This window comes from Staurois parvus, unplaced genomic scaffold (genome assembly GCF_062004578.1).
Source record: "Staurois parvus isolate SC_StPar_1 unplaced genomic scaffold, SC_StPar_1.0 ptg000272l, whole genome shotgun sequence".
NCBI lineage: Eukaryota > Metazoa > Chordata > Amphibia > Anura > Ranidae > Staurois > Staurois parvus.
Genome location: NW_028318068.1, coordinates 2,812,268 through 2,934,163, shown reverse-complemented (window position 1 = coordinate 2,934,163; position 121,896 = coordinate 2,812,268). Strand labels below are relative to the sequence as shown.

General features: G+C 44.8%; 1 protein-coding gene and 1 long non-coding RNA gene across 2 annotated transcripts; one reads left to right on the top strand and one right to left on the bottom strand.

Annotated features, from left to right (window-relative positions):
• Positions 1-477: 477 nt before the first annotated feature.
• LOC149459144 (uncharacterized) lies at positions 478-115,153 on the top strand. Its single transcript, XR_016313342.1, has 3 exons — positions 478-756; positions 70,854-71,017; positions 115,094-115,153. It is a non-coding gene; the product is annotated as an uncharacterized LOC149459144 (long non-coding RNA).
• SKA1 (spindle and kinetochore associated complex subunit 1) lies at positions 58,928-94,843 on the bottom strand. Its single transcript, XM_089681611.1, has 7 exons — positions 94,800-94,843; positions 84,548-84,662; positions 81,156-81,280; positions 74,912-75,003; positions 67,712-67,849; positions 64,387-64,556; positions 58,928-59,603 (listed from the first exon to the last, which is right to left on the bottom strand). Exons 2-7 carry the CDS (start codon positions 84,633-84,635, stop codon positions 59,455-59,457), a joined length of 762 nt encoding a protein of 253 aa, XP_089537737.1. The 5' UTR covers positions 84,636-84,662; positions 94,800-94,843; the 3' UTR covers positions 58,928-59,454.
• Positions 115,154-121,896: the final 6,743 nt, after the last annotated feature.

Here is a 121,896-nt window from a genome sequence, read left to right as displayed (position 1 = left end):
CCTTAATTTCTGAAATTACCCTGATTGTCCTTAGGAAGGGTTCCATGGTAAGTACAAAAACTAGGGGTAATAGAGGGCATCCCTGCCTGGTCCCGCTACGAATAAAGAATGTATCTGAGAGCGCTTCGTTAACTCCAACCCAAGCTGATGGGGTGGAGTAGAGAGCAGAAATCCACTGCAGTATGCCATCTCCCACACCAATATGTTTCATGGTTGTGTTCAGAAACATCCAGGAGACCCTGTCAAACACGTTCTCCGCATCTGTGGAGAAGAGCACCAAGGGGACCTGTCTCGAGAGGGAATAACGTACGGCCGCTAAGACATGTTGTGTGTTGTCTCTGCACTCTCTGTCTGGGGTAAATCCAGACCGGTCCAGGTGAATCAACGAAGGGAGGATATGCGATAGCCTAGAGGCCAAAATCTTCGTAAATATCTTGAGGTCTACGTTAAGCAGGGAAATGGGTCTACAACTAGAGCAGAGAGGCGGATCCTTCCCCTCCTTATGGATCACTGAGATATGAGCCTTTAAAGAGGTTGCTGGGATCTCGTGGCCCTCCCTGAGGGAGTTAAATGCTGCCGAGAATCAGGGGGCCAGTTTGACCACATATTGCTTGTAATAGGCCAGTGTGTAGCTATCGGTTCCAGAAGCTTTACCGAGTTTCATAGAAACAAGTGCCTCCATGAATTCATCCGCAGATGTTGGGACATCCAGACCCGCGACATCCTCCTCCATCAGGGTAGGCATCTTCGAAGCTCGTAAGTATTCTTTAGCAGCCTCCTGTTTATCCCTCTGGGAAGGATGAATAGTTCCATCCGTCAGATTATAAAGGGAAGTATATAAGTCTCGAAATGCCAGGGCGATCTCCGAGGAGGAGGAGAGCAGGATGTCCCCAGTGGATTTTATCTTTGAAATATACGTTTTGGCTCTGGTGGATCTAAGAGCGCTAGCTAGAAGTCTACTTGGTTTATTGCCATATTTTTAAAAGGACCTTCACACCCGAGCAAGTTTCACCTTAGCCCGATCAGGAAGAAGGGAATTCAAACTAAATCTCAATGTCTGAAGCTGCTCTTCAAGCCGCTGGGATTGAGATTTCTTATGTATTCGCTCAAGGGCTCGTATTTTAGTCAATAGAGATTCCATCTGAGAAGCGAGGATTCTTTTTCTATGGGTACCTAGGCGTATGAGAACTCCTCGAAGAACGTTTTTAGGAGCCTCCCAGAGACAGAACAGTGAAACTTCATCAGTGATATTGGTCCTAAAAAAGGAATCAAGAGGTTCCACAATCCGTCCCTGATAAGTCAGGTCGTGCAAGAGCGATTAATTCAGCTTCCAATGCCAGGGTCGGTGAACCTGCTCGCCCAATTCTAGAGTACAGTGGGTCGGGGCATGATCTGATATCATGAAAGAACCGATGGTGGCAGAGGAGATCAGCAGAGGAGCATTCTGCGTGACGAATATGTAGTCTATCCTGGAATATGTTTTATGATTACAGTAGAGTAGAAAGTATAGCCCCTATCATGAAGGTGTAGTAACCTCCAGCCATCAAGTTGATGGTCATCATGTAGTAGCTTTCTAACCATCCGTAATTTAGAATAAGAGAGGTGAGAGGCTCCTCTCGATACATCTTGTAGTGGGTCTAGAGCCACATTGCAGTCTCCCCCCAAGATCACTGTCCCCTCACAATGTTGATCCATCAGAGACAAGACGCCAGAGAGGAGACGGGATCTTCAGTAAGTAGATACAAATTGACAAAAGTAACTTTCTTCCCACAAAGCTCCCCACAGATCAGAAGAAATTGACCCTCATTATCAATAACAATCTGGTGTCCACCCATTGGACTTGTTTTGAGATAAGAATCGCCACCCCTTTAGACTTAGAGAATGAAGAGGCACTATGATATGCCATAGGGAACTGTAAATTGCCCAACCTCGGAATCTTGTCTTTGAGGAACTGGGTCTCTTGGAGGAAGATAATGCAGGACCTCTGGCCCCACAATTCGCTCAACAATTTATGGCGCTTCACCGGGTTGTTCAAGCCCTTCACATTGTATGTAAAAATTACTTGGGCATGGTGAGTCACTACCAGGACGAGAGGCAGAGGGCGGGAAGAAAAAAAAAGGGGGGAGAGGGGAGGAGAAGAGATGGAGGGGAGGAGAGGGTGATGAGAAGGGGTAGAGGAAAGGTCGAGGAAATAGGTGGCCTGGTCAGGAAGGGAGGTAAATCCTCTGGAGGGAAAGTGGTTAAAGTTACAAACAAAAATTAAAATTCTGGCAGATTAAGTATTTTTTTGTGCTTATTATGTTTTTAAAGAAACAAAACATATGAAAGGTACATGTATTGTAGTGATGTATTGAATATGTCTTTTTATCACCATAAGCGGGGGTCGGGATTGGGACGACGCAATCTACCTGTCTGTCATGGCCTCAAATCAGAGTGGCTGATGGGAGACCTAAGAGGACTCCCCTCACTGTGCCGGCTGCTGCTGAATCTAAGGTCTGGCGATGGAATTCTTACAGAACCCTGCATAACATTCGACTGCCCCTGCACTGTACGTTAAATACTACTGACCCTTGCACTTTGCATCACATACTACCAATCCCTGCACTGTATGTTAAATACTACTGACCCTTGCACATTGTGCTACATACTACTGATCCCTGTGCTTTCTGTTACATACTACTGACCTCTGCCCTGTACATTAAATTCTACTGATCCCCGCACTTTGCGTCACATACTACAGACCCATGCACTGTACATTAAAAAAAATGTTTTTCTTTGTTTCTATTATAACATTTTGCAAACGGGTAATTTTTCTCCTTCACTGATGTGTCTTGATGAGGCTGCACTGATGGGCACGGATGAAGCGGCACTGATAAGGAGGCAGTGATGATGACGCACTGATATGTGGAAACGATAGGGAGCACTGAAGAGCACTAATAATTAGCACTGAAGGGCACTGATAGGTGGCACTGACTGGCAGCACTGATGGACCCTGATTGGCAATGATGGGGCTGCAGTGATAATCAGCATCCTGACTATCAGTGTAGATGTCTCCTTTCACAGTTGCCGGTTATCGGCAGTACTTTCCTCACGCTATGACAGCATGAGGAAAGTACTGCCGATAACCAGCAACTGTGTTTACATGGTGATCAGCTGTGATTGAAGTACATCCAACATCAATCATGGTAAACACTGACCAGCACGAAAAGAAAAAAACAGCTGAACACGGCGTGTCCCGTACAGGGACACATGCCGAATGACAGGTAAACATGGGGGTGGAGTCACCAGGTGACATCACTGGGTGACCCTGCCCCCATGTCTGCCTGTCATTGGACTAGTATTTCTCCACTGGACATGTCACTCGCAAAATGATAGGTAGACATGGGGGCGAGGTCACTTGATGACATCACCATGTTTACCCCCCTTGATAAGGGAGCTTCCAGATTCCTAAAATGTGATCTGATCCTCATCACAAACACAATGCACTTAAAATGTTACTAAACCCAGGACCCTGCATTCACTATATCTGGTCTCCCCGGACCCCGCATTCACTATATCTGGTCTCCCCAGACCCTGTATTCACTATATCCGGTCTCTCCGGACCCTGCATTCACTATATCTGGTCTTCCCAGACCCTGCATTCACTATATCTGGTCTCTCCGGACCCTGCATTCACTATATCTGGTCTCCCCAGACCCTGTATTCACTATATCCGGTCTCCCCGGACCCTGCATTCACTATATCTGGTCTTCCCAGACCCTGCATTCACTATATCTGGTCTCCCCAGACCCTGCATTCACTATATCCGGTCTCTCCGGACCCTGCATTCACTATATCTGGTCTTCCCAGACCCTGCAATCACTATATCTGGTCTCCCCAGACCCTGCATTCACTATATCCGGTCTCCCCGGACCCTGCATTCACTATATCTGGTCTCCCCGGACCCTGCATTCACTATATCTGGTCTTCCCAGACCCTGCATTCACTATATCCAGTCTCCCCGGACCCTGCATTCACTATATCTGGTCTCCCCGGACCCTGCATTCACTATATCTGGTCTCCCCGGACCCTGCATTCACTATATCCGCTCTCTCCGGACCCTGCATTCACTATATCCGCTCTCCCTGGACCCTGCATTCACTATATCTGGTCTCCCACAGTACACACAACATGGAAATGCAATTATTTTAGTAAATATAAATTGCTAAATACATTTTCTTATCAGCAGTTAGAGCAGTATTCTGACTTCTATCAGTGTCCGGCCGAGCTGGTTAAAGCTTGTAGGAGTTTTCTCTAGGATGATGCAGAAATCCTGACCTCTGTCTGGACAGCGCTGATTGGCCTTGTGCTGATCACATGCACTCTCCCAAGAAAAAAAAATCCTCCCTGGCAATACACACCAAATCGAGCATGTGCAGAGTGTCTCCACATGATATGTCTTATCAGGAGATAAGAGGGGGGCACTGGAAGAAGGGGAGGATCAGAGAAGACAGGATCAAACAGTGTTTTTACACAATACAGAGGATTAACCCCTTAGATTTCACAGTGAGTATAACAAGCATGCTTTACTGCATATACAGACTGATTGTACTGTACTGTTGGGGTTGGTATTTTGCACACCTGGAGTCCAATGAATGAAATGAATGGAGGTGTGGTGTAGAGCTACTTTGATTGATAAAAGACACTCAGACATTGTAACTCCTTGGTGCTGACATTACACAAATATGCAGCTTCTTGGTGGCTGGGCCTTGATGCCAAAGACGCATATTTGTGCACCCAAAGTAAACAAACATTTGGTGAGAGGGAACACCCTGGACACATGTCCCTGCCCCCCCCCCCTTTCATTCATTGGACTTCAGTTCTTCCAATCATAGAGGCTCAGCATCACCATTATCACCATTATTATTATTATTATACAGGATTTATATAGCTCCAGCAGTTTGCGCAGCACTTTACACAATGAAGGCAGACATGACAGTTACAATACAATTTGGTACATGAGGATACAGAGGGCCCGGCTCCTTGGAGCTTACAATCCAGGAGAGATCATCATTACCTAAGCTGGTCTGCGTGTAAATACATAAAAAAAATAGCCAGCAGCAGCCACAAAGGTGAACCTCAAAACTCCAAATTTAATGAGGTCCCATTATAAAGTGCAAATGTGCTTCTCCGAATGAACTATAATAGGGTGTCACTGCTGGAGGAGCACCCCATTTTGGGCTGTTAGGGTATGGATTAGACAAAAACCATGTAAGTTCAGCCTGCCTAGGAACGCCCTCTCCTCCAGACTGACATCCACCCTTCAAGGCATTTTGACATTTGCATAACTCCTTGCACTCCTCCAGACTGACATGCACCCATCAAGGCATTTTGATATTTGCATAACTCCTCCCACTCCTCCATACTTACATCCATCCGTCAGGGTATTTTTTACATTTGCATAACTCCTCCCACTCCTCCAGAGACTGACATCCACCCTTCAAGGCATTTTGATATTTACATAACTACTCCCACTCCTCCAGATTGACATCCACCCATCAATTTTTTCAATTTACATAACACCTCCCACTCCTCCAGACTGACATCCACACATCAAGGTATTTTGATATTTCCATAACTCCTCCCACTCCTCCAGACTGACATCCACCCATCAAGGCATTTTTCAATGTACATAACTCCTCCCACTCCTCCAGACTGACATCCTCCCATGAGGGCATTTTGATAACTCCTCCCACTCCTCCAGACTGACATCCACACGTCAAGGTATTTTGATATTTGCATAACTCCTCCCACTCCTCCAGACTGACATCCACCCATCAAGTCATTTTGATATTTGCATAACTCCTCCCACTCCTCCAGACTGGCATCCAATGTCAAGTCATTTTGATATTTGCATAACTCCTCCCACTCCTCCAGACTGACATCCACCCGTCAAGTCATTTTGATATTTGCATAACTCCTCCCACTCCCCCAGACTGACATCCACTCATTAAGGCATTTTTCAATTTACTTAACTCCTCCCACTCCTCCAGACTGACATCCACCTGTCAAGTCATTTTGATATTTGCATAACTCCTCCCACTCCTCCAGACAGACATCCAGCCAACAATACAATCCCAATAAAAGACATTGACCTTTGTGGTTGTAACATGACCAAATGTGGAAAACTTCAAAGGGTATGAATACCGTATTTGCCGGCGTATAAGACGACTGGGCGTATAAGACGACCCCCCTACTTTTCCTGCTAAAATTTAGTGTTTGAGCTATACTCGCCGTATAAGACTACCCCTCTTCCAATGCACACCAGTGGCAGGAATAGTGCCCCATCATTGGTATCAGTGGCAGGAATAGTGCCCCATCATTGGTATCAGTGGCAGGAATAGTGCCCCATCATTAGTATCAGTGGGGGGAATAGTGCCCCATCATTGGCATTAGTGGCAGGAATAGTGCCCCATCATTAGTATCAGTGGGGGGAATAGTGCCCCATCATTGGTATTAGTGGCAGGAATAGTGCCCCATCATTAGTATCAGTGGGGGGAATAGTGCCCCATCATTGGTATCAGTGGGGGGAATAGTGCCCCATCATTGGTGTCAGTGGGAGGAATGGTGTCCCAACATTGGTGTCAGTGGGAGGAATGGTGTCCCATCATTGGTGTCAGTGGGGGGTGGAATAGTGCCCCATCATTGGTGTCAGTGGGGGGGGGAATAGTGCCCCATCGTTGATGTCAGTGGGGGGGAGGAATAGTGCCCCATCGTTGGTGTCAGTGGGGGGGAGGAATAGTGCCCCATCGTTGGTGTCAGTGGGAGGAATAGTGCCCCATCGTTGGTGTCAGTGGGAGGAATAGTGCCCCATCATTGGTATCAGTGGGAGGAATAGTGCTCCATCATTGGTATCAGTGACACCAATGATGGGGCACTATTCCTCCCACTGACACTTGCTGACCCTGTTCTCGTATGGTGCTGCTGCAGCCAGCATATGTGGTTGCAGCAGCACCTCTACACTGACCACTTACCTGCTGGTCCTGCAGTCGATTTTTGCGGGGCCGCTCGGCTCCACCCCCTCGCCGGTGATTGGCCGCCTGTGTGCCTTTCCTGAGCTACAGTTCTGGCGGCCAATCACTGGTGAGGAGGCGGAGCCGAGCAGCCGCACGAACATCCAGTGACTGAACTGAAGGCGCAGCCGCGCTTCCTGGACCGGATCGTCGTTGGACCGGAACCAGGTAAGAAACAGCCGCTGCCCACCCCTGTACTTAGTGTCCCTTCCATTGGGGGAAGGGGGGGGTGGCGGCGGCAACGTGCCGCCCCCCTAAAAAGTGTCAGTATGCCGTATACCGGCGTATAAGACGACCCCCGACTTTTGAGAAGATTTTTAAGGGGTAAAAAGTCGTCTTATACGCCGGCAAATACGGTACTTATACAAGGCACTGTAGGCTGGATATAGATGTGTTGCAACATTGCTGCACCTCTGAAAAGCAATCCACATTGGGATTGCGTTTGACAAAGCTATATGACAGCTCTTCTCCCTATAAATGCCACACCACCAACTGGTACATCACATGCCGTGCGTTCGCAGTGCATCCCTATTCTCTTGAATGTATCGGCGCCGAACACGACGGGGGGGATAATCTGTACTACAGCATCTGAACACCCCATTCACTACCTTTGCATCCACCCTCCTGTTGAGACGTACGCTTCCGATTTTCCTGGCATTAAAAAATAAAACGCGCTGGGATGATTACAAGGAAAATTAGACTAAGAGAGCGGAGGATTACGGGATGAGATTAGTCGGTAATAGTGACGTACATGGCGTTCTATACAAAAACTAACCAGATTATCGGGGATTTAAACCACCTTTTTGCTCCAGTTGGTCGTGTTTTGTTCTGCTTTTACAAAGTATATTTATTTCACTTCCCTGGAAAGTATGTCACTGTGGGGGCTCAGTAATGTATACGTGTAATTCTGCATTCAGTTCTATCGCCGCACCGGATTATTCCGAAGCACTCGAATGTAGAGCACAGCTGGGAATTAAAGTATAAATATGAAGCATTGATTCCCCTTCTCTACAGAGTCTATGGAGTGACTGTACAGCAGAGCACGCCGAACGTCGGCTGCCATTTCTACAATGGAAGACTTTATTAGTCTCATTTTAATTGTAATGAAAGAATTGACTTTCTCTGCTTTCAAGGGAACAATACACTGGCTTAACCACATCAATGGCCGATTCTACGGTTTTAGTTTTTGGGCTTTTTTTTTTAAGTTTTTAGACCTGAAGATTAGCTAAAAATGGACTTGTCAAAAACTGTCTCTGTGGGTTTTTTTTATTTTTGTGAATGAGTAGGGGTACTTTGTACATGGGTACAAGGTGCTTTGGGGGGGAGCCACCTTCCCCCAAAACACCCCCCATGTTCAGGACACGTGACCTAGTATGGTTCAGGAGAGGGGGTGGTCACTCATCTTCCCCCTTTCATGGCCTGCTGGGCTGCATGCTTGGATAAGGGTTCCCCTTAAAATCCATACCAGACCTAGGGGTCTGGTATAGAGCTTGGGGGGAACCCACACCATTTTTATTTTAATTTTGGCATGGGGTTCCCCTTCAAATCCATACCAGACCTAAGGGTCCTCCACTCACTCCGACGGAAATACCTTAGACCTTGTCTTCTCCCACCAGTGTACTCCCTATGACCTCTCAAACACCCCATTTCCCCTCTCTGATCACAATCTCATCACCTTCACAGTCTCCTCATCCTCAAACACCTATCCCTCCAAACGTCAAACTATCACCAGTAGAAACCTCAGCAACTTGAACCCTGCACCTTTCCACTCTGCTGCTGACTAACTTTACGACAGCATCCTTCCTCTGTCTTGCCCTGACCTGGCCACTACTGTTTATAACAACTCGCTATCAGCCGCTCTAGACTCGCTAGCACCCCCAACAACACGAAGCATTAGACCCTGACCGCTACAACCCTGGCAGACTGACCATACCAAAAACCTCAAACGACGCAGTCGTGCGCTGGAGCGACTATGGCGCAAAACCAGATCCCAACAAGCGTTCACCCGTTATAAATCTGCCTTCCTCACCTACACTTCTTCCCTTCACGCTGCCAAGCAAGCCTACTTTGTTACCCTCATTACTACCTTCTCCTCCAGTCCTCGCCGGCTCTTCTCCACTTTTAACTCTCTACTCTCTCCGCCCCCACCTCCACCCAGAACCTCACTCACCGCCCACGAGATTGCTAACCACTTCAAAAACAAGATCGGCGCAATTTGTAGGGACATCGCCACTGCTCAGACTTCCAGCCCACCTAGCATCCCTCACACTAAAACCCCCTCAACACTCCACTCCTTCGACATCGCTACCACTGAAAAGGGTCATTAAGGTCTTCTCTGAAGCCCTCCTCACCACCTGCCCCCTTGACCCTGTCCCCTCACAACTCCTACGATCACCCTCTTCCTCCATCCTACGCTCCCTCACACACATCTTTAATCTTTCCCTCTCTACTGGCACATTCCCCTCCCCTCTAAAACACGCGCACATCACTCCCATACTTAAAAAACCCTCCCTGGATCCCACCGACCCGAACAACCTTAGACCCATCTCCCTACTGCCATTTACATTCAAACTCCTAGGGCGCTTAGTCTATAATCGCCTGCGTTCCCACCTTACCGACAACAACCTCCTTGATCCCCTACAGTCTGGCTTACGCCCCCTACACTCCACCAAAACTGCCCTACTAAAACTCACCAACAACCTGCTAACCGCCAAAGCTAATGGCCACTATTCAGTGCTCCTACTCTTCAACCTCTCTGCGGCTTTCGACACAGTTGACCACCCCCTCCTCCTCAAACAACTATACTCTCTTGGCCTCAGAGACTCCGCTCTCTCCTGGCTTTCTTCCTATCTATCACAGCGCTCCTTCAGTGTTACCTATAACGCTGCCACCTCCTCTCCACTCCCCCTCTCTGTTGGGGTCCCTCAAGGTTCTGTCCTCGGGCCCCTTCTCTTCTTCTACACCTCCTCCCTTGGCCAATTGATACACTCTCACGGCTTCAACTACCATCTCTATGCCAACGACACGCAAATCTATCTCTCTACCCCTTACCTCACCCCTTCAGTCTCCACCCGTATCACAAGCCTACTGAACGACATATCGAATTGGATGTCACTCCACTTCCTCAAACTAAATCTGTCCAAAACTGAGCTCCTAGATTTCCCCCAGCCCGCGCCCCCCCCTCCATCAAGACCAACAATGCCACCATCAGTCCCTCCCCTCAAGCCAGAGCACTAGGTGTCATCCTAAACTCAAATCTGTCCTTCCAGCCCCAAGTCCATTCGCTGACAAACTCATGCAGACTTCACCTCCGCAACATCTCCAAAATACGGCCGTTCCTAACCCCGGAAACCACTAAGCAACTCATTCACTCCCTTATTATATCACGACTTCACTACTGTAACTCCCTCCTCACCGGCTTACCCCACTACAGGCTATCCCCGCTTCAGTCTATCTTGAATGCTGCGGCCAGACTCATCCACCTTACTAACCGCTCCGTATCCGCCACCCCCCTCTGCCAATCCCTCCACTGGCTTCCGATTGCCCAACAGATAAAATTCAAAATGCTAACATTGACATACAAAGCTGTTCATATTACTGCCCCAAACTACCTCACCGATCTGGTATCCAAATACCACCCAAAACGTACTCTCCGCTCCTCACAAGACCTCCTACTCTCTAGTTCCCTAGTCTCCTCCTCCCATGCCTGTCTCCAGGACTTCTCCAGGGCTTCTCCCATTCTCTGGAATTCCCTACCCCAATCCATCAGACTGTCACCTACTCTCCTCACCTTTAGGTGCACTGTGAAAACCTATCTCTCCAGGGAAGCCTACCCCGCCCTCAGCTAATTACTGATCTCCTCCACTCTTCCTACCACTCCATCCCCCACAGCTACAGTATTTCCTCTTGTACCACTCTCCCCTCCCTCCTAGATTGTAAGCTCCAAGGAGCAGGGCCCTCGAACCCCATGTGTATTGAATCGTATTGTTACTGTACTGTCTCGTGTACTGTCTCCCTTTATAATGTACAGCGCTGAGCAAACCGTTGGCGCTATATAAATACTGTATTATAATAATAGTAATAGACCTTGGGGGGGACCCCACACCATTTTTATTTTCATTTTGGCATGGGGTTCCCCTTCAAAATCCATACCAGACCTAAGAGCCTGCAGAAGCGGATCAAACGCAAACTGCGTAGGTGTGAACCTAGCCTCCACATGCGAGAGCGCTGAAAACTGAAAATGTTCCTGGGCAGGAAGGGGATAAAAGTGCCTGGTACTGAAGTGGTTAACCACTTGCCTACCAGGCACTTTTTCCCCATTCCTGCCCAGGCCAATTTTCAGCTTTCAGAGCTGTCACACTTTGAGGCTAGGTTCACACCTATGCAGTTAGCATTTGATCCATTTCTGCAGTGCTTTTTTGTGGTGCGTTTTGCTTTTTTTTTGGCCAACTTGTTGCTGAGCAGTAAAAAATGCAAAAACGCATCAAAAATGAGCCAAAAACTTGCATTTTATATACGGTTCCATTGAAGTCTACTGGACTAAAAACAGAGTGCTGCAGGAAAAGAAGTCCCTGACCCTTTCTAAAAAAGCACTCGCAAAAACTGTGTAGATGTGGACGTGATACATAGGAAATCATGATAAATGGAATGCACTGCGTTCCTGCAAAATGCATTAAAAAACACCCAGGTGTAAACCTGGCCTCCCTGACCCTTTTCAAAAAAACGCACCAACAAAAACTGCATAGATGTGAACGTGATACATAGGAAATCATGATAAATGGCATGGACTGCGTTCCTGCTAAATGCAAAATGCATAAAAAAACGCACAGGGGTGAATCTGGCCTGAATGACAATTGTGCGTTCATGCAACCCTGTACCCAAACTAGATTTTTATCATTTTGTTCACTCAACTAGAGCTTTCTTTTGGTGGTATATAATCACCGCTGGGGTTTTTGATTTCTGCTAAATTAATGAAAAAAGACTGAAAATTTTGAAAAAAAAACACGTTTTTCTTTGATTTGCAAATAAATAATTGTTCTTCATAAATTTAGGCCAAAATATATTCTGCTACATGTCTTTAGTGAAAATAACCCAAATCACTATTTATTGTTTAGTCTGTAGGAAAGTTATAGAGTTCATAAACAATGGCAATTATCTGAAAATCAATCAGTCCTGAAGACAATCTAATTTCTTGAGGCCCAAAAATGCCAGGACAGTACATATATCCCCCAAATTACCTTTTTTTGCAAAGTAGACAGTCCGAGGTATTTAGTAAGATTCATGGCAAGTTTTTTGAGGTTGGAATTTTTTGTCATAATTTTTTTGAAAATTAAGAAATTAAAACATTTTTTTCACAAATTTAGTTTTTTTACATACTGCCACCATTGCAGTACAGCGTTATCATATAACTGGCATGGCGGTGATCAGGGGCACTGACTGGTGATAGTATGAAAAAAAAATTAATATTTTTGTTTCAACTTTTTATTATTTTTAACATTTTTGTAATACTTTTTTAAAGATTTTTTTTTCATAATACACTGTAACCAGAGTAGTATAATGCCACCATAGTAACATTATACTACTTTGTGGAAGTGATTGGGTTTTTTTTTTATCATTACACACTATGATTGCTCAGAGCAAAGAATTTCTTTGCTATAAACAAGCATTTAACTGAATGAAATCAATTAATTCAGATTTTTTTTTATTCTGATTAGCTGTGATTTGCCACATTTGACACAGATGGGCTGTGTTTGGCCCAGTCTGTACATGTGATCACTGTTACCAATCACAGCTAGTGACACAATTGTATACAATAGATGGCATGAAATGAAGCCATCCATTGTTTACAATTGTCATGTGATCTGCTGTGATTGGTCACAGCAGGTCGCATGGTACTGGCCATGGGCCGGTACACAGATCCGTGATCGGCTGTGTCCGAGGTACACAGCCCGTGACAGATCTTGCCACAGCGCGGCCCTGCGTGCACGCACGGGGCGCGATCAGGAAAGGACGTCATATGATGCCCACTCGGACTGACAAGAGTCCCGCCGTTCCTGGCCGTCATTATGCTATTGGAACAGGTTAAAACCCTAAATCATTATATATTTTCTGAAAGCAAAGACCCTAGAGTATAAAATGGTGGTTCCAATTTTTTTTGGCACACAATATTAACCCAATGGTTTATCATGCACACATTTTGCAGTAATAATATACTAAATGTTACAAACCCAATTTGTTGGTAAATTATAAAAGATGAGGTTGTGCTGAGTAAATAGATACCCAACTTGCTTTAAAAAGTGCCCCTGAAACAGCAACAAACTTCAGTACCCCAAATTTTATGTGTATGAGCATGTGTATGGGGGCAGGACGGGCTCAACTTTTTTTGGTGAGGAAGGGGGGTGGGGGGTTTAAATGGTTGGGTGTAACTTTTTTTTATATTTAACCACTTGCCCTCCAGAAGATTTACCCCCCTTCCTTACCAGGCCATTTTTTGCGTTACGGCGCTGCGTTATTATAACTGAACATTGCGCAGTCATGCAACATTGCACCCAAATAAAATTTATGTCCTTTTTTCCCATGAATAGAGCTTTCTTTTGTTGGTATTTGTAGTGCAAAAAATAAAGAACGCACAGGCGATCACAGAAAAAAAGACCAACAATTTTGAGAAAGAAACCTATATTTTTGACATTGTGCTATTAAACATGTCCAGTAAAAAAATAAAAAAAATCAAATTTCATCATAAATTTAGGCCAAAATGTATTCTGCTCCATGTCTTTGCTAAAAAAAATCCCAATACGTGTAAATAATTGGTTTACGTGAAAGTTATAGTGTTTACAAATGGCGGTATAGATACTGGAATTTTTTAAAATGTGTATTAGTAATGGCGGCGATCAGTGACTTATAGCGGGACTGTGGGACTGCAGCGGACATTCTGACACTGGGGGGGAACTGACTTAGTGTCACTGAAATCGCCAGTAAGCACTGACACTGTACTAATGGCTTTGGGCAGGAAGGGGTTATCATGTGGGGCAATTAAAGGGTTAACTGTGTGCTGTTTTGCATCATGTTCTGTGTTTGTGCTTCACTGAAAGCACACTGCAGTGCTGTGCACAGCCATCCAAAGCAGTGTGCAGGAGCTGACAGGGAGGAGAACTGTTTTGTTTACTAACAGTTCTCTCCCCCTCCCCCCCCATCGGAGATCCTCAGCAATCACCGGGCGCTGGCGAGTAATCATCGGCCGTAGCCCAGTGATTGAAAGCCGCGGCCGTGAATGGCGGCGTGTGTAGGGCACGTGCGCCCCCTACCCGGGAGTGCAAAATCACGTATATATACCTGATGTTGCGCACAGCTGCAGATCTCTGCTATGGGGTGGAGCTAAAGCGGTTAAACGTTTTCCACAAAAAGTTTATTAATATCACATGGGGGGACCAAAAGTCCCCTATGCAATACAATGATGTTGTGACAGGACCCCTGATGTCTCACCTGCCCTCCAATGAAGCTAAGCCATCACGCAGCTGGGGAGCCGCCCAATCACTTTTATCTGAAAACCAACAGTCAGCTCATAAGATATATAGTTATAATGTACAGCGCTGAGCAAACTGTTGGCGCTATATAAATACTGTATAATAATATAGTGCTACCCCTGTAGGGGGCGCTTGATAATGCTTGTCCCCAGTGGTCACCCTGACCTTGCAAGCCTCCCGACACCTCTGACACTCTAGGTTTCGGCATATTTCAACAGTATAGAATGATAATGTAAGAGATAATTTTTTTAGTAACACCTCTATATTAAACTTTTTCAAAAGAGTAGGCCACGGAAATAATGGGTTTAGGATATATAACTCCAGTTAACACATAAAAACAGAACACTGGAAAAATAGAAAAAATAATTCAGCAACGTTTAACAGATTATACAGTCATGGGTAGTAAGCTTCAGACATTTAATTGCAACACCAGCAACAAAGGGAGGAGGAAAAGGTTTGTTGACTCACCAGCTCCCTTTAGGCCACCGGCTCCACAATCGGGAATGCAGAGAATTATGTTTATTCTGCTATGAATAGATATAGGTACCCCAATGTGAATAATAATAATAGCCTTAAAAGAGAACAGATCCCTTTAACTAGAGATTGCAACTTGAGTTCTGTGATGTTCACAGTTCCTGGTAAGGTGGTATCCATTGTCTTCTGCTAGCAATGGTGGGACCCATAAACATTAGTGAATACTGGTAATTCAATTAAATTAAGCATAGACTGTGATACTGCTCAAACCTGGTCCTAAGGTGTAAAGGTGTCTGCATGCAGTGTCTCCAGAATGAAAGATGTTTGGTATCCGCCCGCTCACCAATCCTGTGGACAGCACAGCCTCCTAGGAGCAAAGTTCTTGCTCGGGCTCTTGGCTGGTTGCAGGGAGGAACAAAGTTACCATCTGATGGCCTATCCCAAGCCAAGGGAGTGAGCCAGTCCCTTACTGTAGAATTTATCTACTCTCCCAGCAACCTTCTAGTTCCCCAGCTCTCTGCTAGTTGTAGTTGAAGCAGCACTCAGGAATACAGGATGTATTAGCTATAGGACTACAGGTCCCAAGATCCTCCACTCTCAGAGAAGCTGAATCCACTCTGCTAACAGGAAATGATGTAGCAGTCCCAGTACTGGGCACTAGGGGGAAAAAGGATTACCCATAGTCTCATCTGTAAATGTCCCTGAATGGCAGAATGATATAGTCGGCACCCGGCTACATATATATACGCAACGGAGGAGATTTACTAAAACTGGTGCACACAGAATCTGGCGCAGCTGTGCAGAGTAGCCAGTTTCCAAGTTTTATTGTCAAAGCTTAACTGAACAAGCAGAAGTTAGATGCTGATTGGTTACTATGCACGGCTGCACCAGATTCGGAGTGCACCGGTTTTAGTAAATCTCTGCCATAGTGTGTGTAAAACCCACTGATGTAAAGCCACCTGATCCCTTTCATGGACCCCCAGTGCTGACGCCCCACCTCCCCAGGTGGAACCCAGGATCCCAATGGCGGGTGTCTGTGTATAGAGGAGAAAGACCAGAGAACCTCTAAAAAGCCAACATTGACTGCATCATATAGTTTGCCTCAACCTTTCTGCATGCAATAAAGTTCTTTGTAGATGCCAAGTGTTTGGTGAGTTCAGCTGTGTGATGACGATTGTCCGCAGTAATAGTCTCAGCTATATAATCATTGATACCTTAATACATTGCATCTTTAACCACTTCAAGTCCGGACACTTTTACCCCCTTCCAGTTCAGGACAATTTTCAGCTTTCACCGCTATCACACTTTGAATGACAAATTGCGCGGTCATGCAACACTGTACCCATATGGACTTTTTAGCATTTTTTTGAGACAGGTAAAACTTTATTTTGGTGGTATTTATTCACCACTGGGATTTTTATTTTTTTTTGCTATATAAAGGAAAATGTCCAAACATTTTGAAAAAAAAGTGTTTTGCAAATAAATTTTGCAAATAAATGATCTTTCTTCATAAATCTTGGCCAAAATGTATTCATCTATCTTTTTAGTAAAAAAGTAACCCAAATTAGTTTATAACTAAAAATTATAATTTTTCAAACTTTTTTTGACATTTTAATTTTATTTTTTTATATTATTATTTATGTTTTTGTTTTTTTTAACATACTGTTACCCTAGCAGTACAGTGTCACCATAGTGACACTGTACTACTTGTGGGAGGTGATGAGGGTTTTTTTTTTCTTACACTGACGGCTTTTACACCCATAAAAGCTGTAAAAGCAATAATTTCTCCTTCTCTCTGGCTGCATTCTTGCAGCCATTGAGAAATACTGTGTGAGCTGTGATTGGTCACAGCTTGTCACATGGTACAAGTCTGTTGTGAATAGCCTTGTACCATGTGACCTTTGTGCAGGGGCGGACTGACAACTCATGGGGCCCCTGTGTCCTTGCCCAGACTCAAAAAAGCCTATGAAAAAGGTACCAGGGGCATCTCATGGGGCCCCCTACTGACCCCGGGCCCTCGGGCAGTGCCAGAGTTTCCAAATGGTCAGTCTGCCCCTGCCTCTGTGATCATTCACAGATTTCACAAGTAGTAAGCAATGATGTCAGAAGTGACATCTTGCTTACTACTATTCATGTGATCACTGATTGGCCAATCAGTGATCACATGATCGGGACCTCAGACAGAGGTCCCGTACAGCGATCGGTGTTCTGCTGTGTCCTCCGGACACAGCAGGCACTGGATTGCGGTGCCGCTGGAGCACGCACAGACAGGGAAGCGGGGAGGACGTTTATAAACGGCCACCCGCTCCTGCAATGCTCCCGTCCTGCCGTTTATATACATGGGCCGGATGGGAAGTGGTTAAATGCAAGCAGTGTATGTACCTGGATTGGACCTGGTATCAACCCCTTGCAGTCCCGATACAGCACAGCTGGAGTGTGAGAGGAAGAAGCAGCACGAGGAGCCTATCAGTTCATGTGCTGACATGAAACAAGCTGAAAAGAGGAGAAAGCAGAATGACAGAGAGATTAGCTCACTGTGCTTCTTCTCTCTTCACTTTTCTGGCACAGGCTGCCTGGGTCCAGGGTGACCTGGGCTCAGAGGAAGTGGATTGATGCTGGCTATCGGACCGAGGAAATCTAGTCGCAGAAAAAAGCACTGCAGAGGTAATCACTGGACTGAAGATAAATCTTTTTTTTTTTAAGTGGGCTGTTCTTTTTTCATCTTATTTTTGGAGTTCTGCTGTGAACACGTTATGTGCTTTTAACCCCCTCCATTGAAACATATTGCTTGTTGCAAAAAAACACGACTTTGTTAAATGGAAAAAAATCTCTATTTGGTATAAGACCCAAATTGCTTGCAGGAATAACTCCTCAGCTGACTTGATTCATGGTGTCAGTTAGTATGTGTTCCAGGTCATTTCTGGGTTCTATATGATATAATACGGCTTATGTTTACCATTATGGTGTATTTGTTCTACATGCACAATTCTCTGCCGGTTCATCCAGAATTTTCAGGCTAAGGAAGCAGTAGAAGTAATGACCTTCCCCCTCATCCTTAATTCTCATGAAGCATGATTACACTCTGAGATCTTCCAACAAAAATAGCCACATGGCCAGGATTATACACATTATCAGTGGAATAATCTGAGAACTGAAATGCTCTCTGGAGTGCTGGAGACCACAGAGATAATGGAAAGTATAGACTGAGTTACATTAATATATAACCTGGCCCAACATATACAGCCTTCCTAACCCCTTCTTAAAGGGACTGTCACTAAAGAAAAAATATTTGAAAAAGCCAGCCAATTATTCTGCCAGTGCTGTGCTGCTCCTCTATTCACTGTGCAGTCACAGGCTGAGGCCCATCTAGGACAACTCTTTACATTAGTGGTTTGTCAACTCAAATATGGCCCCTGACATCACCAAAGGGACAAAGTAATGTTCAATGTAGGACTACACCCTTAGGAGTCGCTTAATTTTGGGTTCCCCCACAGCTCTGCACAGCCAGGAAACACGCATTTTCTTCCACATGTTGCACACTATAGACCAGTGGTTCTCAACCTGTGGGTCGTGACCCCTTTGGGGGTCAAACGACCCTTTCACAGGGGTCCCCTAAGACCATCAGAAAACACATATTTCCGATGTGTAAAGAGCAGCTACGGTGTAGAAAGCAGCTGCTGTGTTGAAAGCAGCTACTCTGTTAAAAGCAGCTACTGTGTTGAAAGCAGCAGTATTGGAGGTAAAACGACACTCATGAATTATAATTACTGGGTAAATAATTTTATGGTTGGGGGTCACCACAACATGAGGAATTGTATTAAAGGGTCACGGCATTAGGAAGGTTGAGAACCACTGCTATAGACAGTCACCCCCGGTTCACATATATGCGGCCGTGCGGGCCGCGTTTTGCACAGGCACGAGGGCCCATTCATTTGAATGAACTCCTGTGTCCGTGACACGCAGGGAAGAAGTCCCTGAACTTTTTTGGAAAATGCGGCCCACACGGGAACCTTGGTTCCCAGTACGGGTGCGTTTTCCAGTGCGGGCGGCGTACCATTAGAAATAATGGCACCCGCCCGCGGGTCCGCATTTCTCAGTGCGGGTGGTGCAGCTGCACGGATTTTCGTGCAGATCCGCAGTGGCACCACTCGCACAGATGTAAACCAGGGGTAAACAGTTCTTTTTTTTTTTTTGTAATTTTATTAACCACTTCAAGTCCGGACACTTTCACCCCCTTCCAGTCCAGGTCAATTTTCAGCTTTCAGTGCCATCACACTTTGAATGATAATTGCGCGGTCATGCAACACTGTACCCATATTAATTTTTTAGCATTTTTTTGAGACAGATAAAACTTTATTTTGGTGGTATTTATTCACCACTGGGATTTTTATTTTTATGCTATATAAATGAAAAAGTCAAAACATTTTGAAAAAAGTGTTTTTCATATAACATTTTGCAAATAAATAATCTTTCTTCATAAATCTTGGCCAAAATGTATTCATCTAACTTTTTAGTAAAAATAAAAAAAAATTAACCTAAATTCGTTTATAACAAAAATTATAATTTTTCTAAATTTGTTTTACATTTTTTTTTATTTTTTATATTATTATTTGGGGGGGTTTTCAACATACTGTTACCCTAGCAGTACAGTGTCACCATGGTGACACTGTACTACTTGTGGGGGGTGATGAAGATTTTTTTCTCTTTTTTTACACTGATTGCTTTTACACCCATAAAGGCTGTAAAAGCAATCATGTCTTCTCTCTCGCTGCATTTCTGCAGCCATTGAGAAATACTGTGCAAGCTGTGATTGGTCACAGCTTATCACATGGTACAAGGCTGTTGTGAATAGTCTTGTACCATGTGACCTCTGTGATCATTCACAGATTTCACAAGTAGTAAACAATGATGTCAGCAAGTGACATCTTGCTTACTACTGTTCATGTGATCACTGATTGGCCAATCAGTGATCACATGATCGGGACCTCACATATAGGTCCTGTACAGCGATCTGTGTTTGGACACATTGGGCACTGATCGCGGTGCCACGAGCACAGGCAATGGATGTGGGGGGACATTTAGAAATGTCCACCCGCTTTGGCAGTGCTCCCGTCCGGCCGTTTATCTACATGGGCCAGATAGGAAGCGGTTAATGGGTATTGAGCTTGGATGTGGTTGAGGGGTGTATGGCATGTCCAAGGGAACAGTGAACTGCAAGAACAAGCTCCTTAGCAACTATGTACAAGTCTGTGGACAAAAAGAAGAAAGTCTCTCCTATGAAGAGCTCCTCCAGCCCTTCTGGTGTACCACCTCAAATCCCAGCTGCCTAAAGGGGAATCCCTGGGCAAGGGGACCCAGAAACTGCCACTTGACAAAGCAGCTCCAGATGAGAAGCTAGTTGGGTTTGCCACCTGACTGTCCTCCCCCCTTATCCGGTCCAGGGGGCGTAGGATTACTCACTCTGTATGTCTTGTGAGCTTGGTGGCTGCCTTCCGTCCCTGCTTCACAGGCTGTCCTCTCTCTGGGGACCATGAGGCAGATAGATCCTCCTTTCCAGTGCCTACCTGCAAGTAGGCTCCTCTCCTGGGCCTTCCCTCCATTTTCCACCAGACACTACTACTCCTGCTGATCAGGGTCAATCATATTTAAGGGCTGACCTGGCCCCATGCCAAGCCTCCTGTTTGGGGATTGGCCAAGATTCCTTAAATATACAGATCAGCCCCTCCTCAGCTCCACCCACTGCCTTCTAGAAACTTCTCCAGCTTCTAGAGCAGGGGGAGGTATCAGGGAACTGACCTGCAGAGCACTCGGCCCTGACCTAGAGTAACCTGGCTGACTCATCCCAGGTTGCTACTCAGCCTCTACCTACAAAAAAACAGTCCCATAGCTAAACCAGAGGGGTGCTACATCAATATATGTAATGCTTGAGAGGACTGTCAGAAACTGCAGACCTAATAGAGGAAATGAGGGTCAGAGAGTGTGGACATGCTTCATTGCTGGCTGGGGATATGGTGTAGAAGACAATACGAAACTGGGAACATGGTAAATGAAACCACTAAAGATCAATGATATTACCCTTGTAGGCAGGTGCAGCCTACCTTCTCCACTGCACTTGACCAAAGCGGTACCACAACCTGGAGAGGAAGTCAGGGGAAGTCTGGGGAAACATGTTTCTCTATGGTTTCCTTGGCCCTGCAGGTGGCGTTCCAGTTGGCTACACTGCATCCAGGTAACCCCTGGTTGCCATCTTGGGTCAACAGAGCCTTTATAAGTCCCTACCCCCCGAGTTTTGACGCACATTTTTTCAAAATGTCTAGAGCAGGGAAAGTGCACCCATCTGTCAGGGATAGTGATAGTGGCAGGGAAAGGTTTCAGACAAGTAGGGTTAGGCTAGGGACTCCTTTTGGGTCTGGACCAACTAGGCCACATTCCACCCTCTGAAGACAGACGCTGTCAGTGCATCTTTACCAGCTGCCTCTCTGCCAAGAACTGAACTGCGAGTGTTACCCTTAGCGGTACTCTCCCGCTGGGGTTGTTTGTAGTTGGCATTTTTCTACAATACAAGTTTGGAGTTTATTTGCAACCAGACTGCCACCACACTGCTCTGTACCTCCCCACACCCTAATCAATGTTCCCAATGCAGACTGCTGAGGTCAGAGGGCCTCATATACCATGGGGCTGCATGTGGCCCTCAGGCCTCAGGTTGGGCACCAGGGCTCTAAGCTCTTGCTGAACTGAAAGTCCAGGTAGAATATTCAGCATCCTCAAACCTTTGGGTATGTAGAATGGCTATATCTGCCCTCTGTAACTCCCCTCCCTGGCTGCTATGTCACTGGTGTGTCCCTGCAGCTCTGAAGTAACACACTAGTGACATGTCAGCTGGGGGAAGGAGTAACCACAGCAGGCAGCATGGAGGTACAGGCATCCAACACAAATGTGAGGGTTCTAACCATAAAAAATTGATCTTGAGAATGTCTCATCATTCGTGCAAGCATAACGAATAATACCTGTCATGTATGTATTCTTTTTTTTTTGCCTTTGGACCCTTTTGCCTACGTACCCTTTACTCATTTATGTAGGGGTGGTATCTGAGGGCCAGAGGGCCTGCTTATTTTTAAAGGGGGCTTCCGGATTTCGATAAGCTCTCCGTCTGCAGATCCCCACAACCACCTGGCTAGGGTTGTTGGAAAGAGGCCTCATCAACATATTGAGGGCATGTGGCCTGCTATGTTTCAGGAAACTTGTCCCCACTATTACCTAGCTACCCAGACTGCATGATCGAATAGGTGTCTGGTATGGATTTTGGGGAGGGGGGGGGGCATGCTTTTTTATTGTTTTTTGTATAGGGTTTCCCCTTAAAGTCCATACCAAACTCAAAAGGCTGCTATGAATCTTGAGAAGGGAACCCATTCTGTGTTTTTTTTTCTGTTTCTTTGAGAGTTGCAATGTTTGTAAGACTGTGTAAATGTAGTGACTGAACAGTGAATGGAGAAGCAGCGCAGTATTATTATTACCTTACAGGATTTATATAGCGCCAACAGTTTGTGCAGCGCTTTACAACATGAGGGCAGACAGTACAGTTCTAATGGAATTCAATACAGGAGGAATCAGAGGGCCCTGCTTCTTAGAGCTTACAATCTAAAGGAAGGGTCAAGTGGTACAAAAGGTTATCACTGGGGGTTGAACTAGTGGGCTTATATCTCTGTCACTCTGTTCTCTCCTCCTGTCAGCTTGCACTTTGCACGACTGCACACCTGATTGGCTCCTTGTGCTGCTTCTATCTACCCCTTTCTGAGCTCTGCTCTGTACAGTAGACTGCAAGAGACTGATAGTAGGTCAGATTTGTGCAATTACACAGCTTGCATAAAATAAATACATTTAATGACATATTAATGATTATAGAGCTGCATTCATTTGTACATTTCATATCTGACCACAGTTCTGTTTTAAAGGGCATGTATTATGGTTTTGTAAATATTTTCTTTCTTTATTATGGTTTTAGTATTTTTTTTTTGGTCAGGTAGGTATGACTTATTGTTTATTAGTATTTTTATAAGCTGGAACGTAGATCTTTTTTCACATTTTTGTCTATTTCTTTACAGCCTGCAAACTGATCCATCCATCCATGTCTCCATGTTTTATTTTACTGAGAAATCATTTCGAAAAACACCCCCGGCATTTCTGGCAGCGGCCATCTTGAGTAAGGGCAGATGATTCATGTATCATTTTACTTCCTGGAATCCATCTGCCCTTAGTGCAGGAATATGCTGAGCTGAGAACCCTTCCTCCGGTATGGAAACCAAGAAGTAAATGAAGATATGTAAAAAAAAAAAAAAGTTTAAACCAAGTAAATATGATATACAGTGAAGGAAATAAGTATTTGATCCCCTGCTGATTTTGAATCTTTGCCCACTCACAAAGAAATGATCAGTCTAAAAAAAGAAATGGTAAGTGTATTGTAACACTGAGAGACATGTTCTTGAGGGAAATAAGTATTTGATCCACTATCACTCAGCAGGATTCCTGGCTATCAGGTGTCTTTCATACAGGTAACAAACTGAGATTAGAAGCAGTCTCTTAAAGGGAGTGCTGCTAATCTCATTTTGTTACCTGTATAAAAGACACCTGTCCACAGGAGCAATCAAACAATCAGATTCCAAACTCTCCACTATGGCTGTCAGGGATTGCTGCGGCGCATAGGTCTGCGCATGCGCAGATTGCCAAAACGCACTAACACAAGGGCACTAGGACCTGGGCGCCAGTGGCGGCAGATGCGGCCGCACATGCGCACTCGGGCACGTGCTTGTCACCAATGACAGCGCAGGGCGCTCTATTTAAAGCTGGCTCTTGCAATGCTCAAGTGCCATATGGTCTTATTCCTGTGTTCCTATTTCTAGTGCTGAGATTGCCTTGTTGCCGAACCTGCCTGACCCGGATTATCGTGGCCCTCTCCTGCCCTGATCTCTGGCTTGTCTGACCATTCTTCTGCCTTCTCCTGTTTACCTGTCCTCCTGTTGCTGAAACTGGCCTGTGACCCATTTATCCTTTTGCTTGCCGATCTGTACCGTCTGCCTCCGCTGTTACCGACCTGGCCTGTCTGACTACGCTACACACTATCTCTTCACATCTGGCTCTCACCTGCTACCTACCACTGGCAAAACCACCTCTACCACAGCTGGTTGTACTCGGGAGTAGCGACCTGGTCTCAGGCTGCTTTAAGTCCATCCCCACCATCAGGGGCCCTGGTGAAACTGCAGACTGAGGCTTAGCCTCCGCACCCTGAGGAATTCCGGGCTGTGGGTCCCTAGAGGCTACTGCCAGGTGGTCCGTGACAATGGCAAAGACCAAAGAGCTGTCCAAAGATGTCAGGGACAAGATTGTAGACCTACACAAGGCTGGACTGGGCTACAAAACTATCCCTAAGCAGCTTGGTGAGAAGGTGACAACAGTTGGTGTAATCATTCGAAAATGGAAGAAACACAAAACAACTGTCAGTCTCCCTAGGTTTGGTGCACCATGCAAGATCTCACCACATGAAGTGTCAATGATCATGAGAACAGTGAGGAATCATCCCAGAACTACATGTGAGGATCTTGTCAATGATCTCCAGGCAGCTGGGACCACAGTCACCAAGAAAACAATTGGTAACACACTATGCCGACAAGGATTGAAATCCTGCAGTGCCCGCAAGGTCCCTCTGCTCAAGAAAGCACATGTCCAGGCCCATCTGAAGTTTGCCACTAAACATCTGAATGATGCAGAGGAGGACTGATTGAAAGTGTTGTGGTCAGATGAGACCACAATCAAGCTCTTTGGCATCAACTCAACTCGCCATGTTTGGAGGAGGGGGAATGCTGCCTAGGACCCTAAGAACACCATCCCAACTGTCAAACATGGTGGTGGAAAAATTCTGCATTGGGATGTTTTTATGCTAAGGGGACAGGACAACTGCACCGCATCAAAGGGACGATGGACGGGGCAATGTACCATCAAATCTTGGGTGAGAACCTTCTTCCTTCAGCCAGGGCATTGAAAATGGCTCGTGGATGGGTGTTCCAGCATGACAATGACCCAAAACACATGGCCAAGGCAACAAAGGAGTGGCTCAAGAAGAAGCACATTAAGGTCCTGGAGTAGCCTAGCCAGTCTCCAGACCTTAATCTGATTGAAAGTCTGTGGACGGAGCTGAAAGTTCGAGTTGCCAAACGTCAGCCACCAAACCTTAATGACTTGGAGAGAATCTGCCAAGAAGAGTGGGCCAAAAACCCTCCTGAGATGTGTGCAAACCTGGTGGCCAACTACAGGAAAATTCCTTCATCCTCCAGGAACTACCTGCATACTCTCACCACATGAGGCCAGGCATTGTCCTGCATCAGGAGGAACCCAGGACCCACTTCACCAGTGTAGGGTCTGACAATGGGTCCAAGAATTTCATCCCAATACCTAATGACAGTCAGGGTGCCATTGTCTAGCCTGTAGAGGTCTGTGTGTCCCTCTATGGATATGCCTCCCCAGACCATCACTGACCCACCACCAAAACGGTCATGCTGAACGATGTTACAGGCAGCAGAACGTTCTCCACGGCTTCTCCAGACCCTTTCATGTCTGTCACATGTGCTCAGGGTGAACCTGCTCTCATCTGTGAAAAGCACAGGGCACCAGTGGCGAAAATGACAATTTTGGTGTTCAATGGCAAATGTCAATCAAGCTTTATGGTGCCGGGCAGTGAGCACAGGGCCCACTAGAGGATGTCGGGCCCTCAGGCCACCCTCATAAAATCTGTTTCTGATTGTTTGGTCAGAGTCACCACAGTGGCATGCTGGAGGTCATTTTGTAGGGTTCTGGCTGTACTCATCCTGTTCCTCCTTGCAAAAAGGAGCAGATATTGGTCTTGCTGATGGGTTAAGGACCTTCTACACTCCTGTCCAGCTCTCCTAGAGTAACCTCCTGATTCCTGGAATCTCCTCCATGCTCTTGAGACTGTGCTGGGAGACACAGCAAACTTACCGGCAATGGCACGTATTGATGCGCCATCCTGGAGGAGTTGGACTGCCCGTGCAACCTTTGTAGGGTCCAGGTATCGCCTCATGCTACCAGTAGTGACACTGACCCTAGCCAAATGCAAAACTAGTGAAAAACAGTCAGAAAAGATGAGTAGGGAAAAAAATGTCAGTGGCCTCCACCTGTAAAACCAACTAGATAACAAGGATTAATTGTGAAGCAAAGAGAATTCTCAGTTATAATTGACAGTGTCCCCTTTAAGAGCTCTACAATATCTTATGCGCACTTGTTGGGGCCAGATTGGTGTGAAGTTGCATCCAGGGGAGGATGATAGTTCCTCCAAGTAGTCACATTAAAGATAGTGAGGGAAAAGGAGGAGAGCTAACACTCTCCTGACTGATGGCAAAGACTTAGTGCAAGGTTCCCTTTAAGAGCTCCAGCAATGAATTGAGCTTGAAGCGGCAAATAGCAACAATTGGCATAAATGTCTATGGACAAAGATAACTCCCTCTGGATGTCAAAGGCAAAATAAGAACAGTAGTAGGAGTCCTGCTCTGCAGAAAGAGAGGGGATTTGTTGATTTAGTTGGCACTGCTGTATCTTTGTCTCTAACTATATCCTGTGGTCAGCTTGGATGGTAACTGTAGGAGGAGCCAGCAACGCCGTGACGTCACGCCGCCGGAGCATCGTGGAGCTCCGGCGGCCATCTTTAACACTGGACGGTTGGTCCATGTAATCGCTTGTACATCTACTGAATTTTTACTTTATATATCCTCGTTTTGCCCTAATAAAGTATATACTTACTACACTATGGAGATGTCTCTGCTTTGACTCCCTCGGGGAGTATCAATCCACAGCCATCCACCTGACCACTGGAGAAGGAGCTTTCCCTACAGAGCAGTCCATAGGCTACTACCTGAGGGGTATACTGGACCATTTTGACAAACATCCAGGACCACTGAAGGGAGGATATTGGATTCCAGACATCACCCTGAACAGCAGATGACCTCAGGAGAAACATATATTTACAAACGCTCATTAAATTGTGCGTTCTGGTGAGTGTGCATTCTTTCTGCACCTTATCTCACAGCACCTTACCACCAGAAGGATACGATTATATGAAAGCACCTGAAGTCACTTGAAATCACCATATGAACTGTTTATTTAATTATTTATATTTATAGTGTTTTTTTTCCAGCGCTGCACTTTTGATTTATATTGTTTTAGAGGTTTTTATGGTTACCTGGTGTACAGCTGCTATACTTTCTTTGTAGGTGCGCTCGCATATATTTCCCATATTGGATGGTAACTGTACTGCATGTGTATTCCAACAATGGCGCTGGTATAACTATGCTGCAACTGGGGCAACTGTATGAAATGTTCACAACTATGTGCAAGCAGATAACTGATGCGACGAACTATCAATATTCACTTTGTTAGTGGATGCATACAGTCAGGTCCATAAATATTGGGACATCGACACCATTCTAACATTTTTGGCTCTATACACCACCACAATGGATTTGAAATGAAACAAACAAGATGTGCTATAACTGCAGACTGTCAGCTTTAATTTGAGGGTATTTACATTCAAATCAGGTGAACGGTGTAGGAATTACAACAGTTTGCATATGTGCCTCCCATTTATTAAGGGACCAAAAATAATGGGACAATTGGCTTCTCAGCCGTTCCATGGCCAGGTGTGTGTTATTTCCTCATTATCCCAATTACAATGAGCAGATAAAAGGTCCAGAGTTCATTTCAAGTGTGCTATTTGCATTTGGAATCTGTTGCTGTCAACTCTCAAGATGAGATCCAAAGAGCTGTCACTATCAGTGAAGCAAGCCATCATTAGGCTGAAAAAACAAAACAAACCCATCAGAGAGATAGCAAAAACATTAGGCGTGGCCAAAACAACTGTTTGGAACATTCTTAAAAAGAAGGAATGCACCGGTGAGCTCAGCAACACCAAAAGACCCGGAAGACCACAGAAAACAACTGTGGTGGAAGACCGAAGAATTCTTTCCCTGGTGAAGAAAACACCCTTCACAACAGTTGGCCAGATCAAGAACACTCTCCAGGAGGTAGGTGTATGTGTGTCAAAGTCAATAATCAAGAGAAGACTTCACCAGAGTGAATACAGAAGGTTCACCACAAGATGTAAACAATTGGTGAGCCTCAAAAACAGGAAGGCCAGATTAGAGTTTGCCAAACGACATCTAAAAAAGCCTTCAAAGTTCTGGAACAACATCCTATGGACAGATGAGACCAAGATCAATTTGTACCAGAGTGATGGGAAGAGAAGAGTATGGAGAAGGAAAGGAACTGCTCATGATCCTAAGCATACCACCTCATCAGTGAAGCATGGTGGTGGTAGTGTCATGGCGTGGGCATGTATGGCTGCCAATGGAACTGGTTCTCTTGTATTTATTGATGATGTGACTGCTGACAAAAGCAGCAGGATGAATTCTGAAGTGTTTCGGGCAATATTATCTGCTCATATTCAGCCAAATGCTTCAGAACTCATTGGACGCCGCTTCACAGTGCAGATGGACAATGACCCAAAGCATACCGCAAAAGCAACCAAAGAGTTTTTTAAGGGAAAGAAGTGGAATGTTATGCAATGGCCAAGTCAATCACCTGACCTGAATCTGATTGAGCATGCATTTCACTTGCTGAAGACAAAACTGAAGGGAAAATGCCCCAAGAACAAGCAGGAACTGAAGACAGTTGCAGTAGAGGCCTGGCAGAGCATCACCAGGGATGAAACCCAGCGTCTGGTGATGTCTATGCGTTCCACACTTCAGGCTGTAATTGACTGCAAAGGATTTGCAACCAAGTATTAAAAAGTGAAAGTTTGATTTATGATTATTATTCTGTCCCATTACTTTTGGTTCCTTAATAAGTGGGAGGCACATATGCAAACTGTTGTAATTCCTACACCGTTCACCTGATTTGGATGTAAATACCCTCAAATTAAAGCTGACAGTCTGCAGTTAAAGCTCATCTTGTTCGTTTTATTTCAAATCCATTGTGGTGGTGTATAGAGCTAAAAATGTTAGAATTGTGTCGATGTCCCAATATTTATGGACCTGACTGTAGGTCTCTCTCACCCAATCAATGTGGTTCGGCGGATTGCTGCAATCCGTCTTCCTCAACAATGGATAGAGACAGTCCACGGGCCCTCTGGTTCTAACTTGGCATCCCGCTCTGTCTCCTGCTGTCAAGAGTGGCCTGCTTGGAAGTGTGGCAATCCGGGCGGTCAGTGAGTTCTTTCCACTCTCTCTCCAATCCTGGCTCCGCGGCCTCGTTCAGTGCTTCAGCTATCAGCACACCTTCAATCTCCCTCCACACTCTCCTGGCCAATCTCCTAGGCTTTGATATTTATATGCTCCCGCCCACACGCTACCCCTCCTGGGAAATGTAGTCCTAGGTACTCTGCTTATCAGCCAAGTCCTGCTGTTAGAAATACAAGTTCCAGAGGGCTGTTCTGTCACTATGAGTAACCCAGAATAGCAGGCCACCACCATCTAATGTCTACTTTAGTGTATTGCAAGCAATAACATTTCCATGCGTTACATATACAGTCACGTCAGTCCCCAACACCCAAAAACCTCCAGTCTAAAGTAGAGTTTCTCAACTAAGGTTCCTCCAGAGGTTGATAGAGATTCCTTGAGCACTGAACAATTTCAGCCTCTTAGATAAGTCATTGCTGATTCCAATTATCTTTTTAATTATTTGTAAGGAGAGTCTGAATCTGAAAAAAAAAAATTTCCCTTGAGTTAAAGTATTTTGAATGCTTCCCAATGACTACAAGTGCAAGGAGCATTGTTCCCAGTGACCATCACGCTAAAATACCATGAGCTGTAGATACATTAATTATTAGCAGGGGTTCCCTGAGACCGGAAAGTTATTTCAATGGTTCTTTCATGGTTAAAAGTTTGAGAAAGGCTGGTGTAAAGTCTCTGTTTCACGTGCATACAATGGCCATTTTAGACAGGAGCCAATTAACCTACCAGCTTTAGGCAGGTACAGTCTGTTTTCTCCACTGTAGGTGGTGCTCAAACCAAGTGGTACCGTATCCTGGAGAGGAAGTCCAAGGGAAAAACCATTTTGTTTCCGGTTGGCTATGCTCCAACCATGTGACCCTCAGTGGCCATCTTGGGTCAGCAAGGTCTATTTAAGTCCCGGCTCCTGAGTTTTGGTGCACAGATTTCGAGTGACTAGTATAGGGAGAAAGACCCCGCTTGTTAGTGAAAGTAACTAGCAGTAGGGAAAGGTTTCATACAAGAAGGGACAGACTAGGGCTTTGCTATTCTGGAAAGGAGCCTCCCCTGTTGGGACCAGGCCGGCCAGGCTGTACTCCACTCTATGGACAGATGCTGCATCTCTCCTCAGCCACATGCATTGAACTGTGAGTTATTTCCCCAAGCGATGGCTAGGGTGCTTGTAAAGTTGGCATTCTGCCCAATACAGGTTTCAAGTTTTACTGCAACTGTTGGGTTTATTTACTAAAGCTAGTTCACTCAGAATCTTGTGCACTTCTGCATAGAAACCAATCAGCTTACATGTTTCATCACTAAAGCTTAATGAAACAACCTGAGGTTAGAAGCTGACTGGCACCAGATTCTGAGTGAGCCATCTTAGTAAATAAACCCGTGTGTGTTCAGTACTGCCGCACCACACTGTACCTTCCCACAAGCTTGCCTTTGGAGCGTGAGAGGAAGCTGGAATACCAGAGGAACCCATGCAAGCACAGGGAGAACATCGAAACTGCATGCAGACAGTGTCCTGGTTGGGATTTGAAGGACCCAATTGCTGTAAGGCAGAAGTGTTAACCAGTGAGCATACTGTGCTGTCCCAGGGTCTCAGGGTCTTCTAGCGCTCCTTGACCATCTGTGCTCTCTGGACCTCTCTGGAGCTTTTGTCATCCCCACTGAAATCTTCAAATTACCTCTAGGGTTCAATAGCTTCATTATATATTCTCAGTAAGGATATACTGAAAAAAAGCACAAATATCCTGTACATCTGTTTACTCATCCGAAAAAGTCTCATGGTTTGAACGAGTTCCGTATTTGCATACGTTAGCAGGAGTGTTCAGAGCCCGGAGATTTGTCCTACATTGTATCCTTGGTTTTTAGGAAAAGAAAAATTACTAAAAAAAAAAAAAAAAAAAGGATTTGCATAATTGGAAGCAGAGAATTTCACATCAACTCATAAAAAATAAACAAAACACATCTTTTCAAGATATTTTAAAGTCTCATATTTGTAGGTTCAAGTTATGCAATATGGCTGTATAATAAAAAGAGTAGAAGCTGGAAATGGCGGTCCTAGAGAGAAGTATTATATAACATAAAATGAAATCCTTAGTCTTCTGAAAGATGCTTTAGGTATATGTGTAGATGTAATCACCAAACTCCTGCTTTAAGGTAGAACTAACATATCTTATTTTTATTCCAAAACAAAAACGTGTATGCATACACCCTGGAAAATTTGTGTTGGTTTTAGCTTTATCCATATTTTATGTTATCTATAGCAGCAACCTGCAGATGCCCTAACCTCCCTCTCAGGTCCCATAGGCCACCCGACCTCTCATAGTGGTCCACTGTGTCTCTCAACCTGTAACAGTACCTCCCAGCTCCTATAATGCTACCCAAACTACAATAGTGGTTCACCATGCCCCTCATCCTCCCACAGTGCCTCCCACCTCCAATAGTGGTTCACCATGCCCTCCAACCTCCCAGTGTCTCCCAGTTCCCACAGTGCCACCTAACCTCCAATAGTGGTTCACCATGCCCTCCAACCTCCCAGTGTCTCCCAGTTCCCACAGTGCCACCCAACCTCCAATAGTGGTTCACCGTGCCCTCCAACCTCCCACAGTGTCTCCCAGTTCCCACAGTGCCACCCAACCTCCAATAGTGGTTCACCGTGCCCTCCAACCTCCCACAGTGTCTCCCAGTTCCCACAGTGCCACCCAACCTCCAATAGTGGTTCACCGTGCCCTCCAACCTCCCACAGTGTCTCCAAGTTCCCACAGTGCCCTCCAACCTCCCACATTGTCTCCCAGTTCCCACAGTGCCACCCAGCCTCCAATAATGGTTCACCGTGCCCTACAACCTCCCACAGTGTCTCCCAGTTCCCACAGTGCCACCCAGCCTCCAATAGTGGTTCACTGTGCCCTCCAACCTACCACAGTGTCTCCCAGTTCCCATAGTGCCACCAACCTCCAATAGTGGTTCACCATGCCCTCCAACCTCCCACAGTGTCTCCCAGCTCCCATAGTGCCACCCAACCTCTACAAACCACAACAGTTACTGAAAACTGAGTTCTAGTTGTAAATACTTTTATTTCTGTATGACAGAAATATTATTTGTACAAATAAGAAATCTGAACGCAGCTATGAAAGATATTCCAGACATTTACCTGCACTTTGTGTCTTGATGGGGCTCAGTGCTGCGGAAGAAAGCAATGCATTCATTACAAGGCAGAAGAACCCGAATCCCTGGGAGGAAGCCACTTGTAGAGCGGACTGTAATTAGGTGTGCAGCCATGCATCTCTAAAAATGATTAATGCTATTGCAGGACTCATGCGGAGGGTTCTGTGCTATAATTAGAGTCCTGGATATTTGTAATTATAGAGGCCTGTCTTAAGATATTGAAAGGCGAAGCACAATTAACCTAAAATTCACCAAAAGCCGTGCTCCGCTGGACACAAAGCTGTGTGTGTATGCAAAATATGTAATAACACGTCAAAAATTGTTCCGGAATCTGTACATGCCAAGGTATGAGGCTCCATTCACAATGGCAATTTAGGCTGGTGCGAATTGTAGCAGCGGGAAACTTCTGATTCCTGCTGTAGCTGTGAGTGCAAGGTGCGGCCGCCAGCCTAATTCACGATAATGACAGGTCACGGGCGGCCACAGCTATTCATCGCTCTCTGCATAGCTAGCAAATACATGCAGTGGTCACTGCTGGATGCACTTTGGCTGTGTTTGGGGGCTAAGAATATGCATGCATCATACATACTAGGGGGGTACAACTGGGGGAATCAATGGTGGAGAAGGATCTGGGGGTTCTGGTAGATCACAAGCTTAATAATGACATGCAATGCCAAGCTGCGGGTTCTAAAGTGAGCAAAATCCTCTCTTGTATTAGGAGAGGTATAGACTCCAGAGAGAGAGATATTTCCCCGGTACAAATCATTAGTAATACCTCATCTGGAATATGCAGTTCAGTTTTGGGCACCAATTCACAAAAAGAACATTGGGGAACTGGAGGAAGTACAGAGAAGGGCAACCAAACTGATAAGAGGCATGGAGGAGATCAGATATGAGGAAAGATTAGAGGAATGTATTCTCTCTTGAGAAGAGGAGATTAAGGGGGGATATGATGACCATGTATAATACATAAGGGGGATATGATCTCCATGTATAATGCATAAGGGGGGATATGATCACCATGTATAATGCATAAGGGGGGATATGATCTCCATGTATAATACATAAGGGGGGATATGATCTCCATGTATAATACATAAGGGGGATATGATCACCATGTATAATACATAAGGGGGATATGATCTCCATGTATAATACATAAGGGGGGGATATGATCTCCATGTATAATACATAAGGGGGGATATGATCTCCATGTATAATACATAAGGGGGATATGATCTCCATGTATAATACATAAGGGGGGATATGATCTCCATGTATAATACATAAGGGGGATATGATCTCCATGTATAATACATAAGGGGGGATATGATCACCATGTATAATACATAAGGGGGGGATATGATCACCATGTATAATACATAAGGGGGATATGATCTCCATGTATAATACATAAGGGGGGATATGATCTCCATGTATAATACATAAGGGGGGATATGATCTCCATGTATAATACATAAGGGGGATATGATCTCCATGTATAATACATAAGGGGGGATATGATCTCCATGTATAATACATAAGGGGGATATGATCACCATGTATAATACATAAGGGGGGATATGATCACCATGTATAATACATAAGGGGGATATGATCTCCATGTATAATACATAAGGGGGGATATGATCTCCATGTATAATACATAAGGGGGGATATGATCTCCATGTATAAATACATCAGTGGTTCATATAGTGAACTCGGTGTAGAGCTATTCACCCTGAGGTCATCACAGAGGACAAAGGTTTCTTCACAGTAAGAGCTGTGAAAATGTGGAATAGACTCCCTCAAGAGTTGGTTCTGGCCAGCTCAGTGGATTGCTTTAAAAAAGTCCTGGACTCTTTCTTGGATACACAGAATATAACTGGATACTAACATTCATAGGTAAAGTTAATCCAGGGAATATCTGATTGCCTCTCGGGAGATCAGGAAGGAATTTTTTCCCCTGCAGTAGCAAATTGGATCATGCTTTGCTGGGTTTTTTGCCTTCCTTCGGATCAACTGTGGGTGTAGGATTATAACTTTTTTTTTTTTTTAATGGTTGAACTGGATGGACTTTTGTCTTTTTTCAGCCAGACTATGTAACTATGTGTTGACAGCTGAGAATACCTGCGGCTGCCAGCAACCTGTCATTGTAGTGAACTGGGCCAGCGGCTGCTCACAGCCACAGCAAGAATCAGAAGATTCCTGCCACTTCAATTTTCCTAGCATAGCCGGTATGAATGTGGCCTAAAGAGGTCTGTTGGAAAGCTGCTGCAGATACGTCTCTTACCAGTCAAAATGATGCTCGACACATAGCTGAGCCCTTCTTGTTTTATTGGAGACAAAAGGAACTCAGACACAGGAAATAACACCATAAACCTGTAACTCCACCAGAAAGAACAATATATTATACAAACATTAAACATAACACTACTGCCTAGAGGAAGAACTACTAATCACAATATAATATATGAGAATGGTTGTTGCACCTATTTCTGTATGAACAGCATGCCAACAGCCTTTTTTCCTGATGAAGTCACGTGATGTGACGTAACGCGTAGGGTACGCCGATGACATCAACCGGAAGTCCACGTGTCGTCATTTCGAATGAGGAATTACAGCATACACTTTACTGTGTATTTAACCCTGTGGTGTCCCAGGAGGACACATTTTAATGTGAGTTGATACATATCGTTTTAATAAAAGCTGATTTTAGCATACATGCTACACTATATTGAATATTTTTATTTACATGGATACGGAGCGATTTGGACCTGCTTAAAAGTGCTGGCAAAGAGTGGGAAGATCTGTGTACCAGTATACCCTCCCGGGGTTAAAAGGGAAAAAGTTCCATTTGACCTGTAAATTTGGGTCAAACTTGCAAATGAGCACAAAAATGTGTTGGAGGTGGAAGAGCACTAAGGGGTGACACAGGAGCACCGTACACGTTTATTTAGTAATGTGACAACAGTAGTCCACGTGAAGTACTGCGGATTTAAAGAGACAGTTCACTATTATTGAGATTATATTAAATTGGCACTTTTTTCTGTGTATTTGTATCATGATATACAGGCAGTGTGACTACACTGGTCCACGTGATGTGATCACGGATTTAAAGGGACAGTACACTACAAATGATTCTTTATTTTATTGCACAATTTATGTTGTATTCATAGCACTGTTTATGTGCAGAATCTATGGGAGTTTATACTGTATGTACTTATTGGAAGAGATTATGAGTAGCATGTATTGATTCTCATAAGCACGGTAGATTGATTGTCACCATTTATATACACATGTTTAAGGTTGCAAGCCTCATTATATTTATTCCATTGTTGCGCTGCATTTTTCTTCGCTTAGTTAACACCATAAACCTGTAACTCCACAAGAAAGAACAATATATTATAAAAACATTAAACATAACACTACCGCCTACAGGCACAATAATCACAATATAATATATGAGAATGGTGGTTGCACCTATCTCTGTATGAACAGCATGCTAACACCCTTTTTAGTGCCCCCCACCACTCCTCTTTCAGAGCCAGGAAATAGACCCTCTGTAAGCTCTGTGTTCCATGGTACCAAAAGTATCTGTTCTCATGTTGAGAAAGAAACTGTGCAAAAGTAGCACTGAAAACTATTGATCCGGCAAGGCAGTTGAGGGATACGATTTTCAAAGATAACTGGAGCTTTGTGAGTCGCTCCACAGCAAGTCATGGCTGAGTAGGTCTGAACCAGGAAAAAAGAGTGTTCACCTAATGCAGCAATGAGAGCTTTCCTGTGCTTGTAATCAGCATTGTGAATTTGGGGGGTTGGGCGCAGACAGATTATCATGTACTGTCCTGTGAGTAAAAGGGATACAAAAGGAACAAGAATGAAGATAAGGAGCTGCGACATCACTTGTTGCATGCTTGTATGCCTGTGCTGGTGGTGGGAGTCAGGGTTCGGTGGGGAAGGTTTATTGGCCCATGGGCTGGCAAGGAGCAGAAACCAAGAACTGTTCTGCTTTATGACCAGATAAGTGTTCATTCTCTTAGGCCCCATGTAAACGGGACTCTTCTGAACGATGGAAACTGGCTGCTGGAAAACGTAGGTTAAAAAAACGCCTGTTTAGCCACGTTTGCATACCGTGTTTATGTGCGTTTGTGTTTAGAAGCGTTTTTTTAAAGATAAGCACAGGAGAACCTCCCACATGCTCAGAATGCACTGATAAGTGGTAAATTATTAACTTTTTCAGACTGCTTCAGAGAAATATAGAGAGTAGAAGCAGAGACAGCAGTATGTGTTGAGATAATTAGGTGTGAGTTGCTCATTAACATTTCTTTTGTTTCCAAGGGTGGGAAAGGTGTCTGGTGGAAAGTCATTAAGGTCACCTGGCAGGGGGTCTTCATGAGGAATTTGAGGTGTGAATGGTCATTAACATATCTTTTGTTTCCAAGGGTGGGAGAGGTCTGAGGTGTGAATTACAATGTGTGACAAGCTTGGTAGGAACATCCTGTGTTCAGTGTTTTGTCCATTTGAGTAACTTGAAAATGCTTTGTATGCATTTTTCATTAAGAAAAAAGGCTCTGGACAGCATCGGGAACTGGAAGAGTTAAAAAAAAAAATTCAACCGCTTATAAACGCGATAAAATTGACTGTTGAACGCAAGTTTTCTTCATTCAAAAAAACGTCTGTAAACTCAAATGCCTGTAAATGACTGTAAACGAAGATGTGTACACGGACACATAGGAAAACATTAGGGAGAGTTCAGGGGCTCCTGAAAAAAACGCAGAACAGCTCCTAAACGTGCGTTTATCAGCTGCAGTGTACAGGATCCCTTACTGAGCAGCCTGCACTCCTCTGGCCATGGAAAGTCATTCTGGTACCTGTTGCTGCCTAACAAGTGGATAGAATGGATTCAAGGGTGCTTTGTAAGTTGAAGTGTTACTTTCCTTGCCACAAACCACATCTGCAATCACCGTTCCTGCTCAATCTTATTTTTCCTCTTTCCTGAGGCTCTTATTGATTGGATTAAATTATCATTCTGCATGCAAGTCAGGCTGGGTATAAACCATGAAGGCTTTTCCTCTGAGACTCTCTCATGCCATATTATTTTTCTACTTAATTAAAATGTGAGAAATAGAGGCCATTCGCTGTCGGTGCTCGGCGATGTGCGGCAGGATCCATTTCGGTGCCGGATGAGATTAGATAGTCTAGCTCCCTATAATAAAATAACTTTATGTAGATTGCAGAACTCAGAGAAAAAAAAAACAAAAAAACAAACTACATCTGAGCTCAAGACTAAACAGCTAAAAACACACACAAAAAATAAAAATAAAATTATATATGGGAGTGGATAATAAATATACAGTTGTGTTCAAAATAATAGCAGTCAGACATCACTAACTGGATCAATCACTGTTTTTGGTAGAAATGATATTTCTACATGGCAAATAATTTACTAGCAGGTGTAGTAGAGTAATAAAAATCCAACAGACCCAACAGTCATGACATGCATGCTGCTGATTCTGTGTCATTGAATCACTAATTGAAAGGGGCGTGTTCAAAATAATAGCAGTGTGGAGTTCTATTAGTGAGGTCATTCATTCTTTAAAAAACAATTATTGCCCTTATTTAAGGAAGGAAGGCAGCAAATGTTGTACATGCTGGTTACAGTGCATTTCTCTCTGAAATTGAGGAAAATGGGTCGTTCCAGACATTGTTCAGAAGATGAGCGTATCTTGATTAAAAAGTTGATTGGAGAGGGGAAAACATATAAAGAAGTGCAGAAAATGATAGCTAAAATGATCGCAAATGCTTTAAAATGGCAACCAAAACCTGAAAGACGTGGAAGAAAGCGAAAAACTACCATTCGAATGGATAGAAGAATAGCCAAAATGGCGCGGACTCAGCCAACAATCAGCTCCAGGAAGATGAAAGAAGGTGTAAAGTTCCCTGTGAGGACTGTTACAATTAGAAGACGCCTATGTGAAGCCAAGCTATCTGCAAGAAGCCCCCGCAAAGTCCCACTGTTGATAAAAAGACATGTGCTAAAGAGGTTACAATCTGCCAAAGAGCACATTGACTGGCCTAAAGAGAAATGGCGCAACATTTTGTGGACTGATGAAAGTAAGATTGTTCTTTTTGGGTCTAGTGGGCGGAGACAGTTTGTCAGACGACCCCCAAACACTGAATTCAAGCCACAGTACACTGTGAAGACAGTGAAGCATGGTGGTGCAAGCATCATGATATGGGGATGTTTCTCATACTACGGTGTTGGGCCTATTTATCGCATACCAGGGATCATGGATCAGTTTGAATACATCAGAATACTTGAAGAGGTCATGCTGCCTTATGCTGAAGAGGAAATGCCCTTGAAATGGAGTTCCAACAAGACAACGACCCCAAACACACCAGTAAACGTGCAACATCTTGGTTCCAGACCAACAAGATTGACGTTATGGAGTGGCCAGCCCAATCCCCGGATCTTAATCCAATAGAAAACTTGTGGGGTGACATCAAAAATGCAGTTTCTGAGGCAAAACCAAGAAATAGAGAAGAACTGTGGAATGTAGTCCAATCATCCTGGGCTGGAATACCTGATCACAGGGGCCAGAAGTTGGGTGACTCCATGCAACACAGATGTACAGCAGTTCTCAGAAACAGTGCGACTACAACCAAATATTCATTAAGTGATTCAAAGGAAAGCAAAATCTTCAAACATTTTTCAGTTTCTATAGTGAATGTTTGAGTTTGTAAAGAAGAATACATATATATATATATATATATATAAATATTGTCCGCAATTACAGCTGTCATATCGGAGCAGCACCAATTTCTAAAGTAGTGCTCGCACCACTTTTGGTGTTACTCATAGACATCTGTGTCAGATGTCTTGCAACTCACACCTGAAATCCGCATGCCATTCAACTTTGAAATCGTGCGACTTACAGTGAAGTCGCACAATTTCAAAGTCGGGTTTGATGTAATCGCGGTATTAATGATGTTATAATGAATACAAAGCTGATGTTTAAACCTTGTAAACTATCAGCAAACCCGAAGAGGTCCCTGCACATGTACAATAAGTAGGTTTACAGATTGCTTCAGCAGATCTGGGGCATTAAGTCTACAATCACCCCCTGGACATCACAATTGGTCTGCAGCTATGATGGACAGTCTCAATGACCATCAACAAGGTCTGCACGGTGGAAAATGGCAGGTATACACTCACCGGCCACTTCAGTAGGTCAGCCTTGCTAGTACCGAGTTGGACCCCCTTTTGCCTTAATTCTCCATGGCATAGATTCAACAAGGTGTTGGAAACGTTCCTCAGAGATTTTGGTCCATATTGACATGATAGCATCACGCAGTTGCTACAGATTTGCCGGCTGCACATCCATAATGCGACTCTCCCCTTCCACCACATCCCAAAGGTGCTCTATTGGATGGAGATCTGGTGACTGTGGAGGCCATCGGAGTCCAGTGATCTCATTGTCATGTTCAAGAAACCAGTTTGAGATGATTTGAGCTTTGTGACATGGAGCCATCAGAAAATGGGGACACTGGAGTCATAAAGGGATGGACATGGTCAGCAACCATACTCAGGTAGGCCGTGACATTTAAACAATGCTCAATTGGTACTAAGGGGCCCAAAGTGTGCCACAAAAATATCCCCCACACCATTACACCACCACCACCAGCCTGAACAGTTGATACAAGGCAGGATGGATCCATGCTTTCATGTTGTTTACACCAAATTCTGACCCCACCCTCTGAATGTTGCAGCTAAAAATCAGACCAGGCAACATTTTTCCAGTTTTCTATTGTCCAATTTTGGTGAGCCTGTGCGAATTGTAGCCTCTGTTTCCTGTTCATAGCCGACAGGAGTGGCACCCGGTGAGGTCTTCTGCTGCTGTAGCCCATCTGCTTCAAAGTTTAACATGTTGTGCGTGTGAGATGGTATTCTGAATACCTTGGTTGTAATGATTTGTTATTTGAGTTACCGTTGCCTCTTTTTTTTTTTTTATTTATTTTTCTTTAATGAATTCATTTATTTTCATAAACAGGTCACCAGTGGCTAACTTTTTATTTTGTGATGGGTTCCCTTTAACATGGGTGCATGACACTGCTCATAGTTAAGGAGAATGTATTTAACTCATCGTACAGTTCTGTCACGGATAATGCTCTCCGGTGATGTACATGTACATTTCCAAGGAAATAAAGAACACAATTAATTTTTTCTCTCCCCCTTTTTTTTCCTATTTAATTTTTACAAATTTTATATCATAATACAAATCCAACAATTTTCCACACATTAAAATCATACAATCTCCATATCAAATTTTTACATGTACCCATCCCCCCCCCCCCCCCCATTTGGTCACCTCCTATTTTAAGCCTGTTCTAGTATTCTATTCCTAACCATTTTTATCTCACTCCACTCTCCTTCCCTACCTATCAAAGACTAGAGAAGGACCATCTTTCCTAACCAATCTGAACCCTTCCTTTACCCCCTGATCAATTCTGAATATCTCCTGAATGTTTTAAAAACCACCCATCTGTCCCAAATGTTCTTAAATGTTTCAGTTTTATCCTCTCCAATATCATATAGTACCTCTATCCTGTATATAAACTCTACTCTATACTGTTGCCTTTCTATCATCTTGAACCAGTCTGCCCATTCTCCTCTGACCTCACCAAGGCATTTTCATCCACACAACTGATGCTCACTGGATATTTTCTCTTTTTCGGACTATTCCCTGTAAACCCTAGAGATGGTTGTGCGTGAAAATCCCAGTAGATCAGCACTTTTTGAAATACTCAAAGCAGCCCATCTGGCCCCAACAACCATGCCACGTTCAAAGTCACTTAACACCTTCCTGCCCGGCCTATAGCAGATTGACGGCTAGGCAGGACACTCACTGTTGTGACTGGGTGTCATATGACATCCTGTCAAAATGAGCCGCTCATGCGGCCTGCGGGACACAGCCAATGACATATCACTACACCGACCCGTTGCCAGTGTCATGTGACCAATCAGAGCAGATCACATGCCAATTGTATACAATGGATGGCTTCCTATCATGCCATCCATTGAATACAATTACGTTGTTAGCTGTGACTGGTCAAGGCAGTCACATGATACAGACAGGGCCCATCACAGCCCATCTGTATCATGTGATCAGCTTTGCCCAATTACAGCTAATCACAGCAAAAGTTCATTCAGTAACAATGATTGCAAATATCAATGAAATTGGTATTAGCAATCATAATGTGTTAAAAAAAAAAAGAAAAAAAAAAAAAGAATCCTGATCACTTACCCAGAGTAGTTTAATGTTACTATGGTAACCTTGTATTGCTTTGGTCACAGTGTGATGAAAAATAAAAAATAGTAAAAAAAAGAAAAAAATTTAATAAAATTAAAAAATTAATAGAAACATTTGAAAAAAAATAAAAATCCAATTATTATTTTCACCAAAGAAATGTAGCAGAATACATTTTGACCTAAATTTATGAAGAAATGTTATTTGCAAAATTTTATAACAGAAACAAAGAAAAGTGCATTTGTTTTCAAACGTTTCAGGTGTTATTTGTTTTATTTAGCAAAAAATAAAAACTCAGTAATGATTAAATATCACCAAAAGAAAGCTCTATTTGTGTGAAAAAATGATAAAAATGTCATATGGTTACAGTGTTGCATGACCGCGCAACTGTCATGCAAAGTGCGACAGTGCTAAAAGCTGAAAATTGGCCTGGGCAGGAAGGGGGTTAAATCCCCTTTCTTCCCCATTCTGATTCTCGGTTTGAACTTCAGCAAGTCATCTTCACCACGTCTAGATGCCTAAATGCATCGAGTTGCTGCCATGTGATTGGCTGATTAGCAATTTGTGTTACCAAGCAATTGAACAGGTGTACCTACTAAAGAGGCTGGTGAGTGTATATGTCTTCTTCCTGCACCTAGCTATTAACCCATCTGCGTGATAGGCAGACTCCTTCAAACATTACAGGCATGCAACTCTGTAGGGTGTGATCCAACTTTTGACCAGATATGACCAGTAAGCTTGTTTTAACCATTCGCCGCCCGCCTATAGCCGTTTGGCGGCCGCAAAAATGCATTACCTTTCCAGGGTGTACGCCAATTGGCGTTCTCCCGCACATGCGCAGTTGCAGAGCGGCGCGATCCATCACCGGCCGTGTATCTGGGACACGGCCGATGGCAGATCTGAGTACCGGCCCCTGTTGCCGGTACCATGTAACCTGCTGTGACCAATCACAGCAGGTCACATGACAGTTGTATACAATGGATGGCTTCATTCATGCCATCCATTGTATACTACTGTCTAGCTGTGAATGGTCACAGCGATCACATGCACATGTCATGTGATTAGCTGTGGCCAAATCACAGCTAAGCACAAAAAAAAACAACCCTGAATGAATGGATGTCATTCAGGTAAATGCTTGCTTATAGCAAAGTAATTCTTTGCTATAAGCAAATTGTGTAAAAAAAAAAAAGAAAAAAAAAAAAGAAAAAAAAATACGGATCACTTCCCCAAAGTAGTACAATGTTACTATGGTAAAATATGAAAAGAAAATCTTAAAAAAAAAAAATGTAATTAAAAAAAATATATATATATACTGTATATTTTTTTCATACTGTCACCAGTCAGTGTCCCTGATCACCGTCAGGCCAGTTATATGATGACGCTGTACTGCACTGGTGACAGTATGTAAAAAAACACAATAGTGAAAATAATTTTTTAATTTTCCGAAAAATTATGACAAAAAAAATACAACTTCAAAAAACTCGCCATTCCTCTTATGAAGTACGTCGGACTGTCTACTCTGCAAAAAGGGGTCATTTGGGGGATATCTGAACTGTTCTGACATTCTTGGACCTCAAGAGATTAGATTGGCTGTCAGTACTTCAGGATTGATCAATCAGATCTATACCATAGTTTGTGAACTCTATAACTTTCCTACAGACTAAATAATACATCCTAATTTGGCTTATTTTCACCAAAGACATGTAGCAGAATACATCACGGCCTAAATTTATGAAGAACAATTATTTATTTGTAAACATTTATAACAGAAACAAAGAAAAACGTGTTTTTTTTTTCAAAATTTTTGGTCTTTTTTTGTTAATTTAGCAAAAAATAAAAACCCCAGCGGTGATTAAATACCACCAAAAGAAAGCTCTAGTTGTGTGAAGAAAATGATAAACTTTTAATTTGGGTACAATGTTGTATGACCGCGCAATTGTCATTCAAAGTGTGAGAGCGCTGAAACCTAAAAAATGGCCTGGGAGGGAGGGGGGAAAATTGCCCGGTATTGAATTGGTTAAAGTACAAAGCTCTTGTACAATCACATAGCAAAATCAATGTTTTGGAACCGTGCAGGGAAGCTTCCTCAGGCATGTGATGGAAGGGTCCCCCTGCACACCCATATGGAAGAAAAATATATTTGAAATGTATTTTTAAAATATTCTTCCCAAACATATTTGAAATGATACAATCTTGGGGGACGGACACACACACTAAAAAAATACATTTCAAATATGCTGTAGGTCTCTAAAAATACAAATCTACATTTTTGGAATGCATTTACAAATATATGTAAAAATATATGTTAAAATGACTTTTTTATGTTACAAAAAAATATGAAGAATATATTTAAAAAAATATACTTTTAAACATACTGTATATTTTTTAAATAAATTCTTCAGATTTTTTTTTAACTTAAAAAAAAAGTCATTTTAACATATATTTGTAGATATGTTTGTAAATGCATTCCAAAAATTTGTAATTTTAGAGACATACAGCATATTTGAAATGTATTTTTTAAAATATTTTGTAATAAAAACGCATTTCAACATGCAGTGTATATATATATATATGAGTAAGGAGCAGAAGTATATATATATATAACTATATTTTGAAATATATTGAATACAGCCAAAATTGTAGCATTTCAAATATATGGCAATATATTTGGGAAGAATATTTTTAAAATATATTTCAAATATATTTTTCTTCCATGTGGGCGGTCCCGAAACGCTTCTGTTTTATGTGATTATACAAGAGTAAGGATCTTTGCACTCTGAAACAAGCTTGTTGGTGTGCTGGCGACACCCTGTCTCTTATCCATGCTTTAAACCATGATCAGTTGGGGGGGTCATTGCAGCACCTTTTTAAACATATGGTCATTTCCAGTATGGTGTGCAAAAGGAATATACTCCCTGTCAATATACGGGGAATCTGGTCAGTATTTGCATTATTACAGAGCCCTGACCTCCAAGGCTTTTGGGGTGCTCTAGGTCAAAGCTGAACTGTCTGGAGAACAACTTGTTTAATCCCACTTACCAGGATTTCAGGTTTTCTTTGAAAGTAGCTGAACATTTTCCCTTACTCCTTTCACTTTTCTCGACCTTCCTGATTAATGATCGCTCAATGCTGAATAAAAATAGCATTATTTACAATGATGGATGGCAACAACATTTGTGTCTGATAACAAATACATTAAGGTATACTTTATCAATACTCTCACAATCTTTCAACCTAAGGACCTAAAACATGGACTAGTTATTAATATGCTGGAATGTGAAACTTTTTATGTTGGTGAGAACTCTGCAATTGAAAAGTTCTCACCTCCACCCACAAGCCATGGCAATTACAGGGAGAGTCTCCAAGGGTGATGTCCCAACCTACAGTAAAGTATTATATGTCTAGGCTCTTAGGAACCTGGGGCACTATTCTTTCCAGGAAAGGAAAATTTTTCAAGCGTATGGAGTTACAAAGAAAACAAACATACTGTGATGGGAGTAACTTTGGGTGGGGGGCCCATGGAACACAGCTCACTCTGGAGAGGTGGGGAGACCCCTGTCTCAGCTCCCCATATCCATATTATGTGTAAGTCACCCTGTGCCTGTTAGGGGTGCAGGGTGATCTGTCCTAATATTGGGGTGGGGGGTTGTTGATTGTTTAATGCCATGTGGTTGCATTCCACTGTTCTATTGTGTGTCTTGCTTGGGAGCAAACTATTATGGGATGTACTGTATGTGTTTGTGTATTGGCTTGGTATAGGGGGTTGTTTCCATCAGCCCTCCCTCCTGATGGGACTGTCTGCTGGTGTGTCTCTTGTTACTAAAAGGTAGATTGCCCCGCCCTGTGTCATTATGCAGGGAGGGGGGGAGGTTGTTCCCTTGAATGTATATATCTTGTATCTGTTTAAATAGTCTATTTCCTGGTTTACTTCAAGATTGGTTTCATCTAGTCTTGTATGGTCTGCTGTGGTGTCTCTGGTCAGTGTTCGGACAGGGGAAGTGGTGGTCTAACGGAAATAACCAAGTGCAGTCAGAGTCCGGTTCCGTTACACAGACTCATCTCTAAACTGAAGCTATTCCCGCCAACTCTTATGCAGGCCATGCATGGTTCGAATTTGGACTTAGGAATAAAATCAGGCGATTTTCGCTCTGTTAGTTGGGCAATGGCATCGGCCAATTTTCGTGGTCCCTCCCCATTTCGTTTATCGGGCATGCTGGAAAATTTGTGAAAAACAACTGATGTTCGAAATCATTGGTGGCACCATTGGATTACAGAATGAACGGCGTTTCGATTTTCGGAACAAAAAATTGTTCGGAATTCGAACCATGTATGGCCTGCATTAGCCTGAGAACTTATCGATCACATGACCACTGGAGTGCTGGATGGGAGCGGTTGTCTCAGGCTCTCAGAGGCTGAGCCAGCTGCCAATCAGCCATCTGGGTGTATCCCTGACATTGTTTTCGGGATCCTTCCAGAGCCTGAAATAGCTCTGTGACGTCAGCAGAATTTGGCCTGCTGTCAGATGACTCTTGGTCACAGGAGAACACAAGTACTGTAAGTGCACATGCTGACCCACAAGACGAGTATGACCTGACTTTGGTCAGCTGTCTCTTTTAAAACCTCTTTAGTCATTTATCCCAGCAAGACTTGAATAGCTTGTATGTATAAAGGAGAACTCTAGACAACATTTATATGGTTTAGAGAAGTCTTTGGGATCATGTTTTTATGGATGTCCCCCATTGGACAGGATCCACTCACTTCCTGTCCCAGTGCCATGGGTCATTAAGACAAGAGCTTTCTCCAGTGGGGACACATACAACAACAGAAAACAAAATCATGTTTTTACCCTACATCATGTTGGACTTGCAGCCAGGAAATAAGGCAGGCTTTTTAGTCCTCATGCATGCAGGATGTTTTTACAGCGGCTGTTTCTGGCTTTTGACCTTTTTTGTTTTTTTTACAGCCAGTAAACCCCCCAGCATGTTTTCATATGTGTCCATACACACAGACTGTAGTCAACATTTTTTGGCAGGGATGTTTTTTGGCTGGAAAAAAAAAACCTAGGACTAGTGAGTTTCTAGAGGAGTATTTTAGCTGTAAAAACACTCTAACAATGAAAAATGCAGTAAAATGCCGCAAACCGGTGTTTTTGGACTTATTTTGACCCAAAAAATTGTTTTTGGGTAAAAAAAAAAAAAAAAAACGCTGCTAAAAGCTAATGCAAAAAAAGCTGAAAAACTCACATTTTTAACGAGACATTACACAGCTAATGTTACCAGCGTCATGAAAACACGCCGTGTGCAAGGAGCCTTATGAATTGTTGCAGTCTGCAAAACTGTGCAAGACTGAAGGGAAGGTTGGAGCTTACATTAAAAAGAGACTCTTCAGTCTTTGGAAAAAATAAAAATAAAAAAACAGCAGCTACAAATATTGTAGCGGCTGACTTAATAAATGGACACTTACCTGTCCAGGGATCCAGCAGCACTGTCCTCATCCAGGCCGGTTCCTTGCAGGTCTCTGGGTACCTGGCACCAGTATGTTTAGTGTGGGAGGCCAGTTATGACTCCTTGCAGCTTCACAGCCGGCTTTCCCACTGCACATATGCAAGTTATGCTGCGCTAGGTGAACAGTCTTGCAGTCTCTTTGGACCTGTGACATGTCCAAAGATTGCAAACGGGCCGGTGGTGGGTACAGATGACTTCTGGTGGAATCACTTAGGTACCGTTTCAGGGGTCAGAGACCACCTGATATCGGACTGTTGCTGCCTTGTCAACTGCAAGACCTCACATATTGTCAACCAAATCCCAAGCGTACGTACTACCGCTAAATAATAGAGTCCTATAGCAGACAGACGGCATTGTGATCAGTGAATCAAATCCACTAAGATGTACACTCCAAGATGTGTTTGGAGATCCATGCAACCAGCTACCTGTCATTGATTTGAACAGGCTGCCTACATGCAACACCTGTGCATCCCATGCAGGTGAAGATGGGCGCTCGCATGGGTGTACAGTTCAGTACACCCGTGCAGGGGCGGACTGACAACTCATGGGGACCCCAGGCAATAGGGGTTCATGGGGCCCCTGGGTCGTAGCCCACACCCAAAAAAGCCTATGAAAAAGCCAATGAAAGGTACCAGGGGCATCTCATGGAGCCCCCTACTGACCCCGGGCCCTCGGGCAGTGCCCAAGTGCTCGAATGGTCAGTCCGCCCCTGCACCTGTGTGAAAGAGGTCTAATGCAGGCCATAGACGGTTCGTTTATTGGCCGATTTTTCATCCGAAAGAATAATAGGCCGATTTTCGCATGGTTAGTGGGGCAATGGCATCGGGCAATTTTCGCGGTTCCTCCTCATTTTATCAGTCATGCTGGAAAATTCGTGAAAAACGTCCGATTTTTTAAATCATTGGTGGCAACATCGGATTACAGAACGAACGATGTTTCTTTTTCCGGGCAAGAAAAAAAAGGAAACGCCAATAAACGAACCGTCTATGGCCTGCATTACCCCTGGTTCACATATGTGCGTTCCTGTGGGCCGCGTTTTGCGCAGGCACGAGAGTCCATTTATTTGAATGGACTCCCGTGCACTGGGACACGCAGGGAAGAATGGGGACCTCGGTTTCCAGTATGGTTGCGATTTCCAGAGCGGGCGGCGTACCATTAGAATTAATGGCACCCGCCTGTGGGTCTGCATTCTTCTGTACGGGTGGTGCGGCTGCATGGATTTTTGTGCAGATCTGCAGCGGCACCACCCACACAGATGTGACCCTAGCCTAAAGCTTTGAAAATAAAAGCTAGAAACCGATTGGTTGCCATGCACAGCCTCCCTAGATTCTGGCTGCTTTTGATAAGTTCCCCTCATTGTGAGCATGCAGCATAATCTGTATTCAGGCTTCAATGGTTATCTATTGCTCTTTGCACTTTATCAAGTCTCTCACATGCTTTTGAATCATGCTTTCTATAGAACAGATAATGGGATGTATGCAAGAGTTCAAAGGATTAATAACTCATATGGCTAAATTACATTTACAGTTCCATTCGACTTCAATTAGAACAAAAAGTTAGCTTGGTGCAGACCATTATAAAACCTATACTACAGAAAATAATTCATAGATAAATATGTAATCGTTTCAGTATATTACAGGAAAACATTTCAAGTGAAATTATAGGCTTCTTTTTTTAATGTTCCTTAGATCTGCACATACATGTGATCGGCTTGATAAAAATAATGTAGACTAGAACCCCCATATTTATTTATTTATTTTTAATCTGTGACCTATAGGGGAAATTCCACTTCACTGTCTCCAGTGAATCAGTATTTCCCAAAAGATTTCCCCTCAACAAAAATTACAAGCAAACCAAAAAAAACATTAAAATACAGTTTATTAAAACACACAACAAATACATTTTTTTGGAAAAGAACCGACCGTTCACAAATGACAGAGATATCTGGAATGTGCAGAATTTAGGTGAATGACATTAATTGAATACATTAAATTATTTGAAATTAATATTTAAACTTTCAGCAAGTAAACATTTAGAATTGTACTGTTAACAAGAACCTGAAAGGACGTACGACGTGACATTGTAACATGCTTTTCATTCTGTATGACAGATTTACCTCCTAGGGGATTCTTTACTCCAGGGTGGTGCAGTAACACACACACACACAGACACAGACACAGACACAGACACACACACACACACACACACACACACACGTTTAAAAATTGCTGGTATTGTGTATTACCCATTTGCTGCCCGCTCTATGGCCAAAAGGTGGGCGGCAAATGTCATTTGCGTTCTGGGTGGACGCCATATGGCGTCCTCCTGCACATGCGCAGATTGCGCTCCTGCAGAGCAGCGCGATTTGTCACCGGCCGTGTACCTCGGACACGGCCGATGACAGATCTGAGTATCGGTCCCGTTGCCGGTACCATGTGACCTGCTGTGACCAATCACAGCAGGTCACATGACAGTTGTATACAATGGATGGCTTCATTCATGCCATCCATTGTATACCAGTGTCTAGCTGTGAATGGTGTACAGCTAATCACATGCACATGTCATGTGATTAGCTGTGGCCAAATCACAGCTAAGCACAAAAAAAAAAAAAAAAAAAAAAAAAAAAAAAGCCCTGATTGAATCGATGTCATTCAGGTAAATGCTTGCTTATAGCAAAGTAATTCTTTGCTATAAGCAAATTGTGTAAAGAAAAAAAAATACTGATCACTTCCCCAAAGTAGTACAATGTTACTATGGTAACATTGTACTACTTTGGTCATAGTGAAATATGAAAAAAAAAATCTTAAAAAAAAGAAACAAAATGTAATTAAAAAAAAAAAAAAAAAAAAAAAATTATATATATATATATATATATATATATATATATATATATATTTTTTTTTATTTTTATTTTTTTCTCCATACTGTCACCAGTCAGTGTCCCTGATCACCACCATGCCAGTTATATGATGACGCTGTACTGCACTGGTGACAATATGTCACCAGACTTTCATCTTTCTTTCATTTTCCGAAAAATTATGACAAAAAAATACAACTTCAAAAAACTCGCCATGCCTCTTATGAAGTATGTCGGACTGTCTACTCGGCAAAAAGGGGTCATTTGGGGGATATCTGTACTGTTCTGACATTCTTGGACCTCAAGAAATTAGATTGGCTGTCAGTACTTCAGGATTGATCAATATTCAGATCTATACCATAGTTTGTGAACTCTATAACTTTCCTACAGACTAAATAATACATCCTAATTTGGGTTATTTTCACCAAAGACATGTAGCAGAATACATCTCGGCCTAAATTTATGAAGAACAATTATTTATTTGCAAACTTTTAAACCAGGAACAAAGAAAAAAATTTTTTTCAAAACGTTTGGTCTTTTTTTGTTAATTTAGCAAAAAATGAAAACCCCGCCAGTGATTAAATACCACCAAAAGACAGCTCTAGTTGTGTGAAGAAAATGATAAAATTTTAGTTTGGGTACAATGTTGTATGACCGCGCAATTGTCATTCAAATTGTGAGAGCGCTGAAACCTGAAAACTGGCCTGGGCAGGAAGGTGTAAAATTGCCCGGTATTGAACTGGTTAAAGCAAGTTGCATTAAGGCAGCCCATTCATTTTTAACAGGATGTCAAATCACCACAATGAACCAAAGTCGCACCACTGCATAGGAATAATTGTCATCTGTGGCGTGCTGCAATGCGAGTGTGCTTGGGAATGTGCATTGCAGTGCTACTGAAAACAAAATGGCACAACACCAATTGTACCTTACCTGCGTTTTTCAGCAATGTGCGCCTAGCTGCAAAGCTTTGGTGTGAAGTCAGCCTTAGTGGCTGCCCCTATACTTGGGAATTTGATTAGCATCTCTGCTGAAGAACTGCTGAGCTCAGTTAGCCACGTATAGGCCAACTATAAAGCAGTGGTATGAGAACAGTGCTGTGCTTCACAAATTTGCTTTCCTATGGGACTCTAAAGCAAACAAAGCTCCATCCATTTTAATGGATAGGGAAAAAGTGCTGGAAGGAGAAGAAACCTGTCACATGACAAGGCTCTCCTTTTCCAGAGTGTCCTCTGCAGAAAAGCATGGGCTGTATTTACTGCAATGTCCTGCAGAAAAGTGGTTCCTGCTCGGCTATAAACAGGGCTCATAGAGTCCATTACTTTGGGTCTATCTGACCTGAATGGCAGTTTAGCATTGAGAAACAGAATAGTGAAGCACAGCCACCATGCAGCACTGCTGAGCAGGAACTACATATGTAATGGGCAAAATATGACTGCACCCATTGCTTATATTATTATTATACAGTATTTATATAGTGCCAAAGGGTATGCTCAGCGCTGTACAGTAGCAAGGGGGACAGAACATGAGACAAGACAGTAACAATACAATACACGAGGGGTTTGAGGGCCCTGCTCTTTCGAGCTTACAATCTAGGAGGGAGGGGAAGGCGGCACAGGAGGAGATGGCTGTGGTGGGTGGAGTGGAGGAGGTTAGTTGTTAGGTGAGGTCAGGTGTTAGGTGAGGTTGGAGTAGGCTTCCCTGAAGAGGAGGGTTTTCAGGGTGCGCCTGAAGGTGAGGAGGGTATGTGACAGTCTGATGGATTGGGGTAGGGAGTTCCAGAGGATGGGGGAAGTCCTGGAGAAGTCCTGCAATCGGGCGTGGGAGGAGGAGACCAGGGAGCTAGAGAGCAGGAGGTCCTGTGAGGAGCGGACATTTCAAACTACAAGCTCATTAAACACACATTGACAAGATAATAACAATGTAGTATAAGACCAGCAAATGTTCTTTTATTGTTTTCTACAGAACGTTTAGAGAACCTCTATCAGGTTTCTACAATCATGTTGGGGTGATTTCCCCCTCATTTCCTGTCCACTATAAACTAGACAGGAGACCTAAGTGTCCGCATTAGGCACGCTTTCAAGCAGTCACCATTTAAAACACACCTGCATTCAGAAAACATTAAAAACGTACATATTAAGGAATGTAGTTAAAGTTCATTTAAAGATACCAAAAAAACAAAAATCTACCCAGACAGACACGCTAGTGGCCAACCACATGATCAGTCCCTAAGGCACTGGTCATGTGATCCTTGCCGGAGGATCTTACACTGCTTATTATTAGGCACAAGTAGCAGATGTGTCTATATTAAGCAGGCCATAGATGGGTCAATAATCGGATGATTTTTCGGCCGAAAAAAAAAGACGCCGATTTTCGGATCGTTAGTGGGTTAATAGGTTGGCCGTTTTTCGGGATTTTGGAACATTTTTTTTTATCAGTAAAGTTGGAAAACAAATCGGCCTATTTTGCCGATCGGCCAATTTTGACGGCAATGATCGGTAAATCGGCCATTCTTTTTACCGATAAAAAATATGCGCATGAGCCGTGACCTGCAAGAAAAAGAAGTAGAAAAAGAAGAAGAAAAAGAAGAGGAAAAAGAATTCCAGTCCGCTTTTATATTTGACATTAAAAAGTATAGCAGTTGCAACATTGTATCTATTTGTATCTATTTCGGATACAGATGTTTTTATTTGGATACAAACAGATACAATGTTGCAATCGCTATACTTTTTAATGTCAACTATGATAACAGAGCTCTCTGCGGGGAAGAAGTAATACTCCGCTATTATATTTGCCGGCCGTAGACGGGACAAAAATCGGCCGATTCTTTTACCGTTGGTGGTAACATCGGCCGATTGAACAACCGATTTTTCGTTTTTAAAAAACGGCCAGTTTTCGCCCCGTCTATGGCCTGCATTAGTCTTCTGTTATCAGTCCCTCAAGATACCTAGCAGAGACCATGTGACTGACTCCGACGCAATATTTTTTTTCTTTTTTGGCCACTCTAAAGTCACATTCACAAACATCAGATTCTGTTCGGATCAGCAGGGGATCAGCTCACAGATCCCCCGCTGATCAGAGCAGGTGGATGACAAATCTACTCAGTTTCTGCAGAGCAAACACAGATAGAGCCCCCTCTGCTCTATGGGGGGCCAGGAGTAGAAGGATTTCTCTGTCCATTTAAACCTGACTACCCTCCAATCTGCTCCGCCTAAATGGAAGAGGATGGAGCTCCTTACATTTTTTTTTTAGCAGACCAGCTGGAGCCATTCACACTAGTGGTGCACCGAAATGAAAATTCTGGTGCCAAAACCGATACCGAAAATTCAGAATGCGTGTGGCCGAAAACCGAAATGTCTGCGTATGTGGGGGTGGGGAGGCCAATTTTTATTTATTTTTTTAAACTTATGATTTTATTGCTATCACATAGGGGATCAATATCCTCCTATGTGATAGCATATGAGTGACAGGTCCTCTTTGTAGGGGGGAGGAGTTGAATAGAGGAGCAGTGGAGGGGGCAGGATAGGAGCAGTGTATACAGTGAGGGAGCAGTGTATACAGAGAGGCTCCCTCACTGGTTTTTAAATGTAATTACCGCCTTTTTTTTTTTTCTTCACTATAGGTGACAGAATTAGCTGTCACTTTCCCCGGAGCTAAAGGAAACTGTTTCTTTTATCTCAGGAAAGAAACAAAAAGGAAACATTGGTTCTTTAAACTTGGAGAAATAAACTAAAAGGAAACTTTGTTTCTTTTAGCTCGGGAAAGTGACAGCTGATTCTCTGAGCTATAGTGCAAAAAAAAAAAAAAAAAGCGGTAATTACATTTATAAACCGACACTGACATATAGGGGTTTATTTACTAAAGCTGGAGAGTCCAAAATTAGACTCCCTTCTGCATAGAAACCAATCAGCTTCCAGGTTTCATTGCCAAAGCTTCATTGAACAAGCTGAGGTTAGAAGCTGATTGGTTTCTATGCAGAAGGGAGTCTGATTTTGGACTCTCCAGCTTTAGTAAATAAACCCCATAGTGACAGCCAGTCACAGTATACACTCCTCCTCTCCTGCCTTTCTCCGCCGTCCCCCCCTCACATCTGCAGTACACAGTTCCTGTATCGGCACCTGTATCGGCTAAATTTTTCCTATCGGCAGAATGCCAATAGGGCTATTTTCGGCCGATATGTTTCGGTGGCCGAAATTTTGTTGCATTCCTAGTTCACACCACCCACCTGTCCATACGGATAAACAGACCTTCCGATCAGGTCCAGCTGAAAAACTGGCAGGCGGACCTAATCAGAAGGGCAGAGTGTCTTCCAAGTTTGTAGTTTTTTGGTGAATGCATTGACTGGAGACTAAGGAGGTAAATATGGAGGCTGCCTGAACAAATTTAGTTCTGGAAATGCGAGTTGCCTGGCTAACTCTGGTCGGAATACTTTTGAATCACCGCAAGAGAACAAGCAGGCATTGAAACTCATCTCCAGCCAAATGTCGTTCTTAATGAGAAGGCTTAAAACACAGCTGTAGCTTTGGTATGAGTTGCCCTTTAATTCATGCCCCTAACTCTCCGAGTGCAGCCATTTAGTCCAGTACTTACCTCTGTCCCCCAATTCCAGTGATCCTCACTGTGCAGCCTTTCCCGGAGTCCCACAGTCTTTCTTTTGAAAGAGTCCTTGCTGGGTCCTCCTCATCCTGTGCATTAGTGCCACAGTCTTAATCATTTCTGTGAAAAGAGACAATACTCCACAGGACTGCTGGAGGCCCCCCTGATTACAGCTTCCCATAGGAACAAATGAAGCCATTATGTGCATTAGCAGGATGAATAGGACCTCAGTGACCTTTTCAGAAGACCAAAGATCACTGGAACAGGGGGCAAGGATTCCTCTAGGTGGGCTGGAGCATGCCTTAAAGGACAACTTGTACCAAACTTGTCCTTTAACATTTCTTTCAGGTTTTTAGTTCTAGGTGTGCAAGATGGAAAGCAACAGCAGAACTTATAAAGTCCATAGTTCATTTTATTCAGGCTCTCCTATCATAATAAAAAGCCTGTGTGTCCATTATCTCAAGGCACTTTGTCTTCTTGATTGAAAAAAGGGAAATAAAAACTCAGTTGGATATACGGGGGATGTTCTCCCCACCTTTAGTTGTTGGTACTGTTGACATAATCATGTATTGGACTGATAAAATTGGAGGGATCCAATACTTGCATAACCCCTGGTTCACATCTGTGTGGGTGGTGCCGCTACGGATCCGTGCGGCCGCACCACCTGCACAGAGAAATGCAGACCCGCAAGCGGGTGCCATTAGTTCTAATGTCATGCCACCCACACTGGAAATCACAAGCGTACTGGAAACCGAGGTTCACGTGTGGGCTGCATTTTCCAATGAAGTGCAGGGACTTCTTCCCTGCATGTCCCGGGGCATGGGAGTCCATTCAAATGAACGGGCTTCCGCGCCCGTGCAAAACACGGCCCGCATATATGTGAACCGGAGTTCATGGTTAAAAAAAATCTTTTCTATTTCTCAGTCCTCCCCCGTTCCCTGTGTGGAGGAGAAAAGAGGGAAAACCAGATCCAGTGCTGTGCACAGCTGCATCTTTTCCTCCCTCTCTTCCTCTTCACACAGGAACTCGAACAGCACCAGGAGCCATTGGCTCCTGCTGCTGTCAATCAAATACAATCAAATGAGGAGGAGGTGAGGGGTGGGAAGTCCCAATGTGCGTGTCTATGGAGCGTGGCTGCAAAGGAACACAGCTAGGGAACGAGCAGACACCGTGTGCCCCATAGCAAGCGACTTGCTATGGGGACACAAAAATGAAGTGGAGGAGGAGCCAAGATTACTGGCGGAGGACTCGAGAAGAGGAGGACCAGGGCCGCTGTGTGCAATACCACTGCGCAGAGCAGGTGATTATGTTTGTTATATTAATAAAAAAAAAACCAGACTTTATTATCACTTTAAGGTATGGTCATGCAAGGTTTCTTAACTGGAATCTTGAAGGATCATTCTAAAATACCCCTCAGGTTACTTACAATTTTATCAGTCCAGTATGCACTTTGTTCAGTTTTCTTAAGTCCTGAAGGATGAGGACCATCTAAACCCCAAAACACATTGTTTTCTTAATGATACAAGAACTTGAAGAATATTATAGCTCAGGTCTATCCAAGTTAGGATTCTGGCACTTTCCTTCTTCATCACCCAGTCCCTACTTGAACAAAGAGCCAACATTCAGCCACCACTCCAGGTAGGAGTGTTTAACCCCTCGCCTACAGGGCACTTCTACCCCCTTCCTGCCCAGGGCAATTTCCACCTTTCAGCACTGTAGCACTTTGAATGACAATTGCACAGTCATGCAACACTGTACCCATATGAAATTTTTATTGTGACAGATAGAGCTTTATTTTGGTCGGATTTAATCACCTCAGGGTTTTTTTTTTCTTAAACAAACCAAAAACCACTGAACATTTTGAAAAAAAAAATAAACGTTTTTTTCTTAGTTTTTGTTATAAAATTTTGTAAATAAGTGATTTTTCTCCTTCACTGATGTGCGCTAATTTGGCTGCAGTGATGGGCACTGATAGGCTGCACTGATGGACACTGATAGGTGGCACTGATGAGGAGGCACTGGTAGGTGGCACTGATGGGCATTGACAGGCATCACTGATGGGCACTGAAAGGTAGCACTCATATGGCACTAATAGGCGACACTGATAGGTGGCGCCGATAGGTGGCACTGACTGGCACTGTTATGCAGCACTGACGGGCACTGATAGGCGGCACTGAGTGGCACTGATAGGCAGCACTGAATGGCACTGATAGGTGGAACTGATTGGCAGCACTGATAGGTGGCACTGACTGGCACTGATGGGTGACACTGAAAGGCAGCTCAGATGGGCACTGATATGTGGCACTGATATGTGGCATGGATGAACACAGAGCTGGCACTGATGGACACTGACAGGTGGTGCTGCTGGGGCTACACAGATCATCAGGGCACACTGATCATCAGTGCCCTGATGATCTCTGTAGATGTCCCCTCCGAGGAATGCCGATTACCGGCTCTCCTCTCCTCTGTCAGCATGACAGCTCATGAGGAGAGAAAAGCCGATAACCGGCATTTCCCTGTTTACATGTGATCAGCTGTGATTGGACACAGCTGATCACATGACCGAGCCGACATCTTCAGCTCTTTCCGTAGAGCGGTGATCCGCTGTGTCCGAGGGACACAGCGCACTGCCGATCGCCGCGCGCTCCCAGAGCCGTGCATGTGCAGTGAGTATGGGAGGACGTCATATGACGTCCTCCCAGAACGAGAGAACCGCCTTGCATCTGTCATATTACTATATGACGGGCGGGAGGCGGTTAAAGTGATATTAAAGCTTCGGTTTGAAAAAAAAAAACAAAAAAAAAACCCCACACATTCCATGATTACCTGCTCTTTGCAGTGGTTTTGCACAAAGCAGCCCTGATCCTCTTCTTCTTGGGTGCCTCTCCCTTGACCAATGCCCCCAATAGCAAACCGTTTTCTATTAGGGCATGGGCACATGTTTGCTATAGAGCCCCACTCTATGGGGTTTATTTACTAAAGCTGGAGAGTCCAAAATCAGACTCCCTTCTGCATAGAAACCAATCAGCTTCTAACCTCAGCTTGTTCAATGAAGCTTTGGCAATGAAACCTGGAAGATGATTGGTTTCTATGCAGAAAGGAGTCTGATTTTGGACTCTCCAGCTTTAGTAAATAAACCCCTATATGTCCATAGATCTACAACTTGGCCCTGCCCTCTGCTCACTCCTTATTGGGTAACTAGCTTCGAATGACAACTGTGTCACAGCCAATGAGAGAGAGAGAGAGATGCCGAGACCCCCCCCAGGACAGCCAAGGCCCTCGTGCATATTGATGGATCGAGAGGGGGCTCAGGTGAGTATTAGGAGGGGCTGTGGGGGAGGAGCAGCACACAGGTTTTTTTTCCTTCATGCCTAGAATGCAGCCTTTACAGCCACTAAGGAGAATCATTCCATCAACACTGGTTAAGACCTGACTGTAAACACCTCCTGCTTGAGGAGATCCAGCACACCGCACCATTCTACCACACGAGGTCTGTCTGTCTGCCTGTCTTTTAGGCTCCATGTACACTGCAGCTGATAAACGCACGTTTAGGAGTTTTGCGGTTTTTTTCAGCAGCCCCTGAACTCTCCCTAATGTTTTCCTATGTGTCCATGTACACATCTTCGTTTACAGGCAGTTGAGTTTACAGTCGTTTTTTTTTTTTTTTTTTAACTCACCAAACTTGCATTCAGGAGTAGATTTTATTAGCGTTTTCAAACGCCAAACGCTTGTAAATGAGGCTAACCGCGTTTATAAGTGTTTGCTTTTGGAAAATGTTTTTAACTCTTCCATTTCCAGATGCTGTTCTGAGCCTTTTTTCATCATGAAAAATACAAGCAAAGCGTTTTCCCGGTACCCAAATGGACCCGGTACACCATACTTTGAGGTTTCGCATGAAAGAAAATATGTCAGACATTGCTGCAATAATGTCTGCACAGAAATGAGCCGGAACATCCAAACACCACAAAAAAAAAGAAAAAGAAGAAAGACTGCTAATCTCAACAAATACTGCACTCTCTGCTACTACTCTCTCTATTTCTCTCGAAATGTCTGAAATAGTTAAATTTCTACTGTTTTTTTAGTGCATTCTGGGCATTTTGGAAGGTCTCCTGAGGTTATCTTTAAAAAACGCTTCTAAACGCCAAAGCTCATAAACGCAAATAAAACGTGATATGTAAACGCGGCTAAACAGACGTTTTTTAATGTTTTCCAGCAGTCACTTTCCATCGTTCAGAAGTGTCCTGTGTACATAGAGCCTAACTTTCAGTCATTGTAATGTCCGTGCAAGAAATGGGAGGTATGGGCATCCCCAGGACAAGTAATACAATCCACTGCCAGATGTTCTAACCTTTCCCAGCGCTACCAAAAATATGGTTGTCTGTCCCTGTATGAGAAGTGTCCTAACACTTCTGTGTTACAGGAAGTAAGAGAAATATACCCCAATGGGGACACAAACAGCAATAAACCACCGACAAAGGCTTAGACCTTTCACTATCTAAAACGAAACATTTTGGCTGGTGTTGGACTTTAGGTAACGTCAGGATTCCAGATAAGCAATTCAAAGTACTGAAGCTTTTAGATCAATGGCCAGGGAGCCAATGTATTGTCTCAGCACAGTTTTCTTTTAATTAGAAAGATTTAATAAATATTTATCATTTCCTGATAGGAAGCAATTGAATCATTTCTGATGTGTTTCTGGCAATTAACAAACAACATAGCGCACGATTCCTTTACCACGCAGCTCCCGCATTCTATGGCAATGTCGCAGGATGTTCAGCATTCCATGGAATCTTTTATCCACCTTCTGCTGAGTGAATTCTTTGATATCTTGCTCCACAATAAAAAACTGATCTGGGGAGATAAATAACGGATTAGATGACAAATTGTTTTGTGCTCCATGTGCATTTATGTAACGGGCTAGGAGGAATCTGAAATACTTCCATGGCTTCGACAGAAAAGGAAGGAGACCTCCTGGAGCCCCGCACACTTCTTTGCCTCCCAGAACTAGTGCTGCTTAAAGAGACTGTCACCAAGACCATTCAGGATAAAGTGACAGCCCCCCTTGAATGTTCACATCCCACCCACTTATACTTCCTCCATGAGTTTGTCTGCCACTCCTTCTGGAATCCAACCAAGGAGTCCAAATCCTGTGCAAGCTCTATGGAAGATTGTGTCCAAGCTTACAGGTTTGTTGCCGTCATCATCGTCCTCTAGTCTCTAGACCACGGGTGTCGAACTGGCGGCCCTCCAGCTATTGCCAAACTACAAGTCCCATGAGGCATTGCAAGATTGACAGTCGGTGCACAGTGGTTGGAATCGTATTTAACCTCTTCATGCCAGCCGCACACAAATGTGCGGCCTCCCGGCGTCTGGGCCTAGACGCCAAGCGGCCGCACATTTGTGTGCAATTAAGAAATACATATGTGCTGAGAGCGTGAGCCCTGCACGCTCCCAGCACACATGTTTGGTACTCACGGAAAGGTCCCGATCTCCTCTTTCGATCAAGACCTTTCCCGATCATGTGACCGCCGTGACGGCGACTCACGGCAGTCACATGACCCTAAAACCCTGCTTCCCGGCTTCTGAAACCCTTAAAGGGCCGGGAGGCGCCAGTGCCAAGGGGTTAAGAAGCTGTCGCTGTATGCTGGATTGGTTCTGCTGCGAGGTCTGGAGTGCTTCCTTTGTGTGTGTGTGTGTCAGTGGAGCCCCCCCCAGTCTGTGACCAGATCCATGATGACCACCAGGGTCCTCCCCGGAGATTATTATTATAGGCGCATTTAACTTGCGCTTCCGGTGAGTACAAGCATACCTCATTTGTTTACCACAAGAAGTCACATGCACCAAAGTTTTATTCCATGCCCTTTTAGAACTTTTCTGTCACTGAAAGTGCTATGATTTGGAGCATCATATTGATCATTATTTGATCTCATCCATTCACAAGTTCATTGGACTATTTTTGAAGCACATAATTGAGTTAATCATTTTATATGTTGTTATTATAAAACACAGGAAATTGATTCACTTCATATTCATTCTATATGGTCTATAGTTGATCACTATCATCTTTGTCACTATATTGATTCATTTATATTCATCCATTCACATCTGCACTTGTCACCTTGTTGACGGTATTTTTTTGGATTTCACTATTACTGCGCAGTCAATTTTTGCGCCTTTTGCACAAAGTCACTTTGTTTATAGCACTGCATATTTGTTTTATGACTCCCAAAGGCAGAGGCATGATGGGACTTGTAGTTCCGCAACAGCTGGAGGGCCACCAGTTTGACACCCCTGCTCTAGACAGTACGGATTGCCTAAGCTGGCTACTAAAAGTAGAACTGTAGGCAAAACATTTTTTTCCCCCATTTTGAATAGAGCAAGAGAAGGTTATAACTCTTGTGTTTTTTTTGCCACCTGCATCCAAAGTTTCCAAAATCATTCTGATGGACAGAGGGCCTCCTGACAAAGATGGTGTACCTAAATGTGAAAAAAAATATTTTTTTCCCATTTTTGATATAGTGTAAGGGACCGTTATACCGCATGTTAAGGTTTCTTCCCATCTGTGTCCCCATGGAGGGGATATCCATTCTTCCTGTTCCATAACCAAACAGGAAGTGAGAGAAAATCCCTCCAAAGTGAGGGAATCTCTGGCAGTCACCAGAAATAGTGTCCCCATTGGAAGATTTCCCCTCTATTACTGTTCTGGTGTCAACCCAAACCTTTGGGATTTTCTTTTACTTTTGATAACAATGGTATACAATACAAGAAGGGAGAATCTCCCTAATGGGGACAAAGACAGCAATAAAAGCTGACAACTGTTTTTTTCCTCTCCAATCTATCTTAAAGGCATTGCTTGAATCTGGTTAGATGTAGAAGCCCTTGTTTTACTGATCAATTTAAAAAAAAATCCATCAGCCAAATACTCAGGATAGGTGGGTATCAAAGAAAATAAAAAAAAAAACGCATAAGGCTACGTTCACACTAGCCTTGTTAGCAAGCGGCAGACAGGCGTTTGGGAAGCGCTTTTACCGTTTCCCAAATGCCTGTGAAAATTCTGCACATTGCAGCACATGGTGCTGTTCACACGGGAGCGTTCGCGTCGCGGCAAAACGGGCGCCTCTGGTCAAGTCAGGAGGAGTTGAAGCCTCCTATTCAAGTCTATGGTGTTGCTCCGCAAACGCCCGGCCGGCGTTTGCAGCGCGGTTGCGCAGCATTAACACCATTCAAACTTCATTATAGGCGTTTGTGGAGTGTTTTTAATGCTCGGCAAACGCAGCTAAACCGCGCATGCGGCGTTTGCGGAGCGTTAAAAAATGCTTCGCAAACGCCGGACCAACGCTTGTCAAACGCTATAGGGGCGTTTGGCAAGAGTTGGAAAAACAGTCAAGTGTGAACGAGCCCTTAGTAAGGTTTTTGTGACCTTTCCTTGAACAGATGAGAGCTAATTAACTGGGAAGGGTTACCCTCCAGAGGATTTACCCCCCTTCCTGACCAGGCCATTTTTTGCAATATGGTGCTGCGTTACATTAACTGACAATTGCGCGGTCATGCAACGCTGTACATAAATGAAATCTATGTCATTTTTTTTCCCACAAGTAGAGCTTTGTTTCAGTGGTATTTGATCACTTCTGCTGTTTTTATTTTTTGCACTATAAACAACAAAAAAAAGACAATTGTTTAAAAAAATATTTTTGACTTTTTTGCTATAAAACATTTTGTAAAAAAAAAAAATCTAATTTCTTCATAAATTTAGGCCAAAATGTATTCTGCTACATGTCTTTGCTACAAAAAAAAAAAAAAAGTGTACATTAATAGGTTTACGTTATAGCGTCTACAAATGGCGGAATATACAGGGGTTTTTTTTTGTACTAGTAATAGCGGCGATCAGAGACGTATAGCGGGACTGCGGCTGGCATTCTGACACTGGGGGGGAACTGACTAACGTATATATAAAATATATATGTTCTGTTATGCCAGTGTTTGTGATGTGGCACCCGTGGTCCTTACACGTCAAATTGATGGCCTCATTCTTGGAGGAGACTCGCCTTCTAACATACTGAAACATCTTCTGTTGATTATTTGTGGTGGTTAGGTAAGTCGTGTCCTCTACATGGTTCATTTTACCATTATATAATTATAAAGACATTTACTAATAATTGATCATTGATAATAATTATTGTTATAGAGTGGTATCCTTTCCCTGAGGAAGAATTTGTGTTGATACATTTGAAACGCGCTGGATCCCAGGCTGAATATATCTGCAGTCACACCTTCAGGTTGCAAGATGGAAATCAGCCTTGGGGGATACCACTGGATACATATTGCAACAAACTACAATTTCTCTAAGTAAATTAGTTGTTAACCACCTCCCGTCCGGCCGTTGTATATAAACGGCCAGACGGTGGCAGTGCAGGGTCGGGTGGCCGTTTATAAACGGCCTCCCCGCCCCCTGCTTGTGCACGCTCCCTGGGAGCGGGCAGCACCGCGATCCGGTGCCCGCTGTTTCCTCTGGACACAGTGGAACACCGATCATCATACGGGACCTCTGTGCGAGGTCCCGATCATGTGATCACTGATTGGCCAATCAGAGATCACATGCAGAGTAGTAAACAAGATGTCTCTTCTGACATCATTGCTTACTACGTGTGAAATCTGTGAATGATCACAGAGGTCACATGGTACAGGGCTATTCACAACAGTCTTGTAGCATGTGACAAGCTGTGACCAATCACAGCTCACACAGTAGTTCTCAATGGCTGCAAGAATGCAGCCAGAGAAGAAATGATTGCTTTTACACCCATAAAGGCTGTAAAAGCAATCAGTGTAAAAAAAAAAAAAAATCTTCACCACCCTCCACAAGTAGTACAATGTCACCATGGTGACACTGTACTGCTAGGGTGACAGTATGTAAAAAAAAAAAAAAAACAAATAGAAAAAAAATAGAAAAAAAAAAATGTAAAAACAAAATGTTTAAAAATTATAATTTTTGGTTATAAAGTAATTTGGGTTATTTATTTTTTTTCACTAAAAAGATTTATGTTGAAATACTATTTATTTGCAAAATTTTATAAGAAAAACACTTTTTTTCAAAAATGTTTGGACTTATTCATTTACATAGCAAAAAAAAAAAAATCCCCGTGGTGAATAAACACCACCCAAATAAAGGATTATCTATCTCAAAAGAATGCTAAAAAATTCATATGGGTACAGTGTTGCATGACCGCACAATTGTCATTCAAAGCGTGAGGCACTGAAAGCTGAAAATTGGCCTGGGCAGGAAGGGGGTAAAAGTGTCCGGACTGGAAGTGGTTAAAACTTGTATTTTATATTGGTTAATATGCAATATCTACCTGTTATGTGCCGATTTGCCAAAAAAAGAAATCTGTTTAAATAAAATGTGGATCTTTTAAATAATTGGTTTCTATGTGTATACTCCGATGTTGCCTTAAAAATCCCATTAAATGTAAGATGTAGTTCTCTCTATTAAGTGTCAAAGCTTTACCTATTAGTATGGCTCGACATTTGCTGGTGATATGAAGGTTTTGGAGGCTGCATTTTTTTTTGTGTCTTGTTTTCTCTATCGATTTAGAGAAAATCACTTTCCTACATTTTCCACCATCTAGATATAAGCTACCTTTTGTATCTTTTAATTCTTCATCTTTAAATCGTCCAAGCTGTTTCTTGGCAAAATTGTTCAGACTCTTCAGCGGCTGATGCATGATCTTGTATTTTCCCACAACAGCCTTGTTGATTTCCTCAATAAGGCTGTTAATCTGTTCGTATGTCAGACGGTTCTTCATATATCTGCCAAAGAGAAGCAGATTGAACAGCTAATCAATCACATTGCAAGTTTTCAGTTGACTGCAAGCTTCACCGATGCCCAGCCTTGAATGTGTCACATAGCAGTCACTGCGCTCTTGCACACAAAGCTTAGTAGGAAGTCCATGTGCAGACTAGATGACGACTTGGATTTTGTGTTCAGAATTCCCTAGAGATACCTGAATGCTAGAACGATCTTGTAGATGATTTAACCTTCCACAACCATCCAAAACTCACTTATCAAGTTGTAGTGGACACATCCTTAAAAAAAAAAAAAAAAAAAAAAAAAAGAAGGGGAGAAAAGGGGAGAAAAAAAAAAAAAAAAAAAAGAAGGAGAAAAAGAACACCCAAAATCTTTCCTTTAGGTGGGGCTTTTGGTTCCACCTCACAGCTATATGATATGCACAAGGCTGGATAGCTTGTATCTTAGGGGTTTATTTACTAAAGCTGGAGAGTCCAAAATCAGACTCCCTTCTGCATAGAAACCAATCAGCTTCTAACCTCAGCTTGTTCAATGAAGCTTTGGCAATGAAACCTGGAAGCTGATTGGTTTCTATGCAGAAGGGAGTCTGATTTTGGACTCTCCAGCTTTAGTAAATAAACCCCTTAGTGTTCAATAAATTGTAATTGCAGTCAAACTGTAACCAAGGCTCAGCGCGGGTTCACACTGATGTGGTGCAGCATATCGCATGTGGAACCGCACCGCATTCCTGGGCAAATCACATGCGAATTATGTGCAGTGCAATTTGAGCCATACATCTTGTATGGCTCAAATTGCACCGCATCAGCACCAAAAAGGTGCAGGACCCTTTTTTGGTTCGCAATAGAATTGCATCATTCACACCTATGGGATCTGACTCTGCACATTGCACCGCGTTTTGTGGACCGATTTCGGAGTGTTGTTAACTTAATATACACACCTGCAGTGGTTCGCATGAATAGGGTGCAATTGTGATGCGATGCGGAATTCACACTTTAGCCCGGGTTCACACTGCGGTGTGGAATTCGCAGCAGTGTCTGTGTGAATTCCGCATCGCATCACAATTGCACCCAGTTCATGCGAACCACTGCAGGTGTGTATATTAAGTTAACAACACTCCGAAATCGGTCCACAAAACGCGGTGCAATGTGCAGAGTCAGATCCCATAGGTGTGAATGATGCAATTCTAGTGCGAACCAAACCGCAGTGTGAACCCGGGCTAAACCTACTCCTACCCAATTTTAAGAATATTCTATCTACCTTGTGAAAGAAAAGATGTCTAAAATTCTGAAGCCACTTCAGGCCAGTCACATGATCAGACCCCAGCGCTGGCTTCAGTGTAGAGGAGGGACAGCTGACAATGAATTCCCTATAGTAAGTCTAAGGGTGACATCATCGCCCAGGTTCTGCCCAGGTTGTCGGCTGTCCCTCCTCCACAATAAAGCCGGCACTGGGGCCCGATCATGTGACCGGAGCAGCTTCAGAATAGGTAAATATGAGCATCATTTCTGTTTCAATATTCTTGTTAAGAAAGTTTTGTTTCAGGAACACAACAAGCTCAATATACGCCCACGCAGGGACCGAGCAAAACAAGAACACAGAAACAGATACATCCTGCTGACTTGTATTAGCCAAATAACAAAATGTCCAATGACAGCAAGGGAGGACGGCAAAAAGCCGAACCAAATATTATCAGCAGTAGTCCAACATAATACCACAAAGAGAAGAGGAAAGAAAAAAGGTTAGAAGAAAGGAAAAAGAAAATAAAAATGACAAAAAAAAAAAAAATCTGAAAAACAGAGGAAAGGGAGACTAGGAATATCACGGATCCAGGGCTAGCACAGGCAGTAACTACAAGAGGCCATAACTAGTAGGGGGCAGGGATGGAAAGGAACATCGTATCCAAGGTTCCCAAACCTTAAGGAATCTTGGATGAGAATCCTGAAGAATGTTAGACATCTGTTCATTGATCAACATATCATTCATCTGGGTCTTCACCTCCTGGAAGACAACCGAAGGGGTTCTCCAAGCTTGAGCTATAGCACGTTTGGCCGAAATAAATAGGTAGGATGCCAATTTCATGCCAAAATTGGGCAGTGCAGAAGGGCCACCCTTGCATCCCTACGGACCGGAATGTGAAATAGCAAACCAAAAACCCTAGACCAGAAGAAGCCTGTCAATCGCGGGCACAACCACCAAATGTGCAAGACGTCCCCGCGTAGACCACAGTTCCAGAAACATGTATCTCTGCCAGTTGGATTAAAGTGAGCAATCCGAGCCAGGACCCAGTACCACCGCAAGAGGGCCTGTATTGACTGAACATTTCGACACCATCACCCAGGCCCTACGCCAATCCTCCACTGCAATCGAGCCACCCAGATCTCGCTCCCATTGAGAGACATAAGACAGGGGCGATGAGGAAGACCTACTGTTAAGGGAGGCATAAATTACAGAAATGAGACCAGGGGACCCCGGGGAGTGCTGACAAACGTATTCAAAGGATGTTTTGTGGTAAGGGTATGTAGAAGTACGACGGAGGGATAGGACCCAGTGGCGCAATTGCAAAGACTGATAATATTCCCGTAGCGGGAGCCCCCTTGATTCTCAGAGAGACTCCCATGAAGGAAACGTACGAGCATTCAGAAAATCAATATGACCATCTTTTCTTTCACAGGGTATATAGAATAGTCTTAGAATGGGGGTGGGAGTAGGGTTTTGTCTTATTTAGAATTTGACTGGAATTACACTTTAATGAAAATAAAAATTTCATAGCAATGGTCAGCCAATAGGAGACTGGACCTGTGGTGGATGGCAGTACAAGCTGCAGATATACAGTCTAGTAAGCAGGCATCAGAGACCAGAGCCATCTTGGACTGAGGCTGCAGCTACCAGATTTGCAGGGTGAAAACGTATGGCTTGCTTTGAGTCTCTGAAAACCACAGAAGCCTATGGACAGCATTAGAACCAGACACGTTAGTGCAAAGCCCAAAGCTGGATCAGAAAGCAAACATTCTGGAGGAAGCAAGGACTCCTCAGGGGCTCTGGGGGCACGCAGAGAGAGGAACAAACACCTACAACATGAGACAGCAGACAAGAACAGCCAAATCAAATGTGCCCATTTCTGGGTGCCAATGTTCTTCCATTTTATATTCCTACTTACGCAGGGACCTTTTCGAACTCCTGCACGGTGATCAGCTCTATCTCCTTGATGACATTTTTTGCTTTGATGGGTTTCTTCACTGGCTCTGGAGCGACAACCTTTACTTCCACTGGAGCTTCTTCACTTGCAGCTGGACTGCTATTGAAAGAGATTTATTTATTTATTATAGGTACTTATATAGCACTCAGTTTACTCAGCACTTTACATATATATTGTACATTCACATCAGTCCCTAACCCTCAAGGGGTGTACAATCTAAGGTCCCTAACTCACATTCATACATACACATACTAGGGACAATTTAGACAGGAGCCAATTCACCTACCAGCATGTCTTTGGAGTGTGAGAGGAAACCGAAGTACCCGAAGGAAACCCACGCAGGCACAGCGAGAACATGCAAACTCCAGGCAGGTGGTGCCGTGGTTGGGATTCAAACCAACAACCCTAATACTGCCAGGCAGAAGTGCTAACCATTTAGCCACTGTGCTGCACTAGATGACACAAAGCTTTTTAGCTCAAGTTTGACCTGCTTAGATTTTGCTTTCCCTGGTTTTTCCCAACCCCATCAACAAACATGATAATATGAACATGAAACAGAATCCCGTTTTTATTTCATACCTTATTTTAGACCCAGTGATATCATCCCTGGGTCTCTATGCATCTCTAAGCAATGCAGGCAGATCATAGCTGGTGGGAGGGGACGGCAGTGTTTTGTACATAGCTTACTAAAACCTTCACAGCACTCTGTCTCAGTACTTCTATTCAAGTGGTTGTAAAGGTAAAAGGTTTTGTTTTTTACCTTAATGCATTCACTGCATTAAGGTAGAAAATCCTTTTAATATTAGCTCACCCGGCAGCCCCCTTAAATACTTACCTGAGTCTGATCTCGATCCAGTGCTGTGCACATCAGCAGCAGCTCTTCTCCCGTTTCCCAGGCTTGGCTGAGAGTACCGCGAGCCATTGGCTCCTGTTACTGTCAGTCAAAACCTGGGAGGAGAGAGCGGTGGACGGGGCCAAGCTGGGCTTTGTGTCTGAACAGCCCGGCTTGGGAACAACCATGCACGAGTGCCTCCTTAGCAAGCTACTATCTATGGGGGCACACGGGAGGAGGGAGGAGTCAGGAGCGCCGGTGGGAGACCCCAGAAGAGGAGGATCGGGGCTGCTCTGTGCAAAACCAATGTACAGAGCAGGAACGTATGACCTGCTTATTGTTTTAATAAATTTTAAAGCTTAAGAAGATTTAAGAGCCCTCACACCTGATGAAACTATAAGGCTGGTTCTTGGGAGGACTAAGGCTGGCCATACACCATACAATTTTCTGTCCAATTTCCTTTAGATTTACCTTCAACTATGTAGTACAAGAGCCTGCCTAATTGGATACAATTGAAAGTGTTGTTAGGTTTGACCTCATATTATATGGTTTTTGGTCAGGGGCAGACTGACCATTTGGAAACTCGGGCACTGCCCGAGGGCCGGGGTCAGTAGGGGGACCCATGAGATGCCACTGGTACCTTTTTCATAGGCTTTTTTGAGTTTGGGCAAGGACACAGGGTCCCCATGATCCCCTATTGCCCGGGGGCCCCATGAGTTGTCAGTCCACCACTGTTTTTTGGTAAATCTAAACCAAAAATCTCAAGAAAATTGTATAATGTATGGCCAGCCTTAAAATGTCTTCATGGACAGATGTCAGTCCGGCAGAGTGGGCATTCAGCCTTGAATACTATCCAGAAAACAATGACTGCATTAAAGTCTCAAAGTTCACCTATCCTAAACGTAATAAAAATCCTATGTAATCTTTTCAAAACCAGAAGTCTTAAAAAAAAATAAAAAATTAGAAATTAGTTAAAAAAAAGTTTCAGCCACACCTAACAATCCTTTTATTAACAGATTGGTGTGATCACATGAGTACTTATAATTCTATGTCCCCGCCTAATGAGGGGCAGTTTTCTGGCTCAAAAACAGGTCTGGGATAGTTGATTTTACCTTCCATATCCCTCAGGAGCCATTTAAACATCATAGTACCGTTAAAAACACCTTAACCACTTGCCCTTCAGAGGATTTTCCCCCCTTCATGACCGAGTCATTTTTCGTGATTCGGTACAGTGTTATTTTAACTGACATTTGCACAGTCATGCAACACCGTACCCATATGAAATTTTTGTCATTTTTTTTTTAGACAGATTGAGCTTTCTCTTATGGTGGTATTTGATCACCACTGGGTTTTGTATTTTTTTAGTACATAAACAAAAAAATTAAATTAACTTTCTGCTATAAAACATCCAATAAAAAAATTAAAAATCAAATTTCATCATAAATTTAGGCTAAAATGTATTCTGCTGCATGCTCCCAGTAAGTGTATATTGATTGGTTTGTGAGAAACTTATATCATCTACAAATTATGGTATATATACTGCAATTTTTTTTTTATACTAGTAATAGTAGAGATCAGCGACTTATAGCAATACTGTGATAGTATGGTTGGCCATCTGACACTAACACTTGACACTTTGTGGGAACCAGTGACACCAATACAGTGATCAGTGCTAATATTATACACTGATACTGTACTGACACTGGCTGGGAAGGGGTTAACATCTAGGGGTGTTAACTGTGTGCCCAACAGGGCTTTGTGTATGTGTACTGCGTGTTTTTTTTTTTTTTTTTTTTACTAGGGGACGTGCCTGTTTTTATTCCCTGCTTTGCAGGGAAACAAAAACTGGCTCTTCTCCGCTGTCAGCACAGAGCTCTGTCCTGTCATCCTCTTCACCGATCAGCAGGTCCCGGCCAATGATTGACTAATCACGGCACAGCCAGAGCGGCGCATGCGCCCCCCCTACCCAGAACCCAGAAGAGCTGAATCACGTATTAGATATGTGACCTGCGCAGGAGAGCTGCTCTGTAACTGTACTCCTAGGTAAGGCGGTCGGGCAAGTGGTTAACTTAGTAAATAAAGTGAAGCAAATGCGGCGCAACAATAAAAATATATATAATTTATTGTTGCGCTGCATTTTCTTCACTTTATTTACTTTGTTATATGTGGGAACACATTATATGCTAGCTGCACATCTATTTAGGAGATTTTCGTTGTGCTGAAGGTTTTTGTATACAAAGTGGTTAACTTACCTGATCCTCAATTCCCCAGCAGACGGCGCTACCCTATGTTCCAGTGGTGGACTATCACATGACGTCATCTTGTCCAATGCAGAGCTATGGACCTACAGGGTCATGATGTCCTCAGGAGCTTAGACCGCCAGAGCATAGGGAAGAAGATGTTGCAGGGTCCGGTCTATCAGCACAAAGTAGTAGGTAAGATCTTCTTTTCTATGTTTGCTAGACCTAAATGCGACCTAATCAGCTGCCACTGTAGCTGTGAGCGGTTTTAACTCCCTGAGCTCTGGCTGAACCAGGCATGTCCAAAGAGCTCACAGCCTGTGAATGTATAACAAATGATCTGCAGGTCACCAATTAGACTATTCCTGTGCTCTCTCCTCCTATTAGTCAACTCTTTTGCATTAGATGGACAGCACCGTGCAATGCATAACAGCTCGATTTGATTGGATTCCTACTAACTCCTTTTCCAGACGGAGTTTGGTGCAGGGCATTACAGGTTACTATAAAAACAAAGAGCTGTAATGAATCCACAACTGGAATAAATGTTGGGCAGCACAGTGGCTAAGTGGTTAGCACTTCCACCTGGCAGTACTAGGGTCGTCGGTTCGAATCCCAGCCACGGCCTCACCTGCCTGGAGTTTGCATGTTCTCCCTGTACCTGTGTGGGTTTCCTCCGGGTACTCCGGTTTCCTCCCACACTCCAAAGACATGCTGGTAGGCCAGTTGGATCCTGTCTAAATTGTCCCTAGTATGTGTATGTATGAATGTGAGTTAGGGACCTTAGATCGTACACCCCTTGAGGGTTAGGGACTGATGTGAATGTACAATATATATGTAAAGCGCTGCGTAAATTGACGGCGTTATATAAGTACCTGAAATATATATATATATATATATATATATATATATATATATATATATATATATATATATATAATGTAGAGCTTATTAGATAAGCTATGGTTCTGCCATCATGAACCGTGAACCTACAGGCGACTTCCACTAGGGGGCAGCAACATACCATACACAGATCTCTATTTACGATGTCACAGGATGCATAGATCAATCTTGTAAATTCCTTGAAGAAACAGACATGAAATATCTGTAGGTCAGAGTGTCTATTCTTGTCATCTCTTGCACTTTTTGATCAGCACTTTTCATCATGTCATTCTGAATAAATGAGCATGGAAACAGCTGCCGTCCTTATCAGCTGAACTGTCACATAGTTCTTAGCAAAGCATGGATCCACTGCATTGCTATTGCAGCTTTAGTTTAGCTGTTTTAACCACTTGCCATCCAGAGGATTTCCCCCCCTTCCTGATCAGGCCATTTTTTTTTCGATATGGCGCTGCGTTACTTTAACTGACAATTGCGCGGTCATGCAACGCTGTACATAAATTAAATTGTTATTATTATACGGGATTTATATAGCGCCAACAGTTTGCTCAGCGCTTTACAATATAAAGGGAGACAATACAATTACAATACAGTTCAATACAAGAGGGTTAGGAGAGCCCTGATCCTTGGAGCTTACAATCCAAGAGGGAGGGGCTGATGGTACAAAAGGTAATAACTGTGGGGGATGGACGGGTAGAAGGAATAAAAGATTCCATTATTAGCAGAAGGCAGAATAGGCTTCCCTGAAGAGAGAGGATTTCAGAGATCGCCTAACAGTGTGCAGAGTAGGAGATAGTCTGATAGATTGAGGTAGAGAGTTCCAGAGGATGGGGGAGGCTCTGGAGAAGTCTTGGAGACAAGTATGGGAGGAGGAGACAAAGGAGCTAGAGAGCAGGAGGTCGTAAGAGGAGCGGAGAGGATGGATGGATGTCATTTTTTCCCCCCACAAATATAGCTTCGGTGGTATTTGATCACCTGTGCGTTTTTAACTTTTTGCGCTATAAACAAAAAAAAAAAAAAAACGACAGAAAATTCTGAAAACCCCAATATTTTTGACATTTGCTATAAAACTTTTCCAGTAAAAAAACAAAATCTAATTTCGTCATAAATTTAGGCCAAAATGTATTCTCCTCCATGTCTTTGCTAAAACAAAAATTGTAAATTAATTAGTTTATGTGAAAGTTATAGCGTTTACAAATGGTGGTATATACAGTGGAATTTTGGGGTTTTTTTTTTTTTTACTAGTAATGGCTGCGATCAGCAACTTATAGCGGGACTGCGGCGGGCATTCTGACACGGGGGGGGGATCTGACTAACTGCCACTGACATCCCCAGTGACACTAATATAGTGATCAGTGCTAATAAAAAGCACTGACACTGTACTAATGAAACTGGCCAGGAAGGGGTTAACATCTGGGGCGATCAAAGGGTTAACTGTCTGCTGTTTTACTGAGTCTGCTGTGTGTGGTTTACTAGGGAAACATGCGACTGTGTATTTCTCTACTGTGCTTACACACAGGTCTCTCTCCTGTCAGTGACACTCAGCGACTGCCAGGTGCCGGCGGGGAATTTCCGGCCAGGACCTGGTGATCGACATCTGAAGGCGCCAATGACAGCATGGGTAGGGGAGCACGTACACGCATGCACACCCCCTACCCGGAAATGCAAAATCACGTATATGTATGTATGATTTTGCAGAGTCCTGCCGCCCTGTAGCAGTAGTTCTGCTATAGGGTGGTAGGGAAGAGGTTAAAGGAGAACTGCAGGTTCTCAAAAATGTCCCCTTCCCCTAACACCTATGCCAACTAACCTGTGTAAGAAAGATGCATATACATACCTATGTTCAGACTGCGCTGATCACGTGATCCCGTGTCAGCCATCGGCGGTTGCAGGGAAGAGAAGGGAGCGCTCAACAACAGCCAACATTCCTAGGAGTGGTGACGCCACCCATAGGCTTCTTATGGGTCATCCGTTCTCAATGCTCCCTCCTCTCCCCTGTAACCTCCACTGGCAGACACAGGGGAACTGGATCATGACCGAACCACAGTGGGCTGAAAATAGGTAAGTATACAGATCTTTCTTACACAGCTCAGGTGTTAGGAGGGGGAGGGAGCAATTTTAAGACTAGTTAGTTGGTAGACTGAAATTCTACTTTAAAGCTTTTGTAAAAAGTACATTTTTTTTTTTTTTTGTAAAATAAACATATTTACCTACTCTGTGCAATGGTACTACACAAAGCGGCCCCGATACTCCTCTTCTGGGGTCCCCCATCAGTGACCTTGACTTATCCTCTTCTCTGTGTGCCACCATATGAAGCCGCTTCCTATGATGGAACACCAGCGGACTCACTCCTGAGCCAGGCTGTGCGAACCTGTGTTCTGTGCGCATTTCCTGCATCACATTCAAAATGCACTGTCCTTGTGATCTGCAGTGGGTGTCAGTGCAATGCTTAATGACACCCCAAATGCAGGTCACAAACAGAGTGCATTTGCCTGCACCGGATCTCATGGTACAGAGATATATCTGGTTGCTGTGTGCTTTGTAAAGTGGTGCATGCACTTTTACTGCACTCAATTTCAGCCCTTTCAAATGAAGGAGCTGCTCACGGATTGCATGTGAATCACACAGGAACATGCAGCACGTTCCTGTGCATTTCATGGAGTGAGCGTGCCCTTTAAGTGCAACTAAACTTGAATAACTGAATACTGCGAGCAGGCAGGCTTTTTATCGCAGGAGAAGCATGCTATGTCTCTTCTGCAATAAAACAAACTTTCCTGCCTGATCGAAGTTTCCTTTAGAATGTAAACTGAGCTGCACATGCACAGCTCAGTTCACATTCTTAGAACATTTTTTTTTGCACTGTTTTTTTTTTTTGGCACGGGAGGCACGGCATTCCCAGCCGGCCAAATCAAGAAGGCAGGTGGAAGATGTCAGCTCTGGCAGGGGGCCCCTGCTGATGTTGCATTGTTGGAGAAGACGTGAGTATTTTCAGAGTTTAGTTCTGCTTTTATTTACTTTAACTAACTGGTGTGTATTTGTACTGTATGAGGATCCAGAACAGCTGAATGGAACCTGTGTAAACACACAAACTACACGTAGACACCTTTGTAGGAACTGAGCCCAGAATCCCAGTGCTGACCACATAGCCTCCCACCCATCTTTTCTTATAAACCCCCTACCCTTTTCTTATACCTGCTGGGGCCTTTCTTAGGAAGGTGGACAGGAATATTCTCATTTAGATGAGTTGCGTCTTTGAAATCTTTCTCAAGGGCGATCTGAAGTGCCTACAATAGATAAAATGAGAAATTACTACAAAATTAACGTTTTTTTTTTGGGCTGCCCATATACAGTATATAATAGCCTACATTTAAATTATTATTCCAAAAGATCACATCCCATTTGTTGTACAAGTAGTCCATGTTATAAATTTTTATATATATATATATATATATATATATATATATATATATATATATATATATATATATATATATTTATTACACACAGTTGTGCTCAAATGTTTGCATACCCTGGCAGACATCGTGAAATTTTTCCATTTATTTTGAAAATCTGACTGATCGTGCCAAAAAAAATTTATTTAAGGATAGTGATCATTTTATGCCATTTATTGATCACATAGTTGTTTGGCTCCTTTTAAAATCATAACAGAAATCATCCGAATGGCCCAGATCAAAAGATTCCATCCCCCGGAATATTTGGCCTTGGTACAGACACACAAGGTGACAGACAACGGGTAAAATTGCAATTAAAGGTTAATTTCCCACATCTATGGCTTTTAAAATTGCAATCAGTGTCAGTGTATAAATCGTCAATGAGTCTGTTAGCTCTCACGTGGACGCACTGAGCAGGCTAAATACTGAGCCATGGGGAGCAGAAAAGAACTGACAAACTGTAATTTTCAATATCATTACCAAAATGTCAAGATTTCTTCCAGGGTATGCAAATGTTTGAGCACAACTGTATATTTATACCTTTCTCTTTCCATGGGACTGGTCCAGCTTTGCCTCCTAAGGCACTTCTGGCCGCGGTCACACACACTTGTCCCTCAACAACCAATGCAGGGTTTATTGCCCTGTATTGTATGTGATAATGCAGAGGAACTACTCACAGGTCAGAGCCTAATGTTTGAACACAAACTGGAACTTGACACCTGAATGGGAATATTTACTCTACCATAGGCTGTGTGTACAGGTCAACTAATGACACCATGAAACAGCACGAGTAACACATTTCTTATGTAGGTGAAAAATACAAGGTACAGGAAGGAAGGTTTATAAGGAAGGTTTATAATGTCTGTAATGTGATTTAAAGGATCAATTGTATTATTTTTTTTAAATAACAAACATGTTATACTTACCTAAAAAATTACAAAAATTTAGAATTACAATTCTATAAATCCCACCTCCAATGTAATACTGCTGCTGACATGAAATGTGTTCCCACATATACAAATATACTTTATAAACCAGTGCCGTGCAACGCTGATGTAATATACACCGTATAACAATTTATAATACGGTGAATGTGTATATTGTATATTTTATGCATTATGTAAATGGTGGGGCTGATTGTCTGTCCATTTGTATCAGCTTCTCTACTGTGGGGGGGTAGAGTGACCTGCATAGTCCATTATGTATTAATTGGTCCAGATGACCAAACTGGAAAGAATCCATTGTAAAATAATGTTGGGCTACAGTAAAATGGCACTCGCCACATTGTTGTGGGTGGTTACCAGGGTGGATAAAAATCAATGATTTAAAAAAAAAAAAAAAAAAAAAAAAAAAAAAAAAAAAAAAAATCGGATTTTTTTTATTTAAATCGGATTTTTAATTTAAAATAAAATGCTTTTTGCGGAAAATATATTACCATCCAAAGGTTATTCCATCATGAAATAAAGATTAGTTTTTTAATTATGTAGAATAAGGCTGTATATGTTTAATTTTTTTGGTAAATAAATTCCATGAATCCATTCACAATGTCATGCTCTTCCAGAGGTTTTTGTAAGATTATTGGGCAGTTTCTCTGCCTACAAGATATTATCGCAGATGATTGGTTTACTTTTGCAGTTCTCAAAACTGAATTTGACTCAGCGGAGATCACAGGCCTCTTCTTCACAGCAAAAATGTTATAACATGAACAGAGTTAAGAAAAAGACCTTCATCCTAACTTCTACAAACCTATGAATACAGAATCAACCCCTTCAGTGCTAAGCTTCAAGAAGTTCAGTGAATAGAATAGAAACAATATTTTTCTGATTGTTTGGAGTGGAATAGATCTGCACAAGAAGAAAGTGAAACTAAGTGTGAGGAGGAAGGGGCTGACAGTCTAAGGTTCTTAAAATATATATATTTTGTTTAGCCAAATTAGTTAACAAACATGGATGTTTAAGCAAATCACATATGCTGGAATGTTATTGTTTCAGATGAATAAATCTATTTAAATTGTTATCATTAAGGTAATGATTATTTTTCTCCTTCCTAAGTACAACAGAAAAGTTGTCCAAATATGAATGATTAACCTATTAAACTGGGGATAAAAAAACTAATATGAAAAGTTATTCTAAAAATCTTCATCTACTTGCATATTAAAGTTATACCAACAAGACTTAGTCTTTATGTAGAAAACTAGGATTTAAATCAAGCCTTACTGACTAGTGATTTAAATCGCGATTTAAATTGTGATTTAAATCAGTTTGATTTAAATCAAATCCACCCTGGTGGTTACTGTGTAATGCGATGTTGGGCTATAGGAAGATGGCGCTCGTCACATTATTGTGGTTGGTTACTGTGACAACAATTGTGGAGATCAGTATAAATGAGCGGCAGAACGTCCAATGGCCATCCCCTGATGAAGTCACATGTTGTGACGCAATGCGTAGGGTGGGCAGATGACGTCAAGCCGCATGACCAGAAGTTTGCAAGCCGTGATTTCGTAAGTCACCTTAGAACGCTGGATGTGGTATTTCGGAAGCTATTTGACTGTAATGTCGCAGTCGGGCACTTTATATGTGGGTGCACTTACCTTTTAAATAAATGTTGATTGATACAAGTGATACACTATGATGGGCGTTTTTTCTGCATTTTCGGAGGATATGCTGTATAAGAAATAGGAAGAGTGTGGAGGAGATTGGAGGTGGAGAAATAAAGAAACTATACCTACCCGGGTTATAAGGGAAAGGCGCTGTGTGACCTAAATATCTATAGGTCAAATCAAGGAGGTGATAGTACATATGTGTGTTGGTGGAGGAAAAACACATAAGGGTGATTTCTTACATGGCAGGAAGACGCACGAATGTTGATTAGAACTGAGCGTCCTTGTTAAGAGGAATTTATACATATTACAAGGACTTTAACCACCATGTGGGAGTTATAGGTTGTAAGATGAACACATTGTTTATGTAATGTACTGTGGTTTGTATGTGCACTTTATAATAAATTATATGGGAAATTGCACATGCACTTTATTATGAGGATTGCACATACGTTATAAATTGTTATACGGTGTATATTACGTCAGCGTTGCACGGCACTGGTTTATAAAGTGTATATGTGGGAACACAATTAGTGTCAGCAGCAGTATTACATTGGTAGTGGGATTTGTACAATTGCGCTGAAGTACTTTGTAAGCTTTTAGGCAAGTATAACATGTTTGTTATTTTTTAAAAATCCATTTGATCCTTTAAATCACATTAAAGACATTATAAACCTTCCTTCCTGTACCTTGTATTTTTCACCTGCATAAGCAATGCGTTACTCGTGCTGTTTCATGGTGTCATTAGTTGACCTGTACACACAGCCTATGGTAGAGTAAATATTCCCATTCAGGTGTCAAGTTCCAGTTTGTGTTCAAACATTAGGCTCTGACCTGCGAGTGGTCCCTCGGCATTATCACATACAATACAGGGCAATAAACCCTGCATTGGTTGTTGAAGGACAAGTGTGTGTGACCGCGGCCAGAAGTGCCTTAGCAGGCAAAGCTGGACCAGTCACATGGAAAGAGGAAGGTATAAATATAGTTAGGGACCTTATATTGTACGCCCTTTGAGGGTTAGAGACTGATGTGAATGTACAATATATATATATGTGTGTAAAGAACTGCGTAAATTGATGGCGCTATACAAGTACCTGAATTAAATAAAGAAATAAATACATACAGTTGTGCTAAAAAATTTGCATACCCTGGCAGAAATCTTGAAATTTTGGTAATGATATTGAAAATATGACGGTTCTTTTCTGCTCCCCATGGCTCAGTATCTAGCCTGCTCAGTGTGTCCACGTGAGAGCTAACAAGGGTGATTTCTTACACAGCAGGAAGACGCACGAATGTTGATTAGAACTGAGTGTCCTTGTTAAGAGGAATTTATACATATTACAAGGACTTTAACCACCATGTGGGAGTTATAGGTTGCAACATGAACACATTGTTTATGTAATGTACTATGGTTTGTATATGCACTTTATAAGAAGTTACTGTATATGGGAAATTGCACATGCACTTTATTATGAGGATTGCACATGTTATAAATTGTTATACGGTGTATATTATGTCAGCGTTGCACGGCACTGGTTTATAAAGTATGTTATGCTTACCTGTTCTGTGCAATGGTTTTGCACAGAGCAGCCCCAAACCTCCTTTTTTTCAGTCCCTTGCTGACACTCATGGCTCCTCCCCCCTGCAAAGTGCTCCCCGCTTGCTATGGGGTCAGTCATGGGGGCTCGCTCTTCAGCCCCGCTCTGCATGTTCATCGACACACAGAGCGTGACTCTGCATCTTGCGCCCTCCTCACTGGCTGTGATTGACAGCAGCTGAGTCAATGAAGCGGCAGAGAGAGCCTTTGCTGTGGTGCACAATGTTGGATTGAGATCGGGCTCAGGTAATTATAGGGGGGTTAGGGGGGAGCTGCGTGCAGAAGTTTTTTTTTACCTTAATGCATAGAATGCTTTAAGATAAAAAACAAAACCTTCCGCCATTAACCGCATGCCGCCCAGCCACTGTACATATACGGCGGCAGGGCAGCACTCACAGGCAAAACCACGTTTTAAAACATGTGTTTTGTAAACAAATAGGGGGCGCGCGCGAGGCGCGCTGCCGCCCTATTTGTCCTGTGGATCACCGCCGCAGATGTCAGTTGCCGGGTCACAGCCGCTCATTAGCGGCTATGTCCCAGCGATCGGCAGTAAACAGTGACAGAGAGCACAGCTGCAGTAGCTGTGCTGTCTGTCACCTCTCTGTCAGCTCGAGGATGAGCTGATCGAGAAAGAATAGTTTCACTTTCTGGATCAGCCTTGTCCCGCCCAGTACACACCCCCGCCCCCTAGTAAAACACTCCCCTCACTTCTATAACCCTTTCTCTGCTAAATAAAGTTAACCCCTTCCTCCCCATTGCCATTAGTACAGTGTCAGTTTTTTTTTTTTTGCACTGATCACTGTATTAGTGTTTTTGGGGATGTCAGTGACCCCAAGTCAGTACCCCACAATGTCAGAATGTCCGCCGCAGTCCCGCCATAAGTTGCTGGTCGCTGCCATAAGTCCCTGATTGCCGCCATTATTAGTATAAAAAAAAAACTAAAAATCCCAGTATCTTTCCCGCCATTTGTAAACGCTATAGCTTTCACGTAAACCAATTAATTTACACGTATTGGTTTTTTTTTTTAGCAAAGACATGTCGCAGAATGCATTTTGGCAGAAATTTATGACTAAATTTGATTTTTGCATTTTTTTTTTACTGGACATGTTTTATAGCAAAAAGTCCAAAATATTGTTTTTTTTTCCTCAAAATTGTCAGCCTTTTTTTTTATAGTGCAAAAAATAAAAACCGCACAGGCGATCAAATACCACCGAAAGAAAGCTCAATTTGTGGGGAAAAAAAGGATGTAAATTTCATTTATGTACCGTATTGCATGACCGCACAATTGTCCGTTAAACTAGCGCAGCGCTGTATAGCAAGAAAAATGGCGTAAATTGCAGTATTTATACCATAGTTTGTAGACGCTATAACTTCCACACAAAGCAATCAATATACACTTATTGGGATTTTTTTTTTACCAAAAACATGGAGCAGAATACATTTTGGCCTAAATTTATAACCAACTTTGAGTTTACTATATATTGTTTATAGCTGAAAATAAAAAATATTGTTTTTCTTCAAAATTTTTGTTTATAGCGTGAAAAATAAAAGGTACACAGGTGATCAAATTACACCGAAAGAAAGCTCTATTTGTGTGAAAAAAAGGACGTAAATTTCGTTTGGGTACAGCATTGCATGACCACGCAATTATCAGTTGAATTAGTGCAGCGCCAAGTAGCAAAAAGAGGCGTGGTCATTAAGGGGGGTAAATCCTGAGGAGCTCAAGTGGTTAAAGCCACTTTATTAGTTGCAATGCCTAAATGAACAGAAAATGAAAAATGCTCTTACCTTCAATGAGTTGGCAACAGATTCCTGGTACTGAACTTCTGTTTCCAGTTTATTGAGGAGTTCACACAGCAAATGAAGTTCATAGGCCACTTTATTGAGTGTATTCCTCAGGGGCGGATCCTGCCCTATTAGAGACAGACAAGACGTGGGACTGAACCAAGGAACCAACAGATTCCCATGTGTGCTCTGGCATAAACAGTTATTGCAGATCATCAAAATATTCAGACTGTCTTGCGGTCATGACATTTCAGGCTCATCTGACATAATTAGAAGAAAAGAAAAAAGGATATTCCACCCAAAACCTGAAATGAATTGCCAAGATCAAATCAGAATTGTCAAAATTATAATAACAAACCAAAAGAACTGATTAAATCAATACCCAGAAAATGAATTCTTAATCTGGTTTAGATGCAAACTCCAGGCAAAATATTTTTGGATACACTGGGGGGAAATGAACAAAGAGTGGTGCAGGCTGAATACCTACTCCACTCTAAGCTGAAGAAGAGAGCAGATCCTGCTCCCAATTAACAAAAGGGGGGCAAGCCCTTAGGACTGATCTGCTCCCTGATCTATGCTGTATCTGTGGAAGAACCAGCACAGTACAGCTGGAGGTGGATTCTTCCATCCCTCTGCTCGGAGATCGGGAGGGAGGAGAGGTTGTGCAGACTCATGTAGTGTAATCCCCATCCTATAAGGAAGAGAAATGCAAGTTGTCTGCTGGAAGATCACATCCCGTAAGCCAGGTCTGACCTGGTGGAGATCTGCGGTGGTTTTCTATATTGAAAACTGCTGTGATCTCTTAGGTAACTAGGTGCAGATCCTGCTTCAGTTTCTATTTCGCTCTGAAACAGAAACTGGTGTGTGTGGCTCAGACAAACCTGAAAAAGACATATCTGCCCTGTTACTGTGGTGCATACCACTTGCGCTAGTTTCCTACCCAATTATAATGGCCCAGGAAGCTTAGTTAAAGCGGAGTTCCACTCAAAAAATAAAAGTCAGCAACTACAAAAACTGTAGCTGCAGACTTTTAAAAAACAGCCACTTACCCGTCCCACGATCTGGCGGTGTCCTACCCGCAACCCGTTTCACCAGCTGTCCTGTGTTCCAGGCGCTGGCATATTCAGTGTGGGCACCCGGCTGTAACAGGTTGTGGCTTCACAGCCAGATACCCACTGTGCATGCGCGAGTAGCACTGCGCTTCCTGAATGGCCCCGTCCTCTTCTGGGTCCTGTCACGTGTCCCAAAAGACTACGGGGAGAGAGGGTAGGAGGACAACTTCCGCTTCTGATCGCCTAGGCGATCGCAGCGGAAGTGGGAGCGTGTACCTATCAAATTCAGGTACCCGCTCCCCAAAGGTGCCAATCCTTAATGGGGAGTGGGGGACCAGTCTTTAAAGTGGAACTTTCCCTTTTGGGTGGAGCTCTGCTTTAATTGTAGATTGGGCATATATAAAGGACACCATGGCCTGCTGGCCTAATCACTGACCCCAGGTGCCAGCTCACTAGGGACCATTCTTCCCAAATTCTTCAAATTCAAACAAAGAAAGACACACAACTGTCACTGTTTTTCAAAGTTTCAAAATGTCTTTCAGGTGGACCCGATCAGAAAGTTCATTCACTCCTTTGGACAGGTGGGTTAAACCGACTTGCATCCGTTCGCACCTGCCGACCTCCAGATCCAATCAGGCCCGCTTAACCACTAGCCTACAGGGCACTTATACCCCCTTCCTGCCCAGGCCAATTTTCAGCGCTGTTGCACTTTGAATGGCAATTGCGCAGTCATGCAACACTGTACCTATATGAAATTTTTATCATTTTTTTGTGACAGATAGAGCTTTATTTTGGTGGTATTTAATCACCTCTGGGTTTTTTACTTTTTCTTAAACAAACCAAAAACCACTGAAAATTTTGAAAAAAAAAAACACAAAACGTTTTTTCTTAGTTTTTGTTATAAAATTTTGTAAATAAGTGATTTTTCTCCTTCACTGATGTGCGCTAATGAGGCTGCAGTGATGGGCACTGATAGGCTGCACTGACAGACACTGATAGGTGGCACTGATGGGCATTGACAGGCATCACTGATGGGCACTGAAAGGCAGCACTCATATATGGCACTAATAGGTGGCACTGACTGGCACTGATAGGTGACACAAAGGCAGCTCAGATGGGCACTGATATCTGGCATTGATATGCACTGGTAGGCACTGATATGTGGCATTGATGTGGCACTGATGGGCACTGGCAGGTGGCATGGATGAGCACTGACAGCTGGCACTGATGGACACTGACAGGTGGCACTGCTGGGGCTACACTGATCATCAGGGAACACTGATCATCAGTGCCCTGGTGATCAGTGTACATGTCCCCTCTGAGGGATGCCGATTACCGGCTCTCCTCTAGAGCTGTCAGCGTGACAGTACGTGAGGAGAGAAATGCCAATAACCGGCATTTCCCTATTTACATGTGATCAGCTGTGATTGCACACAGCTGATCACATGACCGAGCCGACATCTTCGTCTCTTTCCGTTGATCGGTGATCGGCTGTGTCCGAGGGACACAGCGCACCGCCGATCGCAGCGCGCTCACAGAGCCGCGCATGCGCGGTTAGAATGGGAGGACGTCATATGACGTCCTCACAGAACCGCCTAGCGCCCATTGTACTATATGGCGGGCGGGAGGCGGTTAAAAAAAAAAAAAAAAAAAAAAAAAAAAAAAAAAAAAGGGAGAACCCTGTCCTTTTCCGTTTAGGCAAAGTGGAGCGGAAGTTGTTGGGCTCTGCAGAAACTGAGCAGACATGGATGTGTCATCCGCCCGCTCTGCTCCAATCAGCAGAGGATCAGCTCACAGAACCCTTGCTAATCGGAACAGAATCCGCCCCACTTGAAAGAGGCCTAAGCCATAAAAGAACCCGATACTTGAGTGGTACTCCAAAGAATATGCAGAAACGATTGCTGTTTGAGGTTTTCGGGGGTCTAAATGTGTCAGAATTACACAGTAATATTAATAATAATAAATAGTACGAGGCCACTCACGAGGGTAGGCCCTGCGATGGTGCAACACTTCCCTTCTGTTGCTTTCATTCTCCTCCAGTCTCCAAATTCCTTTGTTAGACTGACTTCCTGTTAGAGGGTGGCTACGTTCACGTGGCTACCTTCTCTTGTTCGCTCCCAAGATGGATTATGGAACGTGTAGTGTGCATAGAGCAGTGTACATGAATGCAACTAATGTGCCCTGCTCATTCCAAACAAACAGAAGTGAGGTGGAAAAGGAGAGGTTCAAGGAGGCAGAAAAACACAGTAAGAAACAACTTAATGAAAAATAGATTACAGGGCCATTAGGTACCGGATGTGTATGGATGAATTTTTGGGGGAATAAATCAAAGATTCTACTGACCTATGTGCCGAAGCTGGAGAGTCTTCTTGATAATAGAAATCTTTGAATTCAGATGAGAACACAAATCATCCAAGTCACCGGCGTCCATTTCTGAGAGAAACGATGCAGAGAAATCCTGCAAAGAAGAGAAAGGGTCAGTACAGAGGTGTGGGAAATTAAACTATGGAATACACTCGGACATCTCTGGCCAGTGCTGGCTGGTGTAATATTTCTAGATAAAAAGAGAACAGCAGTACATCAAAAATGTGGTTGTAAACCTCAGACAATAGAAATGTTGAAATAATAGAAATATTGTTCAAAATATGAACAAAGCATATCCCTCCACAGTGTGTGCTTGTCTCAGTCCAGAGCACTAAGTGTCTTTTCTGTCTGCTGTTTTGTTCCTCTGCTATCAGAATGAATCACTTCTGACAAGTTTTCCTGACACCAAGAGAAAAATGGTGACAGGGAAGGGAGCTCCAGCAGATTGACAGCCTCAGCTCTGTTTCTGTGAGCTGTGTGGAGGGGGTTTGTCCCTTCCATCAGCTCTCAGGGCTCTCCTCACTGAGCTCTGCAGAGTGTAACTTCAGCTCTCAGCCCCCTTTTTTCTGAACTCTCAGACAAGCTGTATAAATTCTGTGCTTTGAATAGCTGTAGATACGACTGCAGATAAACAGGTACAACGTATGTAGGAGGATTTGTTTCATCTGTGTATCACCTGAGGCCAGTCACTTCACTAGGTATGTGCAATGGTTTACAACCACTTTCAAGCTGAAGTTTAATCTGCTTATATTTTCCCTTTTCTGGTCCCCGCCTCCGCCCTCATCAACATGATAATGACATTGTGTAATAAATGGTTTCTGATTTCATTACATATCTTGCAACACGGTGACATCATCACTGGCTCTTTGTGGTTCTCTATGCAATGCAGGCAGATGATAGCTGGTGGGAGGGGCTGGCAGGGTGCTGTACATATCTTCCTGAAAACATCACAGAACCCTTCATCAGTATTCCTTTCAAAAGCCCTCAGTCCTGATTCAAGCAGTGGTCTGGCTCTTGGGAGGAGTTATGTAATTATCTAAATTTCGTGATGGGCGGGTGTCAGTCTGGAGTGGGTGTTCCCAGGCAGGCTGCATTTGCATAGGTAACACCCACATGTGATGCTGAGCCTCTATGACTGAAAGAACTGAAGTCCAATGAATGCAAGGGATTGGGAGGAAAGGGTTAGATGATGCTGATGAAATGAGGCGGGCTCCGTCTGACCTGCTGCAGCTTATAATGCAGGGCTTAAAATTTCAAGTCCTGAGCTACTAGCCAGGTCTTAAGAGTTACTCGCCACCAACAAACACACAGAGAGACACCTGTACATACACAGAAAAATGTACACACACACATACAGACACATGTATACACACACACATACACACAGACACACGTACATATATACACACACACACACACGTACATATATACACACACACACAGACACACACACGTACACATACATACACACAAGCACACATACAGTGGGGATCGAAAGTTTGGGCACCCCAGCTAAAAATTTGTATTAATGTGCATAAAGAAGCCAAGGAAAGATGGAAAAATCTCCAAAAGGCATCAAATTACAGATTAGACATTCTTATAATATGTCAACAAAAGTTAGATTTTATTTCCATCATTTACACTTTCAAAATAACAGAAAACAAAAAAATGGCATCTGCAAAAGTTTGGGCCCCCTGCAGAATTTATAGCATGCACTGCCCCCTTTGCCAAGCTGAGACCTGCCAGTGTCATGGATTGTACTCAATCATCGTCTGGGAAGACCAGGTGATGTCAATCTCAAAGGTTTTAAATGCCCCGACTCATCTGACCTTGCCCCAACAATCAGCACCATGGGTTCTTCTAAGCCAGTGGTTCTCAACCTTTCTAACGCCGCGACCCCTTAATACAGTTCCTCATGTTGTGGTGACCCCCAACCATAAAATTATTTTCGTTGCTACTTCATAACTGTAATTTTGCAGTGGGAGGAATAGTGCCCCATCACTGATGTCAGTGGGATGAATAGCGCCCCATCGTGGGTGTCAGTGGGAGGAATAGCGCCCCATCGTGGGTGTCAGTGGGAGGAATAGCGCCCCATCGTGGGTGTCAGTGGGAGGAATAGCGCCCCATCGTGGGTGTCAGTGGGAGGAATAGCGCCCCATCGTGGGTGTCAGTGGGAGGAATAGCGCCCCATCGTGGGTGTCAGTGGGAGGAATAGCGCCCCATCGTGGGTGTCAGTGGGAGGAATAGCGCCCCATCGTGGGTGTCAGTGGGAGGAATAGTGTCCCGTCATTGGCATCAGTGGGAGGAATAGTGTCCCGTCATTGGCATCAGTGGAAGGAATAGTGCCCCATTGTGGGTGTCAGTGGGAGGAATAGCGCCCCATCGTGGGTGTCAGTGGGAGGAATAGCGCCCCATCGTGGGTGTCAGTGGGAGGAATAGCGCCCCATCGTGGGTGTCAGTGGGAGGAATAGCGCCCCATCGTGGGTGTCAGTGGGAGGAATAGCGCCCCATCGTGGGTGTCAGTGGGAGGAATAGCGCCCCATCGTGGGTGTCAGTGGGAGGAATAGCGCCCCATCGTGGGTGTCAGTGGGAGGAATAGCGCCCCATCGTGGGTGTCAGTGGGAGGAATAGCGCCCCATCGTGGGTGTCAGTGGGAGGAATAGCGCCCCATCGTGGGTGTCAGTGGGAGGAATAGCGCCCCATCGTGGGTGTCAGTGGGAGGAATAGCGCCCCATCGTGGGTGTCAGTGGGAGGAATAGCGCCCCATCGTGGGTGTCAGTGGGAGGAATAGCGCCCCATCGTGGGTGTCAGTGGGAGGAATAGCGCCCCATCGTGGGTGTCAGTGGGAGGAATAGCGCCCCATCGTGGGTGTCAGTGGGAGGAATAGCGCCCCATCGTGGGTGTCAGTGGGAGGAATAGCGCCCCATCGTGGGTGTCAGTGGGAGGAATAGTGTCCCGTCATTGGCATCAGTGGGAGGAATAGTGTCCCGTCATTGGCATCAGTGGAAGGAATAGTGCCCCATTGTGGGTGTCAGTGGGAGGAATAGCGCCCCATCGTGGGTGTCAGTGGGAGGAATAGCGCCCCATCGTGGGTGTCAGTGGGAGGAATAGCGCCCCATCGTGGGTGTCAGTGGGAGGAATAGCGCCCCATCGTGGGTGTCAGTGGGAGGAATAGCGCCCCATCGTGGGTGTCAGTGGGAGGAATAGCGCCCCATCGTGGGTGTCAGTGGGAGGAATAGCGCCCCATCGTGGGTGTCAGTGGGAGGAATAGCGCCCCATCGTGGGTGTCAGTGGGAGGAATAGCGCCCCATCGTGGGTGTCAGTGGGAGGAATAGCGCCCCATCGTGGGTGTCAGTGGGAGGAATAGCGCCCCATCGTGGGTGTCAGTGGGAGGAATAGCGCCCCATCGTGGGTGTCAGTGGGAGGAATAGCGCCCCATCGTGGGTGTCAGTGGGAGGAATAGCGCCCCATCGTGGGTGTCAGTGGGAGGAATAGCGCCCCATCGTGGGTGTCAGTGGGAGGAATAGCGCCCCATCGTGGGTGTCAGTGGGAGGAATAGCGCCCCATCGTGGGTGTCAGTGGGAGGAATAGCGCCCCATCGTGGGTGTCAGTGGGAGGAATAGCGCCCCATCGTGGGTGTCAGTGGGAGGAATAGCGCCCCATCGTGGGTGTCAGTGGGAGGAATAGCGCCCCATCGTGGGTGTCAGTGGGAGGAATAGCGCCCCATCGTGGGTGTCAGTGGGAGGAATAGCGCCCCATCGTGGGTGTCAGTGGGAGGAATAGCGCCCCATCGTGGGTGTCAGTGGGAGGAATAGCGCCCCATTGTGGGTGTCAGTGGGAGGAATAGCGCCCCATTGTGGGTGTCAGTGGGAGGAATAGCGCCCCATTGTGGGTGTCAGTGGGAGGAATAGCGCCCCATTGTGGGTGTCAGTGGGAGGAATAGCGCCCCATTGTGGGTGTCAGTGGGAGGAATAGCGCCCCATTGTGGGTGTCAGTGGGAGGAATAGCGCCCCATTGTGGGTGTCAGTGGGAGGAATAGCGCCCCATTGTGGGTGTCAGTGGGAGGAATAGCGCCCCATTGTGGGTGTCAGTGGGAGGAATAGCGCCCCATTGTGGGTGTCAGTGGGAGGAATAGCGCCCCATTGTGGGCGTCAGTGGGAGGAATAGCGCCCCATTGTGGGCGTCAGTGGGAGGAATAGCGCCCCATTGTGGGCGTCAGTGGGAGGAATAGCGCCCCATTGTGGGTGTCATTGGGAGGAATAGTGCCTCATCATTGGTGTCAGTGGGAGGAACAGTGCCCCATCATTGGTGTCAGTGGGAGGAATAGTGCCCCGTCATTGGTATCAGTGGGAGGAATAGTGCCCCATTGTGGGTGTCATTGGGAGGAATATTGCCTCATCATTGGTGTCAGTGGGAGGAATAGTGCCCCATCATTGGTGTCAGTGGGAGGAATAGTGCCCCATCATTGGCATTAGTGGGAGGAATAGTGCCCCATCGTTGGTGTCAGTGGGAGGAGTAGTGCCCCATTGTGGGTGTCAGTGGGAGGAATAGTGCCCCATTGTGGGTGTCAGTGGGAGGAATAGTGCCCCATTGTGGGTGTCAGTGGGAGGAATAGTGCCCCATTGTGGGTGTCAGTGGGAGGAATAGTGCCCCATTGTGGGTGTCAGTGGGAGGAATAGTGCCTCATTGTGGGTGTCAGTGGGAGGAATAATGCCCCATTGTGGGTGTCATTGGGAGGAATAGTGCCTCCTCATTGGTGTCAGTGGGAGGAATAGTGCCCCATCATTGGTGTCAGTGGGAGGAATAGTGTCCCATCATTGGTATCAGTGGGAGGAATAGTGCCCCATTGTGGGTGTCATTGGGAGGAATAGTGCCTCATCATTGGTGTCAGTGGGAGGAATAGTGCCCCATCATTGGTGTCAGTGGGAGGAATAGTGCCCCATCATTGGCATCAGTGGGAGGAATAGTGCCCCATCGTGGGTGTCAGTGGGAGGAATAGTGCCCCATTGTGGGTGTCAGTGGGAGGAATAGTGCCCCATTGTGGGTGTCAGTGGGAGGAATAGTGCCCCATTGTGGGTGTCAGTGGGAGGAATAGTGCCCCATTGTGGGTGTCATTGGGAGGAATAGTGCCTCATCATTGGTGTCAGTGGGAGAAATAGTGCCCCATCATTGGTGTCAGTGGGAGGAATAGTGCCCCATCATTGGTGTCAGTGGGAGGAATAGTGCCCCATCATTGGTGTCAGTGGGAGGAATAGTGCCCCATCATTGGTGTCAGTGGGAGGAATAGTGCCCCATCATTGGTATCAGTGGGAGGAATAGTGCCCCATCATTGGTGTCAGTGGGAGGAATAGTGCCCCATCATTGGTGTCAGTGGGAGGAATAGTGCCCCATCATTGGTGTCAGTGGGAGGAATAGTGCCCCACCATTGGTGTCAGTGGGAGGAATAGTGCCCCATCATTGGTGTCAGTGGGAGGAATAGTGCCCCATCATTGGTGTCAGTGGGAGGAATAGTGCCCCATCATTGGTGTCAGTGGGAGGAATAGTGCCCCATCATTGGTGTCAGTGGGAGGAATAGTGCCCCATCATTGGTGTCAGTGGGAGGAATAGTGCCCCATCATTGGTGTCAGTGGGAGGAATAGTGCCCCATCATTGGTGTCAGTGGGAGGAATAGTGCCCCATCATTGGTGTCAGTGGGAGGAATAGTGCCCCATCATTGGTGTCAGTGGGAGGAATAGTGCCCCATCATTGGTGTCAGTGTGGTGGAGGGGGGAATAGTGCCCCATCATTGGGGTCAGGGGGGGGAATAGTGACCCATCATTGGTGTCAGTGGGGGGGGGAATAGTGTCCCATGGTTGGTGTCGGTGGGGGGAGGAATAGTGCCCCATTCTTGGTGTCAGTGGGGGGAGGAATAGTGCCCCATCGTTGGTGTCAGTGGGGGGAGGAATAGTGCCCCATCGTTGGTATTAGTGACACAAATGATGGGGCACTATCCCTTCCACTGACACCAATGATACTTACCTTGCTGACTCCTGCTCCAGCCTGGGCTCGCTCTCTCCCTCTCCCATCTACAGCCTGCATACCTGGCTGCAGCAGCAAAATTTGCACTTACCTGTCAGCTGTCTTCCTTCTCTGGCCTCTCTCTTCACTCGCTCCTGCAGCTCCCTCGATCTTCTTTGATCTCCGCGCGCTGCCGCTCGGCTCCTCCTCTCCAAGCTCCACCTCCTCACCGGTGATTGGCCGCCTGTGTGCCTCTCCTGAGCTACAGTTCCGGTGGCCAATCAGCGGCAAGGAGGCGGAGCTGTTGAGTGATCCCGGAGGTGTGGCCAGGTTACAGGGGCAGCATATCATCCCGCCCACAGATCGCCTGAGACAGGAGCGGTGTCTCGGTTCCTAAGACCATCGGAAATATGTGTTTTCCGATGGTCTTAGGCGACCCCTGTGAAATGGTTGTTCGACCCCCAAAGGGGTCGCGACCCCCAGGTTGAGAACCGCTGTTCTAAGCAGTTGTCTAGAAAACTGAAACTGAAAATAGTTGACGCTCACAAAGCTGGAGAAGGCTATAAGAAGATAGCAAAGCGTTTTCAGATGTCAATATCCTCTGTTCGGAATGTAATTAGGAAATAGCAGTCATCAGGAACAGTGGAAGTTAAAGCAAGATCTGGAAGACCAAGAAAAATATCAGACAGAACAGCTCGCAGGATTGTGAGAAAAACAATTCAAAACCCACGTTTGACTGCACGATCCCTCCAGAAAGATCTGGCAGACACTGGAGTTGTGGTACACTATTCCACTATAAAGAGATACTTGTACAAATATGGTCTTCATGGAAGAGTCATCAGAAGAAAACCTCTTCTACGTCCTCACCACAAAAATCATCGTTTGAACTTTGCAAATGAACATATAGACAAGCCTGATGCATTTTGGAAACAAGTTCTGTGGACCGATGAGGTTAAAACTTTTTGGCCGGAATGAGCAAAGGAACGTTTGGAGAAGAAGGGGCACAGAATTTAATGAAAAGAACCTCTCTGCAACTGTTAAGCATGGGGTTGGATCAATCATGCTTTGGGGTTGTGTTGCAGCCAGTGGCACAGGGAACATCTCACGAGTAGAAGGAAAAATGGATTCAATAAAATTTCAGCAAATTTTGGATGGTAACTTGATACCATCTATGAAAAAGCTGAAGTTAAAGAGAGGATGGCTTCTACAAATGGATAATGATCCTAAACACACCTTGAAATCCACGGGGGATTACATCAAGAGGCGTAAACTGAAGGTTTTGCCATGGCCTTCACAATCTCCTGACCTCAACATAATTGAAAATCTATGGATAGACCTTAAAAGAGCAGTGCGTGACAGACAGCCCAGAAATCTCAAAGAACTGGAAGACTTTTGTAAGGAAGAATGGGCAAAGATACCTCAAACAAGAACTGAAAGACTCTTGGCTGGCTACAAAAAGCGTTTACAAGCTGTGATACTTGCCAAAGGGGGCAGTACAAGATATTAACTCTGCAGGGTGCCCAAACTTTTGCAGACGCCATTTTTTTGTTTTCTGTTATTTTGAAAGTGTAAATGATGGAAATAAAATCTAACTTTTGTTGACATTATAAGAATGTCTAATCTGTAATTTGATGCCTTTTGGAGATTTTTCCATCTTTCCTTGGCTTCTTTATGCACATTAATACAAATTTTTAGCTGGGGTGCCCAAACTTTCGATCCCCACTGTACATACACACAAACACACACATACATATACATACACACACACACGTACGTACATAGACACATGTACACATACATACACAGACACATGTACACATACATACACAGACACATGTACAGATACACACATGTACATACACAAAGACACATGTACAATTGACATGCATACACAGACCCCGCCCATAAAAAGTTGCAGTGCTTCGATGTTCACTCACAGATCCGGGTACTGCACTCTAGGGGGAGGCAGAGAGCACAGCACACACTCCTTCCTTTGCTTTCACTGCGCTCAGCTATTGAGCAGTCTGACGGCTCCCAGTGCCAATGACAGATCCAGCCTGAGCTCCGAGCCTGCTCAGCAAGATGGCCCTGGGGGACACACTCACCCCCACCATAATTTCCACTCGCCATTGGCGAACAGAAATTTCAATCCCTGTTCTAATGCACATTATGAGAAGCTCACAGTGTGCGGTGAAATCGGGGTAAGCAGTGTCAGTCCAGGAGGAGGAGGACCTGAACCCAGAAGCTGAAGTTGCAGGGAAATTGCGCCTTAGCAGAAAACAACTTCTCTCATTGGAGGAGAGGACAGGAAGGAGGCGTGTCCCTGTTGGATCATCTCTAATGCAGCGGAGTCTGGAGCCCTGAAGCTGATATCCCCCACATTGCTAGAAGATCAGAGGAGCGGGAAGGACCTACAGAATCTGCACATGATGGGACTTCCTTCATCACAGTGATGGAGCTAAAGCTGGAGAGAAAAAAAAAATGAAAGTTTATCCAAACTTCAGATTTAGGGCCAGTTCACACTCCATGCGTTTCAGTTGCTTTTTTTTCTGCATCCCAAACGCACAGGAAGCAGGTGATATGGTTGTCAGTGTCATAGTTCCCATCAGTGCTTGCAGTTCCAGTGCGTTCCGGTTGCATGAAAAAAAAAGTAGAACAGGCTGCATATTTTCTGCACAGAACTGTACTGGAATGCGGTAAAACGCATAAAAAAAACGCACATGTCCCTATTTAAATTGAAGAAAAAGAGGGAAAAAAAACCCCCACACTGGATCGGGTCATATATGCATCAAAAACGCACTGGAACGCATCAAAACCACACTGGACCGGGTCATAAACGCGTCAAAACCACACTGGAATGGGTCATATACGCATCAAAACCACACTGGAACGCATCAAAACCACACTGGAATGGGTCATATATGCATCAAAAATGCACTGGAACGTGTCAAAACCACAATGGAACGGGTCATATACGCATAAAAAACGCACTGGAAGGGGTCATATACGCATCAAAACCACACTGGAACAGGTCATATACGCATCAAAAATGCAATGGAACGTGTCAAAACCACACTGGAATGGATCATAAATGCATCACACACTGGAACGCATGAAAACCACAATGGAACAGGTAATAAACGCATCAAAAACGCACTGAAACGGGTCATAAATACATCAAAAACGCACTGGAACGCATCAAAACCACACTGGAACAGATCATAAATGCATCAAAAACGTACTGGAACGGGTCATAAACGCGTCAAAACACCACTGGAACGCATCAAAACCACACTGCAACGGGTCATAAATGCATCAAAAACGCCCTGGAACACGTCAAAACCACACTGGAACGGGTCATAAATGCATCAAAAACGTACTGAAATGCATCAAAAACACGCGTGCGGAAAAGCATCCAGACTGCGCTTTTACACTTTGAACCGGCCCTTAAAGGGGAACTCCACCCTCCCAAGGCAGATATTGCTCCTCTTCCTCAGCGCTCCTCTTATCCTATATATTGATGATCCCGATGAATCCAGCTCCGCCCTCTTCTTCCGCACCGCTCTCCAACTTCCAGTCCTGGGGTCTTCCTTCCCATGTCACGGGAAGGGAGGAGACACCCACCCCTCCCCCAATGATACAGCACCAGACCTCACACATGTGCAGACTGGTATCTGCGGCCATGTCGTTGTAGACACTGTAGTATGAATGGAGGACAAATGATGCCTCCTGGGACTCCGACATCACAAATCCCATTGGACGTTATGATCCTCCATTCATAGGACAGGATGTAAACAAACACGGCACCACATGACTTTGTTTACATCCTGCATTCTGTGATTGGTGGAAAGTGAGACTTCTTGGGATGGGACATCGGCTTCCCAGGAGATGATGGAAAATTATTATATATTTATTTTCGAATGGAATCTGCCACACCACGGCCCATGTGACGTCACCTTACACGTGACGCAACAGCTGGGGGAAGGGCCGCAGGAAGAATCTTGTTGCCTTCCTCTACATAGACCTCTATTACATTATAAGCTGCAATATGAGTTCAGTTTTGATAGGACATACAAGGTGGCAGGGTTTGCCCAGTGACAGGGCCTCTTCAACCACAACTCAGTCACTGTCACCCAGGAGTCCCAAGCTCAGGTCTGCAGACCCCAGTTAGTCACTATACCCTACCCCCACCCCACCACCGGGGACCAGATCCGGTACCGGCACATGGACTTACCAAAGATACGATACCGACCTGCCAGACACAGACAGCTGTTTCAAACAGACCCGCCAGATACACCTCCAACCAATCACCGCAGACCGATCCCAGGGCGTTAAGAACTACAACCAATCACCGCCGTCCCTGAATCAAAGCCGACTACTACCACCAATCAGACCTCACTAGAGCGCCTAGCCCTACCACCAATCACCGCTTTCGCTGCATCAAAACCAAGTACTACCACCAATTACCTCACCAGAATGCCCAGCTCGACAGCCAATCGCCAGCCTCCAAACACTAGAGCGCCAAGTAGTACCCAAGAAGCGTCTCCTTTGAAAGGCTCAGGTCAGTCGGCCATGTTTGTGAAGAGCAAACAATAGTCTTTTACAACGTTCACGCCCATGCAGTAGATGAGGACACATAGACTTAGCCGTGTTAGGTTGTCGACCGGACATTATATAAACATCAAAACAGTAAAAGTGGGTCACGAACGGTCCTTTATGGGAGGCTGGGAGCAGGCAGAGCGGCTTGTAGTGGGTAATATAAGTGAATGGGTTTTCTCTTGTTACTCTAAAGTGACTGGAAAGTGACAGTTACAATGCAATTCAAGGGGGTAGTATCGACTGGGCATACAGTCTAAAGTAGGGGTCTCCACAATGCAGCCCATGGGCTGGCTGCTGTCCTTTTCCCACTGACACCAATGACGGGGCACTATTCCTCTCACTGACACCAATGATGGGGCACTATTCCTCCCACTGATACCAATGATGGGGCACTATTCCTCCCACTAATACCAATGATGGGGGATTATTCATCCCGCTGACACCAATGATGGGACACTATTCCTCCCACTGACACCAAAAATGGGACGCTATTCCTCCCACTAATACCAATGATGGGGCACTATTCTTCCCGCTGACACCAATGATGGGGCACTATTCCCCCCACTGACAGCAATGATGGGGCACAATTCCTCCCACTGACTGCAATGATGGGGCACTATTCCTCCCACTGACTGCAATGATGGGGCACTATTCCTCCCACTGACACCAATGATGGGGCACTATTCCTCCCACTGATACCAATGATGGGGCACTATTCCTCCCACTGACAGCAATGATGGGGAACTATTCTTCCCGCTGACACCAATGATGGAGCACTATTCCTCCCACTAATACCAATGATGGGGCACTATTCCTCCCACTGACACCAATGATGGGGCACAATTCCTCCCGCTGACACCAATGATGGGGCACTATTCCTCCGCTGACACCAATGATGGAGCACTATTCTTCCCGCTGACACCAATGATGGAGCACTATTCTTCCCGCTGACACCAATGATGGGGCACTATTCCTCCCACTAATACCAATGATGGGGGATTATTCCTCCCACTGACACCAATGATGGGGCACTATTCATCCCGCTGACACCAATGATGGGACACTATTCCTCCCACTGACACCAATGATGGGGCACTATTCATCCCGCTGACACCAATGATGGGACACTATTCCTCCCACTAATACCAATGATGGGGGATTATTCCTCCCACTGACACCAATGATGGAGCACTATTCCTCCTACTGACACCAATGATGGGGCACTATTCCTCCCACTGATACCAATGATGGGGCACTATTCCTTCCACTGACACCAATGATGGGGCACTATTCCTCCCACTGACACCAATGATGGGGCACTATTCCCCCCACTAATACCAATGATAGGGCACTATTCCTTCAACTAATATCAATGATGGGGCACTATTCCTCCCACTGACACCAATGATGGGGCACTATTCCTCCCACTGATACCAATGACGGGGCACTATTCCTTCCGCTGACACCAATGATGGGGCACTATTCCTCCCGCTGACACCAATGATGGGGCACTATTCCTCCCACTGACACCAATGACGGGGCACTATTCCTCCCACTGATACCAATGATGGGGCACTATTCCTCCCACTGACACCAATGACGGGGCACTATTCCTCCCACTGATACCAATGACGGGGCACTATTCCTCCCACTGATACCAATGACGGGGCACTATTCCTTCCGCTGACACCAATGATGGGGCACTATTCCTCCCACTGACACCAATGATGGGGCACTATTCCTCCCACTGACACCAATGACGGGGCACTATTCCTCCCACTGATACCAATGACGGGGCACTATTCCTCCCACTAATACCAATGATGGGGCACTATTCCTCCCACTGACACCAATGACGGGGCACTATTCCTCCCACTGATACCAATGGCGGGGCACTATTCCTCCCACTGACACCAATGACGGGGCACTATTCCTCCCACTGATACCAATGGCGGGGCACTATTCCTCCCACTAATACCAATGATGGGGCACTATTCCTCCCACTGATACCAATGATGGGGCACTATTCCTCCCACTAATACCAATGATGGGGCACTATTCCTCCCACTGATACCAATGATGGGGCACTATTCCTCCCACTGACACCAATGATGGGGCACTATTCCTCCCACTGACACCAATGACGGGGCACTATTCCTCCCACTGATACCAATGACGGGGCACTATTCCTCCCACTGACACCAATGATGGGGCACTATTCCTCCCACTAATACCAATGATGGGGCACTATTCCTCCCACTGATACCAATGACGGGGCACTATTCCTCCCGCTGACACCAATGATGGGACACTATTCCTCCCGCTGACACCAATGATGGGACACTATATCTATCACTAATACTCTATCACTATCTATCCTACTAAGCACAGGTGCCGTGTAACAGGGATAAGATAAGGAAGACCGCCTCTTACTGCTACACTAGACAAAGACCAGCTATAAACACTAACATATAGGGGAACCCTCAGCAAGGGAAGTTTTTGAAGTGTTAGTTCACCTCATTACAAAAAATGAAAAGGTCAGCTAACTCCCTACACCCTCCCCACACCCCCAGCCTGCGCTCTACTGATTTCCTTTGCTGATTATCTTATGCTAACAAAGGCTTGATCTAGCCTGTCTGATGTGGGGGTGTAGTAAAAATTGTCAGGGGGGGCAGAGGATGAGAGATCAGCAGGGCAGTGTACAGAAGGTCAGAAGGGCAGAGGATAGGGTCAGCAGTTTGTAGGGCAGAGGGCAAGGGGTCAGAAGGGCAGAGGATAGGGTCAGCAGTTTGTAGGGCAGAGGATAGGGTCAGCAGTTTGTAGGGCAGTGGGCAGGGGGTCAGAAGGGCAGAGGATAGGGTCAGCAGTTTGTAGGGAAGTGGACATAGGCCATTAGTTTGCAGGACAGGGTACAGTGGGTTATCAGGGCAGGGTACAGAGGTCAGCAGGGCAGAGGATGAGAAGTCAGTAGAGCAGTGTACAGAGGGTCAGTAGAGCAGATGACAGGGGTCAGCAGGGAGGAGAACATGGGATATCAGGGCAGAGAACTGGGTTCAGTAGGGCAGAGGAGAGGAGTCAGAAGGGCAGAGAACAGGAGGTTCAGCAAGACAGTGTACAGGGGTCAGCAGGTAAAAGGCCATGGGTCAGTAGGGCAGAGAACAGAGGTCACAAGGGCACATGATAGGGGTCAACAATGTAGAGGACAGGGGTCAATAGGGCAGTGTGGAGTGGTCAACAGGATAGAGAACAGAGGTCAGCAGAGTGGAAAACAAAAGTCACAAGGGTACAGAGCAGGGATGATTAGGGCAGTGTAGAGTGGTCACCAGTGCAGAGGATAGGGGTCAGTAGGGTAGTGTAGAGTGGTCAGCAGGGCAGAGGACAGGGATCAGCAGGGCAGAGGATGGGGGGCCCAGTAGGGCAGAGGAAAGCAGAGCAAGGGCAAGGGTGAGCAAAGTGAAGGACAAGGGTCATCAAGGCAGAGGATGGGGTAAGCAGGTCAGAGGACAGAAGTCAGCAGGCTGGAGGACAGAGGTCCACGGGGCAGAGCACAGGGATCAGTAGGACAGTGTACAGTGGTCAACAGGGCAATGTACAGTGGTTAGCAGGGCAGTGTACAGTGGTCAACAGGGCAATGTACAGTGGTTAGCAGGGCAGTGTACAGGAGTCAATAGGGCAGTGTACAGGGGTCAGCAGGATGAAGAACAAAGGGCCACTGTGCAGAGAATAGAAATCAGCAGTGCAGAGGACAGGGGTCAGCAGGGCAGGGTGCAGGGAATTAGCAAGCCAGTATCCAGGGGTCAGCAGAGCAGAGGAGAGGGGTCACTGCTGCCAGGGCACTCAGCAGGGAAGGGGGGTGTTGTGAATTATTTAAACTTTTCATGTTTTGTGAAAAAGTGAACTCATTTCTTAAATTTCCCTGGAGTTCAACTGTGATTCAAAGGAAACCCTGCAGTATTATTTACAGCCACAACGTGTCACTGTAAGCTCACTTGTATATAAAGTGTATCCACACCAGAAACTTTTTGTTTGTAGCTCTGGATAGAATCGGGAAAGGAAACCTCTGTCAGGATTCACTGCTCCATTAGGCTGCATTTACACTTATGGGTGGAAGGCGGTAAAAGCATGCAGTCCAGCTGTATTTTTACCACACACTTACCTCTCCATGATTACAAACCCTTTTTTTTTCCCAGCCTGTGAAACCCTGAACAGATCAGAACAAATGTCAGGAGGGTGCTACAGTCAAATAGAATGTACCACCATGCATGCGTTATGTACTCCTCAAAGTGGAACGTCACCACGTTTTATTAACCACCTGACCTCCGGAAGGTTTTGCCCCCTTCATGACCAGACCAGTTTTTGCTATTCAGCACTGTGCTACTTTAAAGTGGAGTTCCAGCTGTTTTTGTGTACATTAAAAGTCATCAGCTACAAAAACTCTCAGGGTCCAGCGATGTACTCACCCACACAGTCCCTTCTCTCCTTCTGTCCTTCACGGTGCTGGCATCTCTGCTGTGGGCACCAGGCTGTGAAAGCTGCACAGACAGGTGCCCACTGCGCATGCGCGAGTTGTTCTGCGCCTCCTGATTAGTCCGGCAGTCTCCTGTGACCTGTGTAAATTCCCAGGAGACTGTAGGAGCAAGGAGGGGGCCGAACGTCCAGCTCACTTTGCCGCGGCGAACTGGGCCAGATGTGGGAGCGGGTACCTGTCATATACCACGTATTCTCTCCCCCCACCCTCCCAAAAGGTGCCAAATATGGAAGTGGAGGGGGGTTGGAGGAAAATAAGCAGAACTTCCACTTTTCAGTGGAACTCCGCTTTACTACCAGGATGTCATTCTGCTTGTACATGCCACTCACCCGCAGTACAAGTGAATGGGTATTTAGTCTGTAGGAAAGTTGTAGAGTCCACAAGCTTCCCTTTTGGAAAGTAGAAAGTCTGAAATATTTAGTAAGAGGCATGGTGAGTTTTTTGAAGTTTTCATTTTTCGTCACAAATTTTTGGAAAGTGAAGAAATTAAACTACATTTGGGGGGTACAAAATAGTACAGCAACATCATATGACTGGCATGGTGGTGATCAGAGACACTGACAGGTGACAGTATGTAAAAAAAATGTTTAATAATTTTTTATTCAATTTCTTAAACTTTTTAATTTTTTTTCTTTTTTTTTATTACTATACTATTTTTTTTTATTTGTTTACACTGTTATTGCTTATAACAGTGATGACCACTGTTATCAGCAATCATTTACTGTCATAAAGGGTTTCTATTCATGACAGCTTGCTTTCTGTTGACATGCTGTGATTGGCTACAGCTAATTACATGGTACAGGGTGTCAGGTACCATATGATAGCTGTGGGACACAGCTTCACATCACTAAGCAAGCTGTCATGAATGGAAACCCTTCGTGGCTGTTTTGTTTACATTGTAATCATATGATATGATGAATTATAGCGATACCTATGCCACATGATACCCCAGCCATTCACAGCGGCTGTGTACCAAATGCCGTGATCAAAGCAGTCATGGAATTGTGCAACTGCACTAGTGCACATGTGCAGGGTGACATACCAGTGCATTGCCCAGCCTGCCTGGGATAGCAGTACATTTACTGTTAATGGGCCTCAAGTCGTTACGTTTAATTTTTTGGGAGTCCTTGGTGCCGCCATCTTGGATTTGGGAACTGGCTATGATTTCCTGATGATTCACAGGTGGCTCCCCACTGCACATCCACGAGATTGCATGGCGTAGAGAGATTGGTTCTTGCAGCCTCCTGGGACATGTGGCGATGCATACAGGTGGGGGGGGGGGGACAAGTGACACCATCCTCCTCTAGGTGAGAATTGAGGAATTGGAGGCCAGTACTGACAAAAACACAGTAGTTATAGGCTGGGAGAAGGAGAGAGTAAGTGGTACATTTTGAGCAAAGTTCTGCTTGTTGGTGTAAATGAGCCCTAAAAATCTCAAATTTATTCATAGTTACATAGTTAGTCTGGCTGAAAAAAAGATAAAAATCCATCCAGTTCAACCATTAATAAAAAAACAAAAGTTATAATCCTATACCCACAGTTGATCCAGAGGAAGGCAAAAAACCTCATCAAAGCATGATCCAATTTGCTCCTACAAATATTAATTTCAGTGTATTTAACTGTTTGCCTGGATTTCAGCTTTAGGGACCTTTCACACTGGCACCCTTAAAAATGTGGTATGCATTTTGCAAAAAAATGCGTATCGCAATTTTAATGCTTTTTCACTGCTTTTTTGGTGCGTTTTCTTGATTCCTGTCTCCCAGCATGCAACTTTGAAGCTTGGACATGTTACATAGTTAGTCTGGCTGAAAAAAGACAAAAGTCCATCCAGTTCAACCATTAAAAAAAAAAAAAGTTATATTACACCCACAGCTGATCCAGAGGAAGGCAAAAAACCCAGCAAAGCATGATCCAATTTGCTCCTGCAGGGGAAAAAATTCCTTCCTGATCCCCCGAGAGGCAATCGGATATTCCCTGACTCCGAAAAACACACAAAAATGTTTTTGATGTGTTTTTGGTGCGTTTCCTATAGAAAATCAATGGGAGGTATCAGGGGTGGATTGACAACTCATGGGGCCCCTGGGCAATAGGGGATCATGGGGCCCCTGTGTTCTTGCCCACACCCAAAAATGCCTATGAAAAAGCCAAGGAAAGGTACCAGGGGCATCTCATGGGGCTCCCTACTGACCCCGGGCCCTCGGCAGTGCCCGAGTGCTCGAATGGTCAGTCCGCCCCTGGCTGTGATTGGACACAGCTGATCACATGATAGAGCCTACGCCATCGGCTTTTTCCTGCGATCGGTGATCCGATGTGTCCCAGGGACAGAGTGTATCACCAATCACCGCGCAACCCCGGGAGGTATATTTTTGGTGCACTTTTGACAAGCACACCATTGAAGACTTTTTAAAACACAGCGCAAACACAATGCAACAATGTGAACAGTTACATAGGATTTAAAGGGGAATAATTTTCATGACATTTTGTTGCACCGGAAAAGTGTGTTTCAGTGCGACAAATGCGCACCAGTGTGAAAGAGCTCTTAACATAAAGGATATATCTGATGCCAGGCCCACTTTAATCACATGAAGGAATTCCACAAGATTCTTTTCCTTTGAGGTTGACAGATGGGCAGACATGATAAATGCATTAACGCTCAAAGCATATTTTAATTTGGATAGGTAATTCCAAGATTTTATCTACTATTGCCTTGAGGACCATTAGACACACAAGAACTCCGGCCATTTCATCCTCAAGTGACCCTGACCTGGCCTAAAATGATAATTGCAGACCCCATTATACCTTTTTCGTCCTCAAGTCGATGCTTGCAGATGGGTCCTGGACTTCGATCCAAGTCAGGATTAAACAGAACTCTAGCGACTTTCCCATCTGCTTCAGCCTCTGGTGTTTAGTGGAAAACTGAGCCGATCAAATATGAGATCACAATGCTGAAAATGTCAATTCACTATTGCTAGTATGCGGGGAGTACCGCAAATCGCAAAAAAACTCAGTAATCACCGCATAAAAGACATTAAAGTCAATTTACAGAAGGGAATAAATAATTGTAGCGCCTCCAGCATCGTTTTGTGTTTTCTTTTTGTACAGTTAGAGTCAGCAAAGTTACTTAATCAGTTCCCGACCGTGCTATAGTCAAAAGACGGCTAAAGCGCAGTTGGCTAGTTCTAGGAGAGCGTCCATGGATGTTTTCCCAGAACTGGGTGCGCATTGCACGCGATCTATGACAGCTGATCACATAGCTACGGAACGGGCCAATCACAGCCGCTTTTACCATGTGACCAGCTGTGTCTAATCACAGCTGATCACTGGGTAAATAGAAAATGCCCGTTATCGGCAGTCCTCTCCTCACGCTGACAGCGTGAGGAGAGGAGGGCAGGTAAGCAGCATTTCGCAGGGGGACATCATCAGTGTCCTGGTGATCAGTGTAGCCCCATCAGTGCAGCCAATAGTGCCGATCTGTGCTGGCAATCAGTGCTGGCAATCAGTGCCCATCAGTTAATCAGTGCCACCTATCAGTGCTGCCCATCAGTGCCACCTATCAATGCCCAACAGTGCTGCTTAACAGTGCCCATCAGTGCCGAATATCAGTACCCATCAGTGCGTACCAGTGCCACCTAACAGTGCCCATCAGTGCCATCTAACAGTGCCCATTAGTGCCCATCAGTGCCGCCTAACAGTGCCCATCATTGCCGCCTAACAGTGCCCATCATTGCTGCCTAACAGTGCCCATCAATGCTCCCTAACAGTGCCCATCAGCGCCGCCTAACAGTGCCCATCAGCGTCGCCTAACAGTGCCCATCAATGCTGCCTAACAGTGCCTATCAGTGCTGTCCATCAGTGCTGCCTATCATTACCCATTAGTGAAGGAAACTTTTTTTAGCTTGTTTAGCAAAAAATAAAACCCCCAGTGGTGATCAAATACCACCAAAAGAAAGCTCTATTTGTCTAAAAAAAATTATAACAATTTAGTTTGGGTGCAGTGTTGCATGACTGCGCAATTGTCATTCAAATTTTGGTTCGACAGCGCTGAAAGCTGAAAATTGGTCAGGGCGGGAAGGGGGGGAAAGTGCATGGTAGGCGAGGGGTTAAAGTGGAACTTTAGGTAAAAAGTAAAAATAGGCGGAAAGGCAGAATTTTTAAGGCCGAAGAGACATGCTTTGTTTCTTCTTCTTTAAAGTTACCTGCCTGTCTACCCCTGTACAGTGAGCCGCGCAGGTACAACTCACTGTACACATTCAGCAATGCTGAATTTGACAGAACTCCCACACATGCACTGGCCAATGGCAGCAGCCAGCAATCTGGACCTGGTAGCTGGCCACCCGAAAATATCTGTGGCCAGGTGGGGAGCTCCAGAACAGCAAATCGTGGGATCGAAGGTGAGTATTGTTCCGCTTTAAAGTGTTACTATACCCTGGACCCTGCATTCACTATATCCGGTCTCCCCGGACCCTGCTTTCACTATATCCGGTCTCCCCGGACCCTGCATTCACTATATCCGGTCTCCCCGAACCCTGAATTCACTATATCCGGTCTCCCCGAACCCTGAATTCACTATATCCGCTCTCCCCGGACCCCGCATTCACTATATCCGGTCTCCCCGGACCCCGCATTCACTATATCCGGTCTCCCCGGACCATGCATTTACTATATCCGGTCTCCTCGAACCCTGCATTCACCATATCCGGTCTCCCAGGTCCCTGCTTTCACTATATCCGGTCTCCCCGGACCCTGCATTCACTATATCCGGTCTCCCCGAACCCTGAATTCACTATATCCGGTCTCCCCGGACCCTGCATTCACTATATCCAGTCTCCCCGGACCCCGGATTCACTATATACGCTCTCCCCGGACCCCGCATTCACTATATCTGGTCTCCCCGGACCATGCATTTACTATATCCGGTCTCCCCGGACCATGCATTCACTATATCCGGTCTCCCCGGACCATGCATTTACTATATCCGGTCTCCCCGGACCATGCATTCACTATATCCGGTCTCCCCGGACCATGCATTCACTATATCCGGTCTCCCTGGACCCAGCATTCACTATATCCAGTCTCCCCGGACCCTGCATTCACTATATCCGGTCTCCCCGGACCCTGCATTCACTATATCCGGTCTCCCCGAACCCTGCATTCACTATATCCGGTCTCCCCGGACCCTGCATTCACTATATCCGGTCTCCCCGGACCCTGCATTCACTATATCCGGTCTCCCCGGACCCTGCATTCACTATATCCGGTCTCCCCGGACCCTGCATTCACTATATCCAGTCTCCCCGGACCATGCATTCACTATATCCGGTCTCCCCTGACCATGCATTCACTATATTCGGTCTCCCCGGACCCTGCATTCACCATATCCGGTCTCCCAGGACCCTGCTTTCACTATATCCGGTCTCCCCGGACCCTACATTTACCATATCCGGTCTCCCAGGACCCTGCTTTCACTATATCCGGTCTCCCCAGACCCTGCATTCACTATATCCGGTCTCCCCGAACCCTGCATTCACTATATTCGGTCTCCCCGGACCCTGCATTCACTATATCCAGTCTCCCCGGACCCCGGATTCACTATATACGCTCTCCCCGGACCCCGCATTCACTATATCCGGTCTCCCCGGACCCCGCATTCACTATATCCGGTCTCTCCGGACCATGCATTTACTATATCCGGTCTCCTCGAACCCTGCATTCACCATATCCGGTCTCCCAGGACCCTGCTTTCACTATATCCGGTCTCCCCGGACCCTGCATTCACTATATCTGGTCTCCCCGAACCCTGCATTCACTATATCCGGTCTCCCCGGACCCTGCATTCACTATATCCAGTCTCCCCGGACCCCGGATTCACTATATACGCTCTCCCCGGACCCCGCATTCACTATATCTGGTCTCCCTGGACCATGCATTCTCTATATCCGGTCTCCCCGAACCCTGCATTCACTATATCCGGTCTCCCCGAACCCTGCATTCACTATATCCGGTCTCCCCGGACCCTGCATTCACTATATCCAGTCTCCCAGGACCCCGGATTCACTATATACGCTCTCCCCGGACCCCGCATTCACTATATCCGGTCTCCCCGGACCCCGCATTCACTATATCCGGTCTCCCCGGACCATGCATTTACTATATCCGGTCTCCTCGAACCCTGCATTCACCATATCCGGTCTCCCAGGTCCCTGCATTCACTATATCCGGTCTCCCCGAACCCTGAATTCACTATATCCGGTCTCCCCGGACCCTGCTTTCACTATATCCGGTCTCCCCGGACCCTGCATTCACTATATCCGGTCTCCCCGAACCCTGAATTCACTATATCCGGTCTCCCCGGACCCTGCATTCACTATATCCGGTCTCCCCGGACCCTGCATTCACTATATCCAGTCTCCCCGGACCCCGGATTCACTATATACGCTCTCCCCGGACCCCGCATTCACTATATCCGGTCTCCCCGGACCCCGCATTCACTATATCCGGTCTCCCCGGACCATGCATTTACTATATCCGGTCTCCTCGAACCCTGCATTCACCATATCCGGTCTCCCAGGTCCCTGCTTTCACTATATCCGGTCTCCCCGGACCCTGCATTCACTATATCCGGTCTCCCCGAACCCTGAATTCACTATATCCGGTCTCCCCGGACCCTGCATTCACTATATCCAGTCTCCCCGGACCCCGGATTCACTATATACGCTCTCCCCGGACCCCGCATTCACTATATCCGGTCTCCCCGGACCCCGCATTCACTATATCCGGTCTCCCCGGACCATGCATTTACTATATCCGGTCTCCCCGGACCATGCATTCACTATATCCGGTCTCCCCGGACCATGCATTCACTATATCTGGTCTCCCTGGACCCAGCATTCACTATATCCAGTCTCCCCGGACCCTGCATTCACTATATCCGGTCTCCCCGGACCCTGCATTCACTATATCCGGTCTCCCCGGACCCTGCATTCACTATATCCGGTCTCCCCGGACCCTGCATTCACTATATCCAGTCTCCCCGGACCATGCATTCACTATATCCGGTCTCCCCTGACCATGCATTCACTATATTCGGTCTCCCCGGACCCTGCATTCACCATATCCGGTCTCCCAGGACCCTGCTTTCACTATATCCGGTCTCCCCGGACCCTACATTTACCATATCTGGTCTCCCAGGACCCTGCTGTCACTATATCCGGTCTCCCCAGACCCTGCATTCACTATATCCGGTCTCCCCGAACCCTGCATTCACTATATTCGGTCTCCCCGGACCCTGCATTCACTATATCCAGTCTCCCCGGACCCCGGATTCACTATATACGCTCTCCCCGGACCCCGCATTCACTATATCCGGTCTCCCCGGACCCCGCATTCACTATATCCGGTCTCTCCGGACCATGCATTTACTATATCCGGTCTCCTCGAACCCTGCATTCACCATATCCGGTCTCCCAGGACCCTGCTTTCACTATATCCAGTCTCCCCGGACCCCGGATTCACTATATACGCTCTCCCCGGACCCCGCATTCACTATATCTGGTCTCCCTGGACCATGCATTCTCTATATCCGGTCTCCCCGGACCCTGCATTCACTATATCCAGTCTCCCCGGACCCTGCATTCACTATATCCGGTCTCCCCGGACCCTGCATTCACTATATCCGGTCTCCCCGGACCATGCATTCACTATATCCGGTCTCCCCGGACCCTGCATTCACTATATCCGGTCTCCCCGGACCCTGCATTCACTATATCTGGTCTCCCCGGACCATGCATTCTCTATATCCGGTCTCCCCGGACCCTGCATTCACTATATCCAGTCTCCCCGGACCCTGCATTCACTATATCCGGTCTCCCCGGACCCTGCATTCACTATATCCGGTCTCCCCGGACCATGCATTCACTATATCCGGTCTCCCCGGACCCTGCATTCACTATATCCGGTCTCCCCGGACCCTGCATTCACTATATTCGGTCTCCCCGGACCCTGCATTCACTATATCTGGACTGCCTCAGTCCACACAACATGGAAATGCAATTATTTTCTTAAATATAAACTGCTAAATACTCTCATCAGCAGTTAGAGCAGTCTTGTGACTTCTATCAGTGTTCAGCAGAGCACTGGTTAAAGCTTATATGAGGAGTTTTCATTCTGTTCTGACTGTCCTATGGAGTTGCATAACCCCGACCCTCTTTCTGGACAGTGCTGATTGGCCCTGTGCTGATCACATGCACTCTTCAAAGAAAAAAAAACTTTCTAGTAATACACACCAACATCAGAAGATGGATTGGGGACTGTGGAAGAAGGGGATGATCAGAGAAGACAGGATCAAACATCCTTTTTACACAATGCAGAGGATTAACCCCTTAGGTTCCACAGTGAGTATAACAAGCATGCTTTACTGCATATACAGACTGATTTTACTGTTGTGGGTTTAGTAATACTTTATGGTTAAGGCTGGTTGGCCCTACAGGTCAGTTCTTTGATACCTCCCCGTGCTCTAGAAGCTTGGATAAGTTTCTAGAAGCCAGTAGGCAGGGGGTGAGGAGTGGCTGATCTGCATATGTAAGAGAATCTGTCCAATCCCAAGGCAGGAGGCCTGGCATGGTGGCTAGGTCAGCCTTTAAATATTAGAGAGTCTGGTCAGCAGGGGAGTTGGGTGGAAGATGGAGTGAGGAAGTGCTACTAGTGTGGAGGCAGTGAGGGGGCCCAAAGGGAGAAGGGAGTCTGCCTACAGGCCGGAAGCTGGAAAGAAGGATCTCCACTGTCCCACAACTATTGAGGAGAGACAGCCTGTCAGCAGGGGAAGTAGCCAGCCCAGCATAAGGCCTGAAAGCAGCTTCAGCCTTTAAAGCTACAGGGACAGGACAGCATGAGTACCTCTACACCCCCTGGGGCAAAGAAAGGAGAGGGCAGTCAGGTGCAATACCCAACTAGTCCTTCCTGGGACTGCATTATTTGTGTATCTAAGTATCTCTTGCTCTGGGATACCCTCAAAACAGCCAGGTGGATGAGTAGATTTTCTTCTGGGGTCTGAAGAGGTTCATTTAAGGGGACCAAGTGCTCCTTGCAAAGACTGTGTGTCAATTTGTCAGAAGAGAAGAGCCACCCATGAAGGAGTAGAGAGCCTAGGATCTGGTCTTTTGTGCTTTTTGATGGATTTTTGCCTTTTGTGCCTAAGAAGTTGTTCTCCAAGTTGTTTCAGTTCCATTGGGCATCCCATATACCCCTAGGCCCTATCCAAGTCATAGAGGTGCGTTTCCAACTTGGTCAGAGACTCACTGATTTCTAAAGTAGTACATGCACTACTTTTGGTGCGATTTGCATAGACATCTGTGTCAGATGTCTTGCAATTCGCACCTGAAATCAGCAGGTCACCCGACTTTAAAATCGTGCGACTTCACTGTAAGTTGCACAATTTCAAAGTCGGGCTTGATGTGACCCGGGGTGTAACACAAAAATTCTTGTTCCTTAGGTTTGTATTTTGACCATTAGGTGGCGCAAGCAGCTCAGAAGAAAACTAAATATGAAATCTCTCTGCTTTCTCTCTTCTCTCCCTCCTTCTCTCTCCCTCTCTCTCCCTCCCCCCTCCCCCCCTCCCTACCTCTCTCTCTCTCCTTCTCTCTCTTCCCTCTCTCCTTCCCCCCCATCTCTCTCTCTCCTTTTCTCTCTCTCTCTTCTTCCCTCCCCCCCTCTCCTTCTTTCTCTCTCTTCTCTCCCCCCTCTCTCTCTCCCCTTCTCTCACTCCTCTTTCTCTCCCCCCTCTCTCCTTCTCTCTCCCGCCCTCTCTCCCCTTCTCTCACTCCTTTCTCTCTCTCTCCCTCTCTCTCTCCCCTTCTCTCACTCCTCTATCCCCCCCTCTCTCTCTCCCCTTCTCTCACTCCTCTCTCCCTCTCCTTCTCTCTCTTCCCCTCTCTCTCTCCCCATCTCTCCCCCCCTCTCTCCTTCTCTCTCTTCCCTCTCTCTCCCGCCCCCCTCTCTCCCCTTCTCTCATTCCTCTCTCTCTCCTCCCTCTCTCTCCTTCCCTCTCTTTCCTTTCTCTCCCGCCCCCTCTCCCCTTTTCTCACTCCTCTCTCTCTTCCCCCTCTCTCACTCCTCACTCTCTCCCCTTCTGTCAATCATCTCTCTCTCCCCCCTCTCTCCTTCTCTCTCTTCCCTCTCTCTCCCGCCCCCCCTCTCCCCTTCTCTCCCCCCTCTCTCTCCTTCTCTCTCTCCTGCCCCCCCCTCCCCTTCTCTCACTCCTCTCTCTTTCTCTCTTCCCCCTCTCTCTCTCTTTTCCTCCCACAGTGATTTCTTTTCCAGACAATGAACTAAGCAAGCATTAGGTCACTAAGAAAAATGGTTGTGCCTGGACCCAACCCCTGTGCATGCACAGCAATCAGAGACTAAAGAGCCACAGGACACTGTGTTATATAATATTCCTTTCATAGGGAAGTGAATCAATAAATTAATGATGTATTTCTATCCATCTAGGTGGTATTAAACCCAAAAGCAAACATTTTTTTCTTGCAGCTTACCAATTCTTGGATGGCTTCATTAGTTTTATTTTTTAGGCTTTCTCTCTTCTATTTTCATCTGGTGATCCAGCCAGCAAGTCTGTTGTTTTTTTCAAAAGCACAAGCTCTCCAGCAGAATGCAAGTTGGCATGGACGGGACAAACCATTTACCACTGACAGGGGTGATTAAAATGATCATCTTTTTATTTATCCTAAATGGAAAAAAACTGTTCCTATAACTGATTAAAAAGTGTGAGCTGGAGTCTGGCTTCAGTTTGTTACTGTATTCACATCTGCTGATACATTTAACACTACCTCCCCCAGACTGATAATGTTGCTGTCTGCTGTGCCACCTGTGCTCCTTCATCCAGAGTGGGGGCACTCTAATACAGGAGGTGTGTTACTGGCCAGATCACCAGGTGAGACCAGAGGGAAAAGACAAACAAAACAAAAAGAATGCAGCCACCACATCTAATGATTGATAAGCTGCAATATATTACTTCTTTGGTTTGGGGTTTTATAGCGTTTTAAGGGTTCTCTCCTCCATATTCTGATATTTATGTTCTGTGTGGATGGCTTTCGGTTCAATCTCCCTCCAGCTTATTATACCTTTTGGAAATACTGATGGTGACATTTCCTTACAGCAGTTTGTGTTTCTGTCCCTTCCAAAAAGTGAGGATGGGAAGCTATGTGTTCCCTTAGCATAATCATTAAAGGGGCCCTCCTGACTCTCACCTTTCCATCTCAAAGGGAAGCCCTCTAATGATACAGGATCTGATTTTCTTTCCTAGCATTCTTATAGATGTTCTTAAAATATACAAAAACTTATTTATTTCAGGTACTTATATAGCGCCATCAATTTACACAGCACTTTACATATATATTGTACATTCACATCAGTCCCTAACCCTCAAGGGGTGTACAATCTAAGGTCCCTAACTCACATTCATACATACACATACTAGGGACAATTTAGACAGGAGCCAATTCATCTACCAGCATGTCTTTGGAGTGTGGGAGGAAACTGGCGCAAACCCACGCAGGCACAGGGAGAACATGCAAACTCCAGGCAGGTGGTGCCGTGGTTGGGATTTGAACTGATGACCCTAGTACTGCCAGGCGGAAGTGCTAACCATTTAGCCACTGTGCTGCCCTGATGCCACTGAAATCTTTAAATACTCTATTCAAAAGCTAGAAACAGTTTAGGGCACGCCATATATACAGTATATATATATCATGGGTGTCAAACTGGCGGCCCTCCAGCTGTTGCCAAACTACAAGTCTCATGAGGCATTGCAAGATTGACAGTTACAAGCATGACTCCCAAAGGCAGAGGCATGATGGGACTTGTAGTTCACCAACAGCTGGCGGGCTGCTAGTTTGACATCCCTGATATATATACATACACTATATTGCCAAAAGTATTGGTCGGCCGGCCTTTCCACGCGCATGACCTTTAATGGCTCCCCAGTCTTAGTCCGTAGGGTTCAATATTGAGTTGGCCCCGCCCTTTGCAGCTATAACAACTTCAACTCTTCTGGGAAGGCCGTCCACAAGGTTTAGGAGGGTGTCTATGGGAAGGTTGGACCATTCTTCCAGAAGCACATTTGTGAGGTCAGGCACTGATGTCGGAGGAGGAGGCCTGGCTCGCAGTCTCCGCTCTAATTCATCCCAAAGGTGTTCTATGGGGTTGAGGTCAGGACTGTGCAGGCCAGTCAAGTTCCTCCACCCCAAACTGGCTTCTCCATGTCTTTATGGACCTTGCTTTGTGCACTGGAGCGCAGTCATGTTGGAACAGGAAGGGGCCATCCCCAAACTCCTCCCACAAAGTTAGGAGCATGAAATTGTCCAAAATGTCTTGGTATGCTGACGCCTTAAGAGTTCCCTTCACTGGAACTAGGAGGCCAAGCCCAACCCCTGAAAAACAACCCCATACCATAATCCCCCCTCCACCAAACTTTACACTTGGCACAATGCAGTCAGGCAAGTACCGTTCTCCTGGCAACCACCAAACCCAGACATGTCCATTGGATTGCCAGACAGAGAAGTGTGATTGGTCACTCCGCAGAACATGTCTCCACTGCTCTAGAGTCCAGTGGCGGAGTGCTTTACACAATGGCATCCAACGCTTTGCATTGCACTTGGTGATGTAAGGCTTGGATGCAGCTGCTCGGCCATGGAAACCCATTCCATGGAGCTCTCTACACACTGTTGTTGTGCTAATCTGAAGGCCATATGAAGTTTGGAGGTCTTTAGCTATTGACTCTGCAGACAGTTGGTGACTTCTGCGCACTGTGCGCTTCAGCATGCACTGACCCCGCTCTGTCATGTAACGTGGCCTACCACTTGGTGGCTGAGTTGCTGTTGTTCCCAGTTGCTTCCACTTTGTTATAATCCCACTAACAGTTGAGCGTGGAATATTTAGTAGCCAGGAAATGTCACGGATGGACTTATTGCACAGGTGACCACCTATCATGGGACCACGCTTGGAGTCACTGAGCTCCTGAGAGCGACCCATTCTTTCACCAATGTTTGTAGAAGCAGTCTGCATGCCTAGGGGATGATTTTATACATCTGTGGCCATGGAGGGGATTGGAACATCTGAATGCAATGATTTGGAGGGCGGGGCCAATACTTTTGGCAATATAGTGTATGTTTGTATATATATATATTATGCTCTATATACTCCTCAATCTCAATTCAATGTTTATATTATTCTATTATTTTTGCTTACTATCCCTACTAATTGTGACATTCTTGCCCCCTTTCCTGTAATTTTCTATGGATCCCCACCACGCCGGCAGCATTTAAAGCTCCTTTCATTGGCCCATTAGACTTTCCACTTCCAACGCACATAATTTGAATTTTTCCTGAGCTACAAACCACAATTCCCATGCAGACAAGGTAGCAGTGTGTTCAGCGGCCCCGCCATACGTAACACAGAGCCGATGCAGCGTCTGCTCCAACGCAGTGCTTATTGGAACAGAAGACGTGATGAATTGCAGATGTCAGATCCTTCTCACGGCCAAAGAAGAAATGTAACATTGTGTCGTATTTTCCTGGAAATTATAACGGCTAACTAAGGATACAGACTGGCCTGACAGGGTAGAGAGCAAGATGAAGTGGAACACGCCACAACCCATTGCAACCAATCAGGTTTTAGCATGTTGTTTGTTGGTTGACGCGGGCTAAGCTTGCTATACACTATACAATCTGATTGTACAATCTCCATTACATGGGGAAGACAGAAATGCGATTGATAATCAATGAAAACGTATCAAAACGCACTTTCCTGTGTGTGACGTATGGATCAAATGGGTTGCTATTGCAAGAGATCGACTGGAAATGGAGTTGATCATTTATTGAAGCATGAATGGCACTGGTGCTCAACTTATGGCCTGGGGGCCGCATGTGGCCCTCAGCCACTTTTTGTGTGGCCTTCAGGGCCACTGTAAACACTAATCTGTTTTTCTCCAATTGCTTTGTGATAGCAGTGATTTCTAGTAGTCTCATGTCTATGACTGTCTTCTGAAACATGTCCCCAGTCTCCAACTCCTATAGCATATCCACAGTCTCTGACCATCTCCTGTATCATGTGTGCACTCTCTGACCATCTCTTTTGTCATGTCTGCACTCTCTGACCATCTCTTTTGTCATGTCTGCACTCTCTGACCATATCTTGTATTAAGTCCGCAGTCTCTGACCATCTCTTGTGTCATGTCCGCAGTCTCTGCCCATGTCTTGTATTATGTCTGCACTCTCTGACCATATCTTGTGTCATGTCCGCAGTCTCTGACCATCTCTTGTATCATGTCTGCACTCTCTGACCATCTCTTGTATTATGTCTGCACTCTCTGACCATATCTTGTGTCATGTCCGCAGTCTCTGAGCATCTCTTGTGTCATGTCCACAGTCTGTGATCATCTCCTGTGTCATGTCCACAGTCTCTGATCATTTCTTTTATTATGTCTGCAGTCTCTGACCATCTCTTGTATTATGTCTGCACTCTCTGACCATATCTTGTGTCATGTCCGCAGTCTCTGACCATCTCTTGTGTCATGTCCACAGTCTGTGATCATCTCCTGTGTCATGTCCACAGTCTCTGATCATTTCTTTTATTATGTCTGCAGTCTCTGACCATCTCTTGTATCATCCCTGCAGTCTCTGACCATCTCATATATCATGTCTGCAGTCTCTGACCATCTCTTGTATTAAGTCTGCACTCTCTGACCATCTCTTGTATTAAGTCTGCACTCTCTGACCATCTCTTGTATTATGTTTGCAGTCTCTGACCATCTCTTGTATCATGTCCACAGTCTCTGATCATCTCTTGTATCATATCTACAGTCTCTGACCATCTCTTGTATCATGGCCACAGTCTCTGACCATCTCTTATATCATGTCTGCAGCCTCTGACCATCTCTTGTATTAAGTCTGCAGTCTCTGACCATTTCTTGTATTATGTCTGCAGTCTCTGACTATCTCTTGTATCATGACTACAGTCTCTGACCATCTCTTGTATCATGACTACAGTCTCTGACCATCTCTTGTATCATGTCCACAGTCTCTGATCATCTCTTGTATCATATCTACAGTCTCTGTCCGCAGTCTCTGACCATCTCTTGTATCATGTCTGCAGTCTCTGTCCGCAGTCTCTGACCATCTCTTGTATCATGTCTGCAGTCTCTATCTCTTGTATCATGTCTGCAGTCGGTAACTATCTCTTGTATTGCACCACAATCTCTGACTATCTCTTTTTCCATGTCCAAATCTCTATCCAAAAACAAAAACATTTTGCCTGGACGTTCATTTTAGGCAGCTATTCAGGTAGATTTAGAATTTTGTGCTTTTTCAGCCTAGCCTGACCTGAACCCATGTTTTATCTCCAAATAGGAGGATTGGCAGGGAGGCCTTGATAACGCAGGTTCACGCCCTTGAGAGAACAGCGGAGAGCGCCAAGAAAATAAAGTGTTCATTGGAAAAATTCAAGTCTCCTGACCTGGATAACTCATCAAATAAAAACTCATTGCTTGATAGTCAATGAACCCTTTTATCTCTCGGCTGGCATTGATTGTGGGACTGTGTTTGTCCTTTTTGTGAAATGTTGTATTTATTATAGTTTTGGGCTATTTGGATTGTATATTAACAAAAGTTATTTTTTTTTCAGCTCAATAAAAAGATTCAAAAGGCATGCCCCAACCCCTCTCAGTGAGGCCCACCTGGTTGAATGCTTACCCGAGTCCTCATTCCAGTGACTTTCATTGTACCGCCCCTCCCAGATCCACATAGCTGTCCTTCTGAAATTGCCCTCATCGGGCCCTCTTTATCCTGCACTGTGGCCCTATTCCCTATTATGGGGAGCCGTAGTCATGTCGGCCTCCTTTGGTCCTGAGGAGTACAGCTCTCCCTGTATAAATGAAGGGTCAGTGGTATGCATTGAAAGATGAAGGTGACTCAAGGAAGACTTCATCTGGCACTGTGGCCCCAATCCTTATTATGGGGAGCCATACTCATGGCAACCTCCTTTGGTCTTGAGGAGTACATCTCTCCCTGTAGGAATTAAGGGGCCATGGTACACATCGGCAGGATGAAGAGGACTGAAGGAAGACTTCATCCTGCACTTTTGAACCATTCATTCTTATGGGGAGCTGTACTCATAGCAACCTCCTTTGGTCCTGAGGAGCTCTCCCTGTTGAATGAAGGGGCCATGGTACATATGGGCAAGATGAAGAGGATTCAAGGAAGACTTCATACTGCATTTTGGCCCCATTCCTTATTATGGGAAGCTGTACTCATGGCAACCTCCTTTGGTCCCGAGGAGCTCTCCCTGTATGAATGAAGGGGCCATGGTACCTATGGGCAAGATGAAGAGGACTCAAGGAATGGGGCCACAATGCAGGATGAAGTCTTCCTTGAGTCCTCTTCATCTTGCCCATACGTACCATGTCCCCTTCATTCTTACAGGGAGAGCTCCTTGGGACCAAAAGAGGTTGCTATGAGTATGGCTCCCCATACTAGGGAATGGGGCCACAATGCAGGATGAAGTCTTTCTTAATATGGGGAGCCGTACTCATAGTAACCTCCTTTTGGTCCCGAGGAGCTCTCCCTGTATGAATGAAGGGGCCATGGTATGTATGGGCAAGATGAAGAGGACTCAAGGAAGCATCCTGCATTGTGTCCCCATTCCTTATCATGGGGAACAATACTCATGGCCAGGGGCAGACTGACCATTTGGAAACTCGGGCACTGCCCGAGGGCCCGGGGTCAGTAGGGGGCCCCATGAGATGCCCCTGGTACCTTTTTCATAGGCTTTTTTGAGTATGGGCAAGGACACAGGGGCCCCATGATCTCATATTGCCCGGGGGCCCCATGAGTTGTCAGTCCGCCCCTGTTCATGGCTACCTCCTTTGGTCCCGAGGAGCTCTCCCTGTATGAATGAAGGGGCCATGGTACGTATGGGCAAGATGAAGAGGACTCAAGGAAGCATCCTGCATTGTGGCCCCTTTTCTTATTATGGGAACCATACTCGTGGTGACCTCCTTTGGTCCTGAAGAGTGCAGCTCTCCCTATAGGAATGAAGAGGCCATGGTACGTATGGGCAAGAGGAAGGGGACTCAAGGAAAACTTCATCCTGCACTGTGTCCCAATTCCGTATTATGGGGAACTGTCCTTATGGCGACCTCCTTTGGTCCTGAGGAGTACAGCTCTCCCTGTATAAATGAAGGGTCAGTGGTATGCATTGAAAGATGAAGGTGACTCAAGGAAGACTTCATCTGGCACTGTGGCCCTATTCTTTATTATGGGAAGCCGTACTCATGACAACCTCCTTTGGTCCTGAAGAGTATAGCTCTCCCTGTAGAAACGAATGTCCTGCAGTACATATGGGTAAGATGACGAGGACTCAAGGAAGACACTTTTAGAAAAAAGGCTTCATGACTCAAGGTGGGGTTGCACAGTGAAGATCAATGGATCGAGGACAAAGATAAGTATTGGACAAGGTGGGCATGCCTTAAAGGACAACTTGTACCATAGATAAATTGACCTTTAAGCTTGTTTGGAATGAATGGCACGTGAGGGGAATCTCCCTTCAGACTTGGTTGTTAACGTTACTGTTGTGTGAAGGTATACTGTAGCACCCCCTTGTAGAGGGTTGTTGAACCAGTTTCTGCGCTGGGTCCAACAGGTATGCTTTTCAGTGATGACGGACCTGAGAACCCAGCAACCAACTCCCCGGTTCACCTCATTTCACTGGTTCCTCACTAAAGTTGACCTTAGGGCCATGTCACGAATCACACACTAATGGTGGCCATATATTAAACAATTTTTCTGTATATCAGAAATACAATTTGAAGACCAAAAATATTGTTTGATACCCCATTGTCTTAACAATCACATCAAAAGATTAGGCGATGCCCCATTGCCTTAACAATTATATCGGGTTATCAACTATTCTACGACTTCCTTGGATTTTCCCTCCACACCAATCAGAATATTTTTGATGACGTCTTTTCGATAATTCAAATATCCGATCAGGCTATCTGATTCTGTAATAAATAGTTTGATCAGATTGTTACATGTATGGCCAGCATTACACACTTATGAGAAGCCTAGCTCACAGGGAATCCCACTGAACACCCAAGGCCCATAGGACATAGGGACCCAGGTCACCAGGCGTGTACACCCAAGGGAATCTTCTTTGTACCACCAAGCAGATGGACCTTCTGTAGGCTAGGTTCACATCTGGCTGCGATTTGCAGTGGGACGAGAGCCCATTCATTTGAAAGGATTGCCATGCCCCGGGACAAGCAGAAAAGGAGTCCCTCCACTATTTTTGAAATTGCAACCCCGAGGTTCCAATTACGGGTGCAATTTCCAGTGCGGGCGGTGTGCCATTACGATTAATGGCACCTGCCTGTGGATCCTGCATTTCTCTGTGTGGGTGGTTGCAGCTCCCGGTATTTGTTTGGGTCCCACAGCCGCACCAACAGCACAGATGTGAACCTAGCCTTACTAAACCGCCACTTATTCCTGACCCGCACCGGCTGCATTATCCACACTCCCCAGGTATTCCTTGTATTAAAGGCTCATTCAATACAGATGTCCAAGGGATGGTAACCACTTGACGACCGCAATACATATATATATGTTGCAGTTTGCGAATGGTTTACGGGGTTATGGCTGAAGATATCAGACGTAACCCTGGTACCATTTTCTAATGAAAGCGGTCCGAGTGGCTCTATAGCCACTGGGTCGCTTTCAGTAGCAGAGGGAGGGGACGCTGTATTCAATATATTTAAAAATAATTAAATAAAATACATTATATATATATATATATATATATATATATATGTATATACATTCACATACACATACACACACTGTATGTTGAAATGCGTTTTGTTTGTAAAATATATGAAATATATTTTTAAAAATACATTTTTAAATATACTGTATGTCTTTAAAAATACAATTATTCTCCATTTTTGGAATGCCTTGACAAATATATGTAAAAATATATGTTAAAATGACTTTTTTTATATGTTTAAAAAAATGTGAAGAATATATTTAAAAAAAAATATATTCTTAAAAATATTTTTCATATATTTTGTAATATATCAAAAACGCATTTCAACTTGCAGTATATATATATATATATATATATATATATATATATGTGTGTGTGTGTGTATATATGTGTGTGTGTACATATGTGTGTATATATATATATATATATATATATATATATATGTGTGTGTGTGTGTGTGTGTGTGTGTATATATATATATGTGTGTGTGTGTATATATACAGTGGGGAAAAAAAGTATTTAGTCAGCCACCAATTGTACAAGTTCTCCCACTTAAAAAGATGAGAGAGGCCTGTAATTGGCATCATAGGTAGACCTCAACTATGAGAGACAAAATGAGAAAAAAATTCCGAAAATCATATTGCCTGATTTGGAAAGAATTTATTTGCAAATTATGGTGGAAAATAAGTATCTGGTCAATATCAAAAGTTCATCTCAATGCTTTGTTATATATCCTTTGTTGGCAATGACAGAGGTCAAACGTTTCCTGTAAGTCTTCACAAGGTTGGCACACACTGTTGCTGGTATGTTGGCCCATCCTCCATGCAGATCTCCTCTAGAGCAGTGATGTTTTGGGGCTGTCAGTGGGCAACACAGACTTTCAACTCCCTCCAAAGGTTTTCTATGGGGTTGAGATCTGGAGACTGGCTAGGTCACTCCAGGACCTTGAAATGCTTCTTATGAAGCCACTCCTTCGTTGCCCGGGTGGTATGTTTGGGATCATTGTCATGTTGGAAGACCCAGCCACGTTTCATCTTCAATGCCCTTGCTGATGGAAGGAGGTTTGCACTCAAAATCTCACGATACATGGCTCCATTCATTCTGTCCTGTACATGGATCAGTCGCCCTGGTCCCTTTGCGGAGAAACAGCCCCAAAGCATGATGTTGCCACCCCCATGCTTCACAGTAGGTATGGTGTTCTTTGGATGCAACTCAGCATTCTCTCTCCTCCAAACATGACGAGTTGTGTTTCTACCAAACAGTTCTATTTTGGTTTCATCTGACCATATGACATTCTCCCAATCCTCTTCTGAATCATCCAAATGCTCTCTAGCAAACTTCAGATGGGCCCAGACATGTACTGGCTTAAGCAGGGGGACACGTCTGGCACTGCAGGATCTGAGTCCCTGGCGGCGTAGTGTGTTACTGATGGTAGCCTTTGTTACGTTGGTCCCAGCTCTCTGCAGGTCATTCACTAGGTCCCCCCGTGTGGTCCTGGGATTTTTGCTCACCGTTCTTGTGATCATTTTGACCCCACAGGGTGAGATCTTGCGTGGAGCCCCAGATCGAGGGAGATTATCGGTGGTCTTGTATGTCTTCCATTTTCTAATTATTGCTCCCACAGTTCATTTGTTCACACCAAGCTGCTTGCCTATTGCAGATTAAGTCTTCCCAGCCTGGTGCAGGTCTACAATTTTGTTTCTGGTGTCCTTCGACAGCTCTTTGGTCTTCACCATAGTGGAGTTTGGAGTGTGACTGTTTGAGGATGTGGACAGGTGTCTTTTATACTGATAACAAGTTCAAACAGGTGCCATTGATACAGGTAATGAGTGCAGGACAGAGGAGCCTCTTAAAGAAGAAGGTACAGGTCTGTGAGAGCCAGAAATCTTGCTTGTTTGTAGGTGACCAAATACTTATTTTCCACCATAATTTGCAAATAAATTCTCTCCAAATCAGCCAATGTGATTGTCTGGATTTGTTTTCTCATTTTGTCTCTCATAGTTGAGGTCTACCTATGATGCCAATTACAGGCCTCTGTCATCTTTTTAAGTGGGAGAACTTGCACAATTGGTGGGTGACTAAATACTTTTTTGCCCCACTGTATATATATGTGTGTGTATATATATATATATATATATATATATATATATATATATATATATATATATATATATATGTATATATATATTTTATTTTTGTTTTGTTTTTTTATTTTTTTTAATATATTGAATATGGCCAAAATTGTAGTATTTCAAATATATGTCAATATATTTGGGAAGAACATTTTTAAAATATATTTCAAATATATTTTTCATCCATGTGGGAAACTACGAGATAAATTTCATTTGGGTACAGCGTTGCATGACTGCTCAATTAACAGTTAAAGTAGCACAGTGCTGAATAGCAGAAAAACGGTCTCGTCATGAAGGGGATAAAACCTTCCGGAGCTCAAGTGTTTAATCATACACAAAAAATGCAGCATGCTGGGCTGCTTCCACACTGCTTTGTTGCAAAAATGCGTATACGTTCTTGCTGTAATTTTGATGCGTTTTTAGTGTGTTTTCTAGGTGCCTATTACCTCGTATGCACGTGGCTCAAAAAAAGTACCAATAAAAATGCAACTGCGGGTGCGTTTTCCATTCATTTCAACGGGGAGGTGCGTTTTTGGTGCGATTTTATAGCATCATACATAAAAAAATGCAGCGAGCAGGACTTTTAACAGCGCAATTGAAACGTAACTGACCGGTGGGAAGAATTCCATAGGATTCAAAATAATGCATTTTTCATACATTATTTTTCTGATCATTTTAACTGAAAAACCGATCAACCCTAAAAACGCACCGCACCTGCAGCACATTGGTGTGAAGTGTTCCATAGGATTTAATGGGTTGCATTTTTTCATGCGTTTTTGTTCCACATTTTAAACTCCAAAAGCGCATCAAATACTGATCAGTGTGAAAGGGCTGTAGAGGAATGTGCGCGGTCAGTCAGTTAGCGGTGACTTATCGCCTGTGCATCCTTGCAGTGTCATGTTATTGCGGTCACACGAAGAGGAAGCGCAGACTTTCAGGATTCCGGAGTAACCAGTTCACACCAAAGAAAGTCAGAGAGTGCAAGTGAGGAGAGGGATCTCCCTCCTCTGAATGTGGCCTGATGCTGGGTGGGCGGGGTGCAGACGTGTCTGGGCCCCGCCCCTTTCTCTGGGTTTACTATAGGACATTTGGCCAGCAGAGTGCATGGATCCCCCTTCCCAGATTGCCCCCCCCTCTTCCAAGATTGTCCCCCCCTCCCAGATTGGCCCCCCTCTTCCAAGATTGTCCCCCCTTCCGAATTGTCCTCCCCTCTTCCAAGATTGTCCCCCCTTCCCGGATTGTCCCCCCCTTCCCAGATT

Excerpts from the sequence above, each read along its gene's own strand:
- SKA1 (XM_089681611.1), bottom strand. The coding sequence starts at position 84,635 with ATGGACGCCGGTGACTTGGATGATTTGTGTTCTCATCTGAATTCAAAG. Across the intron at positions 81,281-84,547 it reads TCTCCAGCTTCGGCACATAG|GGCAGGATCCGCCCCTGAGG; the intron begins GTCAGTAGAATC and ends TGTCTCTAATAG. Across the intron at positions 59,604-64,386 it reads AGAATTAAAAGATACAAAAG|ATCAGTTTTTTATTGTGGAG; the intron begins GTAGCTTATATC and ends TTATCTCCCCAG.